The following is a 118,988-nucleotide window of genomic DNA, read 5'->3' as shown; positions in this document are numbered from 1 at the left end:
TTACATAAAGTTCCAAAGAAACAATCATTTTAAATGATGAAATCTTATATTTATAGGTCTGCATTTGAATCCAATGATGAGATGTATCCATTTTTTGAGAGCTTTAACCTGTTTCTTCAGGGCTTCTTCTTCCTCTTCAATAGATTTCTTTTTCTCTCAACGTGGAAGATTAAGAGTATTATTTGTTAGAAAACTCTTAATTTTAATTTTAAAAAATTGGATAATAGAATAGTTCAATGATAATTTATAAATAGACTCGTAATACACTTAAGAACCTTAATGTTTATTGGACCATTGATCAGATCTAATTACTTATTACATATTGGTTAGGTCTATTCTTTGAAACTATTACAATTTCGTTAATTAAAAACCATTATTCAAAGAGATTTAAAGGAAGGAAAACCTATTATTTCAATATAGATAATTTCGACAACGTTACAAATTTAGATTGCACAATATATTAAATAGGGAAATTATTAAAAATAGGCAAAAGTAAGGGGGCTTAAGCAAAATTGCCCAAAAAATTCAGATTAAAGCAAAAATGCCTAACATTTGTGAAATGTCTAAACTACCCCTATATATAAACAAGACAAAATTTCATATTTCCCACTGTAAAACGTCCACTGTCACTGTGCAAATCCAAAGAAAAATAGACTTTTTTCCCACTGTCAACCGTCGCCTACTGGCAAGCCGATTTCTGTTGATTTTCTTGCTTTCTGGCGAGCGAAAATGGTCAAGAAGGTTAGTATATCTTCCGTAATCTTGTTTGAATCAAGTTATTGTTCATATTATTGAGATTTGAGTGAGATTTTGCGGTTTGAAACTTTAGGGTTTCGATTTTAAACAATGCTTAATATGTTTTGATTCTTGGCTGTTTTCATTGAATTGATTGAGGGGTTTTGCGTTATAGCTTATGTAGATTCGATTTATATTGAAATTGGAGGTCGAAATGACCGATTTTTGGCCGAAAAATGGGTCCAAAGCATTCGACACTCCGACGCTTTCCCGCTGTGACGAAGAACATTCCCACTGTGACAGTGGGAGTGGGGGGTTAAGTGGATTTTTTAAAAACTTAGGGATCTGGTCGTAATAGTTTAGTCCACTGTAGGCGTTTCTGAAATTTCCCATGTAACAGTGGGCTACTAGTGAATAACAGTGGGTTGGGGTGAAAATTAACTATTTTGAAACTGCAGAGGTGGTAACAGATTAAAAAATTATTGAGGGGGCAAGGGATAAATCTTGGACCTGTTTGTAATAGAAATTTTCTCAGGGGGTAAATTGATATTTTTCACATCTAGGGTTTCTCGACGTATAGTTTTCGAATTTTATATCTGTTTTTTCTATTTTAAGATTTTTTAATATGTAGTTTTCGAATTTGAGATTAAGTTTTTCGATATTTGTGCCTTCTGGACACATTTTACGATGTAACGACCTCGTATTTTTCAGATTTCTGAAGAATTTTTCGATTATTACCATTCTGGGGTATTTCAACTTTTATAATTCGAATTTCAGTTCCGTTATTTCGAATTTCACCGTTTTACGATAGATCGACTTGTATTTTTCAGATTTCTGAAGAATTTTTTGATTGTTGCTATTCTAGGGTTTTTCAACTTTTAGAATTTGAATTTCAGTTCTGTTTTTTCGAATTTCACTGTTTTACGATAGATCTACTCATATTTTTCAGATTTTCGAAGAATTTTTTGATTATTGCCATTCTAGGGTTTTCAACTTTTAGAATTCGAATTTTAGTTTCGTTTTTTCAAATTTCATCGTTTTACGATAGATCGACTCATATTTTTCAAATTTTTGAAGAATTTTTCGATTGTTACCATTCTAGGGTTTTTCAACTTTTAGAATTCAAATTTCAGTTCTATTTTTTTGAATTTTACCGTTTTACGATATCTTCACTCTTATTTTTCAAATTTTTGAAGAATTTTTGAATTGTTGCCATTCTAGGGTACTTAAACTTTTAGAATTCAAATTTCAATTTTGTTTTTTCGAATTTCACCGTTTTACGATATATCGACTCGTATTTTTCAGATTTTCAAAGAATTTTTTGATTGTTGCCATTTTAGGGTTTTTCAACTTTTAGAATTCGAATTTCAATTCTATTTTTTTGAATTTTACTGTTTTACTATATCTCGACTCGTATTTTTCAGATTTCTAAAGAATTTTTTGATTGTTGCCATTCTAAGGTATTTCAACTTTTAGAATTCGAATTTCAGTTTCGTTTTTTGAATTTCATTATTTTACAATATATCGACTCGTATTTTTTAGATTTTCGAAGAATTTTTCGATTGTTGCCATTCTAGGGTATTTAAACTTTTAGAATTCGAATTTCAGTTCCTTTTTTTCCTTTTAACTGTTTTACAATCCTGAAATCTTATTTTTAAAATTTTGCGATCACCTTTTTTATTGTTTTGTATTTTTTTTCTTTTTATGATTTTTCCATGAAGACATTTGTTTACATATTTTCTATTTATGAATGACTAACGAATTTTGTAACTTTTCATAGGATATTTCTCACAAAAGAAGATGTGTTGAAAGTGAGCTACGAATCCCCGATGAGTCCAGACACTTTCGGAGAGATCTGATATGTCGTGCACAACGCACAACATTATCTAGGATTACGTCTACACTAACCTCGGAGCAGTTACGACTATTTGAGAGGACATGTTTCGGGTATCTTCTTTGTTTACCCGAGACCAAATTCTCTGGTATATTCGTTCATTCATTTCTATTGCGACAGCTACATCGATTCTCTGCCAGAGACGAGTTTTGGTTTAGGATTAGCGGGGTTGATGTTCGTTTTAGCCCGTTTGAGTTTGCTTTGGTGACGGGTCTTTCGTTTAGCTGACGCATTGATATCTCTTCATATATTCCTCGCTCCTCCAGACATAGGATCAGAGATACGTACTTTCGAGGTTGTCCGAAGGTGCAGTATCATGACCTAGAGCGTGTTTTCTTGTCGAGGCCATGGGGGGATGACGATATTGATGCTGTCAAGATGGCCTTATTATATGTTCTTCACATGGTTTTGTTAGGGAATGATCGATGAAAGAATGTGTCTTCAGAGTATTTACAATTAGTCGATCATCTGAACGGGTTTAATTCCTACCCCTAGGGTGTCCCCGTGTGGCAGATGACATACAAGTCTATGTCACAGGCGAGTGACAGAGTGTGCTCCGAATGGATGCCTGAGATACGTAGATACAACCTCTACGAATTTCCTTTTGCATTTCAGGTTAGTTTTAATTTATTGATTATATATATTAATTTGAAAAAATATGAATTGATTTATTTAAATTGTAAATGATTATATTGCAGTATTGGATATATGAGACTCTGGACATGTTATACGATTGGATTGACCTTGTTGATCCCTATTTGTCCCCACGGATGTTTAGGTAGCGTACGCGAGATGTCCCTAGTTGGACTCATATAGGTCGTATTTTCACTGGTGATCCGGTATGTACTAGTTAATTAATAAGTCGGTTAATTCATTATATATTACAATTATTTTGACTTATATATCTTCATCATTAGGAGGATGTCACATTTCCTCTTCGTCCATCATCGATCGAGGAGGGTTTACCATGGTACGCTGAGATTCGTGAGTATACCGGTTTACCCGATGCTGATTCCTCCTCATCTTCTTTGGTTCCGACCGTGACTAGAGACAGGGCTTTTCCAGCCTCAAGACCTTCAGTTGTACTCGTTGAGACTTCTGAGACACATGAGGAGCCTATTCAGCCTCCTGTTATGGAGTAGCCTATATGTTCCCCTGTAGTTTAGAGCCCACAGACGACAGACCATCTTGGAGTAGAGGACCATCCTAGAGTGGAGGACCATCTTGGAGTGGAGGACCGCACTACCCATCATGCCACCGAGCAGTGTCCCCCATTCGTATCACCCAGTATTTCTACATTAGATGCTACATTAGCACACTAGGGTACTGCGATTTTACGTGAGATATCAAGTTTTCACCACGATATCTCTTCCCAGATGACTCGATTACAGGATCATATGACTCGTTTGGAGGACATTGTCACGCGTACATATCCAGCCCCTATCACTCAGGTTGTAAAACCACTTCTAATTTATTACTTATAAAAAATGTCTACAGTGTTATTATTCTGGCAACTATTATTACATTCGTACAGGAGAGGGACGACGATATCTGACCGACATCCCCCATTGATACCGCAATACCATCCCATCACCCACACGAGGTCCGTATGACATTTTAAATTTATATTTATTGTTAAATGTCATTATTATATTATTGTATTGTTATATATGAAATGTCACTAATTAAGTTATTATTACTATTATCTTAGGGTAGTCGCCAAGAGGACGCACCGGTTAGCCCTTCTGTTGCATCACCTGTCCGAGCTGAGGTATGTCACTTATCAATGAAACTTTATTTTTATGATTGTTCGGTTATCGATTAATATAGGGTATATATATTCGTATAGGGTCTTCCTCATGAAGGCCATCCGGTCGGATCTCATATAGGTTCTTCAGATCCTCCACTTGAGGTATGATAATTATTATACATGATATCGACTTTTAGATGTGATATTATATTTTATATGAAATATCATTTACCATTTTGTCCTTTTCATGCATATAGGAAACCGGTATTGATATATTATCCATCGAGGGTTCTCCCCGAACACCTTCTCCGGAAGTTGAGGTTAGCTTTTTTTTTTAAATGTCATTGATTGATTTGTCTTTTCAATTATATTGTTTATTTAATGATGTTTTGACTCTTTCAGGACGAGCGATTATGGTTACTTGCTGATATCCCGAGCTCGACCAAAAAGATAGTAGATATTGGTTCACAGGGGGAGGACTTCCAGGAGAATGTTTTCGAGGCCATCCATATTGAGGTATATCAATTATACTTAGTATATAAATATTCATATATATCGGTCACTGAGATGTTCAAAATTACAATTTTTTAGTCCGCCGAGCGAGCACGCGTGGTGGACTTGACCGTGATTCAGGATTCTCCAGCTAAACCTCTTCCCGCATACATGAAGAAGGTAAAATAAATCGATTAATGCTAATTGTTACGTAGGATGAATGATGAATTAATTGTTTTTTGGGATCATGTAGCTGATTCGTACAGCACGTGGTCGGATCATCTGGAAGGGTCCTCTGGTTCGCACCCCGTATACAAATCTACTCAAAGGGAGGGCGAAACGATAACTTAGGACCATTTTATCCTCTGCCTCAAAGCGTGAGGAATCTTTCCTCACGTGGTACACCAGAGCTGCGACTTCCGACGCACATGATGTCTACTTCATCGGGTCGAAGTCAAAGGACAGTTTTTGGCGGCTTGTGGTAGAGTTGTGCAAGTGGCTGATCAATGATATAAGTTGTCTATATTATATAATTCGGAAAAAAGTTTGATATATTTACCAATAACTAACACATGTGAACTTGTTTATACCATTTTAGCATGTGGATTCTTTTTTGGCTTCATTTGACCCTTCAATTATTTATTCCTAAAATTTCATTGAGAAATTTATAATGCTCTTATAATGTTTACTATCAAAATACCTCCTAATTTTAATAAAATTTCATTTAACCCCTTATAGTGAGTGAGGAGGTTTATATAAATGAGAGGAAGGGTAATTTTGGTATTTTAGAAAAAGTCATTGGCATTTTTGCTTAGGAATAGTGAATTTGGGCAATTTTGCTTAGTGGGAGGGTATTTTGGCCATTTTTAATAATTTCCCTATTAAATATTTCTATACTCCCTAATTTATTAATTCAATATTTTATAACTTTTGTATAAATTATGCAGATAAAAATTGCATAATTATATTTGTTCATGTAAATCAAATCTTATATGTGGCATCTAAGCTATACACATTAGGTTATAACATTTTCCCCCCAATCAATAATCTAGAGTTTCCTTTCTATAGTGGCATCAAAAATAAAATTTTACCTTAGCTGAAATTCTGCAAACTGGGCCAATAGAATGGGCATTCCTCCAAGCTTTCTTGTTTTGCTTGGATGGAGCTCATTTCTGTTCCTGTTCTACTTTCCATAAATCATCATACTTAAAATACCCTCATTTCTCCCTAGAATGACCTATTTATTCTTGGAACAACTATAAAGATTCTGGAATAGGCAACAACAAAATCTTTAAAATGATTGTTTTGTTTTGTATGAAACATAAAACAACAGTTTTGTGCTTGAAATGACCATTTTCTTTTATTTTGTTGACAAAAATATATGTTCGCCTATAATGAAACACCAATTAATTGATCTTGGAACTTCAAGTTAATACATTTTCAAGTATGAGCTACCATTATTTGATAACCAACATGCAATATAAGTTAAATGGACAGATTTGAGTATCCATACAAAATCGTCAATTCACACATGAACCTAAATATCATTTTCCCCCCAATCAATAATTCTAATATCAAATTCATCCATTATATTAACGCAAACAACATTGATCTTTGCTTCAATTTTATAAAACTATAAATAAAAGCATCCAAATAATAGACATAATACAAGTCCTTAAGCACACAGCCAAATGCAAGTGCATATTAAGCTTGAATTCAAATATGCTTTCTTTGGTTAGAACAGAGATTAGTACCCCAGCAGCTTCCCTTCTCATATAATTGTAATTCTTTAGTTTTCATCCATCTTCATCATAAAATTATGCAGCAACATACATTATCTTTTGCCCCATCATTGTCTCTAGGGCTCAGCATAGTTGTGGCTGCCACATCCATTGTTGAGCCAACAATCTTGAGGAAATTCATCCAAATCAGAATCATTTGCACTTGGGTTGAAATCATCCAGACATGGATTAAACTCTCCCTCATGTTGAACTCCACGCAATGCAGAACTTCTCACATCCAAATTTTTATGATCAAACAATTGATATATGAAATAAATCAAACCAATTCACATACATGTAAGATTACTTAACAGGAAACCATATTTTAAAAGATAACAATTTAATTATATCGTCTACACCAAACATTTCGAAATTTTAATATATATTCAATTTCCACCTTGTCATCTCTAGATAACTATATAAATATTGATGGTCACCTTTTTGCTAAAAGAATACAGAAATTTGATCTACTTATAAACAAAACATTAACGGAACAATGGTGATAGGTACCTGAAGCAATTCCAGCAGCAAACTTCCCTCGTAAAAGACACTCAGTGCTGTCAAGCTTTTAGTTCTGTTAGGTAAAGACAGTTTCACGGCAATAATACTCTTTACTCCTTACTGCTCTCAACTTCATTCCAGCAATACATACTCAACATCATCATGCCACAGCCCAATCACAACAGTCATAACAAAAAATTGGCAATACAAAATCAATAATATAACATTCCAAATCAACTAAGAACAAAAGAGATATTCTTCTTCATTAACTGGAAGTGCATTACAAAGTCAAATTACCAATTTTAGTACTTAAATGAACTCAGGATCTGTTTCTTGTTGCAAAATGCAAAAAATACCCAGAAACAACAATAAGCAAAATAACTGAACTGCAGGCTTTCGAGAGGCCTAGTCTCTCCCCTCATACTCTTACTTTTCCTTAATTCTGCTTGCTTCCTCCTCCAGAACTGACACCTCTCTTTTGTGTTTGTTTCCAACAACCAGCTCCCTACTTTGATTGCCGCTCATATCTCCAGCGTTTTTATTGCTAATTTAATTCTGCCACTATCTTTAACTTCAAGTTGCCAGGTGTACCCTTCATTTGGGCTCTCTTCCTCTTGCGTGATACATAGATTCTAGACCTAACATTTCCCTTCCCATCGAGAGGCACCTTGTCCTCAAGGTGGAATTGTGGGAAAGCTTGTTTGAAGGCAGTGTACTGCTCCCATGAATTCTCAAATTCTGATAAATTTTTCCAGGCAACAAAAACCTCCAGCTCACCATTGTCGGTATACCTGTGCTTGAGCACTTCCCTCGGCAGACGCTCCAATTCACCTTTTTCGGTCATGCAGTCCGGTAGCGGTTGGCTGACTATGGAAGGCCCCAATTGTCTTTTGAGTTGCGACAACATGGTTGGTGAAAGAGATCAAAAACATATATTTCTTTAAAGATTGAGTTCATGATTATACTAATAACAACACTAATCATAAATTAAAAATTTAAATTATGAGAATTCCAAATACACGTCACCCTAAGCCCACATAATAATAGGCCTTCAAGCCGAGTTAGCCCATTTAAACAATTTTTTAAAAATTTTAATTAAAATTTTTAAATATAAATTATTTTTCAATTATTAAAACCGAATACAGTACCTCAAATATTTTATTTAAAATCTCTCACTTGTGATGGAGAAAGGTCGTGGTTATATAATAAAAAATATTATAAGTTTATAACATAGTACAAATAAATTAATTTACATATTGTATAATTACAAATATAAATTAAATATATATACTATATTATTTATATACTCGTTCTGAATATCTAAATTTCTGAATTTATTTGACATTTGATTCATTTAACATTGAATCTATTTGTCATATTCTGTAATGGCAAAATTAAAATGAGAATAAAATTATAAACACAAAATTATTATTTACAAATTCAGATAATTTTTTAAAGAAAGTTGATTAGATAAAATGAGATTGAAAATATAATGAAAGAAGTGAGATTGAGAGATTTGTAAATAAAATTAGAAATAAAAAAATTTGGATTGGTTTATATGGAAAAAAAATTAAAAAATTAAAAAAAAATTGCCACAAGCATGAAAATAGTATAGACATAAAGAAAGCATTACATAATTATACGCAGTTAAGAAGGTGTATATATATGTAAGTTATGTAATTACATACCTTGAGCTGGATTTGCCTTTATAGAAATTTGAAGATTTAAATCCACGTTCGTCATCATAGATGGAACATTCTGGTCTTTTCATGGTTTCCTCCAACTCATCAGTGAACAATAAACGAACCCCACACTTCTTTATATTTTTTATCCAATTTTTCTCTGTAAATCTAAAACTAGATGAGGGATAGAAAGAGAAAATGGCTTCCTTATCACAAGCGAATTTAAAATCTTCTCTGTGAAATATCTCCCATATAATGCGGTCATATATCACTAATACATGATCTGACTTAACACACTTGGTCAAAAGATAAGTCTGTTCACCACTGCCACCACCGTCGCTATAAGGGCCAGTCTGTCGCAACGAACTACTAACACCAAAGAAATTACACTGATCAGAATTATCTTCGACTTCAACAATGAAACAAAAGGCAAGATCCAGAACCTTCTCATTGAATGAACCTTGTGGTAACTTAATAACTGATCCGCTACTTTGAATGTTAAACCATTCCGGAATGTCACTTCCAGGGTAACAAATTTCAACTTCTCGCTTGAGACGAAATGATCCACTACTTCGAATGTTTAACCGTTCTGGAATGCCACTTCCAGCAGGGTAAGAAATTCCAAATTGTAGGAAGGGAATAACTGATCCACTACTTTGAATGTTAAACCATTCCGGAATGTCACTTCCAAGATAACAAATTCCAGCTTCAAGATTGACCACAAATGATTGAGGGTAACAAAATTCAGATTTTCGCTTGGGAGATACCTAATACATTACATAAAACTGGTTATTACTAAAATTGCTGATTTAACATCATTTTTTTCCTTCAGATCAGAAAAAGAAATTGAAATCATATGGAAATGAGAGATAGAATGATACCTTATATGCGAAGCGGTAAATTTTACTTGAGAACGTATTCAATATAGAACCAATTAAAATGTTTCTGATTGCGTCCCAATCCAGACTGACACAATTGAACAAGTTCAGTGTCCTTCTATCAGGTCCTGGAGTTATTAGATTTGTCAAAACTGATAATTCTTTCAGCAATTTGCAACCATCTGCCAGAAGTTTTTTTATGCTGCGTGGAAGCTTTGGTAAGGATCGAAGCCTATCACAAAACCTTATGTTAAGGCTTTGTAACTTCGAAAGGTTCATGATGTTTGTTGGGATGGTCTCAAAATTGTTTCCTTCCAATTCTAGATCTACGAGTAAGGACAGATTGTCAATATTATTGGGTAACTCTGTAATGCTGCAGTAATTCAACTCTAATCTCCTTAAAAATCGCAAAGCTGATAGAGCAGCCATAACTGAAGGCAGCACTTTAACAGTAATTCCACTAGCTTCGATTCCTTCCAAGCTCTCTAACTTTCCTAAGTCATCAGGCAATCTTTCAAGTTTTGAACAACCCGAGATACAAATATATTTCAGAGAATTCAACTTACAAATGGTGTTTGGAAGACTTTCAAGGCTTAAACAATTTTTAAGACTTAATCTTATCAGAGATGATACTTTCCCAATCGATGAAGACAATTCTTTTATTGCAGTTCCATCTAAATACAACTCTAGGATCTTAGGTGAGAACTCTCGAACCATCTTTAGATTTGACAAACTAGAGAGATCAAGCCGTCGAAGAGATGTCAAATTACAAACGCTGCTTGGAAGACTTTCAAGGCTTAAGCAGTCCTTAAGATTCAGTTCAACTAGAATGGAAGGACTTTCTATGGAAGACGATAAGTTTCTAATTGCAGTTCCATCCAAACACAATCTTTCCATTTTACATGATATCCTTGGAGCAGTGATGAGATTAGAGCAACCAGAGAGAATAACATCTCTTAAAGACTCTAATTGAATGCGAATTGGAAGACGGATAAGGCTTTTGCAATTTCTTAGATTCAACTCAACAAGTTTATTGAGATTCCGAGATGGAGGAGTGATCTCAACCAAACTTGTACAGTCTTCTTGAATCAACCGCTCTAGATGTGGAGCCTTTGAAAGGTCTGGGACTTCAAGTAGATGTTCTGAGTAACTTAGGTTAATGTATTTTAAATGAGCAAGATTTTGTAACAGGAAAAAGAAATAACCAACGCAATTAAAAAAATCTAATATTTAAAATTTATGAAAGAGAATTTTCAAATGAAATCAACAAATACCTTGCTACCCGTCTATAGTCGTTTAAGATTATTGTTTTGCATCTTAAGTACAACAAGGTTATCAGGATCAAATTCCAAAGGCAACGATTTGAAGGGGTAATAATTCCAACAGAGGCATTCTAACTTTGTGAAATCAAATTCAATGCTGTCAAAACCATGAATCTTATTATTGTCTCTCGAAGATATGTGCTTTACAACCAGGACTCTTAAATTAGTCATCTTTGAGAAAGCATGAGACTTTAAGTCTATCTCCGTCATTTCAACCATATTAAAGAGCATGCCTCTTATTTCATCAGTTCCCTATGATCAAAATAAAATGACAAGTTAAGAGCACAATAACATGATATACCTCTAAACTCGAAACCCATTACTTCATTAACTATTCTATAGGAAAAAATGAAAAAGATACACTCCTAGTTCAAATATTTCAATATATCCCATATACAATAACATATAAATTGAAAGTTAATGTCATGTATATTTACCAGATTTTTTTTCAATACATGATATACATCATCATGATACCACAATCGATTGCGCTGGCCAAGTTTATTAATTGACTCTTGTCGGACAATTTCCCAACCCATCTCTTCAATCAAATCATGCATTCCTATTGTGGTAAATGAAACAGATATAAGAGCTTTATCAACAAGATCTCTTATTCTAGAATGTGAACTGAAGGTACCAACTAGATATTTATCCCATCCTTTAAAGAAACATATAATGTCTAAAAATAAAGTCTTCTCTTCATCAGATAATCCATCGTAACTGATCTTAAGCACCTTTTGGATACCCCCACACGGAGATTTTTGTAAATCATCCAGTGCACTTTTCCAAATAAGTTCTTCTTTACCAAGTAGATGGCTACCCAAAACTTTAAGTGCTAAAGGCAAACCTCTTGTATAACGTATAACTCTTTCTGAAAGCTTCAAGTAAACTTCATCAATTGGTTGGTTTTTTTTGAAGGCATGTTGTTTAAAAAGTGTAAGAGATTCGACGCTATCTAATCCTTTGACCTCATATATGGTAGAATCATCCAATCCACAAATTGTTAGCAATTGTTTATCCCTTGTGGTTATAATGATTTGACTTCCAAAACCCAGGACTTTAGGACATTCAGTGAATTCTTCTATTTGTTTTGAATCTGTCACATCATAAAAAAAAATAAGAACTTTTTTACATCCAAGCCCTTCTTTAGTGAATGTGTGTTTTATATCAAGGTGTTTATCTCCTAATATTGCATGTAGAAATTCCTTTTTTATATGACGGAGTTGAGTTATACTTGATGCTTTTTCCCTAACATTTCGAGCAAAATACGAAGCTTCAAATCGACTTGAGATTTCATTGAAGACTGCTTCAGCAAGAGTCGTCTTGCCTCTGCCACCCATACCCCAAAGTCCTACCTTGCATACCTTACTTGACTGATCAGACAATAAAGATTTAATTTCGTGGATCTTCATTGCTACTCCAACCAATTTCTTATTATCGCTATAAGACTTATCATTCAAACTCTCCAAAATGCATTCAGTAATTGTGTCAACAAGTTTCGATTCAGGCCTACATTAGAAACAAAAAGGTAAAGACAACAATAACCTTATCAATAAATTAATGAAAAAGAAATAAAGACAAAGTCGGATTCCAAGAGCCCAATTTTGGTTTGGACTTTCCAAGGAAAGCTTATGCATATATTAAATAAAACTTATCGAAATACAACTTTTTTCGTGAAACTGATAATAATTTGGTTATCAATTAAAAACGCTCCTTCCAACTTCAGATAATTTAGTTTTGTTATCTGAAGTTGCCAATATGGCATGTTGATATATAAAATTGATTTTACGTACAACATAAAGTAACAAAAAGCTATAGCATTTTAATAAAAAGGTATAGCGTGAAATCTAAGAATAATTTGATTAATAAATAAATTAAGATAAATAATGTGGGGGAAGTTTGATTTATATAAATTAAGCTATTTTCAAACAATTGAAATGGAATTTTGTTAAAAGAACCAAATCAGGTTCAATTGTATGGTTGGATTTATAAAAGTTGTACTTGAATTTCATCATTCAAAATTAAAAGTGGTTTTTATATAGAAGAATTATCTCATAGCCACACAAAAAATATAAGTTCGAGATAACCTGATTTTATTTGAATCAAAGCCAGATATATTGGCTGCTTCAGTCAAAGCATTCCTCCATCTCTGCAACATCTCTTTTTTCTCCATATATCTTACTTCATGCTGGCCAAATGCATCTCCATAAGTCCCTGTTTGCTTCCTTACATCTGATGGATCTACATGATAGAACACTGGAATCACAATCTGACCGTACATTCTCTTGCAATTGAGGATCTCAACAAGTTCTTGGAGGCACCATGTAGAAGAAGCATAACCTTTCGAGAATATGATGATTGAAATCTTTGATCCACTAATCGCACTCAAAAGAGATGGTGATATCTCATCTCCTCTTACAAGTTGATCATCGATGAAAGTAACAATCTTTCTCCCACACAACGCGTCTTTGAGGTGGCTGGTAAAATTGTCTCGAGTGTCCTCACCTCTGAAACTGAGGAAAACATCATACTTCACTTGAGAAGAGGAAAAAGCCATCGCAGTTGACATGAAGCAACAAGACTCTTTCTTCTCACAGAGTTGGAAGTTATTTGTATATTTTTCCCTGGGTTCAATTTCTTTGCTTTTTCTCGTGTATTCCTTGGAAATTAATATTTACTAATAGAGTGAATTGTTATATATGGTGGATTATCCACCACGTATGCAAAGTTTGAAAATTTGGTGATTATATTTGCTAGATATGTTGGACCGCAACTGTACACACTTTGAGTAGGTTTCCATCATCTATTCAAGTCTTTCCTATATGGTCCTAGAGGGAGATACAAGTTCCCATACAAGCAAATTTTCCACAAGTCTTGGTTAGGAAAATTTCCAAAACAGGCTAAAAATTCAAGGAGAGATTGAATAACCGAATAGGATCCTACTTTCTCTCTTATTTATTTATTTATTTAACTTATTTCATCAAATTTGTATGTACAAGTCTAGTTTAGGAAATTTTCCAAAACAGGCTAAAAAAATAATTTAACAAAATTTCAAACTAAATTAAATAATTTTGCTCCTTAAATCAAATTAGACTAAAAAATTGTGATTTGGTTTAATTTGAATTACGATTTGGGCATGTATAAAATATCCATTGTAGTTGTCAAAGTACAAGATTATTAATAAATATGACATCAACATCTTCACCCAAGTTATATAAATTACAACGAAAATGTATTTAGAACAAACAAGAGACCAAATACACAACAAATGAACTAATTGAAAGAATATTATGAAAAATGACTAATTGGAGAAAATAACCACTTTGTAAAATTAATGTATCCATAACACAACGAACAAACTAAATAATAACAACGCTATGTATTTGAGTATGTAATGAGTTAAAATTATAAAGGATAGTAAACACTTTTACATATAATATATGGGGAACAATATTCCAATCCCAAGTGATTGATGATTATTTACAATTTCAAAATTTTTAATTTAAAAGCTAGTTTGACACCGTTTGCAAAGAAGCCCTTATAAGGAGCTATTATTGATGCATAATTCCATTGAATTGACAGAATAGAGAAACCACACATTATCAGTGCTAATATTAATTATGTAATCAAGAGTCAAAACCACCGTACTAGTATAAGATTGTAAAGCTCTAGAGTTCATAACAAGAAATATCATACCATAATTTTTAAAAAGAAAAAACACATTGTCAGTATAAAAGAGAATCCAACAATAATTGCTTGGCTTAATACTTCATCTAGCTTAATTTGTCTTGTATTCGAAAGTAGTTCTAACGAGACCAAACTCTTTAATAGTATTATCAAACAATAATTACTTGTTAGAAAGATCTTTGATCAACAAAGAAATTTTTTTAGTTAATTTACTTTTTTCTTCGCCAAACTTACATTCAAGGATTCATCAAAAGCTTCTTATCAAACTCACCACAATTATCAAACTCTTCCCCAATCAAGGCATCAAATATTTTTGGCATACTTATGGTAAATGCCACAAAGGTTTCTACAAACTTTGGCTTATGTGATTCATTAGCATCTTCACTACCTTTATTATCAGTAAGAGAGTGTTTAGTTTGGGTAATCTTTTATTACTAAAAATAAAAAATTACTATAAAAATAGATTATCTAAAAGATTATTAGGTATAAATTATTATTATATTTGGTAAATTTAATATGTATATATAATAATTATTATGTTTGGTTAACAATAATAAATGAATAACTTGTTGAAGCCTTATCTTTATTCTTGTGCACGCACGATCTTATCAGCCCTTTTGAAAACCACATTGTCTTCAAGTCGGAGATAAGAATGATGAAGTTCAGTTTTCACATAACTTTCTGTAATTCTTCATCTCTTTAAGTTATTGATTCCAAGCTGACAAATACCTACAGCTTGCTTCAAACATCAACCTTAAGTTGACAGAGTGAAGTTAAAGATACCTCAAATATCTCAAAAAGAGATTGATCCTTGAGAGAGCAACCTGTCTTGCTTTGATAAGTAGTAGGAAATCCTGAACTAGACTTTTCTTCAACATTTTCCTGAAAAGTCTCTATCATTCTTAAGTAAAGATAATTAAAACATTAAAAATTGAAGGTTGTGAAACAAGAAATTGGTTGGGAAACGGTGGCTGAAATTATGGCGTGGTTTATGACCATGTGTTGGGTTGGATTATTGGGTTGGATGTGGATGGTTTTTAGATGATAACGGATGTTTGGGTTGAACTCAATTTTTGTATGGTTATAGTTTGGGTGATAAAATTGATTAGCCCAAAACAAAGTTGGTGAAATTATGTGAATTGGGGAATTGGGCTTAGATATTGCGTCTTAGAGATTGGAGAATGTGAGAATCGAACTGAACAGTAAAGTAGTATAAGTTGGCCGAGTTAATTGGTTGAAAAACTGGATTTGGTTTAGGAAACAAATAATATTGGGCTTAGTGTAATCCAATTGGGTTTGGCTCAGGCCTTGGGTTTATATTATTTAAAATATATAATTTTCTCCTATATATTATATTTACATATTCATTCTTCTCTATTTTCTATTTTCTTATTACTAGCCTCTTTTTCCTCTTTTCCGGCTAATTTCTTTATAATAAAATTCAATCTCTCCCTAGTTTTTTCTCTACCATTTCCTATTGCAATATATTTTCTCTTCTTTCTCACTTATTATTTCAATAAATGTCTATCTTTTTCTTCCTTTTCACTCTCACTCATTTTTTTTTAATAAATGTCAATCTATTTCTTCCTTTTCCAATTATTATCAATGTATTTCTTCTTTTTTTTTTTCTCCCACTCATTTCTTTTTAATTCAAGTAAACGTAAATTCATAATTATTAGAAGATTTTTTTAGAAAATTGAAAATTTGGAAGAATGGTTATGAATATAATTGGAGGAGAAAAATAGTCAATGATGGTGTTTTTGGTGAATATCATCGAAGGAGAAAGATGATAGACAACAATAATATTACTTGTGAAGATGAAGGGCATAGAAAAAGGATAGTCAACGATTAATGGTGAAAACAGATGATAACAAGAGGAATAAAAAAAGAAAAAATAATTTTTTACAAAAAAATAAATTGTAATTATAATTATTGAAATATAAATTGACTAATTAAATATTATTATAATAGTCAATTAACTTTCTATTTTGATACGACTTTTTTTTATTTTAATAAAATTAAAAACATTGATAATTGAAATTTGGATTAAATAATGCCGCATTTTTGTCATTATATTAACAAAGAATAAAACAAAAATTTATATTAAAATCAAACATAATTCACTAATAAAAGTATATGATAGGTGAAGTTGGACTTTTTGAACTAAAAATGTGTGAATTTATTATTTCACCAAATTTTGGATGACAAATAGTCATTTGGCTCTTTACCTTTAGACTTAAATGTGTTTGCACATTCGACCTGAATGTGACTATAACTCTCATATCCTTTGCATTAAATATCCTTACTCTTCCTATCAGGATTTTTTAAACAAATTTTTTATATTGTTAGCAACTGAAACTTGATTAGAACTATTTCTATCAAATTTTTGTTTCCTTTTCTTAGTAGTATTTTATTTTCTCGTATTATTTTAGTATAGTTTCTAGTTAGCATGACAATTTTTTTATCATCTAAATTTTCAAAATCAACAATTTCTGTCAAACAAGATTCAAATGAATGTTTAAAAGCAAGATCTATACTTGATTTCTTTTTATCATATTTTTTCAAAGTGAATTCATATGTTTGAAGAGATTTGATCAATTCATTTAATTCCATTAGTTCAATAGTTAGACATTCTTCAATTAATGTAACTATAGGTAAAAAAATCTCTTAGGTAAGGTACCCAAAACTTTGAGAACAAATTTAGCCTTATAATATATCTCATTTAGAGCATATGACTCATCTGCTCTAAGTTCTTCTATATTACGTGGAAGCTTTGGTAAGGATTGAAGCCTATTACAAAGCCTTATGTTAAAAAGCTGTAACTTGGAAAGGTTCTTGATGTTTGTTGGGATGCTCTCAAAATTGTTTTCTTCCAATTCTAAATCTCCTAGTAAGGACAGCTTGTCAATATCATCGGGTAACTCTGTAAGACTGCACCGATTCAAATTTAATCTTCTTAAATATCGCAACCCTGATAGCCAACCAGCCATAACTGATGATAGTTCTCTTACAGAAATTCCATCAGCTTCTAGTACTTCCAAGCTCTCTAAATTTCCTAAGTCCTCAGGCAATCTTTCAAGTTTTGAACAACCAGAGATACAAAGATATTTCAGAAACATCGACTTATAAATGCCATTTGGAAGACTGATAAGGCTTTTGCAATTTCTTAGATTCAAATTAACAAGTTTATTGAGATTCCGAGAAGGAGTGATCTCAAGCAAACTTGTACAACCTTCTAGAATCAGACACTCTAGATTTTGAGCCTCTGAGAGGTTTGGGACTATAAGTAGATGTTTTGAGTAACTTAGGTCAATGTATTTTAAATGAGAAAGATTCTGTAACAGAAAAAGAAATGGCCAACATAAGTTAAAAAATCTAATATTTAAAAGTTTATTTAAAAAAAATCATATGAATCAACATATACCTTGATACCCATCCATAGTTGTTCAAGATTGTTGTTACACATCTTAAGTACAACAAGGTTCTCAGGATCAAATTTCAAAGGCAATGATGGGAAGGGGGAATGATCCCAACAGAGGCATCTCAACTCTGAAAAATCAAATTCAATGCTATCAAAACCATGAACCTTATTATTGTATCTCGAATTATTTACTATAAGGAGTCTTAGATTAGCCATCTCTGAGAAAGCATGAGGATTTAAGTGGATCGCTATCATTTTAGCCATATCAAAGAGCATGCCTCTTATTTTATCAGTTCCCTACAATCAAAATCAAACGATAAGTTAACAGCAAAATAACATGATGTACCTCCAAAACAAAACCCATTACCACATGAACTTTTCTCCTTGTTCAAATATTTCAAGATATCCCATACATGATAAAATATAAATTGAAAGTTAATCCCATGTATCTATATTTACTAGATTTTTTTTCAATACAGGATAGACATCATCATGATGCCACAATCGACTATGTTGACCAAGTTTATTGACTGGCTCTTGTCGGACAATTTCCCAACCCATTTCTTAAATCAAGTCATGCATTCTTATGGTGTTTTGTGAAATAGTTATAAGAGCTTTATCAACAAGTACACTTACTCCAATATGTGAACCAAAAGTACCAACTAGATATTTATCCCATCCTTTAAAGAAGCATGTAATGTCTAAAAATAAAGTCTTCTCTTTATCAGATAATCCATCATAACTTATCTTAAGCACCGTTTGGATGACCTCATTTGGATATTTTTTTAATTCATCCAGTGCACTTTCCCATTCAATTTTTTCTCTACCAAGTAGAAAGCAACCTAAGACTTCAAAAGCTAAAGGCAAACCTTTTGTATAATTTACTACCCTTTCTGAAAGCTTCAAGAAAACTTCATCAATTGGATAATTTTGTTTGAAGGCATGTTGTTTAAAAAGTCGAAGAGATTCATCACTACCTAATCCTTTGACCTCATATATGGTAGAATCATCCAATCTACAATTTTTTAGCACTTGTTTATCCCTTGTGGTTATAATAATTCGACTTCCAAAACCCAAGTTTTCAAGATCTCCAATTAATTCTCTTATTTGTTTCAAATTTGTCACATCATCAAAAACAATAAGAACTCTTTTACATCTAAGCCTTTCTTGTGTGAATTTGAGCCTTATATTGAGGTGTCCATCCTCTAATAATGCTGAAAGAAGTTCTTTTTGCAAATGACATAATTGATTTTTATTTGATGCTTCCCTAACATTTTGAATAAAATATGAAGCTTCAAATTGACTTGAGATTTCATTGAAGACCGCAAAAGCAAGAGTCGTCTTGCCAATACCACCCATACCCCAAAGTCCTACTGCCTTGCGTACTTCATTTGACTCATCAAACAATAAAGATCTAATTTTCTGGATCTTCATTGCTACTCCAAACAAGTTCTTATTATCACTAGAAGACATGTCATTCAGTCTCTTCAAAATATGTTCAATAATTGTCTCTATAAGTTTCGATTCAGGCCTACATTAGAAACAACCAGTAAAAATAACAATAAGCTAATCAATAAATTAATGAAAAAGAAATAATGAAAAAGTCTGATTTCAAGAGCCCATATTTGGTTCAGATTTTCCAAGAAAAGCATATGGCATTTATTAAATAGATCTTATAGAAATACAACTTTTGTAATGAAACTGATGATAGTTTGGTTATCAATAAAAAAAGCTCTTTCCAACTTCAGATCATTTAGTTTTGTTGCTATAAAAACACTTCTTTCTATAATAAATTACCAACATGTCATATGTGTGTGTGTGTGTATAAAATTGATTTTACATATAACATAAAGTAAAAAATGCTACTTCAATAATAAATGGTTTACCGTGAAAAACTCAAAGTGACTTCTATATGGAAGAATTATCTCATAGCAACACAAAAAATATTAGTTTAAGATATATATATATATCTCAAAAGAAAAAGCATTCACCTGATGGAATTTGAATCAAAGCCAGATAAATCGGCTGCTTCCGTCAAAGCATTCCTCCATCTCTGCAACATCTCTTTCCTCTTCCTATATCTTCCTTCATGCTTACCAAATGCATCTCCATAAGCCCCTGTTTGCTTCCTTACATCTGATGGATCTACATGATAGAACACTGGAATCACAATCTGACCGAACATTCTCTTGCAATTGAGGATCTCAACAAGTTCTTGGAGGCACCATGTAGAAGAAGCATAACCTTTCGAGAATATGATGATTGAAATCTTTGATCCACTAATCGCATTCAAAAGAGATGGTGAAATCTCATCTCCTCTCACAAGTTCATCATCGATGAAAGTAACAATCTTCCTCCGACGCAAAGCTGCATTAAGGTGACTGGTAATATTGTCTCGAGTGTCCTCACCTCTGAAACTGAGGAAAACATCATACTTCCCTTGAGAAGAAGAAGAAGCCATTGCAGTTGACTTGAAGCAACAAGACTCTTTGTCTTCTCACAGAGTTTGGAGTTTGAAGTTTGCTCTGGAATTTCTTGGAAATGGCTCACAATGGGTTAGTTTTGCGGCCGAAATTTAAATAACAAAATATCCTTGACTTTCATGTTATTAACTTATTATACAATGTTTTATACAAATTAAACTCTCAATCAGACCCTCTAAATTTTGAAAATGATCATTTTCCCAATCTCGCTTAAAATTTATTATCATAATTTTGAAATAAATAAAGGAAATATGTTTCATTTAGGTGTTTATATAAACATTAATTTAAAATTTCATTTAATTCATAATTGTGTATTACTTTTTGGCACGTTGAATTTATTTGATAAATTTGAAGCGTTTTTCAAAATTAATAATGATTTAATTGACTAAAATAATTTTTTTTCCTAATAGGAAAAGACTAGGGAGATTAGATTTTATTTTACACATGTGATGTTTAACCATATTTTATATATGTAGGGATTTTTAGATATTTTATTATACAGGGTAAATAGATATTTTTCAATATTTGTGTCCACATTATCATTGTAAGATAGATTGAAATGATAAGTTCTGTTATTGATTTGATTCAATATGGGGGGAAATTAATTTTTTACTATGTGAGGATAAATTAATATTTATTACATCTGTGCCAAAATTTTTTAAAATTATATTTATTCATTTCGAATCAAATAATGGGTTTTGTTATTGTTTTGATTCAGTATGGGTGTAAATTGATATTTTAGCATGTGAGGGTAAAATAGCATGTTACCATGGGGGGTTCATGGATATTTTCTGACTTTCAGGTCAAAATTTTATTAAGATTATATTTGTACATTTAATTATGAAATTTATGATTAATTTAGTTACAAAATTATATATTATCATAGTAGGTTTGATTGAAATGATGAGTTTTGCTATTGATTTGGTATGATATGAGGGGAATGGATAAAGACCGGTGGTAATAGAATAAAATATGTTGAAGGCAAAGTGAAAATAATAAAAATCCTTTTGAACATGAATTTGAATTGTTGAAATTGACTAAGTATCGAGAATTGAAATTTTAGCTTATTGAAAGATCGTGCATAAAGGATGCACACTTGTTCATGTCATGCCAAATGGACGATATGAATATTGTGCCACATTAAATAACTTAAGTGGTTTGACGATCGTTCATCAAGGATGCACAACCATTTCAATAATTATCTAATTGAATCTATTTAAGGATCATGTCTCACATGATATAGCCTTATCCCATTACTTTAAATTTATCTGTTTTTATATTTTTCAATGCTTTAGCAACCGGAGGGAAATTTCAGCCATTTAAGGGGGATTTAAACAATCAAATAAAGGGGCTTCTGCTTTGTTTCTTTAAGCTTTGAGGTAAGGTAAGTAGAAGTCTTACGTTTAATGTTTAGATCATTTTTCATATGAATTAATGATTCTAGAAATTCAATTTGAATTGAATAGTAAGTTAGATTAAATGTCAAATTGATATGTATTGATTGGTAGGAGTGATGTAATATAAGTTTGATTAAAATCGTGGCCACGAAAAACTTTAAATCCGATCTATGTTAACATAAGGAATATTGGTTCTTTGATATGAGGAGATATATTAGTATTTTATGTAAAATGATAATTAGATATGCTAGAATGATTGTGGGATTGGAAACTATACAAAAAGAATAGGTGCAATTAAACCCAAACAACCTAAATTCATGTATCTAGACACAATGTACAGTCATCCCAAAAACAAAAACAATCATGCAACAATGTAGAAATTAGAGTTATGTGCTTGTGAATGATTATGCATGGGATATGCACAACGGTTCACCAATTAGGATATGGATGTCACAACTAATAGACGAATGTACATAGTATTTGCGCAATCATTTGTGACACGTTCGTTAAGATGTGATGAACACTTTTGTAGAAGAGTGAACGACTATTCATAAAAGTTAAATGACGATAGTGCCTTTAGGGTAGCGTACAATCATGAAAGTGAGGAGATGGACCATTCATGATGAAGGATGTACAATTATTCACAAAGGATGAATGATCATGCATGGCCAATCATGAAAGAAGAAGTCATGAACGTTATGTTGAGTAAGAGGGCATGTTTGTTCATGGATAATACACAATCATGCGTAAAGTAAAAATGAATACATGTTCAAGAGAAATAGACAACCATTCATAGAGTTATGCTCGAGACAATAAAGGTACATTGAAGTACTAAGATGTGCTTGAGAGAGAGAATATGATAGGGCAAGATTATCAATAAAATGTACTTGATAGGTGAAAGGAGACGAGATTTTCATGGGCTTGATAACATGAATTTAGAAAAAATATCATAGATATGTGGTTTTGAGAGAGATAAGTTATTGAATGGGGCATAGAGATCCAATAGAACACATGTGAACCCAAATACCCCTAGAGTATATGTGGGGAACACAAAGTGCTCATAGATTAAGAAATTTAATGCCACCCATGAAAACATGTATCCTTATCAAAATTTTAAGATGTGTTTTCTAGAAGGTTGTTATGAGGAGGCATTCATGACATCAGTTATACACCCATAGAAAGGGTTGTGAGAGAGTTTGTTGATTAGCATTCACTGTTGGGTAGTCCAAGATTAAGGGTATGTCAATTGAGATCTATTGTTGTAAGACATGTAAGGACATAAAAAGTCATTCGATTAGCATTCATATTAGGACAAGCCAAGACCAAAAGTCTATCGATTGGTAACCATAATAGGACAGACCAAGACAAAAATAACCCCAAAAATTGAGTCACATGGCTAGCGTATCAAATTTTTGTCTCAACCTGGTCCAAACAACATATAATTAAATTGAAAGCAATGTTTTAAAAGAATGCTTTCACCTCTTATTTTGATAAATGGTTTTGTACATACAATGCATTTTATATCAACTAAGATAGGGCATAAAGATGAACCCTAGATAATCAAAGAGGTCACAATTAGGAATTTGAGATAGAGATTGTGAAATTAGAAGATGAGATTTGATTGTTTATAGGATAGATGCTCGTGCTTACTAAATGTGTATCACTTACCCCTTTTTTGTTTGATCTTTTAGGTAAGAGATGATTTTGCGATTGCGTGGTGACAAGTCAATGATGAAGCGACATAAGGGGGCTTATCATTGTTTCATGTTTTGTGGATGTTATTTTGTGTTGATTTATGGATTTTGTATATGGATTTGTTGGATGTTGATTTTATGACACTTTGGGATTATTTTCGCATGAGTTCAATAATCGATTTTGGAGGAGATGTTACAACTTAGTATTAAAGCACAATTTTGAGAATCCAAAGTGTCCAAGTGTGATTAAGATAAGGCACGATTTTGAGCATTAAAATAGAATTTGAATCCATGCTACCCTGACCAACCTCGCATGCTAACCATTATAAGTAATTTAAATACCTGCAACAAAAAAAATGATTATGAGTCATTTGAATTATAGGTTTTACATGATTAAGATAAGGCCAAGGGACTTATTCCCACCCAAAGTTTACTCTTTTTTCCAAGTTCCCACATATTATCTTTCAAAAACTTAAAAACCCACCTATAGGTTGTTAAAGTTAACTAAATCAATTAGTTATGGGGTAAAATTATCATTTGACTAGTGATATTAAATAAATAAAACTATATCTCATTTTCCTCCTAAACCCTAAAAACTAGTAATTTTCCCCCCAAACTTAAGTTTTAAAAAAGTTACATTTCCCTCTTCCAAGTTTAGCATTTCTCCAACGATGAACTCTTTCCTTTCTCCTCTGATGAAGATGAATTGTCTTCGTCTTTGGACAAAGACAAAACGTCTTCATTGTCGTTGATGAAGTGTCATCATCATTAGAAAAGGAAAAAAGTTCGTCATTGGAGGGATAGGTCACTAGAGAAGGGAGAAAATTCGTTATCGGAGAAACCCTAAACCTAGCAAGAGAAAATGTAACTTTTTCAAAATTTAAGCTTCGGGAAAATTATTAGTTTTTAAGGTTTAGGGAAAAAATGAGATAAAATTTTAAAACTAATAGATTTGGTCAACTTTAACAACCCCCATTGGTTAGTATTTGGGTTTTTTAGAGATAACGAATGAAAATTTGAGAAAAGAGTAAGCTTTGGATGAGAATAAGTCTTTTGGCCTTAAGATAATGAAATCCATGAGATTGATTAGGCTATTAGAAATTTTTTGACACCTAACATTAATTATGTTTTTGGTTTTACAAAACTGGAAAATTGAATAGTTCAGTGTTAGTTCACAGAAGGACTTAAGTAATATATAAAAGATAAACCCAATACACTTAAAGATTATAATTTGGGTGAATAGTATAAGCATAAGCCTTAAGGTTTATTGAACCTTGATGGGGGTTCAATTAATCTACAAGGTTCAATAAACCTACTATATATTGGTTAGGTCCTTGTTCCAAAATTGAATACAATATACTTGCAGTATAGCTTATCCATTCAAATCATCAAGAGAGGTTTTTAGAGTAGAAGACTAAGTTGCATTGAAAGGTGATCTCGATAAGTAATTTTAATAGGTTTATGAATCAATTTGCATGGTGATCCAAATATTCCTAAAACTCTAAGGTTTAATTTAGTTTTTTATAATTTACGCATAGATCTTGAGATTATAGTTAATTGATTTATTTTATTTAGTTTATGCAAAATAAATCTTACATGTGGAACATATCTTTTAGCAAGTGACGACATGGGTGTGTATTTTGGAGGCGTGTGCAACATGTAAAACCTTTCTTGGTGGTGCATGAGAGGTGTAAAATGGTTCATTTGATGCATTGGCAGTCATTGGTGGTGCATATAGGCTTAAAGTAGGTGTAAGTAACAAGTAAAGTCTCTTAAAACCTTGTCAATGCATGTAAATGATGAATTTTATTGAGTGGCTACATGTAACTGTGTGTAATCAGTTCCTAGTAGGTGTGTGCATATATAAAGGAGCATTTGGACATATTTGTGTGTGTTAATGTCTTATGAGTACATGTGATAAGGTTTTAAAGTTTTCTTGGGGCACACAAGTTGACATGAATGGTTTTCTAAGATGCATGTGAGGGTATTAAAATGGTTAGGCATGTTAAAGGCATGTGGCAATGTGTGTGTAATAGCATGTGATAGGCATGCAACAATCCACGACGTACATGAAGGACTTATGGTAGCACATGAATAGATTCTGATGGCATGTCAAGGCATATGATGTGTTTGTAGGTCCTCGTTGAAGGTGAATTTAAGTTTTAGATTAAATAATATGATATATAGTGCTCTCATATCATTTAGGATTAATAAATTTAAGTATAATATCAATTCTATCATATGTGATTGAGTTACCACATAAGGTTTAAATTATTATTCATTGGGTTCGATGCAACAATTTTTAAGAAAGATTGTTAAAGATAATAAGGTATTATGTCTCATGAAATTTTAATAAAGCAATAATATTTAGCATCATTGGAATAATTTTGTGAGTTTTCATAATGGTAATCGCCAAAGTGATACATTATAAAGGTTTATAAAATTTTCCATTCGGTAATGATACATTATTTGGTTTTTAATACATAAGGTTAATTTTGAAAATACACTAATCATGGAACACTCAATACACCCAAAGGCGGTTGAACTTATTTAATTGACATGTGCTTTCTTACTATATAGAGGATGAACAATCGTCTAGAAAGTATATTTATCCAAAGGTGATATTTCTTTCAAAAACCATTTGTTATGAAGGTCTTCATATGGGCATGTAACCTTGTGTTTGGGGTCCTAATAACATATCATTTTTTGTGTCAAAAGGTGATTTAGTGATGATGCACCAAGAATCCTTATAAGGTGTAACTTATAAGGTTTTAAAGTTACTTTGATTATTGTTTAATACGGATTTGTGACAATACTTAATTAAAATTTTTTGGTGTTGTATCTCATGAAATTTTAATTTTGACAATATTATCTAGTCTCAGTAGAAGTTAGTGTAAGTTATCAAAATGTTTAATGGCCAAAGTGGTGCATTCATTGAAGCTTACAAAATTTCTATATTCAATGAAAAAGACATTCTTCAATTTGATAAATATAATTTCATGCCCAAATATTGTTATTATATGTGTGAAAATTAATGGTTGCATAAGGTGACTGTGAAATTACATTGGTTATGGAATTTTTAATTCACCCAAAAGTGTTTATGATTTTTTAATTGACATATGTTTTTTAATGGTTGCATAAGGTGACTGTGAAATTACATTGGTTATGAATTTTTTAATTCACCCAAAAGTGTTTATGATTTTTTAATTGACATATGTTTTTCCTTCTAATGTGAAAAAAAGTAGTAAATTTCAATTCACCCAAAAGTGGTTGTGATAAACTTTCCAAAAGTTATTTATTCTCTTTATTTGAAACCTTATGTTCGAGGGTTCTAATTGCATATCGTATTCTCTGCTCAAAAGTGATTATATGGTGATGTGCTTGGAACCCTCGTGGATAATAAGGTTTTAAAATTATTTATTGCAAATGATATTACTTATTACATCCCATCTTTAATAGACTATTATTGTGAATAATAATAATAAAGTTACAATTAAGGTGCTGACTGACTCTAACTTTAAAGAATTAAAAATAAAATTTGAATTTGTACTATTAATTAAGGATATAGTTTTGGCCTAACAAGTTTATAAACCACTTCAGCCCAAGTTAACAGCTTAATTAAATAAAAGGATTTCTATGGCAAGTGGGAGATATTCATCAGGTTAAAGTGGCTAGCTATAAAAAATTCATTATTGATTACCTCATTGGAGGTTTACCCTAAGGTTACTAAAACGTCTCACAATATTGGAATGGAGATCATGAAGGAGAACTCAAAATGATCAGTGATTATTAAAGTTTAAAACACACCATGAGTCTCACAATTGACTTCAATCTAATCAAGACTCGTACATGGTTTAAAATTAGATATAAAGCATTACCAATATGATTTCTAAACATTACTGAGTAAAAGAAACCTAAAAATGATAAGTTTCTTATAATAGATTTAGTCACTTAATTAAGACGCAATTATAAAGGAAAGAGTAAAAACAAAAAATGCTAGTCTTGTTGCCCAATAATGATTAAGGTTTTTGGATGTGAATTTGGTTAATAGATAAAAGGCTAGTTAAGTGGGAGCCCATATTTACGCTTGGAATTACGTAAACATTAAGGTTATCAATATGGATATAATGGGTATTTACTAAATTTCAAGATTCTAGGATTGTAAATGGTGTAATTGGAAAAAAATTCAATCATACATTGAGGTTATGGTGAAAAACAAATGTGACTGAATATATATCGTGTAAAACATTCAAGATGACATAGTATTTTCTTAATGAATTTCTTTATATATTTATGCCAAAGTTGCTTTTTAGGTCTCTGGACGTGAGAAAATCTACCCAAATACATTTTGAGTTTGGGGATATTCCTATTAAGAAAATGCTAAATCTAATATTAGTTTATTGTTACATCATTGGTCATAGAAAATATTCCAAAGGACATAGAATGTATTACCCCAATTAAAGTGCTAAAATGATTGACTCTAACATAGAAAAGATCTTGGGTTTTAAGACATTTGAAAGTAATCCTTTTCCTCTTTTTTAAGAAAGACGAAGTAGATCCATCTTGTTCTTCCAATACCCATAAGGTATGATAATGTCATGACTAAAATAACAGTGGGAGTCAATAATGTTTACAAAGTTCAATGAAATTTGAGATCACTTTAGAGAATATTTCTACTAAAGAACCGATAGCTAATTGTATAATAGATGAGTTAAATACAATTGGCGAAGGTGTGGAAATTCTGATGAGAAAGTTTATTATAAAAGAACAATTTGCTATCATTAAAATTTATTATGTGTGTCTCTGTAAGGGTAGGTGTCAAAGTTGTCCTATTGAATGAAAGGCTTTGTATGAAAGTTTATATGGTGTAAAAAGGCTTATCGAAAGTATAAGGAATGAAACTTTTGATATACAATCGTAAGAAGTCAATCTATAGTTGAAATTAATTTCGTGATTGTGGTGTCTCAATTTTAATGAAATTTTAATTTCATATGACTTCATAAAGAACAAATTAGACCAATATAAGAATATGAAGATCAGTGGAAGCAAATTAGTCTTTATGGTATGGTTTAATATGTTGATAGTGGCAATATAAATTTGTTCCATGAGATTAAGTCAATTTTATCCAAGACTAATGATATGAAAGATCTTAAAGATGCATAATTTATTCTTGCTATTGAGATTCATTGTGAAAGGATTCATGGACTTGGTGGCTTATCTCAAATGCATACTTGAAGCATATACTTAAAATGCTCGACATGCAAGATTGTAAGGCAAATGATATGTCTATTCTGAAAGGAGATAAGCTCGACATCAAATATTGTGTGAATAATTAGGTTGAAGGGAAATCCATGTGAAATGTCTTTGATGACAATGCTATTGGAAGCTTGATATATACACAAATATGCATAAGCTTGTTATGACTTTTGCATTTAAGATTCTTAATCTATGCCTCTCAAATTCAAGTTTTGATTATTAAGTTGTGATTTAAGAGGCAATGAGACTTCTGAAAGATCATGATTTTGGTAGTTTTAAAGATGATTGAAGATATTTTTTTGGGAAATTATAAAAAATAGGCAAAAGTAAGGGGGTTTAAGCAAAATTGCCCAAAAAATTCAGATTAAAGCAAAAATGCCCAACTTTTGTGAAATGTCGAAACTACCCATATACAAACACAACAAATTTCCCCTGTCCCCACTGTAAGTTTACTGTTCATAATAGGGAAAAATTTGAAATTTTCCCCTGTCCCACTGTCATCCCACTGTCGGCTTGATTTTTGACGATTTTCGTCATTTTCGACGATCGAAAATGACACATAATGTTAGCATATCTTCCGTCATCTTGTTTGAATCAAGTTATTGTTCATATTATTGAGATTTGAGTGAGATTTTACAGTTTGAAATTTTAGGGTTTCGATTTTGAACAATACTTAAAATGTTTTGACTCTTAATTGATTTCGTTGAATTGGTTGAGGGGTTTTGTGTTATAGTCTATGTAGATTTGATTTGTGTTGAAATTGAAGGTAGAAACGACGAATTTTGGTGGGAAATCCCTTTCGAAACGTTTGGCAGTCTGACAGTGGGAATAGTATTTCCCACTGTCGGACGATTTCTCCCACTGTTGACTGTGAGTTAGGGGGCTTAATTAGTGTTTTCAAAATATTAGGGAGTTGTGTGAGAGTCCTCATTCTACTGTGGACGTTTTGAAATTTGCCATCGGATGGGGGGAAATTTAACGTTTTCAAAATTTTAAGGGGAGGAGGAACAGGAGGAGAACTACGGGGGTCCATGTGAAATTTTACATTGAACAGTGGGCAGACCTTGACTTTTTTAAAACTATAGGGTTTATAGGAGACAAACTTTGAACGGCCATAACTTTTGATCCAGGAGGAGTTATGGGGCCTGTAATATATCAAATCGAAGCTCATTTCGAGCTCTATAATGAGAACCTGCTTTGCTAGTTGGTCCGGATGTGGAGGCCAAAATAAAACTGTTTCAATGTGTATTATGCAGTTTTATTATTTTATCAAATTTAGGATTTTCGGTTTTTATGATTTTGAGTTTGTTTGTGACCGGAATAGACTTTTTTCATATAACATTTTCAAATTTAATATTTTTAATTATGATGTGCTTTGTTAGACATGTTTTACGATGTAATTACGTAATTTTTTATCAATTTTTTGGTTTTCTCGTTTATAAGCTATTTGAAAGTGTAGTTTTATAAATTTAGATCTGTTTTTTAGATTTTCGAGTAGTTTTATAAATTTCTAAGGTATTTCATAAAACGGTGAAATTAAAAAAAAACGGAACTGAAATTTGAAATCTAAAAATTGAAATATCCTGGAATGACAACAATCGAAAAATTCTTTGAAAATCTGGAAAACACGAGTCGATATATCATAAGACGATGAAATTCGAAAAAACAGAACTAAAATTCGAATTCTAAAAGTTGAAATACCCTAGAATGGCAACAATAAAAAAATTCTTCGAAAACCTGAAAAACACAAGTTGATATATTATAAAACGGTGAAATTCAAAAAAACGGAACTAAAATTTGAATTCTAAAAGTTGAAATACCCTAGAATGGCAATAATCGAAAAATTCTTCGAAAATCTGGAAAACACGAGTCGATATATCATAAAATAGTGAAATTCGAAAAAATGGAACTGAAATTAAAATTCTAAAAGTTGAAATACCCTAGAATGAGAACAATCGAAAAATTCTTCAGAAATCTAGAAAATACGAGTCGATATATCCTAAAACGGTGAAATTCAAAAAAACCTAAAATTTTATTTATAATGCTCCTACAATGTTTACTATCAAAATGCCCCCCAATTTTAATAACATTTCATTTGACCCTTCAGTTATCTCTTTCTTTATTTAACACCCTTGTATGTTGTCTTATATCAAATCCATACCTATCTATTTTTAACATGTTATATAAATCCTTTATAGATTGTATATTATCAAAAAAACCCCATATTTATCTAAAATTACATTTAACCCCCCATATTTGTCTAACATTCTTTTAACCCTTATATTATGACATATAAACGAGACTTAACGAATAAAATTAAGTTTTTAGGCTAAGATTGATGTAAATACCTTTTTTCGATGAATAGTCTTTTTTTGAGTCGAATTCAAAAATACGAACTTCTTCCTTCAGAATGAAACTCTACTAATTGATCTTGAATAAAAATGAGAGTGAGAGTGAGTGTTTGAGTGATATGAGAAGTGTGTATAATAAAAATGAGTGAGGAGAGTTTATATAGATGAGATGAAGGGTAATTTTGGTATTTTAAAAAAAGTTATGAAATAAAGAAATATCAAAATGCCCTTACAATGTTTAATATCAAAATAACCCCCTAATTTTAATAAACTTTCATTTAATACCTCTTAGTGAGTGAGAAGGGTTTATATAAATGAGGGGAACGGTAATTTTGGTATTTTAGAAAAACTCATGGGCATTTTTGCTTAGAAATAGTAAATTTGGGTATTTTTACTTGAAAATAGTGACTTTGGATATTTTTGTTTAATGGGAGGGTATTTTGGCTATTTTTTATAATTTCCCTATTTTTTTTAGACATAATGTTATAGTCGTTGAATAGACCATATTTGGAAAACATTAAGTAGTGCAGTTTGGTCAAAAACCACCAATTAAGCTAAAGACATACAAAATTAAAAGATCTTACATTTAGAAACCTCATAAAGAGAGGAGAGATTAAGGTAAAGTTAAAAAATACAGAGTTGATAAAGTTTAAGCCGCTAACAAAAGGAATAAGACCTATAACCCATAAAGTTATGTTGAAAACATGAAGGTGTTTAAAGTATTTTGATATTTAGGATTAGTGGGAGTTTTATTATTATTATCATTGTTGTTGTTTTTTAATATATATATTTTGATGATGATTTTATTAACATATTTATTTGTCGATAGATGTATATACATATATATAGTTAAGATATAACATGTATCTAAAGATAAAGAAAATTATATTTTAAAGATAACAATTTATATTCTCTACACCAAACATTTCAAAATTTTAATATAAAAAAATAATATATTTTGAAGATAAAGAAAATTCTTCAAGATATTTTGAAGAGATTAAATGATATGTCTTCTACTGAAAGCAAGGGCTTGGTTGGAGTGGAGCAGAGCACTCGTAAGATTTTATCTTTATTGTCTAATGGCTCGAATGAAGTGTGCATGGTAGGACTTTGGGGTATGGGTGGTATAGGCAAGACAACTCTTGCCACTGTTGTATTCAATGAAATCTCAAGGGAGTTTGAAGGCTCTTGTTTTATTCATAATGTTAGGGAAGAATCAAAGAAGGGTGGGTTACGTCACTTGCGAAAAGAACTTCTTTCTAAAATATTAGATGATGAAAATGTCAATCTAAGACTTACTTTCTCAAATGAAAGGCTTCGACGAAAGAAGGTTTTTATAGTTTTTGATGATGTCACACATTTGAAACAAATAAAAGAGTTAATTGTAGATCTTATTATTTGGGCTCTAGAAGTCGAATCATTATAACAACAAGGGATAAACAAGTGCTTAGAGATTGTGGATTGACTGATGCCACCATATATGCAGTCAAAGAATTACATAGTGATGAATCTCTTCAACTTTTTAAACAGTATGCCTTCAGGCAAAACCATCCCATTGGTGAAGATTACAAGGAGCTATCAAATAGAGTGATAAGTTATACCAAAGGTGTGCCATTAGCTCTAATAGTTTTAGGTTCCTTTCTACTTGATAGAGAAAAACATGAATGGGAAAGTGCACTGGATAAATTAAGAAAATGTCCACATAATGATATCCAATCAGTGCTAAAGATAAGTTATGATGGATTAGATGATGAAGAGAAGGATTTATTTCTAGATATTGCATGTTTTTTCAAAGGATGGGAGGAAAATCTTGTGAAAGAAATTTTTCATGCCAATAGTATCTCTTCACAAATTGGAATAAGGGTTCTTATTGATAAGACTCTTATAACTATTTCAGACAACACCATAAGAATGCATGATTTGCTTCAAGAAATGGGTAAGGAAATTGTTCGACAAGAATCCGTCAAAAGACCTGGCGAACGTAGTCGACTGTGGCATCATAATGATGTCTATTATGTTCTAAAGGAAATTAAGGTAAGAACAAACAACATTATCTTTCAATTTCTATTTTTATATTATTTGTGAAATCTATTTATCTTTTTGTATGCATTAGTTCATATGGTAATGGGCTTGGGGTTTGGGAGGTATATTTATTAATTTTTTATTGTTAACTTATAATTTGATTTTGATTATAGGGAACTGATATGATACGAGGCCTAAGGTTTGATATGTCTTATATAAGAGAGATACACTCAAATTCTCATTCTTTCTCAGAGATGGATAATCTAAGATTCTTGATAGGAGAGGGGTGCAAAAATAATAAAGTGCATGGTTTTGAAGGCCTAGAATTTGATTTTGTGCAGCTAAGATGCATCTGTTGGGATGGTTACTTTAGCACATCATTGCCGTTGAAGTTCTATCATGAGAACCTTGTTGTACTTAATATGCGAAACAGCAATCTTGAACAGCTATGGTCTGGAATCAAGGTAGATTTTGGTTTCACATGACATTTTTATTTTATAAATTTCGAATATTAGATTTTCTAATTTGTGTTGACCATTTATTTTTTTGTTACAGAATCTTGCAAATTTAAAATACATTGACCTGAGTTATTCTGAGCATCTGCTTAAAATCCCAGACCTCTCACAAGCTCAAAACCTAAAGAGCGTGTGATTCTAGAAGGTTGTACGAATTTGTTTGAGATCACTCCTCCAACTGTTCCGAATCTCAATAAACTTGTTAAATTGAATTTGAGAAATTGTAGAAGCCTTATCAGTCTACCGATTGGTATTCAACCAGATTCTCTTAAAGATGTTGTTCTCTCTGGCTGCTCAAATCTCAATACTGCTCCAAGGATCTCATGCAATATGGAGCGATTGTGTCTAGATGGAACTGCAATAACAGAATTATCTTCTTCCATCAAATGTGATTCCATACTAGTTGAATTGAATCTTAAAGGATGTTCAAGCCTTGAGAGTCTACCAAGCAACTTTTGTAAATTAAAGTCTCTTAAATATCTTTATGTATCTGGGTGTTTGAAACTGGATAGATTGCCCGAAGACATAGGGAATTTAGAAAGTTTGGAAGTGCTAGAAGTTAATGGAACTGCTATAAGGAAGTTACCGTCATCCATCGTATATTTGAAAAACCTTCATGTTTTAACTTTTGACGGTTGTAACGGTCCAGATATTTCGAGCTTGCTATCACCTAGTTTGTCAAGTTTCGAATTATTGTGGAGTTTAAGTATGAATGACTGCAATATCACAGAGTTACCGGAAAACCTTGGTCACTTGTCCTCACTAAGATATTTAAAATTAGCTGGAAACAATTTTAGTAGCGTACCAGCAAGCATCATGAACCTTTCTAACTTGTGGCACCTTGACATAAGGTTTTGTAGTAGGCTTCTAGCGTTACCAAAGCTCCCATGTAATATACAAAATCTAAACGCAGACGGCTGCAAATTGCTGAAAGCATTATCAGGTTTGTCAATTCAAAGTCAGAAATATAATTACGGGGTGCTTAGCTTCATAAATTGCTTCAATCTGGATTGGAATGCTTTCAGAAACATTTTGAATGATATTCTATTTGGAATGTCTGACGATACAATTTTACGGTCAAAAGTTACAAAGGTATCACTCAGTCTCTTTCATTACCATATGATTTCAATTTCTTTTTCGTTTAAAAATAAAAAAAAATGATACTATATTAACAATTTTGGAATAAATTTTACGGTGCAGACATCATTTGACTATATCTACAATCCACGTGACTATATGTGTTTCCCTGGAAGTGAAATTCCAGAGTGGTTTAACATTCAAAGTAGTGGATCTTCTATAAAGCTTCCACGAGGTTCATTCAATCATAAGTTTCTCGGTTTTGTTTTTTGCACTATTGTGCCGTTGAAGTGGGATATGAATTTCTTTTGAAATGCGAAGGTCATTACAAGAAAATTGCTCAAGATAAATTTATAGTTGGTGGATTTAACTCAGATCATGTATTCCTCGGGTACAATTGCAATATACACAATTTTCGTGAATTCTCTTTCAATACAAAGGCCATCATCAATTTCAGTTGCATAATTTTTGATGGCTCTGTCAGGAATATAGAGAAATGTGGGGTCCGATTATTGTTCACTCAAGACTTCAAGGAACCAATAAAAAGATCCAGATGTTTCATCTTTGATGAAAAGGAAATGGAAGAGCAAGAGAAAGAGGAAGCACACTTTAAGAGATTGAAGTCTTCAAATCTTTTTAAAGGCGGATCTAGCTCAAGGTAATTAAATTAGTTAAATACCCTCTTTACATAATATTACGTGATGCTCTGTCTATATTTGCACTAATTTCATGCTTCTAAATGACTTCTGAATATTTTGTATCATATATCATTTAAATATGTCCATATGAGTTAGGAAATGGGAGTTTGAGTAAAATTCAAATCCATAATTAATGATTAATGTTATTATTGATGACTATCATGAGCAGACCTTTTTTTTATCCATTTTGTCTACAATGATGTATAAACATGCATAATTTATTAGAGTTACAAAGATTATGTTGAGGAGCCACATTTATCTTAAAATTCAATTGAAAGTTATCATTATTGTTCCATTAATCTTTTGTTTCTAAATTAGTTATATCACAATGTAAGTTCTTTTTTGTAAGTTTTCGCAAAGAGAAGACCATCAAAATGTACTCATCTAGGGACTCAAGTGTGATTTTTTATCATATTCTTTTTTTTTTTTTTTGGTAGTTTAAAGTTGAATTTTTCAGTACACAGATATTCTTTACGCACATGAGAATAAAGTAATTGTACAAATCATAAATATATAATTATTTTATTTTCTTTTAACGCCTAAATATTATTTATGTGTGATCAACTAATCACGTTTGAATGTATGATGGGTTGTAAAATAATCGTGTAAGGAATAAAATAGTTTGACCTTTCCTTCATAATTATGAATTCGCATTGATTTATTTCATATATTAATTGTTTGATCATGATTTTTTTATGATTTTCTTGTTTCATTATTGACATCAATTTGGATGTGAAAAGGTCTGCGGTGAATCCAGTACTTCTTTGAGAATGAAGTGGATTCAATTACAAATGAATCTGGTAGCTTAACTGTAATGGATTTGAATGATTTATTTCATATATTAATAGTTCCCTCTTATTGAAAATCCACTCTCTAGTAAGTATATTTTGCTGGTCATCTTTCTGCAAAAACTTACTGAAAACTTAATTGTTGATATAACTAATTTAGAAGAGAAGATTAATGGAACAATAATGACACCTTTCAATTAACCTTTATCAAACTAAAAGCAAAAATAAGGTATCATCATGTTGGGATTATTTAATAAATGTACTACATTTGTTCTAATTTAGACAATTTACTGCAATTAAAGATTCATTAAATAATCAATTACAAAGGAATAGAAGTTGAGAATAAAATGTTATTTCTTTCTTTGATAACCTTAAAATACTTCTTATTTGTAATGGATTTCAATAATGTTAGTTCTTTCTTTTGAAATTGTGACTGTAGGGAGAATTTTGAGTTGGGCACAAGTATGATGATGAGTAAAGCAATAGAGCAAGTTGTGACCAATAACAGTGTAAATTGTCCTAATAATAATGGAGGTGGTGTTTGTGCTGGTGGTGTTGCTGAAGGGAGTTTTTTGCAGCAAAGTCATGCTGGTGGTGATGGTGTTTACGGAAGAGGGGATAGGGGAACAGGCAATATGTCAGAGATGGAAAATATAGTGTCAGCCAGTCCAATTAGAGTTAGAGGACCAGGTGCAGTGGGTGGAACAGGTATGATAGGGAAAGTTGGAAATGCTTTTGGGCAAGACATTGGTGATGTCTTCCCTCTGATGTATCCTCAGCCATTTGCGTTTGATCCAAGGATTGGTGGGCCTACAGGGTGGATGGGCAATTATAGGGGCTCTCTTGGAGCTTTAACGCCTCCATTTTCTGGGATTTTATCCAGATGTACTGTAATCGATGAAGAGGAAGCACGCACTACTGAGATATTAAAATCTTCAAATTTTTGTAAAGGAGAATCCAGCTCAAGGTAACAAAATACGCTATGTACCTTCTCTACTGCATATAATTAAGAAATGCGCTTTCCATCTTTACACTATTTTGTTATTTCTTTTAAGCTTATGACTTATTTCGATATAGTTTCATCTTATCTGAAATATCATTTATACGTGTTCATATGACTTAGGAAATCTGTGTTTCATATTAAGTAATATGCAAACTTTTAATTCATGACGATTGTTATTATTAGTGACAACCATGAGCTAGGTTTTTTCTTTTTCTTTCAAACTCATTTGGCAACATTGATATACATATATATGATGTTTTATTTTAAAAGATCTTTTAAAAAACTTTATAACTAATTCAAGACCCAATTTCTTGTACGTGCAGTATATAATTTATATTTTCTTAAACTCTTTCTGGATAATTGGTTATTAAATTAAATCTTTAATTGTTGTAAATCAGAATAAATGTAGTACATTTTTTATGTACTCCCAACATTATGATTTATTATTTTTTATTAAAATTTAATGAGGTTCAGTTAAAAAGTAACATTATTGTTCCATTAATATTTTCTAAATTAAAAATCTCAAATTTTTAGTTTTTATGTAAATTTTTCAAAAAGATAACCACCAAATATACCCATCAAAACATGTTTAGTGAAGGGAGAATCTTTAGAATCAACATTAGGGTATGAGAACAAAGTAATCTTGTGAGGCATAAATATATAAATTGATTCATATATATATTTTTAATATCCTAAAATTGTATTTATGTGTGAACTGAACATGTTTTGATGTACTTGTAATTGGTTGCAAAATAATCATATATCTAGAGGCGTAGCCAAGAATATTTACCAGGCTTGGCTACTGTAAAACTTTTTTGTTGAAGATATTATGCACAAAAAGTAGCAAAATGAGTGACATTCAGCTTTTTATTTTTTCAATATTCTTCTAAAAGCATATAGAATGATTAGAGTAAAGAGGATATTGGTTGCAAAATATCAATGTCTGACAATTTTCCTGCTGGAGTTGAGGTTACTGTTAAATCATGCATAGGTTATTATCACCTGTAATGTATTAATTTCTTAAACCATTATTTAGATTATAATATGTTCTATTGATGAATGAATCTGATAGACCCCCAATCATCAAGAATTATCGAACAAGGGGCAGGAAGGGAATTTTCAGTCCGGTGGCTGAGATAAAGATAACAAATCTTGGAGATAAGCATCGTAAAGATAAACAGGGTGAAACACTTACAAGATAACTCAAAGGAGGCACAAGATAAAGATAACTAAAGGGAGGCAGATGACACACATGCACAACAAAGCTATGAGACTGATCCAACAGGCTGCTCGGCTATAAAAGGAGGGCAAAGCAGTGAAGAAGGATCATAAAGGAAAATTACAATCAATTAGGTTGAGTTTGGGGGCTTAGGCCTAGGGACCTTAGGATGTTGTAGATTGCAGCTCCAAGGTATTGGTTCAGTTATTTTCTCAACAAAGCTGTGTATTCTGGATATCTATTTCAATCAATAAATTAGTCCGTCTTTAGTCATTCAACTTCATTCAATCCATTACAATTACAAAGCATTCCAATTCCATTATAAATCACAACACAAGTCCAGTCCCACTTGCTGCTCGGGTGAAGCAGAGGTAAGGGCAGCACTTGAGCAACTCCTGTAGTGGCATCTCTGGATCAGGTACCCTTTGACTTTTTACTGTCATTTGATGTTTAATCTTAATGTTGCTATCTTAGTTTAAAACCTATACTCATGTATGATTCGGTCTATAACACGACTATAAAAAAAACAGCTAAGTTTAAATTGAAAATTTCGAGTAGAAAAGGAAGACTTATATATTACATATGTACATTGACCAGCCGATCATGTCACTCATATGGAAAATTGAACTTAATCATGGATATATGGGAATTTAACACAATAATAAATGAGGGATTATAGGGGACTAGTGTTTCAAGTAAGTCTAGAGTACTGTGAGACTAAGGCTTTGTTATTTTTTAGGTTGAAACAACTATTTTATTCCTAGCAGATGCATAGTAAATTAGCTCCCAACTGTAGGTTACTTGCAAGGTCGCATGACACATTTGCCAGTATGAATTGCTCTATTTTGTAAGATTTTTGTAGAAGAATGTTATGATTCAGATTACCCCATCATGTGTGAGTGGTAGATATTAGATTCGGTCCATCCATAATAGGTTAACCCAATCTATTACGGCTACAAAAGGCAAAATTAACCTTTTTGCCTTTGGCAGTTATTAAAGTAGCATAACTTCTATTGGGACTGTCTTTTACACTAAATTCACAGAACACTCTCTTCTCCAAAATTCTCTTCATCTGTAAGAAATTTTACAAAAAATAAGAAAACTAATCAAGTAAAGTGTGTTATGGATTCCGACAGGAGTGCATTGGATCAACAATCATCATCAAAGTTTTAGATTTTTAAATCGGATATGTTTTTTCTATGATCTTGGACCCTTTTAATTTCCGCTAACAAATCTAATGTTCTTGCCTGTCAACTTTGCACAGAAGCTGAATGTGGTATGGAAATCACAGTGGTGACCTGCATCAGCATCGATATGGGAGCACAGGCAAGTGAAATAATTTACTTTCACTTAAGAGTTTTCTGTAGAAGTATAACTTATTTGCCTTCTTCTAAGAGACATTTCCATCTGTGGTAACTTTTTTGTTACTCATCTATATTCATGAAGTGTTTGTTTTTTACCTTATTTATGATACTTTATTTAGGTCAATTTGATGTTACACGTGCGGATATGTGTACTGTAGCAGAACTAGTATAGAAGAGATAATGAGTGGTTCTTTTGGAAAAACCCTTCAATGGCTAAAGTTGGGGAGTGGAAGGCTACAACTTTAGCTGACTTCCTTAAATCAATGTTTTGCCCCAGTGTGGTATCAGCTGGGCTGGACCTGTGAGACCCTTTACTTCTGGGAGATTGACCTGTCATTGAAGATTCAAAATTTTCATATCTTGACAACCATCTATCTGAAAGGACTACCAAAGGTGGCAAGCAATGGAAAAATCAGTTTGTTACAGGCTTTTCTTCTTCTCCATGTTTTATTTATTTGCACAGAGAACGAGTATGCAGTTTTTTATTTTTAATGACTAGGCTAGTGTGTGTGTGTGTATATGTATATATATTGGTTGTGACCGTTAGTAAACGTGAAAATAGAGAAAGCCATCACAGGGAAGCTGTAATGAATAGAATAGTTTGTTATCATGTACAGATTGTGCAAAAGATTTTCTTAATATAACTTTAGACTTTTGATTCACTGTACATACAACTCTAATCAGCATTGCGCAGGAATCTTCTGGGTCTACTTGCATTTTCTAGGGCTGTGCTTATTTCATTAGGACTGTTGGTATTCCCAAGAAAGTCATCAAGTTAAAATTCTAATATCAGCAGGTTTAATTTATGAAATCATTCCTCCATTTTTTGTTGTCATTCTGGCTATTTAATTTATTACTCTATTAGCAGGGTAATCAATATTCTGCACGCTTCACTTCAAACATCGTTTTCTTCGTTTCCTCAAACTTTTGTTGCTTCGACAATCCCACCCTTCATTTCCATGTAAGTTATCTCTGCATATAAGTTATATTCACTTGCTACTGTGCTTTTGAGCCTTTCCAGGCAAGCAAGTCATTGTCTCAAAACATCATAGAGTTTTACAGTGAAAAAGGACGGGAGAAAGAACTTAAATCAGGTGCTCCATTCTTGCACTCAGTAGAAGAAATTACTTTTTTTTCTTAAGAATAGAAAGTTGAGGCTTTCATGGAAGTTAATTTAGTGGTGCAAAAGAATAATGGGTCAGATGAATAAGGGAATGTATCATGAAGGCAGTGTTGTTTATGTTTCTGCATAGGTTTTTATTCAAGTCAAAAGTAAAATCAAACTGCATTGTTTTATCCCCAGAAACTATGCAGAGATGTTTAGCTTATTTTAAGTTTCATTTTAAAATGATAATTTTGGTGAATGATTTTATTTTTGTCCTAACTTGAGCCCAACTTAGCTGAACATTACTAGTTCAAATTTGATTTGATATTTAAAATAAATCAAATATTTTAATTTAAATTTAGCTTTAATTTAAATTAAATAAATTCTAACTGAATCAATTTGCAAAACCGGATTAGTTCAATTTGGATACAGCTGTATGGGCTCTTTGCTTCAAAATGTGCTAACACAGACTTGAAATTAGATTTCAATATGGCTTTTTTTGCGGTGTAGTTTACTTTTTTATTAATCTTTTTTAATGAATAAATAACTTCTATACTGCTCGAAATTTTTTAAAGTTAAGATCTACTTCCACTGTAAACAAATACATTTACAGAATCTGAGTATTGCAGCAGCTTAATCAAAGCCATGTTTAAAAATAGAGCAATGCTATGTGTATTTATTATATGTATATATATAGATATATAATTATGTAATTAAATAATATTTTATTATTAATTTAAAATCATTCAATCACCTTAATGATATGTTATCTATCTCTATTTTATGCCCAAATCACAAAACATTGACATATGTTCTCTCCCCACAAGTCACAATAATGATCATCATCCTTTTTTCATAATGATATAGATCATACAACATAAGACATTTTCATGCATTCGCATCAAAGATCTCACAGCAATGACTGCATCTGTAACCTTATGCCATGAATCATATAACTGGTGGCTTGTTAATTGACTTCTTAATTGTTTCCATAAACCTCTATTCATTTCGTGTATTGTGCCTTAGATTACACAATTTCATGAACTTATTCTCATCAAATTGTCTTATTTCTCAATATATAAGACTTTACTGAAATGTGATTGAACAAATTATGGAGTAGTTGACATCAAGAGTTAGCAAAATTAATGAAGTATGAAAACTTCTAAAGTGAAGCCTTGAGTTCAAGACTCTGTTATACTAATATCGACTTACTTAATACAGTTTTTGTGAGTCTAATCATTGTATTTCAGGTTTATTTGTTCAAAAAATACAGGCGAGGTCCCTGGTTATCAAAAAAAAATTATTGAGTTGTATTTACTCTTTCTCAATGTTTTTTGATGGAAGAATTTCTATCCATATCCTCATCTGATCGTTATCTTGTTTGATGCTTGCATAACTAGTTACTTCTTAAGTACAAATCTCGTGCCTTTCATTAAGGAAGACTCGAGCGTAAAAAAAGTTAATTAAATTAAAAAGGCCAAAGGACTATTTCCCACCCAAATTTTAATGCAAAGACACATGTCTAGTTGTTGTTGATTGAGTTATCGAAGATGATATAAATTGAAATGGGAGGATGAAAAAAGTTTTAAAAAGTTTGTGAGGGTGACCGCAATAGAAAAAAATTGAAACCTTAGAGTTGGGGGAAGAGTGATTTTTTAAAACTTAATTTTAAAGGAAAATTATTAGTTTATCAAACTAAAGGGGGAAAATGATACAAATTTTTAGAGTTTAATGATAAAATTACGATTTTATGTTTACTTCTAATAAAAAATTTTAACAATAGTTAGCTCACAGGTGAGTATTTGAGTTTTTGAAATCTCATAGCGTGTATTTGTTTTTGTATTAAAACTTAGATAAGAAATAGTCCTTCGGCTAATTAAAAATAATAATTTCTATAAGTGAAAGGACTAATTCTCACCCAAAGATTGCTAATCTGTCAAATTGTCATCCTTTAACTATAAAAATCTCATTTACCCACTCATAGATTGTTAAAATTAATGAAACCCTAATTTTTAAAATTTTATCTCTTTTCCCCTCTTAAATCTTAAAAACTAACAATTTCTTTTTAGGCCAAATTTTAAAAAATAACATTTTTTTTCCTACGGTTTAATTTTCAATTTTCAACGTCATCGGTGGTAACCTCTTCCTCCCGATGCTTCCTTTTCCTTTGGTGGTGTCTCTCTCATCATCTCGCCTTTGTCTGATCGACTATTCAAACTATAAAGATGAGTCGTTTGAGAAGAAGATGCTGAGGTAGACCGTCGAAGGAAAAAGAATCGTCGGGAAAGAGAAATCATAAGAGATGACATGGGAGAAAGTGACCAGATATTAAAGTTAAACTTTGGGGGGAAGGGAGAATGTGACTTTTTTAAACTTAAGCTGGGGCAATTGTTATGTTTTAAGATTAAGAGAAAAAAGATACAATTTTCATTTATTTTTAATATTTTTAATAAAATAATAATTTTATCTTTAAAATTAATAAATTTAATAATTGGTAAGTAGATTAATCAGATTTTTAAAATTAAAAACGGATATTTGGGAGATTGGCATTCTTTCGGTGAGAATAAACCCTTCGGCCATTTCTATTTACACTATTATTAATCCCGGGAAATTGCGAAATCGATCCAAATGATTGAACCGGTTGAATAAAAAACGAAAATAGACTAAGAAAGCAAGTCAAATAAAAATAAAAAAATGCTAGCACTTTCAGTCCACTGTCATTGATAAGAGAACACGGATTGTCAGTGCCGTAGTCATACTTTCCTTTTCCAAATCCTTTGAGCAGACCAAAAACTTCAAAGGGGCAGATTGTTTTCATTCAAGTACGATGGCTTCTTCTTCTCCAGTGAAGTATGATGTTTTTCTTAGTTTTAGAGGTGAGGATACACGTGATGGCTTTACGAGCCACCTGAATGCAGCTTTGTGTTGGAGAAAGATGATAGAACATGTATATGGTCTCTATCTAAGCATATATATACTGAGTATGCAAGATAGAAACCAAAATTAATATGCGGAATATTAAACACTAACCTCCAGCCATTGCTTGACGATTTGATGCAGAATAATCCTCTGGAAATTGTTCTGAACTTTCGTCTTCCAGGTGATCTCTTTTTCTCATAGAATGGTGTATGTTTTCAGTATAGAAAAAGCTCACCCAGGGACCCTATTTATAGCCTGAAGAAGCATTCTACCATCAAGAATGCTACGAAAATTGTGGAGTTATGCATGGGAGTTACAGACCATTACACCATGAAGAAGTAACTGCATGAAGTAGTTACCATTATCCCATGAAGAAGTAACTGCTGCAGTTACCATGCATGAAGCCATGAAGAAAGCAGTTACCATGCATGAAGCCATGAAGAAAGAAAAACTAACATTCTCCCACTTGGTCTGTAACCCATCAATCCACATACTGAAGTAAAGAAATAAAATACACGAGTCATGGCGATAAGTCCTCTAAGAACGAGTATTATCTTCCATGTATCACAATGTATTTATTCCTCTATAACTTAATGAATAAACCTTATGTTTATTCTGGGTCCAAATTTGATTATTTTCTCAACCAAAATGTGCACATAAAATGAGAAAACTTAATCAATTGAAAAACTGAATAATTTTATTATAGAAAATGTATATACATCAAATCACATGATGGAACTCACTCCCATCACAATTACGACATGAGACCAACTCCCATTCACTCTACATGATCCTTAAAACTTTTTGGTGGCATGCCTTTTGTCAAAGGATCAGCTATCATCAATTCAGTGCTGACGTGTTCAATGACCACTTTATTTTCTTTTACACGTTCCTTAATGGCTAAATACTTAATGTCGATATGTTTACTTCGACTACTACTTTTATTATTTTTAGCCAAGAAAACAGTAGCTGAATTGTCACTATAAATTTTTAACGGCTTAGAAATAGAATCCACAATCCTAAGCCTAGATATGAAACTCTTCAACCATACACCATGTGATGTAGCCTCAAAACAAGAAACGAACTCAGCCTCCATGGTAGATGTAGCAATCAATGACTGCTTGGCACTCCTCCAAGATATGGCTCCGCCGGCAAATAAGAAAATATATCCAGATGTTGATTTTCTTGAATCAACACAACCGGTAAAATCCGAATCGGAGTAACCAACTACCTCTAAATTATCAGTCTGTTTATATAAAAGCATGTATTCTTTGGTCCCTTGAAGGTACCGCATCACTTTCTTTGCAGCTCTCCAGTGGTCTATACCTGGGTTACTCTGATATCTTCCTAACATCCCAATAGCAAATGCAATGTCAGGTCTTGTGCAAACCTGAGCATACATAAGGCTTCCAATAGCTGAAGCATAGGGAATGTTCTGCATTTGTTCCTTTTCAAGTTCATTTTTAGGGCATTGGTTCAAATTGAACTTATCACCCTTGACAATTGGTGCTATACTCGGTGAACAATCTTTCATCCGAAATCTCTCTAAAACTTTGTTGATATAGGTTTCTTGAGATAGACCTAGTATGCCTTGAGGTCTGTTCCTATGAATCTTAATGCCAATGACATAAGACGCTTCACCCATATCTTTCATATCAAAGTTTTTAGAGAGAAATTGTTTCACCTCATAAAGCAATCCTTTATCATTGGTTGCAAGTAATATATCATCCACATATAGAACAAGGAAACAAATTTTACTCCCACTGACCTTCTGGTATATACATTGATCCATGATATTCTCTTCAAAACCGAATGAAGAGATAACCTCATGGAATTTTAAATACCATTGACGGGATGCTTGTTTCAATCCATATATGGACTTCCTAAGCTTGCACACCAATTGCTCACCATCACTAGAGGAGAATCCTTCAGGTTGTTTCATATATACCTCTTCCTCTAAATCTCCATTGAGGAATGCCGTTTTCACATCCATTTGATGCAGTTCTAAGTCAAAATGGGCTACTAATGCCATTATAATACGAAAAGAATCTTTCTTAGATACAGGAGAAAAGGTCTCCGTATAATCGATTCCCTCCTTTTGAGTGAAACCCTTAGCAACGAGTCTTGCTTTATATCTCTCGATGTTACCTAATGAGTCTTTCTTTGTTTTATAGACCCATTTACACCCAATGGCCTTTGCCCCATTAGGTAACTTGACAAGATCCCAGACTCCATTACTCTTCATAGATTCCATCTCATCTTTCATAGCATTGTACCACAAAATAGATTTACTGCAATCCATTGCTTGTAAAAACGTAACAGGATCATCTTCAGCTCCTAAATTATGGTCAATTTCTTGTAAATACACTATATAATCACTAGAAATAGCTGATTTCTTCATTCTAGTTGATCTTCTTAATGTTGTAACACTATCCTCTTGTGGAGTAGAGTGTACAACTGGAGGTTCAACAATATCTGACGATTGTTGAACAGTTTGATCTACTAGAGTATTATCAACAACTTGTGGAATTTCATTGATTGGTTGTTCAACATCCATTTGAACTTGAGGGGTGTTATGAATAACAACCAATCTATTATTCGAAATGGGTGGTTGAGTACCTGAATGATCTTTCTCAAAAATTAAATCCTGAGATTGATCGCTCCCACTGATTAAGTCATTTTCAAGAAATTTTGCATTTCGAGATTCCACTATTCTAGTGCTATGTGATGGACAATAAAATCTATAACCCTTAGACTTTTCGGCATATCCAATGAAATAACCACTTATAGTCCTTGGGTCTAATTTCTTCTCATGTGGATTATAAACTCTTACTTCAGACGGGCATCCCCAAACGCGTATATGTCGCAAACTCGGTTTCCAACCTTTAAATAACTCAAATGGTGTTTTAGAAACAGCCTTGGTTGGAACTCGGTTCAATATATACACTGCCGTTTTAAGAGCTTCTACCCACAGTGATTTAGGAAGATTGGAGCTGCTAAGCATACTCCGCACCATGTCCAATAGAGTTCGATTTCTTCTTTCTGCTATACCATTTTGGTCCGGAGAACCAGGCATAGTGTATTGGGCAACAATCCCATTTTCTTCAAGAAACCTTGCAAATGGACCAAGTGCTTGTCCATCATGAGTGTATTTACCATAATATTCTCCACCTCTATCTGATCTCACGATTTTAATTTGTTTTCCAGATTGTTTCTCTACTTCTGCCTTGAAAACCTTAAAGGCATCTAATGCTTCATTCTTGTTATGGAGCATGTAGAGATACATGTATCGTGAATAATCATCAATAAATGAGATGAAGTATTTTTGACCATAAGCATCCATATCAGGACAACAAATATTTGTATGTATGATTTCTAATATGTCTGAACTCCTCTTGGCACCTTTCTTTGACTTGTTGGTTTGTTTTCCCTTTATACAATCCACACAAGTATCAAAGTCAGTAAAATCTAGAGTATATAGTACTCCATCATTCACTAACCTTTTAATTCTTTCTATGGAGATATGTCCCAATCTCCGATGCCACAATATAGAGGAATTTTCATTCATAACACTTCTTTTAATACCAACATTATCTTGAACATGCATCAAATTAAATGAAACATTATTTTGTAAATGAATTCGGAACAAACCATCAGACAATGTACCATTTCCCACAACTGCAGATTTATAAATCAAACTAAATGCAGTTTCATTAAATGTAAAGGAAAATCCAAAGGGTACAAGTCTTGAAACAGAAATCAAGTTTCTAGAGAAACTTGGAATATAAAAGGTTCGTTCTAAATCCAAAACAAAACCAGAATCTAAAACTAATCTGCATGTTCCGACCGCTTCCACATGTGAACGCATCTTATTTCCTGAATAGATGCTTTGTTCACTGGCCATCGGCTTCCTTTGGTTTAGAAAGCCCTGTAAGGTATTTGAAACATGGATTGTAGAACCAGAATCAATCCACCAAGTGTTATGACAAACATCAACCATATTAGATTCATAACATACAAGTGAGATTGGATTACCTTTCTTTTCAAGCCAAGCTTTAAACTTAATGCAATCCTTTTTGACATGTCATTTCTTTTTACAGAAAAAACATTTGGATTCCTTCTTAAATTCGGGTTGATTGAATATTTTATCCTTTCCCTTATACTTAGCTTGGTTTTTCGTCTTCTTCCCTTGTGTAACCATATGTGCACTTTCATTCCTTTCAATCAACAACGTTCCTTCCTCTTGAACACACATGGTCAGAAGTTCATTGATTGACCATTTTTCCTTATGTGTGTTATAAGAGATTTTGAAAGGTCCGTATTGTTGTGGAAGAGAATTTAGAATGAAATGCACCAGGAAAGATTCAGACATCTCAATCTCAAGAGCCTTAAGTTGAGCTGCAAGATCCCTCATTTGCATGATGTGCTCACGCACACCTTTAACACTAGTGAGCTTCATTGATGTAAACTTTGTTATTAGAGTGCTGGCAAGTGCTTTATTTGAAGACTCAAACTGTTCATCAATAGCCTTCAGTAATTGCCTGACATTATTACACTCAGGGATTGAACCACGAATACTAGTAGATATGCGTGTCCTGATGAACATCATACTCAAGCGATTAGATCGCTCCCAACGTTCATACAGGGCAATTTCATTCTGAGTGCTAGTTTCTGTAGCTGTAGGTGGTTCATCCTTCCTAATAGCATAATCATTGTCCATACACCCTAATTGGAGAAGAATTCTCTCCTTCCAAATTTTATAATTGTCACCACTCAAAATAGGAACATCACATACATTATCAGAGAAATTCACAGGTTGAATAACTGCAAATAAATATTAACATACACGCTTAAGTCACTAAATTTGAAGCTATCAAAATTAATATCATGTTCTACCAATGTATAAACATGCTTTAAATATATAAACCATATAACATAAAAACTGTCTGTGGGCTAAGTTTTTAATTTAAATAGGTTTATCTACAAATATATAAACCGTATGATAAAACTACCAAATTATATTCCTTTTCTTAATTCTTGTGGGTAGATTAAGAAAAATAATTTGTTATTTCATCCTAATTAATCACATAAATATAATAAAAATTCCTGTGGGATAAGATTTATCATACTTACATAATTAATTACAATTGATGTCATATAGCTAAATGTGATCTCAAGATACTTAATGTATAATTTTGATGTAATCAAAGATGCTGTGGCTACTCTATGATCAATCAAATATTATACTAATCACATGACATCTAATTTTATGCATATAATCCTTAAGAAATTATTTAAAATATAATTTCAATTAAACTAAAATTATGCATAAAATTAATCATATAAATAATATTAAATTATTTAATAAACACTAAAAATTGGATAAATGAAACTTAAATTATCCAATTAAAATTAATAATAATAATTTTGGCAATCACATATTATAAAAAATATATTTTATTAAGGCCAAAAAATATTCAAACTTAACCCTAACAAAGTTATTATTCATGGCAACTAAAACTAAAGCATATAACAATGTACGATGTCCCAAATTCTCAACGAAAATGAAAGTTGGCTGAGCGGCAAGTGTCTGACTCAGAACCTTGTGGCCTGGGTTCAAGACACGAAACTGAATGATATTTTTTTTTTTTTTTTTTTAATTTTAATAAAGTAGATGAACGACATGTCATCCGCTAGAGATGAATGCAGATGTCATGTCGGCTGGCAGTGCATAATAAAAGAGACAGAAGTGATGCGTATGATATGTCGTCTATAGAAACCAAAAGCAAACGACATGTCATCTGAAGATCGTCCCTGACCTCTAGCCGGGTCAAGATTCGGGTCCACAGACCCGGTTTCAGACCCGTATACATTTTGCACTCTAAATCAGCCTACAAAACTCTGATTTTGACATTCCATATACCAAAATTCTTAGTTTTTGATGTAGAATTCATCTAAATAAAAATTGTATTCAAAAAATGCCAACAACCAACTTTCTCTCTCTAAAGAAATTCGGGATTTCATAAAATTATGCATGTTTAACACATCAAAGCAAGGCAAAGGCATAAAAAAGCTCTGATACCAAATGATAGAACATGTATATGGTCTCTATCTAAACATATATATACTGAGTATGCAAGATAGAAACCAAAATTAATATGCGGAATATTAAACACTAACCTCCAGCCATTGCTTGACGATTTGATGCAGAATAATCCTCTGGAAATTGTTCTGAACTTTCGTCTTCCAGGTGATCTCTTTTTCTCATAGAATGGTGTATGTTTTCAGTATAGAAAAAGCTCACCCAGGGACCCTATTTATAGCCTGAAGAAGCATTCTACCATCAAGAATGCTACGGAAATTGTGGAGTTATGCATGGGAGTTACAGACCATTACATAATGAAGAAGTAACTGCATGAAGCAGTTACCATTATCCCATGAAGAAGTAACTGCTGCAGTTACCATGCATGAAGCCATGAAGAAAGCAGTTACCATGCATGAAGCCATGAAGAAAGAAAAACTAACAAAAGATTGAAACTTTCATCGATTACGAACTTAAAAGAGGAGATGAGATTTCACCTTCTCTTTTGAAGGCAATTGAAGGTTCAAAGATTTCAATTATCGTTTTCTCTCATCGCTATGCTTCTTCTAAATGGTGCCTCGAAGAACTTGTAAAGATACTCGATTGCAAGAAAATGAACGGTCAGATTGTGATACCGGTTTTCTATCGTATAGATCCATCAGATGTACGGAAGCAGACGGGGACTTTTGGAGATGCGTTTGCTATGCATGAAGTACGATTTAGGGACAGACCAGAGATGTTGCAGAGATGGAGGATTGCATTGACGGAAGCCGGCAATCTGTGTGGCTTTGATTCAAATGCCATCAGGTAAATGTTTTTGCTTTCATACTGTTTTCTGTTTTGGGGTTTTTAATTTTTAAATTTTATTTATGAACCCCTAAACGCATGTTTCAGTAATTGGACAAATACATTTATCATACACTATTTTGGTAATTTCATCTATTATAAATATTTTTATGAGTACAACAACAACCAAACAATCTAGTTTGGAAAGTTTTCTTTTAAATTGATAACCAGACAGCAAACAGTTTCTTGATAAAAGTTATATCTCTTCTAAGCTTTATTGTACAAGCTCTCTATGCCATCAGCTCTTCTTGGGGTCTTGACCTAATGGCCCATAATTCTTATATATAGCTACGTGATAGATCCAAAATATAAACTTTAATTATAATATGATGTCTATTGAAAAGGTCGGATTGTGTATTCAAATAAAGATGGTAACTTTACTATATCTTTTAGTTTTTGTAACCAAATCGAACTTAAATTATTTACAATGACCAAGCCTAAAAAATTTGTAATTTTCAAGGATGGACAAAATTGGGCTATTGGAATCAGATTTTGTCTTTATTTCTTTTTCATTAACTTGTTGATTAGCTTATTGTTGTTATTACCTTTTGTTTCTATTGTAGGCCCGAATCGAAACTTATAGAGACAATTATTGAACATATTTTGAAGATTTTGAATGATAAGTCTTCTATTGATAATAAGAACTTAGTTGGAATAGAAATCAAGATCGAGAAAATTAAATCTTTATTGTTTGAAGGGTTGACTGAAGTATGCAAGGTAGGAATATGGGGTATGGGTGGCATAGGCAAGACGACTCTTGCCAATGCTGTCTTCAATGAAATATCAAGTGATTTTGAAGCTTCTTATTTTATTCCAAATGTTAGGGAAGCATCAAATAAAAATAAACTACCCCATTTGCAAAAAGAACTTCTTTCTACAATATTGGGGGGTGCACACCTTGATATAAGGGTCACTTTCACAAAAGAAAGGCTCAAACGTAAAAGGGTTCTTATTGTTTTTGATGATGTGACAGATTTGAAACAAGTAAGAGAATTAATTGGAGATCTTGAAAACTTGGGTATTGGAAGTGGAATCATAATAACCACAAGGGATAGACAGGTGCTTAAAAATTGTGGATTGAATGATTCTACCATATATGAGGTCGAAGGATTATGTAGTGATGAATCACTTCGACTTTTTAAACAACATGCCTTCAAACGAAACCATCCAATTGATGAAGTTTACTTGAAGCTTTCAGAAAGAGTAATAGATTATACAAAAGGTTTGCCTTTAGCTCTTGAAGTCTTAGGATGCTTTCTACTTGGTAGAGAAAAAATTGAATGGGAAAGTGCATTGGATGAATTAAAAAAATCTCCGAATGAGGTCATCCAAACAGTGCTTAAAATCAGTTATGATGGATTATCCGATAAAGAGAAGACTTTATTTTTAGATATTGCATGCTTCTTTAAAAGATGGGATAAATATATAGTTGGTGCCTTTAGTTCACTTATTGGAGTATGTGTTCTTGTTGATAAAGCTCTTATAACTATTTCACACAACACTATAGGAATGCATGATTTGATTCAAGAAATGGGTTGGGAAATTGTTCGACAAGAGCTTGTCGATAAACTTGGCCAACGTAGTCGATTGTGGCATCATGATGATATCTATACTATATTGAAAAAAAACATGGTAAGTATACATGGGATTAACTTTTAATTTATATTTTATAATGCATGGGATATCTTGAAATATTTGAACTAGGAGACTATTTTTTTCATTTTTTCCATATAGAAAGTTCATGTGGGGTTTTGGGTTTGGGATGTACATCCGGTTATTGTACTGTTAACTGATCTTTTGATTTTGATTGTAGGGAACCGATAAAATAAGAGGCATGCTCTTCGATATGGTTAAAATGAGAGAGATACATTTAAATCCTCATGCTTTTTCAGACATGGCTAATCTAAACGTCTTGATAGTAAATATCTTATATTCGAGATGCAACAATAAGGTTCATGGTTTTGACAACATTGAATTTGATTTCTCAGAGTTAAGATGCCTCTGCTGGGTTCATTACCCCTTCCTATTGTTGCCTAAGAAATTTTGTCCTGAGAACCTTGTTGTATTGAAGATGTGTAACAGCAATCTTGAACAACTTTGGATGGGTATCCAGGTTTATGTTGATTTCATATGAAAATCTCTTATCATAAAATTTTAAAAATTGTATTTTCTAATTTGTATCGGTCATTTCCTTTTCTGTTACAGGACCTTGCTCCTTTAAAATACATTGATCTGAGTAACTCAGATAATCTTTTTAGAGTTCCAGACCTCTCAGAGGCTCAAAATCTAGAGAGCTTGATTTGAGAAGGTTGCAAACATTTGTTTGAGATCACTCCTCCATCTCAGAATCTTGATAAACTTGTTAATTTGAATCTAAGAAATTGCAAGAGCCTTGTCAGCCTTCCAATTGGCATTCAATCAAAGTCCTTAAGAGTTGTTATTCTCTCTGACTGTTCTAAGCTCAACATAGCTCCAAGGATATCATGTAATATGGAAAGATTGTGTTTGGATGGAACAGCAATAAAAAGGTTGTCTTCTTCCATAGAAAGTCCTTCGCGGCTAGTTGAACTGAATCTTAAGAACTGTTTAAGCCTTGAAAGTCTTCCAAGCAGTGTTTGTAATTTGACATCTCTTCAACAGCTTGATCTCTCTGGTTTGTCAAATCTAAAGATTGTTCCAGAGATCCCATCTAATATCCTAGAGTTATATTTAGATGAAACTGCAATAAAAGAATTGTCTCCATCGATTGGGAAAGTATCATCTCTGATAAGATTGAGTCTTAGAAATTGTTCAAGCCTTAAAAGTCTTCCAAATGACATTTTTAAATTGAAGTCTCTGAAATATCTTTTTATCTCTGGTTGTTCGAAAATTCATAGATTGCCTGAAGACATAGGAAATTTAGAAAGTTTGAAAGTGCTAGTAGCAAATGATTTGAGAGAAGTACCTTCGTCTATAGGACGTTTGAAAAACCTTCATGATTTATCTTTGGAGAGATGTAAGAGTCAAGGGCTGACACGTATGCTATCACCTATTTCATCAGGTTGCCTTCTTTTAGAGAGAATAAATTTGAATCACTGCAATCTCTCAGAGTTGCCCCATAACTTTGGCCAATTGTCCTCTCTTAAGTTCTTAGAATTAGCCGGAAATAATTTTGAGACCTTACCTACAAGCATCATGAACCTCTCCAAGCTGTCTATCCTCAACATAAAGTTTTGTAATAGGCTTCAATACTTACCAAAGCTGCCGTGTAAGATGCAAAATCTAGAGGCAGAGGGTTGTGAATTGCTGAAAACATTATCAGGTTTCATAATTCCATCTTATGGATACTTACTTAGTTTCACCAGCTGCTTGAATGTGGATTGGAAAGAGATCAGAAACATTTTGGATGATGCTTTGGTTGATAATTATTCAGATAGAGCTTTCTGGCATGAAGAAGCAAAGGTATTTTTCAGTCTCGCATATTCAGAGTCTCATATGATTTCACTTTTGTTTTCTCTTAAGAAAAACATGATGTTAAATTAACATTTTTAATTTTATGGTGCAGTGGAGAGTTGGCTGTCCAGAAGGTCATATTTGTTTCCCTGGAAGTGAGATTCCAGGGTTCTTTGGTATTCAAAGTAGTGGATCTCATATAGCACTACCACAACGTTCGTTGAATCATAAGTGTTTGGGGTTTGTATTTTGCGCCATTGTAGGAATTGACGGTCACACTGGCTACCATATGAATAGTTTTCAGTATAAACTGTGTTATAAATTCAACCGTGTTAATATGACAATTTGTGTGAAAGAAATTTCAGTTGATGGACTCGGCTCTATTAACTCAGATCACATAATTATGGGGTATAATTGCGGTCTTTCTGGAAAATTCACTTGCAATATGAAGGCCTTCTTTGATTTCACGTGTTCTTTGTTTATAAAGAAGTGCGGGATCCATTTATTGTTCGCTCAAGAGTTTGAATCACTTTCCCGGAGACTGGAAGCTTCAAATTTCTTTAAGGGTGAACCCAGCTCAAGGTAATTGATCTGATTAAGTAATGCTCTCTATATATACTCTATTTCCAAGCTTATGGTTTTCATTTGATCCCAATTACTGTATATATTGGTATGTTCATGACTTATGATATCTAACTTTCATATCTAGTAAAATTCAAATTCTAAGTAATGAGTCATGCTATTATTACTGACCACCATGAGCTAACTTGTGATTCTTTTCTATTTGGCAACGTTGATGTACATGCTTATTTTTTAAACAACTTTATAACTAATTCAAGTACATTAGAATTAAATAATTAAATAAACTACAAATAGGCAAAAATGTAGGCAAAATATTTAAACTACCCTTAAGTTTTCCAAATTTATCAGTTGGATGACAACTTTCACACTTTTTATCATAGACTACTCAAATTTTGAGATTATGTCATGGATATCCCTTGCCTTAATTTCATTATGTTGTCATTTGTGGTAACTTTAGTCTTAGAAGAAAATTGTTATGCAAACATAATGGCAATGTGACAAGGTTAGTATAAAGGAGTCTTTTATGATAATTTTTTTAAACTTTGAGGTCCCATTTGATAATGCAAGGGGGCATCAATGTTAATTTTTCAAATTTTGAGAGTAATCTATGCTAGGAAGTGCAAAAGTTATAATATTTATGATAAATTTGAAAACCTGGGGGGAAGGCTATGACAATCTCCTAAAAAATTTGGAAGCTATCAATACTGCACTATTGTTGTAATTATATATTTTTAAATCTTAAAAAACAAAATCTGTGGTCTATTTGTCAAAACCTATTGTAATATGAGGTATTTCTTTCAGAGTCTCTGGAAAATTGATTATATAGTGAATCTTTAATTGCAGTAAGTTGTCTAAATTAGAACAAATGTATTACATTTATCAAATAATCCCAACATGATGATATCCTATTTTTCCCTTTACTTTAATAAAGTTCAATTGAAAAGTGTCATTATTATTCCATTAATCTTCTCTTCTAAATTAGTTACATCAATATTTAAGTTTTCGGTAAGTTTGTGTGGACAGATTTCCGGCAAAATATTCTGACTAGAGAGTATATTTTCAATAATGTTAGTTCTTTCTTTTGAAAATTTGACTGTAGGGAGAATTTTCAGTTGGGAAAAAGTATGGTGATGAGTAAAGCAATAGAGCAAGTTGTGAGCAATAACATTGTAAATAGTCGTAATAATAATGGAGGTGGTGTTTGTGCTGGGGGTGTTGCTGAAAGGAGTATTTTGCAGCCAAGTCATGCTGGTGGTGATGGTGTTTACAGAAGAGGGAATAGGGAACCTGGGGCAGTGGGTGGAACAGGTATGATGGGGAAAGTTAGACATGCTTTTGGGCCAGGCATTGGTGATGTCCTTCCTCTGATGTATCCTCAGCCATTCGCATTTGAGCCGAGGATTGGTGCACCTATAGGGTGGATGGGCAATTATAGAGGCTCTCTTGGTGCTTTAACGCCTCCATTTTCTGGGGTTTTATCCAAATGTATCGTCATCGATGAAGAGGAACCGCGCTCTAATAAGAGATTAACATCTTCAAATTCCTGTAAAGGAGAATCCAGCTCGAGGTAATTAAATAAGATATATACCTTCTCCACTGCATATAATTAAGAAATGCTCTTTCCATCTTTACAGTATATTCTTATTTTTTTATGCTTATGACTTATTTCTGATATAGTTTCATCTTATCTCAAATATCATTTATACATGTTCATATGACTTAGGAAATATCTGTTTCATATTAAGTAGGATGCAAACTTTTAATTCATGATTAACAATGTTATTAGTGCTACCATGATTAATGTAGTATCTTTATATACATGCATATTTTATTTTAAAAGATCTTTTAAACTACTTTATAACTAATTCAAGACCCAATGTCTTGTATGTGCAATATATAATGGACAATGTTATATGTGCACATTTTTTGTATACAGTTTAAATACACAAATGATGTGTCATCGTATAATTGAGTGTTTATTTCATATCTTTCATATCGATGCATATGATCTTTTTATTTTATTCTGCCACAAAGGTAATAAAATATTGATGGCCTGACATAGTAACAAGAGATTGTATATATCCAAATGTACTAAATCAAAAGGATACAAACTTTGACTTTCTTTAGAAGGAAAAGAAGTTTTGTGATGTTTTCCTAATTGACATGCATCACAATTTATTTTAAAAATAGGCTCACTAAAGGACAAAACCTTTTTTAAATTGGAAATAGAAGGATGACCCAAATAGCAGTGCCAATTATAAGGGGACACACTCCCAACAGTAGCAACAGGAGGCACAGAACTAAGATTAAGGTAATAAACTCCCCTAACTTAAAGTCGTGTCCAATCATCGTAATCGTCTGTAGATCCTATAAAACATAATGAGTTGGGAAGAAAATCATAAAACAATTCAAAGATTTGGCAAGTTGATTAACAAAAAGGAGGTTAAATGATAATTTTGAAACATGTAAGACTCGATTAAGAACAAGTTAGGAGGCATTAATGGTACCAAAACCAAATGCTATAGAAACATAACCATCAATAACAGTAACAAGAGAAAAAGACTGATAAGGTGTAAAACTTTTGAATTGATACAGGTTACTTGTTATATGAACTAACGCACCTGAATCAATTAACTAGGAATTATCAGAGAAACGCCCTAGTACCCTACTAAAAGACAAGAGAGGCAGTAGTTTTCTATTGAGAGTGAAGTTGCCTTTTATACTCTTCCTTAGAGATTTGTAAACATCTTTAGGACTAGAACCAAAGGTTTCAGAATTAGGTTCACTAGAAGAAAGAGTAACAACCACTGCCTTAAGGATATTAGATGACTTATTACCTTTGATAGCCTATTTAGATTTGCCATGCTTATCCTAACATCGATCTGCAATGTGCCCTCATTTACCACAAAAATCACATAACTGATCACTCTTTTTACCTTTGCCACTGTCACATGCAACCATGGTGAAATGCTTAAGATCCATACTAAGAGAACACAAGGTTAAAAAAGCAGACTGTAGGCAGGAGAACACAGATTGAAGTGTAGGCATGACGGTTTCCCTATGCAACTGACTCCTAATAGTAATATATTGTTCATTTAGATTCATAAAAAAACCACATACAAATAGGTCTCCCTATTGTCTCTTTTAAGTCTCTAAATCTGTAAAGAAAGGTTGAAGTTGACAAAATTCATTGATGATCCCTCTATGTGTAACAAAACATTTTGCAAATTCTTCTCCCCTTGCTTGTTATTAATAAGTTATTCGAGCAAAGAGAAGATATGAGAGTTGGCACCATTATTAGAAAACATCTCTTTGATGAAATCCTAAATCAACAAAGGCAACAATCGTAGGCTCCAAGGCATTTAACATCCATGTCTTGATTGCACAATTAGACTGTGTTAGAGCAAGGGTCTATGTAAGGAATAAAAGCGAGAAGAAAGGGACAGCAAGAGAGGGCCCTGGAGACCAACAGACTGGAGCAGAAGCCATAGGCCAACTTCAGCTGAAAACAAAAACAGCAAGCGTGCACCAGAAGCCAGAGGAAACCATAAAGGCACCCAAAGCTGATGTGGCAAGTGAAGAGCGGGAAAGCAACATTGAGGAGCTTGATATAAAAGGAGAGGAGGAAAGAAATGGAGGCGAACAATTAAGAAGAAAGAGAAGAGCAGGGAGAGGTAGCCTCTCGGGGAAAGGAACTGGAAGGGATTGATTTGTGTGTACTTTTGGTTATGTTCTTGTTAGTGAACAGAGGAAGGATTAATGTAAATGATTTGCAACTGTAGATGAACAGTGTATCCATTGCAGTAATTGAATCAATACAAATATTTTGCCATTGTGATAGTTAATCAGTTTCTCTAAGTTTAATACATTCTATTTTTCAATTGTGTGGCGAAAATCAATCTTGGACTCTACTGCATACTGGAACTGGGTTGCTTCAGGTGTAAGTTTTAGCGGTGTTGTGCTGGTCTTGCTGTTGAGAAGCATCACTCCTGTAGAGTCTACTGGAAAAACCTGCAGGGACTACCAGGTTCGTATCAGACTGACGCCATGTTACATATTTGAAATCCTTAGAATTAGGCATATTATCAAAAGGATGATGTTTGTGACCTTGGGAATCCAAAAAAGTATAGAAAGCTTAGGACCAAAGTGCATAAGTTCTTCTATTAAATTTCACAATTATGCCAATAGAGGCACGAAGATCAAAGTAAACATATTATTTACCATCTTTAATCACCAAAAAGAAATGAGAAAAAAAAAAAAAACAATGGCACGCACCTTCAAATTCAGAGGCACAAGTGATCAATCACACAAGAAGGGATTGATCTACCCTCACAATAAACAAACTAGGCAAAGACGAGAAATGAAGCAACTAGGGTTAGAGTTGAACTTTTTTGATACCATGAAATTTGGAAAAATAGAACATGATATCTTTTTCATTTATATGTGTAGATATATACACATGTGCAGGACTCATAAAGTAGGAAACAACTAAAGTAAGAAAGAAATTGTTAAGTTGTATATGAGGCATACAAATCATATTAGGATTAAAATCAAAGCTGTATTAGGATTATGATCTAAAAAATAAGAAAGTAGTTTATTGTATTTCCAATTATAGTTGGTTGTAAGAGCATATATAGGTGTACCCTAGTCATTATCAATGTACAAAAAAAATTATTCAAACTGATATTTACATGGTATCAAAGCTGAAAAAACCTTTCACCAACCTATCAGTTTAAAGCAATCCCCTTTCAATCAATTAGTCTCCTTTCTCTATGCTTGGGTTATCTTTTTTGGCCATCATCACGAAGGTCTTCTTTTTCAATGTTGATATTCCATGATTTTTGATGAAACTCGATCTCCCTCCTTCAGTATTGAATCAAAAGTCTAAAAACACCTGCTTGATTGTCTCTCTCTTGTTAGAAAAACCCTAGAAGACTATCATCGTTAACCGTTGCATGCACTACTTGATTTCCTAATGGCTTCCTACACTAATCTTTGTCTCTTGATAGAGTGATTCCTTACCGCTCGCACTAGTACACTCAGAAGACACCAACAAACAAAACCCTAAAACTTCGTCACCTTCCGTCGTTGGACACATTATCACCATCGTCAAAAAAAGATTGATTTTCATTGGATTTTTGTTCCTATTTAGTTTCTAGTCCTCTCTGAGTCGATTGAAGCATATTTTAAACCTGTTTGATCTGACTCTAATTCGTGTAACTTTAACTCAACCATGTCTTTTGAAGGATCTGACTCTAAATCAGGATAGACACAGTCATCCTTAACTTTTACTGGTATTGATTATGAAGAATATCTCGGGTATCAGGCTAATAAGCAATTTTCCTCAGTTGTTGTTTCCATTACTCACTCGGGTAATTCAATTGCATGTCTTAGTTTTCTGGTCTAAGGCCTTAGGTCTTTGATTCTAGTGCTTCTGATCATATTTTTGGTAACCCTCGCTTGTTATCTCATTTTACTAATGTTATATCTTTGCCATTAGTTACTTTAGCTAATGGGTTGAAAATAGTTGCTAAAGCAGTAGGTTGTACTCATCCAATTTCCTCATTGCCATTAGACTTTGTTCTTTATGTTCTCAATTATCCTTTTAACCTTATGTCTATTAGACGTGAGTCACAAGACCTCTATTATCTCAATTTATCTTCTGTTCCTATAACATGCACCGTCTCTGAGTCTTTAGCTCATAATCATTTGGGTCACCTCAGTTTACTAAAGTTTCAAAAACTGATACTAGGTCTATCTAATTTAAAGTCTTTAAGTTGTGAGTCATCTCAGTTTGGAAAACATTCCCATAGTTTATTTCTAAAGCATGGCAACAAATGGGTTGCATCCTTTTTTGAGTTAGTCCATTTTGATTTGTGGGGTCTATGTCGTGTCTCTTCTATTTTGGGTTGTTAGTGCTTTGTCACATCTATTAATGATTATTCTTGTTGCACTAGGTTATTTTTAATGAAATATCATTCAAAGTTATATTTTATATTTGAATCATTTTGTGCTGAAATTAAGACACAATTTGATACTGTGTTGAGAAGTGGCACTGCTCACGAATGTTTTCTACCCCTTTTATTATATTCATGTCTTCCCAGGGAATCCTTCATCAATAATTTTGTGCTTACACCTCACAACAAAATAGGGTTGCTAAGTGTAACAATAAACATGTCATTGAAATTGCCCGCACCTTGTTTTTAATAATCAGGATCCTTTTTGGTTTTGGGCAAATGCTAAACAGACTTTTTTTCTTGATTAATCGGATGCCTTCTTTAGTTCTACAAACAAGATACCTTATTCTATTTTCTTCCTTTATTAGCCGTTATACTGTCTTCCTCTACGTGTCTTTGGTTATATGTGTTTTGTCCATATTCATTCCCCTAATCAAGATAAACTGTTTGCCAAGTTTATTTTCTTAGGATACTCGTGTCTTTAAAAAGAGTATAGGTATTATTCTCCAGTCACACATCAATTCTTCATATCTGTTGATGTTACAATTTTTGAATCTTTTCTCTTCTTCTTTGCATCTCCACCAGGAAAAGACTTTATAATCGAGATCTTTCCCATCACTAACATTGCTTCTCTTCTTGAGTTTGTACTTGTCCTATAGTATCCTTCTTTTCTAGATGATACTCATGTTCCTCTTACATTGTGTTCCTAAGGCTCTTAGTGATACACTTCTTGCTCTGGATTCCTTAACCACTGTGGTCTTGCTTCCTGATGATTAGTTTCCTATTGCCATTCGTAAATGTATGCAATCCACTTGTAACCCTCATCCAATTTATAATTTCTTTAGTTATCATCGATTATCTCATCATATGATTTTGTGTCCACAATTTCCTCTATTTGCATTTCTTCCAATATTCATAAGGCGCTATCTGATCTCGAGTAACATCAAGCAATAGTTGAAGAAATGATTACATTGCATAACAATAATACTTGGGAATTAGTTCCATTGCCTCCAGGTTAATCGATTGTTGGTTATCGTTAGGTTTATACTATCAAGGTTGGTCCGAATGGTTATGTTGATCAATTAAAGGCATGTTTGGTGGTAAAAAGGTACACACAGACTTATGGGTTAGATTAATATGACACATTTTCCCCCATGGCTAACATGTCTTTCATCTGCTTTTATTTATGGCTACCATCAAACAATGGCCTTTGATTAATTGAATATTAAAAATGCATTTCTTCATAGTGAACTTCAAGAAGAAATCTATATGGAGCAATCGCCTAAATCTGTTGCTCAGGGGGAGTCTAGCTTGATATGTAGATTTAGTCAATCTTTATATAGATTGAAACAATCCCTCGTGTCTGGTTTGGACGCTTTAGTATTATCATCTAAAAGTTTGGTATGGTTTGGTATAAGTTTGATTATTTTGTTTTCTATAGACATATGTCACCAGAAAAAAAGTTCTGGGATTGCTGAGATACTTCCTTGGTATAGAGGTTGCTTAATCTAGCTCAGGTATTATTATCTCACAGAGAAAACATGCATAGAATATTCTGGAAGAAATAGCGATGTTAGACTACAAATCGATAGACTCTTCTATGGATCCTAATTCCAAGCTCTTACTTGGACAAGAGCCTTTTGTAGATCCTAGAAGATACCAAAGACTGGTTGGTAAGTTTAATTATCTCACCATTACACGACCTAATATCTCCTTCTCTATTAGTGTTGTTAGTCAGTTTCTATAATCTTTGTGTGATAGTCATTGGGATGCAATTGTTTGAATTTTGAGGTACATCAAGGGTGCACTAGACGAAGGTTTGTTATATGAAAACATCGGTCATACACATATTGTTAGATATTTTGATGTCGATTGAGTAGGCGCTTCATTTGATGGCGTTACACTCAGGTTTTTGTGTTTTTGTTGGAGGAAACCTGACATTTTGGAAAAGTAAGACGTAAGATATTGTTGCTAGACCGAGTGCAGAGGCAAAATATTATGGAATGGTCTTAGCAACTTGTGAGCTTATTTAGTTGAAACAGTTGATCTAAGAGTTGAAATTTGCATAAGTATCATAGATAAAGTTACTTTGTGATAATCAAGTTGCCCTTCACCAACCTATAAATCGGTGTTTCACTGGAGGACTAAACATATAGAAAGTAGTTGTCATTTTATTTGAGAAAAAGTTCACTTTGGTTGCATTACTACTAGTTAAGTCAAGTCAAACAACCAACTAGTGAATATTCTCACTAAATCTCTCAAAGGTCCACATATTTATTTTATTTGTATCAAGCTTGATGCATATAATTTATATGCTCCAACTTGAGAGAGAGTGTTGAGTTGTATATGAGGTGTACATATTATATTAGGATTAGAATCAAAGTTATATTAGGATTAGGATCAACAAAATAGGAAAGTAGTTTATTGTATTTCCAATTATAGTTGATTGTAACAGTATATATAAGTGTATCCTATTCATTATCAATATATATAGAAATTATTCAAATTAATATTTCACAATAATAATACTAGCTATAAACTAGGCACTAATAATGCAGTTCTGTATTATAGTAATATACAACTAATTATATTCCTAAATTATATTATTAACAATATTATTGACATTAATTATACTCCTAAAATATATTATTAACAAGAACAAAGTAATCCTGTGAGGCATAAATATCTCATTGAGTAATATATTTTTCTTTAATATCCTAAAATATTATTTACGTATGGTCAACTAAAAATGTTTTGATGTCCTTATAATTGGCTGTAAAATAATCTTATATCTAGGGTCTTAGTTGAGAAAAATTTCCAGGCTTGGCTACTGAAACTTTTTTGTTGAAGATATTTTGTACATAAATGCCTTTTTTAAACCTTAATGGTGAGAAAAATTTCATTGATAAGAATATATTTTGTGATCCATGTCTCTCAATTGTGCATGTATTAAAAAAAGTTAGGCCAAAGGACTTATTCCCATCCAAAGTATGTTGCATTTCGAAGTTTCCATCCTTTAACTTTAAAAATTTCATTTATCCATAAATGGGTGGTTAAAGTTAATGAAACTCTAACCCTTTAAAATTTTATTTCCTTTTCTTTTCAAACCCTAAAAACTAACCATTTCAACCTTTAGGTCAAGTTTTAAAAAATAACATTCTTCCCCTAGAGTTTAGTTTTCAAACTCCGGCGCCATCACTGGTGCTCTCTCTCTCTGAACTTTTCCTCTCCCTCCGACAATCTCTCTTCTCTAACCTAAACCTTTGACTAGTGTTGATTGAAGTCGGGAAGATATAAAGTTTTGTTGGACGAAGTTTTTCGTTTGAGAAGACAAAAAGCCATCTTCTCAACTTCAATAAGTTGAAATATGTAATGGAGGAGATTAAACTGATAACACAAAAGCAATGAAATAGCAAAATCAATGATATTCTTATTTGTGATTTTTTCAATATTCTTCTAAAAATATATAGAATGAGTAGAGTAAATAGAATATTGCTTGCAAAATGTCAATGTCCGATAATGTTCATGTTGGAGTTGAGGATGCTTTTAAATTGTGCATAGGCTATTATAACATTTAATGTACTGTTTTCTTAAACCATTATTTAGATTTTAATATGTACCATCGTTGAATGAATCTTGAGGCAGTATGTTACCAATGACTGTGGATAGTTTTTTTCAAGCACAGATTATACACCTCTAAGACTTAATTGATAATTATAATTGTTTTTCCCAATTTGGGTGGTCTATCAAAAACTCTGTTTTAAGGTTGGGATCTTTCAGGTTGATTAAACTTTTGCTGCAATGTCATTTAAATAAAATACTGAGTTAAAATCAACCAAGTATACAAGTATATAACAATCTATTTAGTATATTTTTCACCTAACAAAAATTTCTTTTCTCTTAGAAGTTAGCCTGGTCCAGCCTCTGAAATCCTCTGCCCAGGCTATATTGAATAAAAAAGCTTTACTATTTCCTAAAATGTTAATTGTTTGATCATGATTTTAATATGCCTTTGATGTTTACTATTTCGCTAGATCACATCCCTATACTAGTTTGGAATTGGGTGCATTTCCTCAAGATTTTGTCAAATCACATCCCCTCAATCCTTTGGGTTTGGATCAATTCCCTCAAGATAAGACTGTCGGATCACCTTTTATTAATATTTCTGATTCTGATGAAGATAATGATGGAGATCTTGTCAAATCACAGCCCTTTACTCCTTCAGATTTGAATGAATTCCCTCGAGATTCTGTCCGATCACCTATTATTATTATTTCTGATTCTGATGAAGATAATGCTGGGTAGAACATAGGCAAAGTGATTGCCTTAATGATGATGATGATGAGCAATACGTGTGAGAGCGTTCTAAATTGAGTTCAACCAAATTTTTGTTCTGATTTAGTGCACATGTGATGCAGTCAAGGCTTTTGCGAGGTTCCCTTATCAATCTAATGTTCTTGCCTATCGAGCTTGCACAGAAGATGAATGTATTAACAATGGAAATCACAATGTTGACCTGCATCAGCATTGATATGGGAGCACAGGCAAATGAAATAATTTACTTTTACTTTGAGTTTTCTGTACAAGTACAACTTACTTGCCTCCTTCTAAGAGACAGTTCCATCTATGGTAACTTTTTTGTTGCTTATCTATATTCGTGAAGTGTTTGTTTTTTACCTTATTTATGATACCTTATTTGTTTTTTACATTAATTATGTCAATTTGATGTTACGTGTGCAGATATGTGGACTGTAGCAGAACTAGTATAGAAGAGATACCGAGTGGGGCTTTTGGAAACATCCTTCAATGGCTAAAGTTGGAGAGTTGAAGGTTGTAGTTTTGACCCAGTATCTTGTATTCTTAAATAAATATAGCAGCTGACATCCGTAAATCAATGTTTTACCCCGATGTGGTATCAGCTGGGCTAGACCTATGGGACCCTTTGCTTCTGGGAGATTTAATTTAGGATTCAATATTTAACAACCAGAACTACTGAATGTAGCAAGCAATGGAAAAATCAGTTTGTTACAGGCTTTTCTTCTTCTCCATGTTTTATTTATTGCACAGAAATCTAGTCTGCAGCTTTTTTTTGTTTTATTTTTTTGGTTGTCTAGGCTAGCATATATTTATTTTGGTTGTGACCATTAGTAAACGTGAAAATAGAAAAAGCAATCACACGGAAACTGTACTCAATAGAATAATTTATTATAGTGTATTCACTATGCAAAAGATTTGCTTAACTTAGGTTTCAACTTTTGATTCATTATACAAATAACTCTCATCAGCGTTTAAGAGGAACAAAAGACTATAAAACACTGCTTTTCAACAGAAAGTCTACTATGCAGTCTTACTGGTAGAGTACAAAATTAACTTGGGCTAACGTTAGTGAGTATACGTTTATGGTTATTGCTGAAATTTGCCAGAGGGAAAAGGAAGAGGAAACATTTAATCAGATAAGAACTGATATATCCAGGTTAGTAAAATTTGTAGTTTTCGTTATAGTTTCCTTAATGGAGTACTTTGTTATCAGTATTCCTCAGATTATTCCTGACATATTGGCATCAACCTTCCATGACAAGATGAAAGTAGAGGTAACGGTGTTGGCCCTTTTTTACATGGAAAAACTCAAAATTTATTTAATAAATTATCGGTTCACTATATTCATAAATTAGGTCAAAATAAGAGTTTAATATATATATATATATATATATATATATATATATATATATATATATATATATATATATATAAAACATACTAAAGTCAGAATAAAGTAAAGAAGAGAGAGGAGTAGAAAAATGTCGTCTTGGATTTTTAGTGTGTATCTATGATAGATTTTCGTTTTCTCTTAATTTTATTGTTGAAACTTTGATTTTTGGATTATTGATAGAAGACTCATCATTTTTCATTTTGAATGGTGGAGATTACGTTTGATTTTCAAGTAAATAGTTATCTATGTTGAAACATGTTAGTTGTCTAGTACAGTTTTATTTGGACGACTCTTAGAAAAACATCTCTCTTTTATTTACTATTAGATTGCTCTTAGATTTTGAAAATATATTAGATACATCTGGTATTATATTTTGGACGGTGAAATTTGTTTAGTGTTATAGGTTTTCAAGTTTGTTGTGATATTAATTATTTTTCTATAGTTGCATTTTTTTTATTTGTTTCGTTGCTTTAGAAAACTGTTTACTTATTTGTAAGCTGAAAACAGTATACTATTTTTTTTCATATAGTGAATTGATTTATTTGGGCATGGTCTCATAATTTTACTCTTTACGTTGAAGAGGTTGTTATGCTAAATTGTAGTGTTTTTTTTGTTATATTTGTTTTTGCTTTTGATTGTTTAGTGTGATAATTTAATTAAGAAGTGGAGAGTTTGATTTTGATATTTTTAGTTTAATTGGTTTCCTTTCAACAAAGAGTTGGAATTTGCGTAAGGAAAGAATTCTGGAAAATTGTTGGATGTATTGTCCATTCATTTTGGAGAGGACTAGCCTCTCAAAAGCCAGCTTTAGTGTTTCGGTTTCTGCCCTATTTCCTATTTAATTTTGTTTCCGGATGATTGGAATCTAGAAAGCACGGAAACGCGGGAGAAGATGGTTTGGGTTTCGGAAACGCCTTGTAACTGGTACGAAACGTTTCGGTGCGTTTCGGAAATTTTAAAATAATTTGATACGCGTTTCCGGTTTTGAAACATGTTTCTTGCTTAAAAATAATCCAAATCGACTTCATTGCTCCTCTCTCTCCGCCATCTGGTTATTCCTCTCCTCTCAAATTAATTCCTTTTGCCGTCCGTTATTCTTCGATTTCATCTGTTGACGGTATTAGAATCATCTCAAAAGTTAATTCGATTTCATCTGTTCATCAGCAATTTGTTGTTAATGGTAAATTTTGATAGATCTGAAGAACGATATTTGCTGGGTTTGTTCCTTCGTTGAGTTGAAAGTAGAAGGAAGAAGATGAGGGCTCTCAGTACGACGAAAATGATGAAGAAAAGGAAAGACAGCAATAAAAACATAAAAAATAAAGGGTTAACTTTGTTGACCTCCCCTGTAGACCACCATAAGTAAAATGAGCCCTATAATTTTATGAAACTCGTTAACTTCCAAAATTTTTAGAAGGTCGACGTCAAGAAAATTTAAGGACATCTCAAATAATTTTAGAGTTAATAATAAAGGGGAGATCGATGAAGATTGTTTTTTCTTCTTTCTTTTTTTTTGAGAAATAGAAGTTATTGTATTTTTTATAAAAATTTTGTATTTACAAAAAATTTTATATTTTTTATATTTATACATTTTTGTTTTTTATATTTTTTAGAAAGTACCTTTGCGCGTTTATATGTTTTCGTATTTTCATTTCTATGTTACACAGACTGTAATGATTGGAATATTGCTGCTGAGTAACAATTTTTAATGAAATAGCCTTTTCCTTGACTGCCTACTTCTCCTTCATTTTAATTGTTTGATGATTTGTCGATTTTGTTGTCAAATTGAGATGGAGTTTGCACCGCGTTAGAGTTTGGTTTCTTTGTGGTGAATTAATTTGCATTTTCATTCTTGCTTGGTAGGACAGGAAAGAACCAGTGGTGGGAGTTACAGGACTGAGCTGGATGTTGTATAGTAGGAGTGATTGAGTTGCCGGAAAACCATCGGGTACCTAACAGAATTATCAGTGTTGCATAAGCTGTATGCACCAGAGTCTTTTAAGCTGTTGTAGCTCCTAAATGCTTTTGATGTGTTAAGATTTTTCAGTCTTGTTAATTTACTAGTGTGGCCCAATTTTGAGCACATACAAATAGGAGTCAAATAGATTTTACATTCATGGAAGTGTTATGTTGGAGATTGTTGTTTCAGTTATACTCTAAACTTGTAGGAGGCACTAAGAGAGGGCTGCAGTCCAAAAAAAAAAGGGAAAAAGTTTCTTCAAGATACTAATAAAGATATGGCAAGAGAAGTTCAGAACTCATGAAATAGATACGACAGAATATTCAGTTGAGTTAATGAACAAGTTAATACATTTTTTTTTCCCTTGTCGAAAAGGGAAGTGACCAGTGGGCCTACTCTACGTTTTAACTATTTTCTGCTAACAACTGATATAGATAAGCTTTATTCTTGCCTTTGAATATGTTATGCCTGGTTCTGGTGTATTGACATATTGCTTGAATGCTGATGAACATGTTTTGGCAAGCTGTTCATTGATAGGCATACTTCAGGTTGCAACAGCAGGTTTATTTTATAAACTCATTCCTCCCTTGTTTGGTGACATCCCGGCTATTTAATTTATTACCCTATTAGCAGGATAATCATGAGTCACTTTCAGAGCAGGGCTTTAATAAGTTTTCTCTACAAATAGGTTATATGAAGAGTCCATGAATTGCAGCCTCTATTTCTCTTTACAGTTACGTGAGTGGTTGGATCGTTCTCTCATTCGCGTGCTACTCTGCTTTTGAGCCTTTCCAGGCAGTCATTGTTTCAATTCAAGACAGAGCATACATCAGGTGCTCCATTCCTGAACTCAGTAGAAGAAGTAGCATTTTTTTAGAGTAGAAAGTTGAGGCATTCTAGGAAGTTAATTTAGTAGTACAAAAGAATAATGGATCAGATGGATAAGAGAATATGAGTATGATTTATTGTACATGAACTGAATATAATCATACAATTCTAATTTCATTAGACAGTTATAAAATATTAAATTAAATTTTTTAAGGTTATAGGAATACCTTGAACTTCATATAATTTGAATCCGTAAAACTGTCAAGATATTGCTTCTCAACGTGATTGGTCTTCCACTCGAGAAACATCCATAAATGACAACTTTCGATGGGTCAAGCTAAACTACAACTATACTGCACGTGGTTTTAGAATGGGGATCTGACTAATATATAGTAGATTAATTGACTCTATTATAAAAAGTCCAATAAACTTTAAGACCCACACTAGTGTATTCTATTGATATTATAACTTTTAAGTATATTGGATTTATTTTTATTGATTATGCAAGCTCATTTATAAACTATCATTAGACTATTCAATTACCCAGTTTTAGTAAACCAAAATCATAATTAGAGTTAGCTCATATTAGAAATTTTCTAACATTTTCCCACTGGAACAATACTAATTATTTTTTATTTTATTTTAAGAAAAATAAAATAATTTTGAACTCTCGGATAACCTTTATTTTAACTTTAAAGTGATAACTATTAAGAAGACAAAATAGTTCAAAGATAAATTACATTATAATAATTAATTCAGTTAATATGATCACTAATAACGAACCAAGATATTACTTATGTTTTTTTATCGATATAAGATTTTTCATAATCATAATTACTAATAATTAAATCAATATGGATCAGTGATTTAGGAGTATGGCAGAAATAACATCTAACTATGTCATCCCAAATAGTGTTGTGTCTCTGTTAGTCTTCTTTATGATTTATTTTTAACTTTTGTGTTTCAAAGGAAATAAGAAAATCTCTTTGCTTACAATGAAACCTGTATGTTTTAATCTTATTCGAGACTCATAAAACATACACATACAATTGTGATACTTAACAAAAACCTTATTTCAAGACACATGTTGTGTCATAACTCTATATATGCACATATACCCATATACAAATGAATAAACCAATATGATCATGATAAAAAAATATATACATAAACAAATTAAAATATCAAACTCCTACTAACCTTAAATATCGAAAGACCATAAAAACTCTTATGTTTTAAACAAGACTTTATAGGCTACTTGTCACATTCCTTCAGTTAAGGGCTTAGCCTATATCAACTCTATATTTATATGTTTTACCTTATTGTCTCCTTTCCTTATGAGGTTTCTGACTATAGAATATTTTATCTCTATATGTCTCAATCTAATAGTTTTCTTTTACCTGATTGCATTGCTATCATAGTTAATAAAGTTGACACCAAGTAGTCCCAAAATGTAATCCTTCAACCACGTAATCTAAGAAGTTGCCCCATACTAAGCTATGAATCCAATGTCCATAGTTAAGGTTGTTACTAACAACTACAAGTTGTAGGTGTTTTAATTATATCAAAATTAAGTTTAAAGTTGTTAATCATTGTTTATTAAGCTACTAAGTTCATAGCATAAAATTTCTATGACTGAAAGATGAGTGAAATGCATATATTCAATTTTTTTAGGCCTTTCATCCCCAACAAGACGCTAGTTCCTTTGCTTGTCTCATGCCCGTCTTTGGAAGTTATGTTGAACTTTGTCATTAATTCATAAATAATGGTTGTGTTGATTATCTACGATTCATCACGTCGATGCTTCTTCATTGGTCATGGAACATCATCTATGATGGCATAGACAGAAGGAAGGAGAATAGTTGTAGTCATCGTCACCATTGTTGTCATCATCCCTATCACCAGGGACAATAAAACCCTAAGGGTTTGAGCGTAGAATATCACATTTTCAAAGTTGAGGATAAGGTGAAATATATTTTTTCTAAACCTCGAAAAAAATAAGAAAAAATTATATATTTTTTAATATGAAAAGGTAAAATGACAGTTTTACCTTTGGCTCTAATAGAAGAATCTAACAAAAGTTAACCTATAGGTGAGTATTTAGGTTTTTCAAACATCGTAGATGTATTCTTGAGAATAAGCTAAAACTTGGGTTGGAAATAGTCCTTTGGCCTTTATAAAAAGGCAAATGTAAGATATCTTAGTTATTCAAATTTATATAGATGAAATTATCTTTAGTGCTATTAATGACTCTTTTTGTAGAGATTTTCCTAAGATAATGTGGGTGAATTTAAGATGAGCATGATGGGGGAGCTTAACTACTTCCGTGGACTATAAATCAAATAAACAAATACAGGAATTTTACTCAACCAAGCCTAGTATGTCAAAGACCTTCTCAACAAGTTCAACATGTGAGAAGCCAAGGAGCAACCCACTCTTATGAGCACTTCACTCAAATTGGATATGGATGAAGGAGGTAAAAGTACCAAAACCAAAGTATATAGAAGCATGATAGGTGCATTATTGTATTTAATTGCATCTAAGCCAAATATCATGTTTAGTGTATACATGTCTGCATGTTTTCAAGTGAATCCTAAGGAATTACATTTAAATACCGTGAAACAAATATTGAGATACCTTAAGGGAACCTCAAATATTAGTTTATGGTACCTTAAAGGATCCTAGTTCTAATTGCAAGTATTTTCAAGTGCCAATTTTAGAGGATGTCAAATTGATAGGAAAAACACAAGTGCTACTTGTTCATTTTCATAAAATATGTTTGTCTCATGGTTTTCAAAGAAACAAAATTCGGTGGCAACATCTACTATGGAAGTCGAATACGTTTTTGCGACTAGTTGTTGTGCATACATTATGGATGAGACAACTTTTAGATTTTAGTTTTGAAATGAAAAACATTCCTATATTTTGTGATAATACAAGTGTCATTCAACTTTTCAAAATCTTATCTTGCACTCTAGAACAAAACATATAGACATTAAACATAATTTCTTGCATGATTATGATATTTGAATTGAATTTATTGATACTAACCATCAACTTGCTGAGATTTTAACTAAACCTCTTGATAAAGGAAGATTTCGCTATATTCGAAAGAAGTTTGGCATGATTGATGCAAGTTAATAAAGTACATAAATTTTGAGTTATCTTGAAACATGATTGAAATGACATTTATGATAATGTATTTGCTTTATTTTATCATGATTTTGGCTATGATGATGTTTTGAAATAGTTGTGGAACTTTCTTGTGTTAGAGTCTGCTCTTAAAACCAATCGCTTTGTCAGTTTAAGGGAGATATATCATGTATATACATTTATTCATAAAGGAAGAGTTCTGTTATACTTCATGTGTTTACTGCATCACTTTTACATATATGTTATAGTTGTATATTACATCCATATTAGCTACATACATATGACATATGAGAGGTTCTGATGAGTTTTCATAAACATTATCAAATTGTTCCCTATATAGGTAATTTGTTTGGGCAACAGTATTGCATAGTGGGCATGTGCTATATCACCATAGTATATCAATGGATGATGTTAGAGTGGATGTACACGTGGGTAAACATTAGAACTGTTTGATTATTGGAGAACTGATCAAAGGTTATTATATTATATTATTTATTGAACATAGGCGCTAAACGATGATCACATAAGTATTAATATGTAGTCAATGGTACATTGGAAATCATACTAGTGTATAGATCCTTTAACCTAAGATATCACGGTTGTACTTCGTTCTAGAACATATGGTTCATATAATGTATACCACAAGGCTAAACATGTCTCGCTCAAAAGCCGATTTGATCATATGTTACTTGAGCGAGAGGACAAGTGATGATCATACAGGGATTCGTCGGTTCAACTACTCTTGAGTTTTCATACGAATATCGAGAAACATGATAACCTAAGACACTAGCTAATATAGATAAAAATCCAAATGAAAAGAGTTTCAATATGACACATTTTAATGTATTACTTGATTTCGAAAAGATTCAATATTGGATTTTGACATTCTATGAATCCAAGTTTAATCAGGATATAAAAACACAAGGATTAGACTACATGGTAAGCATGAGTAAGAAAGGTTCATTTGGTATTATGTGAAGCTTGCACTTTATTATGATGTAGGGGTCATAGGACATTGCTAGATGACACTACATGATCAATGGGAGCGTCGTTTTGTAGCAAAAAATAAAGTTTATCGGTTAACAATAGTTTTGGGTTATATAGTGATATAACAAAACATATCGTCTAATATGGAACCCACGACTATGTCACTATAAACCTTGAAGGTCACACCCACATTTCAAGGAAGAAAATGAATGTTATGAAAACGAAAATATTTATTCACAGTTGGCTAGCACTTTCCGAGGATAAAAATGACGTTTTTTTAATAAGATTTGGAAAAAGGGCAAAATTATTATTTTACACTTTTTAAATTGTTTAGAAAGTTGAATGAATAATTTTGGACACAAATTATTCAACATGTGTCAAATTATAATTTATTCTTAATTATCAACCAATAGGAAATGGACATATAATTTAACTTGATAACAAGTTTAGGCTTAAAAATGGGAGAGAAATATAGAAAGAAAAAGAACAATTCATTTTCTTCTTCCTTTAGCCATGAAAGCCTCCATTTTTCTTCTTGAAAGGTGCAAGTCAAGAGATCACTTATTTTAGTGAGTCAAGCTTCCTAACTTCAAATTAAATTAAAGGTGCAAGGTAGTTTACATATTTCTACGTTTTATTTCTTAAAACAACATGTAAATATCATATTACCATTGTTGCATATGATGTGAACATGATCTAAATTATTTAATTTTGTTACCAAAATCCTACAAATGGTATCAGAGCAAGAGTTTGATCCTTGAATAACAAGAATATGTCATATTTTTAGGTGTTTGGAAGTGTTAGTAATCAAACTCTAAGATATACGTTTTGTTATGTGTGATTAGTTCAAACCAAGTGTACATATGTTATTAGGAATGTCTTAATAGTGTTTAAGAACCTTTAAGTTGTTGAAACTGTGTTTGAAAATTTTTGACATAAAACTCCTAATTTTGGAAATTTGGGTGTTTTTGAAATTAATAGTTTAATCATGTTTTATACATGATTGTCATTATATTCACATGAATTTTAATCTTGACTTTACATAGAGATGTGTTTTTAAAAAAATTAGTTTGTGACTTGGTGAAGGGCATGAATAAGTTGACATGATTTCCATGTGTTTGGTTGATAGAAATAGCATTCAATGTTGTTTGAATTGTTAGTAATTCATTAAACTAGTATTTGACTTGGTTTGAATTGGATTCTTGATAGCTTGGTTTGGATAAATTACATTATGTGTATGGTTAACCTTATTCATGCTTGAATAATAATCATATGGTGAGATGGGTTAAGTTTGAGTGATGAATGATTCATGTATATCATGATTTGGTGAAATGCATGACACTTGTGAATCTGGTTCACATTAGGCATATGTTATGTATTTACTTTATAACTTGTCATTCTAAAACCTTTTTCATGTTTAAGTATGAACTGAAACGTGTTTGGTGAGATTTTGGTGAACTTGGTATGTTTTGGAAACATTAAGAGTTAGGGTTTTATGTTTGGTTTCAAGAAAAATGTAATTTTAATACATGTATAAAATTTTGGTTTAATTACTTTGTATACTTTTATGGTTTGATTTGTAAACACCAAACATGGGATATGTTTGTGTTTTAGCAAACTTGAATAAAGATCATAAAATATGGTAAATTACTTGTTAGGTTTACCAAATTACAAATTTAATTTCTAAGTTTGAATATTTAACCATAGTGTTATAAATATGAATATGGTGCCTACAATGTCATGTTATTATAGGTATATGTGATAGCATTAATGTGTGACATGTGTATGCTATATATGAGACATTATGACATGCTAAACATCATGCATCTAAATGTTTAACATTATGTATGATGATATGAGTATTGAAATGGACATAACATATTGGATATTTTTGTTGTTTTAGATGCATAAATAAGAAATCAAGTTTGCTAGTCCAGAATTAAGTTGTAAGATATTAGATATCTTATATTCAAGCTTAACCTATGTACATTTTAGATGTGTGATATGCTAAGTTGTATGAAAATATGATTTTTTATTTATTGAATAATACAGTTGATATGTGTTCAATAGCATGCCTAAGTTTTATGTTTTATATTACCACATAATTTATTTATGACATATAATATATAGTTTTGTGTTTTAGAGAGTTAAAACTTTTACGTATGAAATATTCTTACAATACCATTTAGATTATTAGGTAAGCTTTAAATGACATAAATTGTAAGAATCTAGTTTAGTAACATATCTTGGGTAACAAATACATATCCTAAGACATACACCAGACTACTCAAGATAAAAGAAAACCTTCCCTAAATCTTTAATATCAAATTCAATCCTTCCATTGTGGATTGATTAGGGTTATGTCATACGGTTGAAAATCCTAGATTTCTATTATGTGATGGATACTATGTTATATGACATTAAATTAGTTAGTTGGTGTCTAGAGTAATATTTCTGTCATTCCCTAGATTCTATTATGTACGGGAGTGATATGATATTATGTCTAGAAAGTATGATGGGTTGAATTTGACTAGTCTATAGTGCTTAGATCTATTATGTATGGTACTTAAAGCTAGAGACTCACATGAATCATAACTTGCATTTGGAATGCAAAAGGAAATCGTTTCCTACTTATTGAGCTTAACGGACTTAGATCTATTATGTGCAGTTTGTCAAGTTTGATAAGAACTTGATTCCTTACTAAAAAGTGAGCCAATGAACTTTTTGAATCTTCAACTGGGGAAGTATAAGATTTGATAAAATAATGGGAGCTAATAAGATTAGGTTTATTGGTAATTACTAATGAACTTGTCATTTCTTGTAGCATTCTCTCTTGTGATACAAACTTTCATAATGTCAATGGCAAACAATATACTCTTGAAATTGATAGACTCTTATGTGCTTATTGGTCCCAATTTTAAAGATTAGTTGAGAAATCTAACAATTGTTCTCAATCTTGAAAGGTTAGCATATGTATTAGAGGTTCTTCTACTAGTAATAGTGGACCCTGATATCCTTGAGGAGAAGCAAAAAGCTTATGCTGAATGGGTAGATGACAACTTACGAGTTCGCAATTATATGCTAGCATCAATAAACTCTAAACTCCAAACTCGGTTTGAGAATATGCAAAGTACGTATGAAATTATCACTACTTTAACAGAGTTATATAGTGAAAATGCTCGAGTGAAGGAATATAATTTGATGACTTTTCTATTCATCATGTTGCTTAAAGAGGCCATTTCCCCAGGCGATCATGTTATTAAAATGATTAACAAGACTTGAGAGTTACTAATTATGGCACAGATTTGCCGCATAATGTTTAGGTGAATTTAATTCTCTATTCACTCCCTCCAACCTTTAAGCCATTCATTGCAAATTATAACCTCAATAGGATTAAGTACACTCTCCTTGAGCTTCTCAATAATATTCAAGAATTTTACAATAATGAGTAGAAAAGGAAAACACCAACTAAATTGCTAGCTACCTTGCCATGCGAGGCAAAAAGAGGCAAGCTCAAAAGCCTTGGAGGAGAGGTTCAGAGATGAGATCTGGTGGACTAAAACTACAAAGAAAAGGTTTTAAGAAAATCATTACCAGATCTTCTAGGATAAAGGGTTTTGGCATCGAGGTATCACATTCTCAACTTCCATGACTTTCTGTTCCACAAAAAGAAAAGAAGCATGAGAAAAACAATTGCTTTTATTGCAACCAAGAAGGGTATTGGAGGAGGAACTACCCTCTGTATGTTGATGATCTGAGAAAAGACAAAACAGGTACATATCAATGTTATGTAATTGAATTTGAATTAAGTGTTAATTCAAATATTGATTCCTGGATATTGGATTCTACTGCAACTTTACATTTTTGTGTTTATCTGCAGTATCTGTAGAATAGTTCTATATTGAGAAGTGATGATATCACACTAAAAGTGGCCGATAGGACACAAGTCTCCCAAGAGGCTATAGGTATATGTAGTGTACAATTACCTACTAGGCATGTAATAACTTTGAATAAAACTTTGTATTTTGCTAATGGCACTAGGAATATTATCTTTATTCCAATTTTGTGTAAAAATGTTTGTCAATTTACATTTAACAGAAATAAGTGTCTAATTTTTGTTGGAAATAGATTAGTAGGAAATACTATCAATATAAATGGTTTATATGTGGTAAAACTTGATTTATGTAGCACCCTGTATTCCATATCATCTAAAAGAACTAAAGAACACATAAATCCAATAGTTCTGTGGCATTACAGATTTGGTTATACTGGAAAGGACCGAATTTGACAATTTGGAGAAAGTAGACTTTTAAGTTCATTGGGTTTGGAACCCTATCCCACTTGTGAATCTTGTCTTCGAGGAAAAATGATCAAGATTCCATTTAAGAATAAAGGGGAGCAAGCTAAAGACATGTCGAAATTGATACATACTGATATGTGCGATCTCTTTAATAAAATGGCTTAAAGAGGTTTTTCATACTTTATTACCTTTATCGACAATTATTCTTGATATGGGTATTTGTATTTGATGAAATACAAATTTGAAGCTTTTAAAAAGTTCAGAGAGTTCAAAAAAAAAAGCAGAAAACCAGATTAGAAAAAGTATTAAAGCTTTGTGTTCAAATCATAAAGGTGAACACTTGAGTACATAATTTCAGAAGTTTTTAAGAGACAAAGGAATACTATCTCAGTTGACTCTGTCATTCACGACACAACATAATGGTGTGTTTGAATAGAGAAATCATACTTTGTTAGACATGGTATGATCTATGATGAGTTTTACTGACTTGCCAATTTATTTATAAGGATATACCTTTCAGACAACACTGCATCTACTGAATAAAACACCATCAAAGTCTATTCAAAAAACGTCATATGAATTATGGTATGACAAACTTTCAAGTGTAAAATACTTGAAAATCTGGAGATGTTCAACATTTATCAAAGTGGTTAGAATAGATAAATTAGAGTCCCGAGTAGAGAAGGGTCAGTTTATCAAATATCCAAAAGAAAGTTTAGGATATTATTTCTACTTTCACTCTAATCAAAGGATTATGGTTAATAGAAATGCGCAATTTCTTAAGAAAGAGTCCTTGGAAGAAGGTGGTGCAGGAAAGAAAATTGTGCTCGAAAAAGAGTCCGGAGAGCCAGTAACTGAACCTATTTAGATAAATCCTCCTAGTATACAATCACCTATAGCAACTATAACAGCTCAAGTTAGAAAGTTAACTTGCGTGTCTTAACCTCCTAAGAGATATGGATTTTTGACAGAGGAGATTTTTGAATCACTTCTAATAGAAGAAACTGAACATCTAAATGATCCAAAAACTTACCAAGAGACAATATTGGATATTAACTCCAGTAGATGGCTAGAGGCAATGAATTTAGAAATTGAATCTATGAATGCCACTAAAGTATAGACACTCGTTTATCCACCTGATGGAATAGTTTTGATTAGATGTAAATAAATCTTCAAGAGAAAAATTGGCAAGGATGGAAAATTTGAAATGTATAAAACTTGATTGGTAACTAAATGTTATACTTAAAAACAAGGGTTAGATTATGAGAAGACTTTTTTACCAGTCACGATGCTTAAATCCATTAAAATCTTACTAGCTATTGTAACACATTATAATTATGAGATATGACAAATGGATGTTAAAACTATTTTTCTTAATAGGTACATTAACGAAAATATCTACATGAAGTAGCTAATTGGTTTTGTATCCATTACCGAGAGGTATAAAATGTGTAAACTACATCAATTTATATATGGATTGAAACAAGCTTCAAGAACCTGGAATATCCGATTTGATGAAACAATTCGAGTATTTGGTTTCATTAAAAATCTGAATAAGCCATGTATCTATAAATTTGATAGGGATAGAATTGTCATTTTTCTAGTCTTATAAGTAGATGACATATTATTAATTAGAAACAACATTAGTACTATGACTGAGGTTAAACTATAGCCAGCAAAAACCTTTTCCATGAAGGATTTAAGAGAAGCAACTTATATGCTAAGTATTCGCATCTATAGAGATAGAGTGAAAAGATTAATAGGTTTATCTCAAAAATTATACATAGAGAAAGTGTTGAAATGCTTTCACATGTAAGACTATAAGAGAGGTTTTCTGTTGTTTCCTCATAGAGCACATCTATCAAAAGATATGTGTCCAAAGATTGATAAAGAGCAACAAGGGATGCCTGAGGTGCCATATGCTTTGGTAGTAGGTAGTCTAATGTACACCATGTTATGTACATGACCAAAAATTGCTTTTTCAATTAGTGCAATAAGCAAATATCAATAAAATCCTAGAAAAAGACATTGGCCAATAACAAAAGCTATCCTGAAGTATTTAAGGAGGACTAAGGAGTTAATACTGGGTTATAGGGGTTTAGAGTTAATGCTTAAAAGATACTCAAATTTTGATTTTTAGTGAGATTTAGACAATAAAAAGTCTACGTTTGTATTTATCTTTATTTGTAATAGAGGTGTAGTCAATTAGAATAGTGTCAAATAGTCGACTACTGCAAACTTTATTACAGAAGCTGAATATATTGCCACTTTAGAAGCTACAAAAGAGGTTGTTTGGATGCGTAAATTCGCTACAGAGTTAGACATAGTTCCTCAGATAAGTCAACCAATAATTATATTTGGTGACAATACTAGTGCTATTGCATAGGCAAAGGAACCAAAAACACATCAAAGGTTAAAACATGTTCAACGAAATATCATATTTTGAGAGAATTCGTTAGAGTTGGAGATATTGTTATTTAGAAGAATGCTTCGAAAGACAATCTTATAGACCCACTAACTAAAGCATTGACGTAAAGACTGTTAGATTAACATCTAGAGCAGACAAACATTAGATAATACAACAATTGGGTTTAGTGCAAGTGGGAGTTCTTGTTAGAGTATGCCTTAGAAACCAATCACTTTGTCAATTTCAGAGAGATATATCATGTATATACGTTTATTCATAAAGGAAGAGTTCTATTATACTTCACATGTTTATTGCATCACTTTTACATATATGTTGTAATTGTATATTACATTCATATAAACTACATACATATGACATGTGAGAGGTCTAAATGAGTTTTCATAAGCATCATCAAATCATTCCCTGTATAGGTAATCTGTTTGGGCAACAGTATTGCATAATGGGCATATGTTATATTATTATTATATATCAGTGGATACTATTAGACATAGGTAAACAATAAAACCATTCAATGGTTGGAGAACTAATAAAAGGTTATTATATTATATTGTTTATCAAACGTGACTGCTAAACGATGATCACATAGACATTAATATGTAGTCAATGATATATCATAAATTATACTAGTGTATAGATCCTTTGAGTTGACATATCACGATTGTACTTCGTTATAGAATGTATAGTTCATATCGTATATACCATGAGGCTAATCATGTCTCATTTAGAAGCCGATTTGATCATATATTGCTTGAGTGACAGGATAGGCGATGATCATATAAGGATTCATCGATTTGACTGCTCTCAAGTTCCCATATGAATATCAGAAAACATAATAATTTAAAACACTGGCTAGTACAAATAAAAGTCTACATGAAAAGAGTTTCGATGTGGCATGTTCTGATGTATTACTTGATATTCGAAGAGATTAAATATTGGATTTTGACATTCTATGAATCCAAGTTTAATCAAGACATAACAACTGAGGGATTGGACTACATGGTAAATATGAGTAAAAAAAGTTCATTTGATATTATGTGAAGCTTGTACTTCATTATAATGTAGGGGTCACGAGACATTGCTAGATGACACCACATGATCATTGGGAGCTTCATTTTATAGAGAAAAATGAAGTATATCAGTTTACAATAGTTTTGGGTTATACAATAATATAATGAAACGTATTATTCGATATGGGGCTTACGGCTACATCACTATGAACCTTGAAGGTCACATCTATATTTCAGGAAGAAAATGATGTTATGAAGATGAAAATATTTATTCACGATTGGCTAGCACTTTTCGAGGATAAAAATGACGTTTTTCGAATAACATTCGAAAAAGCGGTAAAATTATCATTTTACACTTTTTAAATTGTTTAGAAAGTTGAATGAATAATTTTGGGCACAAATTATTCAACATTTGTCAAATTATAATTTACTCTTAATTATCAACCAATAAGAAATGGACACATGATTTAACAAGATAAATATCAAGTTTAAGCTTAAAAATGGGAGAGAAAAATAAAAAGAAAAAAAAGTTTTTCATTTTCATCTTCCTTTAGCCATGAAAGCCTCCACTTTTCTTCCTGAAGGGTGTAAGTCAAAATATTACTTATTTTAGTGATTTAAGCTTCCTAACTTTAAATTAAATTATAAGGTACAAGATAGTTTACATATTTCTATACTTGATTTCTTGAAACAACATGTAAATTTCATATTACCATTGTTGCATATGATGTGAACATGATCTATATTATTTAATTTTGTTACAAAATCCTATAAGCTTGTTTACATGAGTTATCAAATTGGGTTATGGAACTTGATATGCTTAAAAATTAGTATTTGTGATTTTGTGCTTGTTTGTTACTTATGATGTGTTTGGATGATTTTAGTGGTTAGACATGCCTTACACTTGTATATGTATATATATACTCATGACATGATTAAATGCATATTTGTGCATATTGATATGGATTTCTATGACATTGCATATTTATGACATTTAGTTGCATGTTACATATCACTTAGATGTTTCTGAATGTGTTGACATGCTTGCATGTGGCTATGAGTGCTTGGGTTGCAATATGTGTTTATGATACATATGCTATATTATGCATTTTTATTAATATCTAAGTTCTGGTGATTCGAACACATGTTCAAAGTCGTTCAAACAATGAAACACATTGAAAATATCCTTAAAAAGATCAAAATATCCAAGATACATTTCTTAAGATGTTTTGATTCAAATTGCATATGTTTTGCACAAAACTGGATTTCAAGATTGAGACATCTATCCCACTTTGTGTAACAGTTGTCCTATCTATCTTTTTTTTTTAATAAAAAAGAGGAAGGATGCTTGTCCCATATTAGGGAACAACCGTCCCTCTAGTTATATAAAAGAAAATCCTAACTTTCTCCTTACAATTTTCTAGTTGCCTTCACCCAAGTATTTTATCCCTTATATTTCGACCATTGTCATCATACCAAATCCATTCCCTTTACGTCATTATTGACCCTAGCTACTTTTCTAACAATTTTTTCCCATAATCATCATATTTCTTTAATATTTTAGGTGTCGACAGTCGCCAAACTCCACTTTTCTAGTGACATCTTCCACACATCATCATTTCATATAACACCATTATCATCCCTTTTACATTTTGCATAACATTTTACTGAATGTTTCCACTGATTTTGATGCTCAAGTCATTTGGGAAACATTAGGCAATGTCGAGAGAGATAGGAAGAATGTTAAGTAAAGTGCATTGCATAATCCTATCATGCAAATTATGATAACATATACCTTCAATACACGAGACCAATCCAATGGTCAAGTGACATTAAGGGATCTTGCATTGTTGAATACGACCTTCCATAGTTATCAGATGGATACAACTCATTAGATTAATGCTAAAATTAGTTCGATTAAGGATGTTATGAAGGGAGTTTTGAGTTTAACACTATTATTACTATGATTATTGAGGGTCTTAAGGATCTACCTAGAAGAAAGTGACCAACCATATGTAAAGAGATTTTTCGAGAGGGACTACATTGGTTTTGACACCATTTCTTAGATGAACATGATCCATTACCTTTCTTAAGGTAGGTGGTAATTATTTAGCCTCAACCCGACCTGCCTACATAGCTTGTATAATCAAATCTTCAACCTGTTACTTTTCAAGAAAATGAATGACATTCTTATCATTCGAGTCCTTTTTAGCCTACCTCTAGTTGTAGGTGGATGCATCCTCATTCAGAGTTAGTTTTAGATATTGAGTCACACCTTTTTGGATCATATGTTTGGGTTCATGAACTCTATAAATTAATCAGTGCTTACGTTGCATTATGACATGCATGAGTTATAGAATGATTTACATGGGTTATATACTGGTATGCAAGGTTATGATCACTACCTCCATTCCATGGAATCTCTTTTTTAGTAGTATATTCATGACTATCACCTCAGTTCCAATAGTAAGTCTCCACCTCCATAGGATGAGCCATGATTCTCCCTTCATGCATCATACATTTCATTGCATCTTATCACATTGCATAGTTTTGAGGAACATTTATTTTTTGACATTTGCTACTTTTTATGTTTCATTATATAAATGGATACTATGGTTTATTTTACTTTGTTACTATGCTTGCTTATATTGCTATTGAAAATGTTTTTGATGATGCTATGTCATAATTCATATTATTGACATGATGGATATTATAGATTGGATTTGTTGTTGATGATGATATTGAGAAGTTAGGTTGATTAATGTTGATTGATATTGAAAGTATTTTTCTCTTGTTCGTAATTATGGGATTTCTAAAAAACAAAGGAAACTTTGTCGAATTTTTGTTTTGATTTATCACAAAAATAAGGAGAGATTAGTTAAGTTTAAGTTTTATAAAACTTTCTTAAATGGTTAAATGAAATGAATTTTAAAGATTGTTTGTAATTATGAGTTTTAAAGGTTGAGTGGTATAATGGTTATGGAAAAAAAAAAAGATTGATTTTGTTTATAACAAGTTGAGAACCAAAACATTGTATTGCCTAAAGGAGAGTTTTTCAAGTGAAAGGGAGTTTTAAATTATTTCTAAAATTTTTCAAACTCTTTAAATTATTTTTTAATATTTAAACTTAAATTTTGTCATCAATCAAAAGAGGAGAGATTGTTACACCCCTAGATGTTTTGATTATATCATAATTAAGTTTAAGTTAATCAATGTTTGTTGAACTAACTAAGTCTATAGTATAAAATTCCTATTACCAAAATATGGATGAAATGTAGATCTTTAAGTTTTTCAAGTACGAGACGCTCGTCGCCATAAGTGGGACTCCTATCCCCAATGGGACTCTAGTTCCTTTGCTCATCTCATGCTTGTCTTTAGAAGTCTGGAGCTCTTCATGACCATGTTAGAAAATAACCATGTGATGTCCGTCCCCTCTCTAGTTCATTCAAAAATAAATTTGGGATGGTTAATAAAGTTAACATGGTCAAACGTCTATCCCTCTGCTTGTCCCTTACTCATCCTCTTAGGTTTGAGGCTTTATGGAATTTTAAGGTTTAAAGAAAGACGCTTATTCCTTGAGTGACGCATTTTAAGAATTCGACCATTGGACGTATGTTTCAATTTTGCCAAAGTCTGAATGTGTAAGAAGATGTTGGTCTAGTCATGTTTTCAAAGCCAAAACATCATTTTCACAAGTTAACAACTATTAAAATGAATCCAACAAATCTTTCAAGTGTCAAAGCTATATAAACAAGTTAGATTGAAGTCAAAAGAGTTAGAGAACATATAAAAAACATTCAAGAATCATTATCTCAATCTCTAAGCTCTTAATCTTTCTTTAGAAATAAAAAACTCGTATCTTTAAGAGAAAAACTTGTACAAATAAGTAAAATCAGCTTATTAAAGGCACATTCTACTTGTAAATCTTCTTTTTAATTACTCTTGGGCAAAATCCCATATCACTATTGTAAAAGGGCACAATCCCAATTCAACTAATGTAATTCAAAAGTGATTCAAGTGGAAACGTTAAACCGCTTACTTGAAGAAGTGGACGTATAAGGCTTGGATGAAAAGTTCCAAACCACTCTAAAATCCTAAGCATTCTCTAGACTCTACTCTTTTATTTTATGCTTTGGTTGTTCATTTGATTGTTGTTGGTAGAATTTTGAGTAAAAATCGCATTTGGTAAATTTGGTGTTTATATTTTTTATAATCCTCTTCAACCCCTCTCCTCCTTTACCCAACCCCTCGCCGACCCTCCAAGGATTAATTTGCATTAAAAGGTTTTTAGTAATGTTTTTCCAAATATGGCCTTTTTAGTGTGAATAATGATATATCCAAAAATAGATCTTAAATCATCTTTACAGCCACCAAAACTTGATCTTTGGTAAGTTTCATTACCTTTTAAACCACAACCTAACATTAAAAAACTTTGATTTGAGAGGTAAGGATTAAAAACCTTAAATGCAAAAGTAATATCAGACTTCATGCATACTTATGCATTCACTAAGTTTTCAATAGCATCATCATAAGAGATATTTTACATGAATTCTCTTTCAACCTCATTTTATAGACCTTTAGACAATGTTTGATGCTAAATTATCTCCTTTCACAACAGACAGACACACAACTTGTCTTGGAATTCTACATGTTAGGGTTTTTAAATACACAATTTAAATATGCATTTAAGATTAGTGAATACATCCACAGGTCCTTTCAAAAGGAATCTTAATACCAATACTTAATGATGTATCTTCAAGATCTTTCACATCATAAGTCTTGGATAAAAATGACTTGATCTTATGAAACAAGTTGATATCTTTACTACCAACATATTGAATCACATTGTAAAAGATAAATTTGCTTTACTGATCTTCATATACCTATGTTGGTCCAATTGTTCTTTTTGAGGTCATGTGAAATGCATTTTATTAAATTTGAGACACCATTGTCAAGAAGTCTATTTCAACCATAAATAGATCTATTAAGATTGCATACCAAAAGCTTCATTCTTAATGTTTTCAATAAATCTGATTGCACCATATAAATTTCTTTACTGAGAATTATGTTAAAAAAGGTAGTTTTTACATCTTTCTGGTGAAGCTTTAGTCCAAATGAGGTAGCAATGTTATCAAATTGTTACATGAGATTTCATACTTCATTATTAATAATATAACTTATCTTTTTCTCAGATAGCTATAAAACATTTTTTAGATTGATAATTCAAGAAAACTTCTGAAAGTTTTGTTGGATTAAAAAATTTGACTAACTACATAATCTTCCTTATTTAGATACATATAATATATTTAGTAAGAGCAAATTATCACTTTATAATAGATTTTCTTATCAAAGTTTCCATAACTAATTCAATCATATTTGACTCATCTATTATGAGATTACCAGTTAGTTCTTTAGTGGAAATATCTTTTAAAGCGATCTCATATTTTATAGGACATTGTAAACATATCAACTCCCACTATTAATTTGGTCATGACACCATAATACCTTATAGACAGTGGAAGAATTAGTGGATTTACATCACTTTTCTTAAAAAGTGAAAGAATGTCACTTTCAATAATGTTAAGATCCAAGAACTTTACTAAATTGGAGTTAGTAACTCTAATACCTCAATTAGGGCTATAGATACTATATGCTTTGGAATGTTCATATGACTATGATGTAACAATGACTTGTTCTTGAATCTAATATCTTTCTTATATAGATCCTTACTTAAGCAGACTATCCCTAACTTAAACAATTTTTTTGGCTAGGTTCTCTTAATGTTCAAAACTCAAATTAAATATAGGGCATAGATATTCAAGGAGTTCCATTTAGAATACCATATGTCATTTTGATTGCTTTGCCACTTGGATACTCAGTCACAATTGTTTTTCATCATAACTCTACACTATGACAAACTTTTTCAGCTATATCATTTAAAGTCCCAAAATCTTAGAAATTTGGCAAAATATCTATTATGCTCATTTTGATAACATCAATGTCCACATATTTTTCCAATCTAAATATGGGTTCCTACTCATCTAGACTTCATTTTTTGACCAACTTTATATAAAAAGACTTTGATCCTTATATATATGTCATAAGACTAGTACTCTTTATTGTTACTTTTTCCTTTATAATTAATGCATTAATTAAGTAACCTACTATGCTATTTTCTAATTTTCTTACTCAACAACACATTTATAAATCAGATTAATAATACTTCATATATAATTTTAAAACATATAATTAGTCTTGATTTGACCAAAGTTAGATACAAGTTTTATGGTGTCTTTTAAACTCTAACTAAACACTAATTACTTTTTTATTCCTTTTGGACTATTAAATCTTGTTTGAGTTATCCTACTTACTAAACGAGTATCTCTGATATTATAAGATATTTGACTAATCTTAGTGACAAACTTCTTAACACTTATGGTTTAAGGTAAACCTCTAATGAGATAATCAACAGTGGATTCTTTATGACAAACAAACTTAACCTGATGGTTGCTCCTACTCAGTATAAAAATCATTTTATTCAATTGAACTTTTATCATTGGACAAAGGTGGTTTGTCAACTTGTTAGGGAAAATTTATATCCTTAATTATTAGTGCAAATTCAATATCTTATCTCCAACTTTTTTAAGTTAAAGTTAGTTAGACCCTCTATTGTGGTATTATTATTATTCACAATCATAGAGTTTATTAAAGATGAGATACAATAAACAATATCATTGGCAAATAAATAGCCTCAAAACTCTGTAAGCTATTATCCACGAACGTTTTAGACGTATAATCATATAATAAATCACCTTTGGCCAGAGAATACAACATGCAATTAAGGCCTGGAGTATAAGGTTACAAACAAGGAGAACATATAACTTTTAAACATTCTATCACCTTGGGCAAATAAACCCCCTTGTTTATTACTCTTTTTCACACCAATAGGAAAAACATATGTCAATTGAAAATTACAACCACCTTGAGCTAAATTGAAATATTCACAGCCAATGTAATTCCATGATAAACTCATGTAACAATTAATTTTAACACACACAATGACCACCTTTAGGTAGAAAATTGTATGCATCAAATTGAAGACTGCCTTTTTCACCAAATATAGAAATTTCATAAGCTTCCATAAGTGCACCACTTTGATGATTGAATATTTTGACAATTTACAATAATTTTCATTGAGATTAAATAATATTGTCAAAATTAAAATTTCATAAGATATGACATAGAATTATCTATGACAATCCTAATTAAATATTGCAACAAATATGTATTACTAGGAAATAATCAATGTAACGTTAAAATCTCATAAGCTACACCTTATAGGAAATCCTAATGGATCATCATTAAACCACCTTGGGGCAAAAAAAATGACATATTATTAGAATCTCAAACACAAGGTTAAAGTTATAAGGAGGACTTTCAAAACATATAATTTTCGAAAGAAATATCACATTTGGGAAGATAAAACTTCTTAAACTATTGTTCATCCTTTATTTAATAAGAATACACATGTCATTTGAATAAGCCTAACCACCTTTGAGTGTATTACATTTTTCTTGACCAACATTTCCAAAATTAACCTTATGTATTAAAAATTGAAGAATGTATCATTACCAAAGGAAAAATTTTATAAGTCTTAAGAATGTAACATTTCGGCAATTAACATCATGAAAACTCATAAAATTATTCCAATGATACTTAAGCAAAATTATCTTAATCAAGATTTCATGAGACACAAAACTTTATTATCTTTGACAAGCTTCCTTAAAATTGTTACATCTTACCCAGTGAACAGTAATCTTGACCTGATATGATAATTTAATCATGCACGATAGAGTTGATATTATACTTAAACTTATCAATCTTAATAAGTGAAGGGTACCTTATGCCATAATATTCATTCTAAATTTAAATTCTCGAAATAGAGACCTACAAGTGTCTCATATGTTTTTGCATGGCACCTCAAGCCATTTACATGCTACGACAAGTATTTCATGCAATTTATGGGTTATTGCTTCCCTTTCACATGCTATTACACATTGTCACAAGTCTTTATTATGCTTCACATGCTACTTTAGACTTTACACACACTTTAATGTGTCTAAACTAACATTTTTGCTCTTATATACACCGTTTTAAAAAGGTTAAAAAACTTATTCCCATCCAAGGTATAGTGAAAACCCAAAGTGACCCCTTCTAATTTTTAAAAACCCAAATACCCACCTATCTGTTAGTTATAATCAAGGGTAAAATCGTTAATTAAATATTTTTATTTAAACAAAGAAAACTTGATTTCTTTTTTCCCCCTTAGTTTTAAAAACTAATCATTTCCCCTTTTTTATTTAAACAAACAAAAATTAATTTCTTTTTTCCCTCTTAATTTTTTACCCCCATTATATATGGTTTTTAAAGTTTTATACTTTAGAATAAATAACAGTTCCTCTCAAACTCTGAAACATTACACATTCATCTCTTCTGTTTCCTTGGTGGTTTCCTAGTGTGATTGATGTGAGCTCAAGTTTGCATGTCAATATAAGCTTGAGTTATCTAAACATAAGGGAAGCAAGTTCTCTATATATTAGCTTAACATGTGTTATCTACATGTCGTTTTTAAAGTGGGTTTTTTGCATGTCATGACGGAGCCTAGGCTTCTGTGATGGCCACAAAGACGATTGTAAATGTGGTTTAGTGTCATGATGATATTATTTAGGTTGCCAATGCTTGCATCTAACTAAGCCTTAACTCGGAGCGTGACTAGCTAGTCTCTAACTTCATGTTTGTTTCTAATTGCTCATAAGGATGAGGATCTTATTTATTGATAGTATTTACTTAGTATAATGTGACACCCTACCCTGAATTCTTGTCCCTAAGAGTAAATTGTTACTTACTATCATCGAATCACAAGCAAATATCACAATTAAAATATATGCTCAAAAGAATCATTTAACTGAATAACCTCAAAATCCTTACTAATAATGGAATTGATAAACGAAAAGCATCCAACTCAAAATTCAAACAAATAAAAACCAATATGTGTACTAAATAAAATCCAACATCAATGATAACAATCATAGTCATAATGATAACAATAATCAAGTCCTAAAATGAGTCTGTCTACTGCATGCTACTTTATCACTGACCAGTTGCCTCATCACCATTACCTCTATGTCTTTCACGTGAAAAATCAAAAGAAAGGAGTGAGTGATAAACATTTAGTAAGAAGGGATGATTTATCTTATAGTAATCCAATAATTTATTTTTCCCTTTCATTTTTATTCTACGTATCTTAAGTTTATTTTCCATTCAATTCTAAAGTAGATCATATCTCAGCCAAAGGAGAGAAAATCAGTATCCACTTTTGTGGCCAATCTCTAAGACTTTCTAGTCCTAGTTATCCTATCTGGATGCCAACTAATAGACTCACAATTATGAAATTTCAATCTATGGACCCTGATCTATAGATTATCTATGTCCTACTAAGTCTTAAGCAAATCCATATAATCAAAGTCCTAACAATTTTATCTATGGGAAGCGATCAACAAACTATTTCTTACCCTATCTATGGTTATATAACTATGTCATGAGTACTCTTTCATATCAGCTTAGAGTTTTGTATATCTAAGTTCCATAGGCAATGACTCATTTATATTTCATAAGATTATCTATTCCCTAACAATACCTAATCACTTGAAATTATAATTCGAATCATTTGGTTCTTCTCACTTATACCTGGGTTCATATATTCATTCCACATGACCAATCTATCTTACTGTATCTTGGGCATTTCTTGACACCTCAATAAGCTTTAATTTCTTTTCAATTTTTTTTGGAAAATCCTATGCATGACTACCATAATCCGATTACAGGCATACATAATTTCTTCTATGTATGGTCGTACACTCTACTATATATGGGTGTGTTTAATTCCTTACATGTATGACTATAACCTCGCAAGCATGGGCATATAATCCAATTTCTTTAGTGTATGGGTATGCCTCTTTTAAGTGTACTTTCATGCATTGACCCTTAAACTATTCTTCTTCTTCCTTTTATGAAATTCTAAAGGCAAATAAGGTAAATTCAACCAACCATGCACAATTATGCATCACGTGATACACAGACATACATGACGTCATTTGTTTCAAGTTCAGGTCATAAACAATCGTGCGGTATGATCACACATTTTTCCTTTTGTGATTCTAAATCTTTGGACATTAATGTGTGCTTTGAACCGTTTTGAGACTGCATCGATATATACATGCATGAAAATGATAAAGGCATTCTTGCTTAAACCTTTTAGCTTAAAAAGCCAACCTGTTTCAATTTCCCTAGTTAGCCCCTTGAGCCTTACAAAGCCTTTGATTCTTTGAGCTAAAACCATATTACAAACCCAAGCCTTCAAGTAAATATCCTCACCTAACCATGAATGTTAACAAGACATTTAAACTAAATTTTATTGCTTGGTGAATTTGCTATCTTGAAAAATTTAAGTGTGGGGGGAAAATGGGACTTAAATGCATTAGGATAAGATTACAAAAAGAAGTTGGCATGAAGAATTGTTATGGCTACTACCTTATGTTGTTATCTTTACTCTAAAATTCTCTTAATTGTTGAAAAAAGAAAAAAAATAAAAAACAAATAAAAAAGGAGAAAAAAAAAAGAATTTGAATGAAAAAAATGGTAGTAGCAAGGAACTACAAGAGAAATGTGGTGAATGTAATGGTTTAAGCCTTAGATTTTTGTTCCCTCTATGCGTTTAAATGTTTTGTTAATACTTATGGTTTTAACCTTTCGTATCTATTAATTCTCACCTTTACCCGAAGCCCTATTACAACCTAAAATAATTATCTTGCTTCATAGAGAAAGGGTAATTATTAGTTGGAAAAAGGGAACACTTTGTGATAAGATAAGAATATTCAAGGAAGAGACAGAGGGAAATTTGGTAAGGATAAATATGTATATATATATTTCCTTTTAGGAAGGGATTATTTTTATTTTTTTATTTTTATTTTGAGCTTATTTGAAGGAAGGCAGATCAGAGGATGACATATAGTGGTTGAATCTTTTCTCTTGTTTGAAGGGATCTGAAACCATGAACTACAAGGATTGTGAGACTTTTGTTCTTTAATGTTTCTTATTAATTATTCAAGTATTGATTATTTTTTTGTATTATTTATTATGATTTTATTAGTTGATTGCTAAAATGTGCGATCTGTTTATCAATTAATATAATCTATTGCTAGTTTAGATGTTGAATCTGTAATTGTTCAATCTATTTAATTGAAGTGGTAACTAAGATTTATTATTTGTTACGTCAAGAACTATAACTACTAGGAAAATAATCAATTGGATTAAATGTAACATTGTACGCTTGTGTTGTCTTGTTTCGTTGGTCTTTCTAATTCTTAATGCTATTGTTTAATTAAATTCGAGATTGTACCCAAGTTGTTAATCAATAAAGGTTAACTGGAATACATATTTTTAGTTAACTAGTCATATGGAAAGACATGTAATTAATATCATAACGGATATTTGAATAATTAATTTGATATTTTTGGGCGTAGATGATCAATCGTAGTTTCAATGGTGGATATGACCGTAGACCAAGGTTTGTTTAATTGATTATTTATTTCAGATTATTTTATCAATTTTTATTTACTATTTTTAATTATAATTTGTATTCAATTCAGAAACCCCCAGTTTTATTGTTTTGCGAGATAAGTAATGGCTTACTAATTGGAACTCTTTGAGGGAACGATCCTTACTTTTCTATACTACAATTTTGTTATAGGAATTTAGGATTTTAATTTGGGTGTCGACGACAGCACTTGCCACTCATCTTCGACAATAGCACTTGCCACTCATCTGCATTACTTGGTAACTTGAGTATAGTTGAACCTTTGAGAAGATGAAGTCAATGCAACCACACAAAGTGTTTTTAACACACAACTTTAACCCTGGTTCAGTTGCAAGTACAAGAGTTGAAGAGGGTTGCCTTTCTATTTATTGATATAAGTGAAATGTTGCATTTTGTGTTAGAATCAAAATGCACTATTTTGCTTCTAGCTCCTTAACATTGGAGGCAAAATCTTGCTTGTTGTATCCCTAGATTACGGTTCAGTTTTTGAATTATCCCTTAAATCTTTATGACTTGTGGACATGAAATATGCATGTGTTGATGTGTGTTTTCATGTTATGTTTTGTTTTTTTGGTATGAATATGATCCCTATGTGTTGGCTGTGATGGAATCTTGCATGCTATAATCCTTAATTTGGGTTCAATGCTTGCAAACAAAGTTAAGCTCTTGAATTTGAAATCTTAAGCTTGATCCACACATTTTGCATAAGTTTTGAAGATGATTTGCATGGTTTACATGAATCTCGGTGTGCTACATAAGTGGATTTTTATTTTTATCCTTTTGTTGAATGTGGATTTCATTGTTGCATCAAAGTGTTTAGCATGTGGTTTTGATGTTGTTGGGCTGAATAGTAGGTCATGTTTTGGCCAAAAAATCTGCCTTCCAAGGGCATTGATGAGCTTTCAAAAGGTACCTCGTGAAAGTGTCACATACGTTCTTGAATGTGATATGTTTACGTTACGTGTTCGGGTTGGTTTTTTGGTTGAAAAATTAGGTCACAAATTGCTCAAGAACTAGCCTATAAAGAGATATTCGCATTTTATGTGTTTATATGGGTTGGTTGATAGGCCATGTTTGGCCCAAAAATCGGTTTAGTAGGCATGTCAACAAGCTTTCTAAAGGTACGCCATGAGACTATTGCACACACTCTTGAACATGATGCATTTAAGTAACGAGGCCTCAACTCACTTGAGAATCATCCTATAAATTCATTTTGAGGTTGTCAATTTTAATTTTTAAGAAATTCTTTTTTTGTTGTCATAAATAGGTTTGAAATAAAGTTTCACATATGATAATAGAAAACATGCTGAATTTTAGTTGATTTTGGTGATATACACCCAGATTTTAGCTGGGTAGAATTGTTTATCAACCTATCAATTCGTATGTCTATATATAACTGAATGTCATACTTCAAGGAAAAAAAATATATGAACGCAACTTCAAAATTTTTAGAATTACCATATGATTAAGATAGAAGCCTGTTGCGGTGTTGAACGATTCCCAAAAGGTTAGATACCCAAGGAAAAGATTTAATGCAAATATGAAAGATTTCTTAGGGGTTAGATATCCAAAGAAAAATTTTAATATGAATACAAGGGAAGCCAGATAGAACGGTTTGATACGAACATGAGATAGATCCTTTAAAGATAAGATACTCAAAGGAAAAATTGATATAAACATAAGAAAGATACATGAGAGGTTAGACAATCGAGGAAAATAATAAATATGATCAAAGAGAGAGAAAATCCTAAGTAGAGGATATATTAGACTTGAGATAAGTCCAAAAGTGTTTTAAGAGATTAGATATTAATAAGGACTGAATATCCCACTGAGATATGAGATTTTTCGATGCCTATGGGATATTGAGGTTGAGATCATTAGGTTAGTAGGAGAATGCCCATGACTTAGGCATACTTGTAGATAAGGTAAAGTTTAACAGTTAATGTCTTTAGATTAAAAGATACATTATTGATATGATCGTAGGTCTATTGAATGGCTAAGACTTCTTGGGACGTAGATAGTCCATTGATTTGGTTGTCCAAGTTTTACCAAGGCGTAGCTAGCCCATTGATTTAAAAGGTTTAGGACTTACTAGGTCGTAGGTAGTCCATTAATTGGGGCTCCACCAATTGATTTAGCTAAGACCCTAAGTCTATTGAATGACAATGAGTGAATGGACAACTCGGACTAGAGAAAGATTGCGTTGAAAATGGTCACTAGAGTGGGTGTATTGATTGCCTGGGATTCGGATTAGATACTGATAGCCTAAGATCAAGATTAAAATAACTTGAGTAGTAAAGCAAAATGATAGATTGAGATTTGAGATTGTAGAATAGATTATTGATACTTATTAAGTTTTATACTCATCCAATTCCTTTGTATTTTACGGGTGATAAAATTAAGAGTAACGATAGAGGTGAGATGATGACTCAATAATGGAGTGACATGAGAGAGATTGACTCATAGGCATAGATAGCCTAAGTAATGACTTTGATATTATGATATAAATACATGATATATTTGATTTTAAATTTCTAGTACATGGATTCATGAGATATTATATTATATGTTTAGGGATTATTTCGTGGTTATTGGTTTATTGGTTTTTATTATTTTATTAATAAAAACTTGAGGAAATATTTGAATTAAGAACATTGATTTTAAATTTAGATGACATTCATATATACTTGATATTAGTAATACTTTATCCTAATGAAAGACAAGATATTTGAGGTGGCTTTAAGGAAACCTATTCGAGCAATTACAATCAGTGACTAGCTATAAGACTAGTAAATGAAGAGCATCCTTTATCCACCAAATATGAAGGAATGCAGATAGACCTTCCATCCCATGACAATGAGAATACCTTTACTTAATAGGAAATATGTTCAAAGTCTTCCAAAAGTATTTATTCAGGCCTCTTTCGTGATAATAGGGAAACTATCTTCTCCTTCCAATGGAGATAATTCAATTATTGTAACTATCCTCTTTAGTTCAATTAGAATAAGAATAAATCTCTAGAATTATGTTTGAAGTTCTACAAATATAAAACTACTACAAAAGGAGGGAAAGACATAGAGACAGACACAAAAAATACACTCCCTCTTGTATACATTCCATTTAGAATATATTTGTAAACAATAACTTTTGTTACATTGTGGATGTAGTTTATTCAATCATCAAACATGAATTGTATTAAAAATTTTGTCTCCTTACTTTTCTTGTTATTTTATTCATTTTATACTATAGTAAACATTAAATCTCTTATTATACCCTTATAACTAGTATAATATATTGATTTAAGCAAAACTTTGAAATGTGTACTTCAATTGGTGTTGAAAAATCTCATGTGCACAATTAAATAAATAAATGTAATTATTTACTATAAATGAATGCATTTGCAATTATTTGATATAAATAGGTTTAATATTTTTGATAAAGAGCTAGTGCAATTTAGTATATGTAGGGCAAGTTTGAATTAGTCACCTTGTTTTGAGTATTGAATCTTTGTTGTTTTCCATGTTTCTTGTTTGGCTTCTTATGGACGTTGTTGAGTTAATTTTTAAAGAATTCCATGTTACGTATTCTGAGCTTATCCATGTCCGAGGTATTGCATGACAGATTGACAGTCCTCTCCCATGTAATATTATCTTCGCCAGTCAACTTCACCACATAATTCAATGTTAATTATTTAATTGTGTGAAATTATTTATTTATTTCGTCAAAATAAAATAAAAAGATAAAAATGCAACCCTGCATCCAAGAAACTTCATAGAGAGAATAAAAAGAGAATAAACCCTAAAAGTTCTATATCCGTTGGTTGAAACTATGACCTGACAATGACCAATTAACTTAATTACTTATTTTAAGTTTTATTTCATTTTCTTTTCTAAAACCTTGAGCATTCAACTCAATTATAATATAACCAAGTCTATTTAAAAATAACGGAAACATAGATGGCTTTTTTTTTCAGCTTTACCTATAACTACGGAGTAACACCCTATATATTATAAATTAATATGATATTATATATTAAAATAAATTATATAAACTTATTTATACAAATAAAATATTATTTTAAATTTAAAAAAATAAAAAATAAATGATCATATAATTACCTAATCACAAACTATCCCCTTATTTTATATAAACAAATTTTTACGATTTATATATGTAGGCCATAGTTATACTCAACTCACTAAATTAGATTTAAAAAATCGGCATTCTCCAAACCCGCAAGAGATAATTGATTAAAATTTAATTTCTCCTTCTCTTTTTTGGCTTATTCCTGGTATACTATCTTAAAGTCTTTGAAAAAGAGGGTAAGCATTTCGCCAAACTGCAAAGATTCTGATACCTTCAAGACAAGTGCAATGGCTTCTTGTTCTTCACCTCGTCATGTAAAGTATGATGCTTTTCTTAGTTTTAGAGGTGAGGACACTCGGGACAATTTTACTAGCCACCTCCATGCAGCTTTGTGCCGAAGAAAAATTAGAACTTTTATTGATAATGAACTTAGAAGAGGAGATGAGATTTCGCCATCTCTTTTGAATGTAATCGAAAGATCAAAGATTTCGATTATTATTTTCTCTAAAGGCTATGCTTTTTCTCGATGGTGCCTGGAAGAACTTGTGAAGATCCTCGAGTGCAAGAGAATTTACGGTCAGATTGTCATACCGATTTTCTATCATATAAAACCGTCAGAATTACGGAAGCAAGGGAGGACTTTTGGAGATGAGTTTGTTGAGCATGAAGGAAGACTTGGGGAGAAGCAAGAGATGCTGCAGAGATGGAGAAATGCATTGACCGAAGCTGCTAATATCTCTGGCTTTGATTCAACTGCCAACAGGTGAATGATTTTGCTTTGATATTACATTTTGAATCAAGTTCCAGTCTTACAAGGACAAATAACATTCAATTATGAAAGATAAAACTCAACTAGAACTTTTATAAACAATTCAAACAGAATTGGTATGCTTTTAATACAATTCCATCATTTTAATTGTTTGAAAACAGATTAATGATGTATACTTATAAGGACTACATTAATGTGAAATAATAAAAATAACACAAGGGTTTTTTTTTTTTTTCTAATTGGGTGTGTCCATATATTTATTTAAAATTGTTCTTCTATAGATGAAAATTGAATTTCTTAAGGAAAACCTTAAAACACAAACTGACAATGAAAATATCTATCATTATTTTACTTTTTTTGTTTTATATTATTTTTCATCACTTAAGAAACAAAATTAATCGCATAATTTAATTTCATATACGAATTTCAAACACGTGAAAATAAAAAGGTTTACAGAATTGAAAGTGATGTTTTTAATACATGGGTGTATCAAAATAATAAATCCTCTTCTTAGTAATTATTAGAATTAAAACTATGTATTTTATAAGAAAATAATTTGGTAGAGCTAACATAACACTACTCTATCTAAACTAAATTAAAATTAAAATTTATTATTTATTGAAAGCCTTATTACCCATGCAGTAATAGGTCATTTGAGCAAATATTGTTCTCTACTAAGATTTTTTCCACTTTTTATTTTATCATACAAGTTTTCAACTAATGTATTTATTATTAAAAATATGCTTTTGAATGATCATTATTTTTATTTCATACGTTATATGTTTTATGAAATGAAGTAACATCTTTTGCATTTATTCATGTTTATTGTTCTTTTTACATTTATTTTTTCAAATGTAGGCCTGAATCAAAGCTTATAGAGAAAATTGTTGAAGATGTTTTGAAGCGATTGAATGATATGTCGACTAGTGATAACAAAAACTTGGTAGGAGTAGGAATGAAAATCCAAAAAATTAAATCTTTGTTGTGTAATGAGTCAAATGAAGTATGCAAGATAGGACTTTGGGGAATGGGTGGTATAGGCAAGACAACCATTGCTAATGCAGTGTTCAACGAAATATCAGGCCAATTTGAAGCTTCTTATTTCATTTAAAATGTTAGAGAAGAATCAGAGAGACGTGGGTTACATCAATTACAAAAAGATCTTCTTTCTACAATATTGGAGGATGGCCACCTCAATGTAAGGCTCACTTTCACAAGAGAAAGACTTAGACGGAAGAAGGTTCTTATTGTTTTTGATGATGTCACACATTTAAATCAAATAAATGAATTAATTGGAAGTCTTGAAAACCTTGGTTCAAGAAGTCGAATCATTATAACAACAAGAGATAAACAAGTGTTGAAAAATTGTGGACTAGATGATGATACCATTTATGAGGTTAAAGAATTACAAGCTGGTGAAGCTTTTCAACTTTTTAAACAACATGCATTCAAGCAAAACCATCTCATTGATGAAGATTATATAAAGCTCTCAGGTAGAGTAATAAGTTACACTAAAGGTGTGCCTTTAGCTCTAAAGGTCTTGGGTTCCTTTCTACTTGATAGAGGGAAACATGAATGGGAAAGTGCGCTAGATAAATTAGAGAGATCTCCACATAGAGATATCCAAATGGTGTTGAAAATAAGCTATGAAGGACTCGATGATGAAGAGAAAAGTATATTTCTAGATATTGCATGTTTTTTCAAAGGATGGGATGAATATCTTGTGAAAAAATTTTTTTGTAAAAATTGCTCGTCGGCAAATATTACAATAAGTGTTCTCATTGATAAGGCTGTCATAACTACTTCAAACAACACCATAACAATGCATGATTTGCTTCAAGAAATGGGTCGAGAAATTGTTCGAAAAGAATCCAATAACAAACCTAGCCAACGTAGTCGATTGTGGGATAATAATGATGTTCATTATGTATTGAAAAGAAACTTGGTAAGTGCAAAAGCCATTGGCTTTCCATTTTTGTTTTACATTTTTTTATTGAAATTTACAAAAAATATTTATATAGGAGATTTATCATTTTAACTTTTCTTATACACTAGATCATGTGGTAATAGATTTGGGGTTTGGAAGAATCTTGCTGATAACGTATCATTTCATTTGGTTTGTAGGGAACTGATATAATACGAGGGCTTTGCTTTGATACATCAGAAATGAGAGAGATACACTTAAATCCTTATGTTTTTTCTGAGATGAGTAATCTAAGATATATAATAGTACATAACTCAAAGCACAGAGAAAACAATATCAAGCTACATGGTTTTGAAGGCCTTGAATGTGATTTCATAGAGTTGAGATGCTTCTGCTGGGATGATTACCCCTACAAATCGTTGCCATCGAAATTTTACCCAGAAAACCTTTTTGTACTTAAGATGCAACACGCCAATCTTGAACAACTATGGGCTGGTATCAAGGTATGTGTTGATTTCATATTGCAATTTTCTTTTACAAATTTCAAATATCAGATTTTCTAATTTGTGTTGGCAACTACTTTTCTTTTACAGAACTTTGCTAATTTAAAGTACATTGACCTGAGCAACTCAAAACATCTACTTAAGGTCCACCTTTTAGAGGCTCCAAATATCGAGAGCTTGATTTTGGAAGACTGTATAAGTTTGTCTGAGATCACTCCTCCATCTCAGAATCTCAATAAACTTATTAATTTGAATCTAAGAAACTGCAGAAGCCTTATCAGCATTCCAATTGGTATTCAATCAAAGTCTCTTAGAGATGTTATTCTCTCTGGCTGCTCTAATCTCAACGAAGCTCCAAGCATCTCGTGTGATATGGAACGAATATGTTTAGATGGAACAGCAATAAAAGAATTATCTTCTTCCATCGAATGTCCTTCCAAACTAGTTGAATTGAATCTTAAGGACTGTTCAAACCTTCAAAGTCTTCCAGGCAGCATTTGTAATTTGAAGTCTCTTCGGCATCTTAAGCTCTCAGGCTTGTCAAATCTTAAGATGGTTCCAGAGATCCCATGCAAGTTAGAAGAGTTATACTTAGATGGGACTGCAATAAAAGAATTGCCTTCGTCGATTGAGGATGCATCTAATCTAATTAAATTGGATCTCAGAAATTGTTCAAGTCTTGAGTGTCTTTCAAATGACATTTGTAAATTGAAGTCTCTTAGATATCTTTATATCTCTGGGTGTTCCAAACTATGCAGATTGCCTGACGAGATAGGAAATTTAGAAAGCTTAGAAGTGCTAGAAGCTAATGGAGTTACTATAAGAGAATTACCTTCATCAATGATACTTCTGAAAAACCTTCATGATTTGTCATTCGAGAGATGGAAGAGTCAAAAGCTGTTGTCTTCGCTATCACCCATTTTATCAGGTTTGCAATTTTTAAGGAGATTAAATTTGAATCACTGCAGTGTTACAGAGTTACCCAGTAATCTCGACCAGCTGCACTTACTCAGAGATTTAGAATTAGAAGGGAACAATTTTGAGAGCGTACCAACAAACATCATGAACCTTTCTGAGTTACGCCTCCTTAACTTAAGGTTTTGTGATCGGCTTCGATCTTTACCGAGGCTTCCGCGCAATATACAAGATCTAAAGGCAGATGGGTGCAAATTGCTGAAAACATTATCTGGTTTGACAATTCCAAGTCAGGGATATTACAAAAGGACACTCAGCTTCATCAATTGTTTTAATCTTGATTGGAATGTACTCAGAAATATTTTGAATGATTCGGTATTGAAAATGTACTCCGATAGAACTTTGTGGTTGGACTTTACTGAGGTATCTTTCAGTCTCTCTCAATCCTATGCATTTTCAAGTTCTTCTTTTATGCATGAAAAAAAAAAGGAAAGTGATTAAATAACAATTTTAATGGTGCAGCAGGGAGTTGGTAGTCGAGAAGGTTGCATGTGTTTCCCTGGAAGTGAAATCCCAGAGTGGTTTGACATTCAAAGTAATGGATCTTCCATAGAGGTACCAAAAGGTTCGTTCAATCACAAGTTTCTGGGTTGTGTCTTCTGCACAATCGTTGGTTTCCCAGATTATCATCGTTTCTTCAACGACATAGTAATTCGGTATGAGTTGCGGCTGAAATGGGAAGATAGTCACAAGACAGTTGCTAAAACAAAATTTTCGGTTCTTAAACCCAAGTACATTGAATCAGATCATGTATTCGTGGGGTATAATTGCAGTACATCTGAGTTTCATGAATTCCCCGGCAATACAGAGGCCATTATCATTTTCAACAGTCCCAACAGTGTAATAAAGAAGTGTGGGGTACATTTATTGTTCACTCAACAGACTGAGGAACCTATGAAAAGATCCAGATGTACCATCTTTAACGAAGATGAAGCACACTCCAAGAGATTGAAATCTTCCGATTTCTTTGAAGGCGAATCCAGCTCAAGGTAATTAAATAAACACATAAAACCTCTTTACAACATATAAAGAGTGATGCTCTCTCTGTCTCTACACTATTTTCAAACATATAATTGATTTCTCTCTGATTTAAAAATACTTAATTATATAATATCATGTTTAGCGATACTCATCTATCAAAAAGTCGGTCAAAAGAGAGAGTCTGTTTTAGACGGGTGCTTTCCTTTGCTTCTCAATTTGACAGAATTCACTCACTGACAAAAAAGTGTTTGATATGTTTAAGTCGAGGAAAACCCAAACCTCCACTCCACTACTGTTAAATATATAAGAGAGAATTCCATGGCTTTATTCAATTACAGTGACCAATATACAGAAAAATATTAACAACTTCTATAATTTAGTTTCTCACTATCCTACAAAGTCTCAACTACATAATATTAAAGCAACAGAGTAACAAAAATATCTCTACTACCTAACTTATCTTTGAGAAACTTTCTTAAAGCATTGAAAAAACTAAGACATAAGGTTGATGTGTGGGGCAAAGTAAGTCAACTTTGTGATTCATGATTGATGTTATTATTGTTGGAGAGAATAAAGTGTTTGAAAACAAGAATATGATTAAGAGTTCCAAATTTATTAGAATTATTTTATTGTTTTCTTATGTGTTTATATAATGAGGACTCTACTACTTCGGGCTTCTTATGTGTTTATATAATGAGAATTCCATATGTTGCTTAAAGAAACTAAAACATCATTTGAAGAATCTCAATTATCATTTATATTCTATTTTTTGGAGAGTCAATAAGTAAAATTATCATTTTGTTCATACTATTTGCTTTTTTCAAATTATCATATAATCTCATATTAATAAAAATTAAAACATAGCTTTAAATATTCCCAATTTCAAACTATTATGGACAATTTCACCTTTTTTCTCTGTTGCATTATTACTTTTCTTTCACCCTCTTCATGTTCTTCCCCGGTTCCTCTGTTCAAAAACTTCAAGTTGTTATTGACAACTCATATCAAGATGAAATAAAAGGTTATGGGGGCTAAAGATAATGATACTGTGACAATAGTGAAGAAGCGAAAACCGATGTATAGGGTTTTCAATGAATAGCGAAGATTAGTTTGTAAGTTTTCTTATTATTTTAAAAGTTAAATTGCCATTTTTAAAGTATATAGGTCTGAGTTATTATTTTTTTTTTAAATTTTTTAAAGTTTATAAATATTGAAATTACTATTCTGCCATTGTTGGTCTTTTTCAAATTGTTTTTTGGTGGAAAAGTATTGCTTATCTTGTCTAAGATAAAAAAGTGTTTTTAATACAAACTTTAGGTAAAAAAATGTAATTTACTAATTTTTGAACTCATACGTTAATAAAAGAAAATTCTAGAGAATTGTGACTGTCGTGCATTAGCTCAATAATTTTAAGTGATTATCATAAACTAACTTTATATATATCTCCTTTGGAAACATTTTATATTTATTTATTTATATATATATATAAAAGAATATTTAAAGAAAAGAATTTTATTAATATATAATTAATATCTAAGAATAAATTGGCAAGTATACTTTTATTGTTTCTTATTGGTAACTGTGTTTTAAATATGATTAGCTAAGTAATGTATCTTGACTAATGTAGGCTTATCTTTTCCTGATTCCTATTAATTGTGTCGATTTATTTCATTAATTAATTGTTTGAACATTGTTTTGATGTCTTTTTGTTTTTTCACTATATTAACAGTTTGGACCTGAAAAGGCCTGAATTGCATCTAGTACCACATGAGACGGAAGCCGTAGGAGAGTTCGATCCAAGTGCAAATGAATCCACCAGCTTTACTCTTTTGGATTTGGATGAATTCTCTCAAGTTTTTGTTGGAACAACAATGGGTATGAATGTCACAACCACTCTAGGAACCACTGACTATGCTGAGGCAGAATCTAGTACTGGAAGTGGCTGCTATTCTGATGAAGATGAAGTGATGAATAGTTGAAATTCTTTTGAAGCACGAAGCCCATATTTAATTGGTAAGTCTGGATCTCAATTTCTAAGCAAAATTTATCTGATATGTTCATTAATATTCAACAAGGAAAATAAAACTATGCAGCCAAAAATTTGTACAAATTTATTCATACAAATTAAAATAATAATTTGATATTGAATGATATGATTGTTTATATTTTCTTTTACATCAAAATCACTCAATCAGATACTACTAAATCTGATTATATAAATAAATTTGTATAATTTATTCGTATATATAATATTACTTTTAACAAGTAAGAAGCCTAATGATGTTTTTGGTTCAGTTAAAAGTATAATTATAAGGATTTCTGCAACATTTTCTGGGAAAGACAAAACTATAATCCAAGTTCAGACAATCCTTTCTTTGTACTAGTTCATAAGGTTTTATTTTATGATTTTTTTTTTTTTTCAATTAGGAATAATCTTCACAATCTAAATATATATGTTCTCATATAAATTTCATTAGAAGGTGATAAGGACACTGTGGAGTTTCTACATGTTTAAAGAATGACACAATGGATGTTGCCCAAGAGTTCCATACAAAAATAGCTCAAGACAATTCTGAGACTCACATGGTATGAGACTATTATAGATGCACTGAATTTCTTGTAGTTTATTTATTTACTCATAGTTAAGTATTGTCTTGACATGTTTGACTTACTATAATATTTTTAATTTTTCTCTTATTATAAATGATTTTGTTTTTTAACTTTATTATTAAAGATTAATTTTTAAAATATTGTTCTATATTAATACGAAGAGTTAATATTGATAGCAATATGAAAAATTAATAATGAGAGGATTTATTTTTTCATTAGACTTCCATATTAGTTTAACTCAATTATAAAAGAACTAACTTAAGATCAATGAGTTTAAATTTAAATTCAGTTAAAAAATAATTTAATTTTAGATTTAATCAAAATAATTGGATTTGGTTTATTTATCTTTGACTCAAACTCGACTAGTTGCAATATGAGCTTGAATTTGACCTCATAGATTAAATTGAGTTCAACTCTTTGAATAATATAACACCAGTACAAGAGAAAATTAGTGAAGAGTTGCAGCTTCATCTGATGTTAAAAATAGAAGAAAATGTAGCTAATGTGTACAAAATTTCATATCGAAGATAAATATAAAAAATTTGTTAGTAGAAACTATTAGAGTTATATATAATTATTATGAGAGTTATATATAATTTATTTATCATCGCATTTTATTTATTACAAGATGGGACGATCTTATTTAGTAACTAGAAACTTTTAGTTTCATAAACATCTCATCGTTGATTGTCCTCATTCTCACTTCAGCCTACGCACTGGGCGGATGACAATCTTATTGACAATCATCCCACTCTTCCACTGGGAACCATGTTCAAACATCAAAATTTCCATATCCCCAGTCATATTGCAACATGTATAGAACTCACCAATTCGGACCTCTGCCCATTTCTTTTTTGGCAATTTACTCAAATCCTCTCTGCGCTCAATGGTCTCATGATAATTTGGAATGGTGAGTTTAAAGTTCACAGGATGATTTGCAAATCCATATTCTCCGTCCTTCATCATCAACACAAAAGAAACTTGGTAAACCATCTCTGGAGTGAGGTTTTTAGCAGGGAATTTCTAGCTTACGTCAAGCCAACAAACGTTCAATAATTCAGCCATCTCAACTTGAGCACAACTGCAAAAATATAATTATTTGACTAAATATATTCTTCATTCATTATAAATAAGGTAGAAATGTTAGATGTTTTAAGGTCAAAGGAGCATTTTCCACCCAAGTTTTAATGTAAATACAAATAAATACCTGTAGGTTTTCAAAAACTCAAATATTCATCCATGAACTAATTTCTAATAGATTTTTCTATTAGAGAGTAATGTAAAATCGTTATTTTATAACTAAACTCTAAAAATTTATATCATTTTTTCCCATTGGCTTGGAAAACTAACAATTTCCTCTCAGGATTAAGTTTTGAAAAATTCACTCCCCCCCCCCCCCCCCCCCACTCTAGGGTTTTATACTTTATAATTTTTTTCTTTTGCAACCGCCCCACAGACTTTTTAAAACTTTTTTCACCCCCCACAAACTTTGTTTCATCTCTGATGGTTCAACGGATAGTGGTTGGACAATGAAAGGACAACGGTTGGATGTGGGTCAACAAACAACGACTTCACATGTCAAAGGACAATGAAAGGCAATATTTCATCGTCTAAAAGCATCAACGAAGGACGATATTTCATCGTCCAAAAGCAATGGCCTTTGACAAAGCAATAGCATGACCTTTGACGAAGCAACGACCTTCACCATCCTAGCTGCTTTCACCGCCAACAGAGTTGGTAAGGTGTTGTTGTCCATCATCAATGGTGGAGGAAAACCAATATATATACCTTTGAGTATCTGGTTTGTAAGTCCAATTCCAGTAACGTGTATCATCTCCCCAAGTAATTGAGAGACCCCTTGCATGAATGTCGAAAGCGTTAGCCCCTAAAAGCCTGTCAACCCAAAACTTCTGCAGAAAAACATTGATTAATTAATCATTAGTATTGCAATTTATTAGTGCAAAATTATGACAATAATATTGATGATGTAACTTGCCAGTTTGTTTTGAAACAAGAAAATTCCGGCGTGGAGCTGCTCAATCAGATCGTCCCAGTAGGCGTCAGTCTTGGACTCTCCTTCTTTCAGAATGGCATGGAGGTTGTGTGGGAGCTGAACTTGAGCTGAAGCCATCTCCTTATCACTAGCTCTTCTCTGTAAAATTACAAGCAACTCTCACTGATGATTTTCGTTGCTCAAGCAGACCAAGAATTTATAGCACGAGATGGTCAAGTTAATTACATTTTTCCTTCCACAAAATGTTAAGGACCTTTATTTTCTCATCAGAATCTCGTTTCACTTTATTAATTGAAATAATTGAGATTCTCTTATCTCATACCAATAGATAACATGATCCATACCCCGTCCAATATTGCCTCTCTTTACATGTAAGAAAATTCTTAAACATAATCCTTCTGGCGCATGCATGCTTTTTTTTTTTTTTATGTGAAAATTATTAAAGTTTCTAATTTTAAGGATGTAATAGCATTATTTTCCATCATTTCAGTCAATATGATTTGTTTCTAATTATATATTAAAAATTCTTAGCACTTGTTTATATTGTTTAAGTGCATAATCCACTCCACATTTTGAGATAGAAAATTCTAATTGATTTGCTGCCTTCCAAGGATTTGTACTTGTATAACTAGTCAGTAAAAACATGAATAATTCACATTTAATTTGTGTTCCTGTTTAATTCACATATTAAACACGATAGTTCAAATTTTTTAACCCAAAACATATTAAACGCGTATTTTATATGTTTTATGTATTGAAAGAGTATTAAACAACTGTTTTATTCATTTTCTTTTGTTTTTTTTTGAATTTTTAAAGAAACTCAAATGACATTATTTCAATACTCTAGTCTAAAGCGCAAAAGTATCTTTTTAAGTTTCAATACTGGTGAATTGGTGATTTTAATGTATTTTTTGGTGAGATAGTTATTTGAATTTGTGTTGGAAAAAAATAAACTTTTTGAAATGTTATTTTATCTGAATCAGTGTCTATTTTGATTTCAATATATATTGGTGAATCAGTGAGTAGGTGATTTTCATTTTGATTATATTTGCTTAAGTATTTATACCCAAAAAAAAAAAAAAAATTGATCTTCCTTATTAATCGTGGACTTCGTTTTGCAACTGCTAACATTTCTAGAGCATTTTTAATCATAAAACCTAGTATAGCATGGACATGTTATATATCATGGAAAGGAATTATGATCATTTGTCAAAATCAAGTTAATCTGACCTGGTTGTGCTACATTTTGTGTTATAGATTACAATTTGAAATTAGTTATGCTACAATTTGAGTATTGGTTGTGTTATGTGTTTGAAACATGTGTTTGTAGATTGAATCTATTTATAGGGTTTAGAATTTAGGGATTGAATGTGTAGTATTAAACTCGTATATACACGTTTAATATTTTTCTGTTATCCAAATTTTATGACCCCTTTTTTACAAATATATTTTCATCATTCTCCATATCATACCTATATAATTTTTATGTCATTTTTTTATCTGTTTTTGTATTTACTAACTAGAATTATACACAAGCCTATCAAAGATAACTTTAACATATTTATTAATTTATAACTTTTTTCACGTTTATAAATATATCTAGGCCAAACGACTATTTCCCACCCAAGGTTTGATGTTTTTTCAAATATCCATCCTTTAACTATGGAAACACCAAACACCCACCCATGACCGGTTAAATTTAACAGAACCCTAACGTCTAAAAATTTTATCTTTTTTTGCCCCCCTAAATTTTAAAAACTAAAATTTTTCCCAGCCTAAATTTTAAAAAATGGTAGTTTTACCCTATGGTTTCGTTTTGAAATCTCCGACGACATCTCCGGCTCTATTGCCGATGGCCTCTCCCTCCCGAAGCATTATCTCCTTCCGACGATCTCTTTCCTCCCATTTAGAGGCCCGATCGACGTCGGAGAGGTCTTGGGAGACGAAGAACTTTGTCGGGGAAGACGACGTCTTCCCAGACAAAGACAAAGCCGTCCTCTTTGTCTGGGAAGACGGTCTTCTTCTAGGACCGTCTAAGGACATTATGTTACTAACTCAGATTCTTAACATATATTATAATTCTATGCTACTGGTCTGTCTATTTAGAACCGAATATCCGAATCCAAATCGCAAAAGTGATTATACTTTTATATTAAAAAACTATTATTTTCATTTCTAGACCAAGAGTGGTTGTCTACATCATAAATTATTCAATAGAAAGATGAGCATCTTTTTTTTCCTTTATTCCTGCTAAAAAAAGATTCACAATCCATTATAAACATCTCAAATGTTCTTATCGTAAAGAATAAATGTTGTTTTGGAACATATCGAATTAAATTGTACAGTAAGCAAAGGGAAAAATAAAGCAAGAATGTGATCACACAAAATATACGAATTTATGTGGTTCGACACCATACTAATAGTATCACTTATTTGATATGTTTTCCTAAAGATATAAAAACTGAAAATGAAATCACAAGAGCCAAAAGTCAAACCCATATAATATAAGTCGATCATACTTGAATTGGATTTCTTATAGTTTATTTATTATTCCCAGTGAAACATTGTCTTTTCATGTTTTACTTTGTCATAACATTTTATTTATCTCTTATTATAAATGATTTTTCTCTTGAACCTTAGCATTAAAGGTTCATTTTTAACATATTGCTTTGTATCAATAAAATAGTAGCAAGTGAATATCGTATGAAAGAAACAGCAAGTAACATTATAAGGGACATCATTATGAAACATTTAATTAATTAGAATTTTCATTGTTTCTTCATGGTGAGGTTTCTTAAATGTTTTATTACAAAAGATAAAATGTTTTGTATATTATCTGAAATTCTTTCCCTAAATAAGAAAACATGATTATTTATTTTATACTGATTTGTTTGATCTCCTATAAGTATTACTGAACTTAGTAAAAAAGGGAGGACAGATTAATTCCCCTAGGGGACTAAGATGGAAAATAAGAAGTTTTTTTTCTATGAGTACAAGAATGGAAAGGGAAGGGCATTTTTTCTCACAGGTACAAAGAAAAAAAAGGAAGTGGATTATTCCCCATAAGTAAGGCACAAAAAATCCTTATCATCCTTATAATGGGGATAAGTTGGGGAAATATCTCCCTTGTGAGGATGGGGAAGAAGAATAGAGTATTCAACATGCGATCTGTTGGGAAAAAGTAAAACAGTTGACAAATGTTGAAATGCTGATCAAACTGACTAATGGTTTTTGTTTGTAAGTTGTTTCTTCTCTTAATATTATAACTGAACTTAACAATTTTTGCTATGCTATATAAAGGGTGAATATTTTTGTACGTGTATCAATGAAAAACACTCAATAAAAATCTTCTAAAGTCAAGAAATTCTCACAATTTTCACTCTCTTCTTCAAATCTTGAACCCTAAATTCACTCATTTTTTGTTAAGAAAAAAGTCAATCCAGATTATGTTGTGTGGAATATAGTGGACAAGTTACTTGTTAGTTGACTATTAGCTTTTATATTAGAAGAATTTTTTCCTATTATTTCAAAATGTCAACACAATAATGAAATTTGTTATACATTAGAAAAATAATTTGTTACTACATCTAACACCCAAATTTTGCATGATATAAATCTATTGCAAATGACCCAAAAAGAGAACTTAAGTGTAGATAATTATGTGCTTAATATGAAAAGTTATGTTGATGTTATAGCTTTAGGAGGACATGTTATTAGTGATAAGGAGTTTATAAACTGCATATTAGATGGTCTAGAACCAAAATATGATGTAGTGGTAGCTAGTATGGTATGTAGGATTGATTCAAGAATAGAGCCTCTTAGTTTACAAAATGCTCAATGTTTACTTCAGAGGCATTATTTTAAGTGATTTCCTTAGTAGCTTAATTAATATATCTAGTCTTGTCAAACCACCAAAACTGCGTAAGTAGAGAACATAGTTTATGATCTAAACATTTTTCAATCCTTTCCAATGTCACAAAACCAACCTAAACAGTTTGGAAACTCAATTCCACACATGAGTGTACAAACTAATAGATTTGCACCCTTTCAATGTGGCCACCAGTATCCTTATCCTCCCATGCAACATCTAGGAAAAGGAAGAGGCTGAGCTACTACTAAAGACAAAGTGATATGCAAGTGTGGGACAAAATAGGTCAAATAACTCCTCAGTGTTACTATAGGTTCAACACTAACTAAAATTATCCCTCAATTTTCTCTCAATTTTATACTAGTCAATCTAGTAACAATAATTAGTTTGCTTATGGTCCTTTCAACTCAAGACAATTGATTACAACACCTCATCCAACCAACACACATCCAGTTTATTTTTAACACATGGTTGAACTAGTTTTGTCACCCTTAACTCATCCTAATTCCTCTATTAATCTAGCCTCAAACTTTCATCATAGCATTACACCGAAACCCATAACCAGGGCATACTTTACACAACACACTAACCAGTCTAGCTTTACCATCCCGATTTCCACTTTTACTTGTGTCTGGGATTACGCTTGGTATATGGACTCAAGTGCAACTAATCATGTCATGCCCGATGTCTCCCAACTCACTATAGCAACTAATTACAAAGGAGCATGTAAGTTTCAAGTGGGAAATGGTGAGTCTCTAAACATTATTTAGGTTGGTCATGTTTTGGTTTTTGGTCCTTTTCATTCCAAAGCCTTTTATTGTAAAAATGTTTTATCTCTGTTACATCACTAAAATTTTACTTAGAATTTCAAAATAACCATAGATAACTATGTTGTTGTTGAATTTTATGCTAGCAAATGTGTTGTTAAAGACAAAATCACTCAAGCAAGTATGCTTCAAGGATAGCTTAAAGATAGACTTTACAACTCAATTAGTCTTTTGTTCCTATCTAAATCAGATCACATAATCAAGTCATTGGATATCAATCTAGTTCTTCTATTTTACCCACTAGTATTTAATCACTCAATACAAGTACTTATATTTCATGTACACAAAATAATATTAACTATGGAAATTTTAGGCATGTTGATATGTTGTTGTCTACTTTGCATGGTCTAAATAATTATGAGTGCATTAATGATTCACATGCCATTTAATCTTTTTTTGCTTCAAAAATTAAGATGAATTCATAGCGTGCAAGGTTTGGTCATTCCAATGCCAAAACATTTGTGCATGTTATTTGGAAACTATGAATGTTACCTGTGATCTTAATTTTGAACTTTCATCTTGCAATGCATGTTAATAAAGGTAGTTAAAATAGAATAATGTTTCTTGTTCATATTCTCAATCATCCAAACCTCTTGAATTAGTTCATTCTAATTTATGGAGGCTTTTCATTGATGATTTCACTAAGTTTATTTGGATTTTTTCCCCTTAAAAGTAAGTCTAAAGCAAAATCTTCTTTGAATCTCTCTACAAATTTATTGAAAGATAATTTGAGTATAAAATTAGGAAATTACTGGTAAGTGTTGTCGTCGACACCCAAATTAAAATCTTAAATTCTTACAACAAAAATATAATAAAAGAAAGTAAGGATCATTCTCTCAAAGAGCTCCGATTAGTACATTGTCACAAATTAATCAAAACAAGAAAATAAGGGGGGTTTTAAATTGAATGTGAATTATAATTAAAAACAGTAAATAAAAATTCAGCAAAACAATCTAAAACAAATAATCAATTAAACAAACCTTGGTTTACGATCACATCCACCATTGACCTATGATTGATCATCGACAACCAAAAATATCAAATTAATTATTTAAATATTCGTTGTAATATTAATTACCTGTCATTTTTTATGATTAGTTAACCAAAAACATGTATTCTAGTTAGGGCTAGATACGAGTTGAGCCGAGCCTAAACAGAGCCCAACTTATTTTTGACTCGTTTTTAGTGAGCCCAACCTCGGGCTTAGGCTCGTATTTGAGGCTTGACAACTCAGTTTTAGGCTCGTTTTTCAAGAAACAAACGGTGTCATTTTTTCCAAATTAAATGTTTTTTCATTTGAGTGAGTGACTCGCAAGCTGAGCCCGACTTACTTAATTGGTGTTCAAATTCAAGCCCGTATTCGTTTTTTGCTTAAAATTCAGGCTTACGTTTGTACTCGGGCTTGTTTAAGGCAAGCTTAGGCTCGAGCTCATTTAAGCAAAGCTCATTTTGAGCCCAAACAAGCTTGCTTCAAATTTAGCCCTAATTCCAGTTAACCTTTATTGATTAACAACTTGGATATGATCTCGAATTTAATAAACAATAGCATTAAGAATTAGAAAGACCAACGAAACAAGACAACACAAGCGTATGATGTTGTATTTAATTCAGTTGATTATTTTCTTAGGATTTACAATTTCTAACATAGTAAACAATAAATCCTAGTTGCCACTTCGATTAGATAGATTGAACAATTACGGATTCAACACCTAATCTAGTAGTAGAGTATATTAATTGATAAACTAATCGCGTGCCTTAGCAATCAACCAATAGAATCATGAAAAATAATTCAGAAAGATAATATATACTTGAATAATTAAAAAGATGCATTAAAGAACAAAAATTAATCTCAAAATTATTGTAGTTCCATGATTTCAGATCCCTTCAACCAAGATAAAAGGGTTTAGCCACTATAAACCATCCCAAGCCAACCAAAAATCCAGAAAAACGTTTCTGCTAATTACAATGATGATCCTCCCAACAAAATAAAAGTATATATATATATATTTTCCCTTACTTAGATCTGAAAATAGAAGGTAATAATAATCTCTTAATCCAGCCAAGTAAATGTGATATATATCTTCCCAAAAAGAAAGGAAAAGATATATATCCTTCTTAATCTATATAAAATAATCCCCTTTTCCAGCTAGTAACCACCCCTTTTCTAGGAAGCAAATCTTGACTTTTTTGGACTATCTCAACTGATTTGGATGTTCAGATTTAAATTTTGAAATCTGCTCTCATCATTTCACTTGCCCATACCTAGTCAGTATCATAGATTTTGTAGATTAATAGGTTTGTCCCAATTTTTAATCTTCTTGGCCCAATTTACTCCAAAAATGTTCAAAACTTCCTAAATGCAAAAAGATAAATAATTCCATTAGATTGGATTAAATTTTCTTACAACATAAGGGAATTAGAAATCAAAATAATAACAATTAACAAAGTTATCACTTACAATCAAATTTAGGAGGTGAATATAGGGTTTTTTTCGTTTTGCTACAAGAATCAAGTATTTTTTTAGACATCCTTGTCCTCACACTTACAAACAAAATGGTACAGCCAAAAGATAACATAGGCAAATTTTATAAGTGGAACTTACTCTTCTAGCAAAAGTTAGCCTTCCATTGAAATTTTTGTCTCTGGTTTTTCAAAACGTTAACTTTCTTATAAAAATGCTACCATCTTCAATAATTAATTCCATTTCACCTTTTCATAAACTGCTTAATAAACTTCCTGACTATTCTAGGTTAAAAACCTTTGGTTGTGTTGTTTTTCTTTATCTTGGACCCTATAACAAACACTAGTTTCAATATCGTACCACTAAATGTCTTTGTTAGTTATAGTCTACAACACAAAGGTTACAAATGTCTTTATCCCAAGGGCATAATCTATATTATATCCTATTTGAAACTCGATGAAAATGAGTTTCTTTTATACTAGATCCTTAATTTGGACATATAGTTTCATAATCTAATTTTATGTAGAATATTTTCCACAAACAAGATCTTTCTAATTCTAATCATAAGAGTTGGTAACTTTTAATTCAATAGACTTTTTCTCCTACTTCATCTTCTCAATTGCTATCTACACCTTCTTTTGATTCTGATTCTTCTCCATCAAACATACAACCTATAAACAAAATAATTCATCATCTCTCAATCTTTGCCTATACATTCTCCATCTTTAGTTTCAAAGTTACCTTATAGTCCTATCACAAAATAGGATCAATATCGAAATTTTTCATCATTTGATATTTCTAGTTTATTTCCTTCAAATGTTTCTATTCATTTAACTCATACTACACCAACCAACTTGAATATTAGCCCTAAATCCCCTTAAACCATAGCATCTAACATTTGTTATCCAACTATTAACCTTGAAGTGCAGTTAAATAATTGTATTTCTTCCTCCAAACCTTTAACTTCACTTATTATCACAAATTTTCATCTCTTGTTAACCAAATCAAAAACCAAACCCGAACACTCGACCTTTCCAATCTCCAAAATATCCAATAATGAGTCTTCTTTCAAATTAGAACCTAGCTTTACATTTGAAGCTCTTTCTGATCTTCAGTAGAAGGCTACCATACAAGCAAAATTTGATGCTTTACTAGCTAATAATACTTGGACTTTGGTCCATCCCACTGTTGACATGCATTTGGTTGGATGCAAATGGGTGTTTAAGGCTAAATATAACCCAAATGGTTCTGTTCAAAGATAATAAGGTCAAATTAGTGGCTAAAGGTTTCCACCAAAGACCTAGAGTTGATTATTTTGAAACCGTTAGCCCTATTGTCAAAGTTGCCACCGTTAGGGTCATACTTAGTTTGGTTATTCAATATACTTGGTATATTAAACAAATTGGTATAAACAATGTCTTTGTAAATGGGACCTAGATGGTAGGTATATGTGTGTCAACAAGTGGTTTTTTGGTACATATTCATTCAAAAATGCAACAAGAAACCAAAGAATTAAAATTTTTTTTTATTGTTCGTTTGATATGTGCAGTTTTTTTGTTCTTGCAATTTAACCAACCATATCAACTCCAAATCCAACCAAATTCATTTCATCATAATCACGACACAATGAACTTTCTTTCAAGTTATGGACATACATAATTGATATAGAATATAGCAATTAAATTGTAAGTAGAATACAGTGGCAGAAATGATAATTATGTTGTAACTCTCTACCATAAGATTGAAAACCCTTCACATGCATGTAATTTGGATTCTAAGGAGCACACTAATGAAAAACCAAGGCATAAAGGAAAGGGATCCACCAATCTTGGGGTTTTCCACCACCAATCTTCCACCAAGATGATTGGATAAAGGAAAATGAGGAAAAAGCTTCAATACTTTTACTCAAGTTTCATTCAAATGTCCACCAACAATTACAAATGAAGGCCCACCCCTTTATATAAAGGCATGGATAGTAATGATACACTTTTGCCAACAAAATTAATATAAAATCAACTAAAATCCTTAATGCATGTTAAGCCACCCATCATAAACTAAACCCATGCCCAAATTAATTAATACAAGACAAAATAATACAGTTTTTCCTTAAATGTAGGAAACTTGTTTCCTAACAAAGACAACCATCTTCTTTTCTAGTTCAAATCCAACTAAAGACATACTTTGAGCTCTTTGGGCTTCAAAAAAGAGGTCTTGGATGTTTGGGCCAATAATGGACTTCAAAAGTTGCACTTTTGGACCAATTGAAGCAATTATACAAGTGGGTTTTGAGTCCATTTAAGGAGGCTATACCCAAAGGTGGATTTGGACCAAAATTGAGTAGGTATTGTATCCTTGGGCTTTTTGTTGTTGGAAATTCATTCATCTTGGCTTTTTGGGTGGCATGGTGACTTGAGAAAGATATGGAGCCCAAAAATGAAGAGGGACTCATGTATGCATCATTTTTGCGACTGTCTAAAAGGATCATAAATTGGTGTGCAAATTGAATAAATCCTTGTATGGCATAAAACAAGCTCGTAAAACTTGGTTTGTATGACATCTTTAGGAAAATCTTATATTGGCAAAATATGAGAAAGATGTTAGGTTTATATGTGTATCCCACATCATTTGGGAATGCTAAAATAAGACTGATTAAATAGTCTATAAGCACCCTTTAAACTGTTAAGACAAATTTGAAATTGCAAAGCCCAAAAACAAAAACTATGATGGATTGTATATCTAAAGTAGATAATATATTGATAATAGATCAGACTATTAGATCAAAAATGCTACATATAGTTTCAGAGCCACTTTGTATGTTCTTTAAGTGATAGTAAAACTAGGGTTGGATTTGAGCTTAGCCCATTTGAGCTCTAGCTCGACTCGAACAAGCTCGAAACAAGCCAGCCCTAAGTGAGCTCGAGCCAATGTTTTCAAGCTTGAGCCGAGCTCGAGCTTAATTGTCAAAGTTTGTAAATTAAAATTTTTGATATAAAACAACATCGTTTTGACTGATATGTATTAAAACGACATCATTTTAATAAGGAATACTCGAATTTGAAATAAGCTGAGTCAAATTCGAACTGAGTTTGAGCTCAAGCATAACAAGCTTGACAAGACCGAGCTCGAGAGTGAGCTATATTATTATTAAGTCAAACCGAGCTCGAGCTTGATTCGACTCGAATCTAGCCCTATGTAAAACAAACCTCAACAAGGACATTAAGTCTCGTAAAAGGATGAACATGACATCTTTACGCAAATCTCATATCGATAAATATAGGAGAGATACTAGATTTGTATGTGTATCTCAAGCTTTTTGAGTTTCCCACTCTCTTGTAAGCTTTCTTTAAAAGTTAGAGGAGGCAAATCCCATATTTCTTGGTGTAACACCTATAGGTATTTCTTAAGGCTAAGATAATTTTTTACATTAGTTAGCTTGTTTTTGAAAGTCAAAGTAGGGATTCGAGATGACACACCATCGTGTATAGTGAGGCTATACCTATGTGTTGTGCCACATTAGTCAAATAAGACTGATTCCATGTGAATTTAAATTTAAGTGATAAACACTCGTGTGTATGTAATGCGTTTTTAGTTTATATATGACATGTCGCTACATTTTTAGGATTACGATTTCATAATCCTTAAATTCACAGAACCCTAGAATTGAGTGGGTGAGAGAGTTTGATCATCTGGCTTTCATTAGGCAACTCTAATAATGCATCTTGGCAATCTGATCAGCAACAATTCTAAAAGGAAAAAAGGGCTTGCTAATGCATTACTTTTTATGAATTTCAAGTAAGTAGGATTTGCCCATCCTTTGAAATTCATATTAAAGTATGATGATTCTGATAGATTAGGAGATTATGATGAATTGGCACATTTGATTTGATGATTTGAATAAGAACTATAGGTATGAAGGATTGTAGTTATGATTTTGATTGTTTTTATGCCTAAATCATGTACTGTCAAGAATTGTTACCATGGTTATTTCCTTTTAATTAATTTTATGAAGGATTGTTGATAAGGAGAAATATGTGATTATATGTCGTTTACCTTAATTGAGGATGATAGATGTCCATATCATTGATGTGAATTCTAGTTATTGTTTTTTATGTAATTTCATGTTTGACCTGTATAATCATGAAAGGCCAAATTGACCTAATGGAGCTGCATGAACTATAAGACACGTGCGATAAAGTAGTGACATGTTACACACATGCCAACACATGAGAGACATATCAAAGGTCTGAGCAGATGTGACTTCTCATGAGAGGCACACATTAATTATGTGGTAGACCTATGAGATCGTGTGGTAGTCATGTGACAACACCACGAGGGTGTGGAATGTACTGGGTGGCATGTGTGACCATAGTTGAACTTCTAAATAATTTAATTTCATTATTAGAGTCTAAAACTCAAGGAAAGACTATTGTTTACATGTTTAGATGCGATTAAAATCATAGTCAATAGTAATGTTTGAAATTAATTTAATTTCATCTAAGTTTTTACTTGGATGAATTAAATGCTTTTCCTTCCTAATGTAATTTTGGTCAAATTATGGCCAACAACAATGTTTTAATCATGGTCATATATGTGAAATGCTACTGTTATATATTTTCAACATTTTCTCAAGGAAAATTTTAGTTTAAAGAGGCTACATGCTTTGGAAATTATTCCTTGAAAGAGTAAAATATTTCTTTTTTTTTATTTTTTAATTTTACCATTAAGTCTATTCTTTGTGTATATATATTCAAAATACAATGACCTTTTTTTTTTAACATTATTTATTAAATCTAAAGTTGAAAAAGTTGGTGAGTTGTGATTGAAATTATTATATCTATTTCGAGTAAGTGTTTACATAATCTTTTTTTATCCAAAGAAATGATTCACTGAAATGATGAGCCACCATTGGTATTGACACATCTGAGATCACCAAATGTTTGAGAGTTCCTTTATTCAATCATTTTTCTCCTTTTTTGTTGTTAGATATCTTGTTTATACACATCTTCTC

The 118,988-nt window shown here is 31.8% G+C and overlaps 6 protein-coding genes, 1 long non-coding RNA gene and 1 pseudogene across 7 annotated transcripts; 3 read left to right on the top strand and 5 right to left on the bottom strand.

Moving 5' to 3' along the window:
• Window positions 1-6,463: 6,463 nt before the first annotated feature.
• Window positions 6,464-7,420, bottom strand: LOC123203612. The gene is made up of 2 exons (XR_006499323.1): window positions 7,163-7,420; window positions 6,464-6,880 (listed from the first exon to the last, which is right to left on the bottom strand). It is a non-coding gene; the product is annotated as an uncharacterized LOC123203612 (long non-coding RNA).
• A 277-nt stretch (window positions 7,421-7,697) lies between these two features.
• LOC123203441 (disease resistance protein Roq1-like) lies at window positions 7,698-13,592 on the bottom strand. The gene is made up of 7 exons (XM_044619798.1): window positions 13,123-13,592; window positions 12,270-12,544; window positions 11,473-12,131; window positions 11,112-11,287; window positions 9,717-10,305; window positions 8,842-9,602; window positions 7,698-8,040 (listed from the first exon to the last, which is right to left on the bottom strand). The coding sequence occupies exons 1-7, from the start codon at window positions 13,590-13,592 to the stop codon at window positions 7,698-7,700; spliced, it is 3,273 nt and encodes a 1,090-aa protein (XP_044475733.1).
• A 3,778-nt stretch (window positions 13,593-17,370) lies between these two features.
• Window positions 17,371-19,616, bottom strand: LOC123203439 (disease resistance protein RPV1-like). The gene is made up of 3 exons (XM_044619797.1): window positions 18,780-19,616; window positions 18,147-18,440; window positions 17,371-18,057 (listed from the first exon to the last, which is right to left on the bottom strand). The coding sequence occupies exons 1-3, from the start codon at window positions 19,614-19,616 to the stop codon at window positions 17,371-17,373; spliced, it is 1,818 nt and encodes a 605-aa protein (XP_044475732.1).
• Window positions 19,617-19,747: 131 nt separating this feature from the next.
• LOC123203610 (disease resistance protein RPV1-like) lies at window positions 19,748-20,628 on the bottom strand. The gene has a single exon (XM_044620050.1). The coding sequence runs from the start codon at window positions 20,602-20,604 to the stop codon at window positions 20,131-20,133; it is 474 nt and encodes a 157-aa protein (XP_044475985.1). The 5' UTR covers window positions 20,605-20,628; the 3' UTR covers window positions 19,748-20,130.
• Window positions 20,629-32,631: 12,003 nt separating this feature from the next.
• LOC123203438 (disease resistance-like protein DSC1) lies at window positions 32,632-39,961 on the top strand. The gene is made up of 11 exons (XM_044619796.1): window positions 32,632-32,654; window positions 32,734-33,358; window positions 33,520-33,810; window positions 33,902-33,993; window positions 34,089-34,953; window positions 35,062-35,173; window positions 35,230-35,329; window positions 35,423-35,596; window positions 36,864-37,391; window positions 38,500-39,064; window positions 39,911-39,961. Exons 1-10 carry the CDS (start codon window positions 32,632-32,634, stop codon window positions 38,627-38,629), a joined length of 2,940 nt encoding a protein of 979 aa, XP_044475731.1. The 3' UTR covers window positions 38,630-39,064; window positions 39,911-39,961.
• Window positions 39,962-43,900: 3,939 nt separating this feature from the next.
• On the top strand, window positions 43,901-65,967 carry LOC123203437 (annotated as a pseudogene).
• A 31,368-nt stretch (window positions 65,968-97,335) lies between these two features.
• Window positions 97,336-104,179, top strand: LOC123203436 (disease resistance-like protein DSC1). The gene is made up of 7 exons (XM_044619795.1): window positions 97,336-97,811; window positions 98,676-98,882; window positions 98,937-99,762; window positions 99,942-100,244; window positions 100,335-101,582; window positions 101,685-102,208; window positions 103,930-104,179. The coding sequence occupies exons 1-7, from the start codon at window positions 97,336-97,338 to the stop codon at window positions 104,177-104,179; spliced, it is 3,834 nt and encodes a 1,277-aa protein (XP_044475730.1).
• Window positions 104,180-105,509: 1,330 nt separating this feature from the next.
• On the bottom strand, window positions 105,510-106,941 carry LOC123203435 (protein PHLOEM PROTEIN 2-LIKE A1-like). Its single transcript, XM_044619794.1, has 4 exons — window positions 106,807-106,941; window positions 106,599-106,720; window positions 105,858-105,891; window positions 105,510-105,767 (listed from the first exon to the last, which is right to left on the bottom strand). Exons 1-4 carry the CDS (start codon window positions 106,939-106,941, stop codon window positions 105,510-105,512), a joined length of 549 nt encoding a protein of 182 aa, XP_044475729.1.
• Between the last annotated feature and the right edge of the window lie 12,047 nt (window positions 106,942-118,988).

This window comes from Mangifera indica, chromosome 19 (assembly GCF_011075055.1).
Source record: "Mangifera indica cultivar Alphonso chromosome 19, CATAS_Mindica_2.1, whole genome shotgun sequence".
NCBI lineage: Eukaryota > Viridiplantae > Streptophyta > Magnoliopsida > Sapindales > Anacardiaceae > Mangifera > Mangifera indica.
The sequence above is the reverse complement of the archived record's forward strand: the minus strand, read 5'-3'. Positions and strand labels throughout refer to the sequence as shown.

Bases quoted from the DNA above. Each gene is read 5' to 3' on its own strand.
- LOC123203439 (XM_044619797.1), bottom strand. From the start codon at position 19,616: ATGTCTTCTAGTGATAATAAGAACTTGTTTGGAGTAGCAATGAAGATC. The intron at 18,441-18,779 runs GTAAGTGTACTT...TTTTGATTGTAG, and splicing joins CTTTTGGTTCACATATTGGA to GGAACTGATAAAATAAGAGG. The intron at 18,058-18,146 runs GTATATGTTGAT...TTTCTGTTACAG, and splicing joins AACTATGGATGGGTATCAAG to AATCTTTCTCATTTAAAATA.
- LOC123203438 (XM_044619796.1), top strand. From the start codon at position 32,632: ATGAAAGGCTTCGACGAAAGAAG. The intron at 33,994-34,088 runs GTGATTCTAGAA...GAGAAATTGTAG, and splicing joins GCTCAAAACCTAAAGAGCGT to AAGCCTTATCAGTCTACCGA. The intron at 35,174-35,229 runs GTTCATTCAATC...GTGCCGTTGAAG, and splicing joins TTCTATAAAGCTTCCACGAG to TGGGATATGAATTTCTTTTG.
- LOC123203610 (XM_044620050.1), bottom strand. From the start codon at position 20,604: ATGGCTTCTTCTTCTTCTCAAGGGAAGTATGATGTTTTCCTCAGTTTC.
- LOC123203436 (XM_044619795.1), top strand. From the start codon at position 97,336: ATGGCTTCTTGTTCTTCACCTCGTCATGTAAAGTATGATGCTTTTCTT. The intron at 100,245-100,334 runs GTATGTGTTGAT...TTTCTTTTACAG, and splicing joins AACTATGGGCTGGTATCAAG to AACTTTGCTAATTTAAAGTA. The intron at 102,209-103,929 runs GTAATTAAATAA...CTATATTAACAG, and splicing joins GAAGGCGAATCCAGCTCAAG to TTTGGACCTGAAAAGGCCTG.
- LOC123203441 (XM_044619798.1), bottom strand. From the start codon at position 13,592: ATGGCTTTTTCCTCTTCTCAAGTGAAGTATGATGTTTTCCTCAGTTTC. The intron at 11,288-11,472 runs GTAAATATACAT...TTTTGATCATAG, and splicing joins ATGTATTGAAAAAAAATCTG to GGAACTGATGAAATAAGAGG. The intron at 9,603-9,716 runs GTATCATTCTAT...GTAATGTATTAG, and splicing joins TTTACCGCTTCGCATATAAG to GTATCTCCCAAGCGAAAATC.
- LOC123203435 (XM_044619794.1), bottom strand. From the start codon at position 106,941: ATGGCTTCAGCTCAAGTTCAGCTCCCACACAACCTCCATGCCATTCTG. The intron at 105,892-106,598 runs GTATATATATTG...ATATTTTTGCAG, and splicing joins TACAAACCAGATACTCAAAG to TTGTGCTCAAGTTGAGATGG. The intron at 105,768-105,857 runs GTTTGTTGGCTT...TTGATGATGAAG, and splicing joins AGATGGCTGAATTATTGAAC to GACGGAGAATATGGATTTGC.